The 144,179-nt window shown below is 44.4% G+C and overlaps 1 protein-coding gene across 1 annotated transcript; it reads right to left on the reverse strand.

Moving 5' to 3' along the window:
• Nucleotides 1-48,250: 48,250 nt before the first annotated feature.
• On the reverse strand, nucleotides 48,251-94,231 carry LOC138567765 (uncharacterized). Its single transcript, XM_069646255.1, has 13 exons — nucleotides 93,122-94,231; nucleotides 85,842-85,872; nucleotides 85,692-85,757; nucleotides 76,927-77,064; nucleotides 76,687-76,804; nucleotides 63,824-63,999; nucleotides 63,267-63,348; nucleotides 58,976-59,103; nucleotides 55,561-55,676; nucleotides 55,172-55,397; nucleotides 54,091-54,212; nucleotides 53,728-53,953; nucleotides 48,251-48,492 (listed from the first exon to the last, which is right to left on the reverse strand). Exons 1-13 carry the CDS (start codon nucleotides 94,229-94,231, stop codon nucleotides 48,251-48,253), a joined length of 2,781 nt encoding a protein of 926 aa, XP_069502356.1.
• Nucleotides 94,232-144,179: the final 49,948 nt, after the last annotated feature.

The raw sequence follows: 144,179 nt of genomic DNA on the forward strand, positions 1-144,179 counted from the left end.
CTGCCTCAGTTTGTCAGCAATAGCACCATCAGATCCAGCAGGCTGAATGCCTACTCCCAGAACAGTATGAGTCTTTCTCTTTATTGACTCACAGTTACTTTGAGAATTTAACATTCATCTCTATACCTTTCATAAAACAATCCTCCAGAACAATAACAATAACCTTATTGCATGGGTGAGCTTTCCTTCAGCTACACATTGGTCCTCATTATGGTTTTGCAGTGGGGTGGAGGAAAAACATCCAGCAAAATGCTTGAGGTAAAATCTGGCAATTTAACAGCTAAATGCATCAATTTTGATGAAATTACCAGTGCAGGTAATTCTGCCAAAATCCCCTTGGAGTCCTACAGACTCCATAAATGGAGACTAACATGCCATACTGCCACTTGTAATCCTGTGGTAATTCCGCCGGACCAAGTGGTGGTAACAGTAAATCTGTTTCGTGGTATTTATTTATCTCCCCAGATTTACTGCCAAGATACCACCAAACTCTTGATGGGGCCCATGGTGTTCTAGCGCTGAAACACACAGCAAATCAATTCTGAACAACTTGAAACTGAGCCAGGTGTTCAAGGCAGTGCAGGTATTGGTAGAGCTCAAACACACTTAAAGAGAAAAGATGCAAGGTCAGCAATTGGGTGTTGCCCAATGAGGTGTATCATTGTTATTTATCAAGGGTTTTACAAGAATGTGTGAAGTGGGAGGCAGAAAACAGCTGCTACTACCCGTTTAAAATTCTCTCTGTTTAGCCTATGTCCTGATGGAATAAGCGAGGGATGAAAGTAAGTATTGATTGATGATCGATTGATCGATGAATTACTTGAACCTATACTGAACACTATAATGTTTCTTAATTAGTAACTGGTTAAAGGTTTTCCGCTTAGCCACTGCTGATTAAAGTGTGCATACATGTGATGCATGGTAGGTGAAGGAACAGCAATAATACATAACATTTAAAGAGTTTGCTCTATTTGTTTTTCAGAATATTTTTTTAATTCACATTTTCACAGAATTATCAATACAAACAAGAAATCAACATGTTGAACAAATCAAAAAACCACCCAACATCTCACCCCTCTCTTCCTACGCTTCAAGCTCTACGACAATTCACATTATAAGACATTTAGTCTAGTTAAAATAAGTCCAAAACTCTTCCCCATATTTCACCGAAGAGTTTACGTTTTTTCTGACTTCCATAAATGACTCTTTCCATGAGAGAAAGCTTGTGCACCTAATCTAACCACACATCCCCCTCTGTAAGGGTGGGAGATTTCCAGTTATGCAAAATGTACTCTTTAGCCATCAAAGCCCGCCCGAATAATCACTTTTTCTGTGAACAAGATAAGTCCTTTAAAATATTATCTTCACCCAATATTAATGTCTCAAAGCCATAATCCAATGACACTTTCAATACCTTGTTGAAAATCTTATTCAACTCACCCCAATAGAGCCTCACCTTGTTACACTCCCAGAGCATATGTTCCAGAATACCAGATCTATATGTGCATCGCCAAAATGCATCAGAATCTGAGAGATTACGCTTGCATAAGTGTTCAGGTGTCCAATGAACCCTATGCAGAATGATAATCTGCCTTGACCTCTCACACAAATTCAAAGAGGAGAGGGCGGTGTTTCTCCATATATTCACCCAACGTCTAACCTCATTGACCAAGCATCCAACCATATTGAGTAATTCTGTTTGGTGGAGTAAACACGTTTGTATCATTTTGAGGATTGATGCCTTTGTTGTCTGTTTTCAAAATAACCTCATCAGTGTTATTACTCTCCATCTCCCCAATGTGGAGATGGTTCCTTTAGGAACACGATAGTCAGTATACGTACAGTAACTTATTTTCTTTCCTTCCTTCTGTTTATTAAATGTAAGCCAACTCCCATTAACCAGCGGGTCCCGAATCCACCTGGCCCCCATCCTAAAAACCACTCTTGTCAGAACTGCATCCTATTTCCATCCTTAATAACAGGGTTAAACCAGATGGAGGAAACAAACTGGCAGTAGGGATCACTTGCTACAGAAAGTGAGAGTTTCTTCCATGCCACCCTCAAATATTCTGTCAATGGTGAGGAAGCTCAAACCCATGTGGGTTTTGTCTACCAAATGGCCCTCAGCGTCAGTGGCCCATTCTTGCTAACTTCCTCACATACCCACTCATACGATTCATCACGTAAAAAAGGTACAATATGTCTGCCGGCAAACGCCAAGTGGTATGCTGAAAAGTCAGGCACACATAAATCTCCCTTCTCCGCTGTTAAGTGTAACTTCCAAAGCTTAATGCAAGGCGGTTTATTGTCCCATATAAAGCCTTGTATGAGCCTTTCTATATTTTCCCATGCACTTCTGGTTGGAAATAAAGGGATCAGACTAAGGACATAGTTAACCTTGGGCGTGCTGTTCATCTTCAAGATATTAATCTTCCACCACAGCAACAGGTTGAGCTGCTTCCATCTCTCCAGATTCGACCTCAGGTTCGATATCACCATCTTCATGTTTTCCATCATAATCTTGTCCACATCGCGAGTCAGCCATATGACCAAGTATTTGATACTGTGCATACACCAATGGAAGCCCAATGCAATAAAATCTGCCTTCATGCAGGTTGCAAATTGACTATTGCTGACTGACCAGGAGAAGGCAAGCTTGGACAAAGGGTTTCATGCGAGAAGCTGAAGAAGTCATTATACAGCCTGAATGCAGGGAGATGCCCTGGACCGGATGGTCTTCCAATGGAATTTTATAGGATGATGCCAGGCAGTGTTTAAATTGATGGGAGATATGTATGAGGCCTCGAAAGAACTTAGAGTTCTCCCAGAAACTACACATCATGTAATTATTTTGGTCCTTCTGAAGAAAGACAAGTTCCCTACGTCACCTCAGAGTTATAGGCCTATTAGCCTAATTAACACAGATAATAAAGTATTGGCTTATACACTGACAAGACGATTGGAAGATACCTTGCTAAGACTGGTGCACCCGACCAATCAGAGTTTGTGAACGGCAGACATGCTGCTATGAATATATAGACAATTCTTCAGACGATTACAGAGGCGAATGAACTGGATCAAGGTGCGGTGGTTATGTTATGTTAGGGACATTTATACAGCGCAACATCCGCCCAGAGGCATCTTGACGCTAAGCAGGGAGTGGGTAAACGGCATGAAAAATCACAAGCAAAAAGACAGGCTCATTAAAACGGGTGGGCTTTTATGGAGTACCTAAAAGACAGATAGTTAACCATGGAGAGGAGTGACAGCGGAAGAGGATGCTGCTGCAATGGAGAAGGCTCTGCCACCAATACGAGAGGGAACCGCAATCAAACAGGCATTGGCAGAGCAGAGAGACCGATTAGGGACATATTTCGCCTGAAGTTATTCTGCCCCTGTAACATGCAATGCTTTGTGCACCAGACACAGGGCCTCATAATGAGTTGGCCGGTATCTCAGTGGTAATTGCGCTGGGATTCAGCCCAGCACAATTAGCGTTACTGCAACTTGATCAGTCGCAATTTGCACCAGAACCCAAATTGTGGTGGCTCTGTGAGTGCCCATTTGTTATGAGTCCATAGGACTCTATGGAGTTGTTTGGCTATAACTGCTGGCGGTAATCGCGGTGGCGGTAACAGTGCCAAAAATGGGCTTAAAGCTGGAGATTTACTTCCAGCTCAGAGGTGGAGGTAAATCTCCAGCTTTACGCCCAAACTTGGGTTTGGGTGGAATGGTAATGCAGCAATAATAGCGTTGGTGACGCCTTTTTGCCGCTCCGCCCAACCCCTGATGAGGCCCAAAGTGATTTAAATTCAACACGCTTGGCCACAGGGAGCCAATGTAGATGGCACAACACAGGAGTAATATGGGCACGCCTAGACGTACTTGTGGCTACCCTCGCGGACGAATTCTGTGGAACCTGCAGACACAGAATCAGGTAAACAGGTTGTGCCATATAGAGAGAGTTGCAATAATCAAAGTGAAGATAAGAAAAGGGAGGCCAACACAGAGGCCCTAAACTCAGCTGGTATCAAAGGGAGAACCTTGCACAGAATCTTCAACTGGAAATAACCCTTCTGGCAAACAGCCCTGGTCTGGTTTTCGGCAGAGAGAGAAGTTGATCAGTGTAGGAAAAGAGAAGGGGGCCAGAGAAGTGGGGTCCAAAGAACCATAACCAAAGGTTGTCCTCTCCCAAGACGTAGAGAAGACATTCGACCGGATTGAGTGGGACTACCTATTTGAGGTAATGAAAAGGTTGGATTTTGGAGACAAGTTCTTACGTTGAATCAAGTTGTTGTATACAGACTCTATAGTAACCGTATCGACTTATGGTCTCTGCTCTGATGTTATTAGATTGGAGAAAGGAACTCAGCAGGGTTGCCCCCTATTGCCCTTATTATTCGTGTTGACAATCTATTGCTGATTGATTGCACTGCTTGAAAATTTCTCTGATCGTCTCCCTCAAGACTTTGCATTTGTACTGTGTCCGAGCACTGCCATGCTGTGTTCCTGCCCCCTTTATGACAGTGCACATGCTACCTGACCCCCGCTAATCTAGGGGCCTACCCTGATACTTGCTACTTACTAAGAACGAAACACTTCGTATCTCTAGGCTGCATGATTCCTCTAACTCACCTACAGAGTACCCCATCTCTATTCTAAGGCAATTATAGCTCTGCCCCGACTAGCAACTATAAATGCTTGCCTCTACACTCCACACCTGGGTGTACCTCTACGGTACTACCCATTAACCTTAACGACCTTCCTGAACACTGAACATAGCATGTTCGCAACTAAGCACCACACTACTGTTCTCTTGTGCTCCCTAATCTTCTGCCTACATTTCTCGACAGCACTGTTGGATCCTCAACTTGAAAAGAAAATGCTTCCCCTGCAGGAGGTTAAACCTACGAGTTTCCTCCCACCATTAAAATAAACTTCTCTTCAGCCTACCATCTGTTCTACCCCATTCCTACCCAAGTTGACGTTACACAGGAAAACTGACCAGACTAGCCAAACAGACTGCAACTTCCTGCCCAACCTCTCTCCTAAACAATGGATTGAGGGGTTCATGGCCAAACCTACTCCAAACCAACCTTGCTGTGGTGACTTTAGAAACAAAAGATTAGGCTATAGGCTTACCTTCAACCACCCTTACCTCCTTTCCAAATACTCCTCAACCCTTGGCACAGAATTTACTATGTTTTGTGCCTGCTTATTACGCGCCGGTTGCCCGCAGGCATCACTATGCCCAACCACTGCTTGCCCTCTACTTAAAAAACCAAAGCAAAAGCTAGACAGATACCCACCTGTAGCCCCCAAAGCTAAGCAGATTCACTCCCCATCTCAGACGAAAACCCACCCTATCAAAGGTGCATTAATAAATGCGCGATCCATCGTTGCACACGCAACAGATATAGTAGACATAATCAATGAGAACAAACTTGACTTCCTAGCATTATCAGAAACTTGGCTCCATGCTGCCTCAGGGCCCTCTCTATTGCTAGCCATTTCTGATTCCTATACTATTATTAGAGCAGGTAGGGAGACTACAAAAGGCGGCGGGGTTGCCTTCATAGCTCAGGCTAACTTGACATTCAGACCCTCACCACCACGATACTCAAATCCTGTGAACTCCTCACAGTTTAATTAGCGACCTCCCATTCATGCACTCCTACTATCCACCTCATATATAGACCTCCCCGACCTACTGAGAACTTTGAGGAAGACATCTTCACGCTACTTGCAGACAACACCAAACCTTCATCACAAATTGTAGTACTAGGCGACCTTAACCTAGGCTTCGCTGACCCTAAAGACCAGGCTGCTAAATCACTGGCGTAAGCCCTTAGCAAACTTGACGTCACAAAAAGAATTAAACATCCCACCCATGTGAAGGGAAGAACACTAAACTGGCTGGCCGACCACAACTGTGCTATGACAATAACCACCATTGAACCTCAGACATGGACTGACCATTCACTTATTTCTTTCACCATCGCTGTTAATCGACCGGCCATTAAAACCAAAATTATCGCACCCCCTTTACTCACTAGAAATAAGCACAACATCACAGTGGAGAAGCTGACCCTACTCCTCATCCCAACACTGAACTCTACTAGCTCTGAAGACCCTGAAGAATTAATCAACCTATTCAACAACACCATGACGAAAGCCTTAAACATTATCGCCCCACTGAAACATTGCAAGAGTAAGCCCAAAGCTCATCTCAATACCTGGTTTACCCCACACCTGAAAGCTCTGAGACTTTGAAAAAAGGAAATGGGAAGCCACGTGGTAGAATCTTCCTTCCAAAGAGAACAAGGATAAAGTAACTGAAATCTCCGCTTTCTATAAAGCCGAGATCATCAGAACTTAACATGAAACTTACAATGACAGGATCCAGAATGCTAATTCTAGTATCAAGGAACTATTTGGAATCTTGAGGGAATTAGAATCAACCATAGCCCCGGATGATTCACACCCTAGAAACAAAGATAGGTGCACAGACATCCAAAATGTTCTGGCCAACAAAATTGACACCCTACAAAACAAAATCGCCTCAAAACAACTCATCATCAATTGCTCTGAGACATCTCAGAAACCTGAAAATATCCTTGCCCTAAATACTCTACAAGAATTCAAATCCGCCCAAGTAACTATACCTGAGGCTGAAAAAATCGTAGCCTCCCGGGAAACCTTTGAGATGCCAAGGTGACATCTGCCCCGCACAAATTATCAAAGACACAGCTAGAGACTTTGCCCCATTTATCACTAAATTAATAAACGCCTCCTTTAAATCATGCCAAGTACCTTCAAATCTAAAAGATGCCTGGGTACTCCCTTTACTAAAAAAAGCTACTCTTGATCGCACTATCTCTACAAATTATAGACCCATAACTACGGTCCCCTTTCTACTCAAAATCATCAACAAGTCAGCCTATATCCAAATCCAGACCTTCCTCGAAACTAATAACCTCGTAGGGCTTAGACAATTTGGCTTTAGGCCTCTTCACGGAATTGAAACGGCCCTAATTGATTTGAAAACACAAATAGACCTAATGAAAGACAACAGGCAATACGCACTACTTCTTCTGTTAGAACTCTCGGGCGCTTTCGACCTGGTGGGCCACAACATACTTTGTGAACATCTCACCCTAGCAGCTAACTTCTCCCAAGAAGCGGCGACCTGGGCCAAGTCCTTCCTAAGTAACAGAATGATGAGAGTGTTCTCTCCTACTGACGCTGCTGACCCCATACCTATCACAAGTGGAGTCCCGCAAGGCTCGTGTATCTCTCCAACATTGTATAATGCATTTACCAAGCCTCTATTTCATAAATTGGACCACCTAGGTGTCATCTACACCAACTACGCAGATGACACCCAGATAATGATACCGCTTTCAGGCAACTATGACTCTGACAATGCCTTACTAAACAAAATGTACCTCTTCATTCAGGCCTGGATGGCAACTCATAGCCTCTGCCTGAATGACAAGAAGACCGAAATTCTTATTCTAGGTGCCACTACCAACATGAATAAATCCAACCCAAAATACACTGCCTTCAACATAGATGGCAATATTATAAAAACTGCCAAGGAAACAAAAACATTGGGATTCTACCATGACTCCGCCTTGAACCTCAGGAAACAAGTTAATGCAACTGCATTGGCCACTGCCTACACATGCAAACATATCCACGCCTGTAAAGCCTACCTCTCCACAAACAGCTGCCAGCTGCATCATACTTGCAAGAGCTCTAATCTTGTCTAAACTTGAATACTGCAACACACTGTATGCAGGAACAAATAAAAAGTCATAAACAAACTCCAAACTCTACAAAATAATGTCTTGAGAACAGCCTTGAGCATTCCCAGGAGAGACCACATCTCTGAAACAAGAAGAAACTATCAATGGCTCTCAATCCAAGGCAGAATCTATTTCAAACTAGTCTCCATCTCCCACAAATGTCTCAACAATGCGGCTCCAAACTAGCTGAAAGACAAAATCATCCCAAAAACTGCGCTAAGACCTACGAGATCAGCAAACTCCTTTTGCATTACTACCCCACGCTTCAACCTAAAAAGAGCTGGAGGCACTAGCTTCCCTGTACAAACATCCCTATTCTGGAATGTTCTCCCGCTTAACCTACGCACTACGCAAACTTTCAATTGTGGACAATGCTGGATTTGACTTTTATGGACTTCATTCATTCATGGTGCGTCACCCTTTCTCAACTCTCATGCTGAACTTCTTTTGCATCTTGTACTCATGGTGGCCCTGAATCATGCTCTTCCCATCTTTATCTTGTATCCTGGCTTGCAACATTATGTGTTACTACTGACTTCTGCTATTGTATTCACTCTCCCTCTTGCTTCTCCACTCTTTTGACTGCTAACTCTCTGTTCTCTCCTCCTTTCCCTTCTCCCTTTTCCTATCTCCTCCCCTTACTTTCTTCTATGCACTTACTCTATCAGAATTGTCCCTGGACCTAGTATGATAGCAACCTTGTCTGTCTCCTCTTCCCTCCCCTTTCTGTTGTTTTCCTCCCCAACCCCCTCCAGCACTATCTGAAATGTCGTCAGGCCTAATATGATAGTCGCTTGTTTTGTTCCTCCCCTACCTTTCTGCACCCCTCACCTCATGTTTTTTTTCCGGCTCTACCAGAAATGTCGTCAGGCCTAGTACGGTAGTCGCCTGTCTGTTTCCAGGAACTCTTGCACTATCTGAAATGTCGTCAGGCCGAGTACGATAGTTAATTTCACATCCTTACTGTACATGGCCTGTAAGAATGTCATTGTTTTATCCCTTGTTCCCTCCCTTGCATTCAAGCGCTTTGAAAAACATTGTGTATAGGCGCTATATAAATAAACTATCATATCATATCATATCAATACCTTCAGGTTTAACACTAAAAAGTGGCTCCTTACGAAGGACACCACTGCCTAATTTGCTTGAGTGCCCTAACCTAGCCACTCTTCGTTCTTTTAGCCTGCACTTATTATGTTGTACCACTGCCAATACTGATTATATGGAATGTATCTTGCGTCGTCATCATTTCAGAAAATGCTTACACTGTATTCACTGCCCGCCTTCCACCATGTATGTATTCAGTTCTGTGTCCCTATTATGATGTATGTAAGTGTGTATCCTCGCTCCCTCATTATGATGTACCCATGTATCTTTAACATACTAAGCTGTCTTGTAATGCGCCCAGATAGCTCAGGGTGAGGTGCGCTGTTATAAATAAAATAAACAAACAAACAAACAAACAATGGAGCCACTACTGCAGCCTTCAGGAAAGATGAGAGAATTGTTGGCTTGAACTATGGAGATGTCTATCAAAAATGAAAACGTAAAAATACTGCTCCTTTATAATGCCGACTGCACGTTTACTGTGCAGTCAAAATTATAAAAAATTCTGACTCCCATTACTGTGACCAAGCGGAGCAGGAGTTGCGGGGGTGTCCTCCGAATACTTTTGTGGTAAGTGGGGGACAAGAAAGTACATTAAAAAAAAAAGAAGATAAAGGACCCTGTGGCATCAGCTCAGACCCAATAAGTGGGAGGAACTGATGCCCTAGAGATAGTGGGGAGTCGGCGGCACACACAGAAGTGTGCCGCCGTAAAGGTAAGTGGGGGCAGGTGCTGGTAGGCCAATGCAGCCCGGGGCATGCAGTCAAAAGTGATCTATCTGCTCACTGCACCGCGGCATAATTGGAGTATACATTTTCATCCGACGAATTACAGGCGGCACAGTGATCACATAGATCCTCAACAATTGTGGCTGTATGCTGATGACCTGCTGCTGGTCCTTAGAGATCTCGACAGTTCTTTACCATCTTTAATTAGCCAAATTGAAAGCTTCAGACACTTGTCAGGATATAGGATAAATTGGTCCAAATCCGAGGCTATGCCGATGTCAAAGTTTTGCTTTTCAGCATATCGTGCCCATGCATACACCTGCCCATCAGAGAAAGTATCCCCAGAACCACCCTTCTAACATGGACTGTGGATATTACCTTAGGGCCCCAGAAGAAAACAAGGTGTGCCCCAGTTACACATTCTTTACTCCTGCACTGAGAGAGCCACAAAAACATGCTCACGTCAACACTGGTGGTAGAGCACAAGGTCATGTCACAGCTCCTGAATAATGCCTCTTTTCCTATATGTATCAAATTGCAGATTTCATTGACATTCACCGATTTTAACTTAGACCCAAACTCTACATATTGCCGCATCGACTACCTTTCAATCTACAATGGCGCCACAGACAAATCCCACTTAGCCGATATTTTGACTTCTTTACAATCCCCACAGTGGTTTCCAGTGGGAACACCATGCTGCTCTTGTTCCACAGTGACCCCACAGTACAGATGAAAGGATTCTCAGCTAAATACAGGATTGGTAAGACCACGTCGCCTAAACAAAACGTTATGTTACTCTACTTTCTGTAATACTACATTGTGTGATGATGTGTTATGTTATCTAATGTTAGATCGCATAGCAGAGCTTGGTAGGTCTCGTTAGTGGTTCATTTCCAGTTTCTCTTAATCCCAGTTGGCACATAATTAATTTTCAGTAATACCCTGTTAGCACACTGTGACCATTTTTCCACTACGCACAACTTAAGACATCATTCCCCTGCCTCGACTCCCCACTTATTACACCATTATCTTCTGTTGTGAATGCCATAAAGAGGAGAGACCAATACCCCTCACAGTAGTTTAGAGCTTGGCTGGACACTGAGGCTGCCACCTATGAAGAACATTGCAGAAAGGACTCTGCCTCCCAATCAATGCTCAGACCCAGTTTCCCTGATGAGCATGCAAGCAAATAGCAAGCAGGTCTAGGTAGAGCCGGTGACAGCCCACCCCTCAGGCAACACATGTGCATTACTCGCTGCATCAACAGTGTAATGACTCAATTCATGCTCTCTGAGAATCTGGAGAAATTACCACATGTTGCTGCTCATATACAGACATCAAATGTACCTCCACATGTGCTAAGGCAATGGCAGAATTTGCATGTAATCACTGCACATTTACATATCTGCAGTGGTGCTAGAAGTTGAGTTTTCACCATCTCCAATAGAGTCAGTGTGTCACCAACAAAATTATTTTCTTTGTGCCAGTGATATGGTAATCACAAATGATGTCAGGACATTTCCCAAGTGCTAAGACAAGAGCTTATTGGGTCATTCCAGTTACTTTCTTAGTTGTTGTCCCAACGATTCTCAGCACTTCCGAGGGACCACAGTTGCATAGGATTTAGCATTTGTTTTAACACGAGCGTAAGTGTGGTCACTAGCCACTCCCTGCCTTAACTATCACACAAATACCGACACTGAAAATGTGGTCATTCTGTTAGAAGTCCCTGCCCTAAATGTAGTCCTGATCTGCAAAGATCCAACTTCAGTTTCAGCGCCAACATAAGAGATGCACTGCAGCTAGTAGATGCAAATGCCTAAAGTGAAACTGAATTTCTAAATTTAAATTGAGTCAAACAAAATATATATTATGCCATTGCGCTAGTGACAAAATATGGAGTTTTCTTAATAACTTTTTCACCCTTCAATGTACAAATGGGAATAAATACCACAGTAAAAGCGTTTTGAGGCAGCCACCTCTCCCTAAAAAATTCTGCATTTTTCATGGACTGCTTTATATTTAAAAACACATGTTTTAATATGGGATTTTCCCATAGAGAAAGAACAAGTTGCTCACCGTAGTGACTAATGTATTCCTAGTCCCCTTTCCTCCATACTGAATGGGACAGGTACAGGTCCAGAGTATTTTGCACTACAAAAAAATAGCACTTCCACCTTCAATTTTAATTTATGTGCATGTAGGCGCAAGGATAGGCATGGCCGTGCACGCTTACCCCGCCCCACGGTGCCACACCTCAGTCCCCAGAGACATGCATCAGGAACAACTGCCCTAACTGCGACTTATTTTATTGAGGGGGATGGAGGGCAGGGCGTATGGAGGAAGGGGGACTATGGACTAGGAGTCACTACAGTGAGTAACCTGTTCTTACTCCTACATCCAGTCCCCGTTCGTCCATTTTGATTGGTCAATTTCAATGGAACCTACGTGAAGGGAGGTGAACTTAGTCGTTTCCAGCAAATAAATTCCTGAGAACTGCCTGGCCATATGCTGTACCTTCCTGTGAACTGACGTCCAAACAGTAGTGATGACAGAAAGCAGACGGAGTAGCACGTCACTGCATTACTGATGACATCCCATGCAACATGGTGCTGAAAAATTACTGCTGTTGCTTTGGTCCTCACTAGATGTGCTCTAATGTATTCCGGAGAAATCTTGACCTGCACCTTGTAGGCTTCTGCTGTACAGGTTACCATCCATCTAGCTATAGTCACCTTAGAATCTTGCTTCCCCTTTGAAGCCCAGCCAAAGGTTATAAACAGCTCTTCTGACTTCCTGAATGACTTGGATATGTCTAAATAGAATTTCAAAGCCCTTCTGGCAGCTAGACAATGCAATACCATTTCTGCCTATGATTGCAGGTTAGGAAAGAATATGGGTAGCATCATCTCCTGGTTTATGTGGAACTCCAATACTATCTTGGATGAGAAGGTTGGGTGAGTACGTAAAATCACCTTCTCTGTCCTTATGAAATGTTGTGCACAGCTCTGATGCAGCCAATGCCTGAATGAATTTCACTCACCCTCCTTGCTCACCTTAATGCTACTAACAGTAACATCTTCAAGGTCAGAAACCTAATGTCTACAGAGGCCATAGTTTCAAATGGTTTATGCGCCAGAGCTGTTAGTACCACATTGAGATCCCATGCAGGACGAGTCCTTCTGACTGGAGGAAATAATCTTGCAAATCCTTGCAGGTATCTTTTGACTACATGATTGGTTTGAAGAAAAAATAGTGCAGTCTGAGATTTTGTAAGCACCCATGGCAACTAGATCGTCATGCTTGTGTCTACCTGTACCCCTGAACGTGCCAAATAAGCAGCAAAGGATAAGACATTCTCTAGCGTACAACATAGGGGATCAATCCCATTAGCCTGAGCCCAGGGACAGCATCTTGTCCATTTGCTCCTGTACTGGGATCTAGTAGACTCCTTTCTAGCCTCCTGAATGTTGTCAATATTGTCCTCATACAGCTGTAGATGCTCCATTGTTAGTTTTTCAGGCACCAGGCTGCTAAGGCCATTGAATGCGGATTTGGGTGAAGCGTTTCACCCTGCTGCTGAGAGAGCTTTCGGTCTGATGCTACCAGGTATAAAGGACCCTGATGAGCCACCCTCTTGAGGTCCGAATACCATGTCCTGAAGGGCCACAGGGGAGCCAATAGAATCAACTTGCAATTCTTGGCCAACCTGAACTTGTTGATAACTTTCTGCATGAGTGGGAGTGGAGAGAATGCATAACACGTCATATCCGACCAGTCTATTTGAAAAGTGTCTCCCTCTGAACCCTCCCAAGATGCAAACCTGTTGCATCTGCCATTGCTGACTGCGGCAAAGAGGTATTTCTCTAAACGATCCCACCTTAGAAACACCTCTTGAATAATGGCGTCCTCTATCACCCACTCGTAGGAACTCACCCTGAGTCTGCTGAGCCTGTCCGCTTCTGCATTGAACTGAACCTGCCACATGCGTTACTTGAAGCCATAACCCCTGCTCTACTGCCCATTCCCACAACTGGAGTGCTAGATTGCATAGGGGAGGGGACCTGGTTCCCCCTGTTTGCTCACATAAAACATTGATGTTGTACTGTCTGTGAGGATCAGAACCACTTTGTTTGAATCAAAGAAGCAAAAGATTTAAATGCCAAGAATATTGCCTTTAACTCCAGGTAATCTATATGCCTGTCTTTGTCCATGTTGGTCCACACTCCATGAGATACGTGATAATCTAGTGTTGCACCCTAAACCTCTGGGGAAGAGTCTGTTGTTATTACAACCGAATGAGGATGAGCCTGGGATGGAGCTCCCGCCAGCCACATGTAATCTGCCTTCCACCATAACAGGTAATCCCTGATAGCTTCAGGGATGGTTACCCTGTCCGATAATGAACCATTCTCCTGGTCCCAGGAGGCTGCTAAATGGAGTTGAATCATCCACATCTTGAGCTTCGCTAGAGGCACCAATAAGATGCAGGTCGCCAGAAGACCCAACAGTTGCTAGTCCCTAGACACTGTTGTGTCCTTGTTTGTCATAAAATGTTTCACTGCTGCCAAAATACCCCTCCTCCTCTCCAGAGTGGGAGAAATGCTGGACTGCATTGTGTCCCAACGGAATACGATGAAGGTAATGTTCTGTGGGGGAATCAGTTCATACTTCTTTGTGTTCACGGAAAGCCTCAAATTGAACAGAATGCTGATTAACGACTGAAGGGTCTGGTGCGCATGGTGTGGTGAGTCTGCCCTGATGAGCCAGTCATCCAGATAGGGTTAGACATGCTGGCGCCTGTTCCTTAACAAGCTGGCTGTCGCATTCATAATGTGACAAAGCAAAAACAAAGAGGTGATGGCTGGAAGGTTTAGAATGAATCTTAACCACTGGCAATGCTCTGGGCAACCCTCCAGACCACCGTTCTTCGCCTGCCAAGCCATTACAGAAGGGAAAGACCATATGCAAATCAGGCTTGGCCCCACCCCAAAAGGGGCAGTCCAGCCCGAACTGCTAGGCCACATCCCTTCTGCACGAGACCACAAGCATCCCCAAACATGTTTCGCCCTTGTTGGGGCTCATCAGTGAGGAGTAGCTTGGGTCTCTAGGCCCAGCAGGCACGGGACCCACGTCTGGGCATACCCGTCCCACTCGGGGTGACATAGCAAAAACAAAGAGGTGATGGCTGGAAGGTTTAGAATGAATCTTAACCACTGGCAATGCTCTGGGCAACCCTCCAGACCACCGTTCTTCGCCTGCCAAGCCATTACAGAAGGGAAAGACCATATGCAAATCAGGCTTGGCCCCACCCCAAAAGGGGCAGTCCAGCCCGAACTGCTAGGCCACATCCCTTCTGCACGAGACCACAAGCATCCCCAAACATGTTTCGCCCTTGTTGGGGCTCATCAGTGAGGAGTAGCTTGGGTCTCTAGGCCCAGCAGGCACGGGACCCACGTCTGGGCATACCCGTCCCACTCGGGGTGACATAGCAAAAACAAAGAGGTGATGGCTGGAAGGTTTAGAATGAATCTTAACCACTGGCAATGCTCTGGGCAACCCTCCAGACCACTGTTCTTCGCCTGCCAAGCCATTACAGAAGGGAAAGACCATATGCAAATCAGGCTTGGCCCCACCCCAAAAGGGGCAGTCCAGCCCGAACTGCTAGGCCACATCCCTTCTGCACGAGACCACAAGCATCCCCAAACATGTTTCGCCCTTGTTGGGGCTCATCAGTGAGGAGTAGCTTGGGTCTCTAGGCCCAGCAGGCACGGGACCCACGTCTGGGCATACCCGTCCCACTCGGGGTGACATAGCAAAAACAAAGAGGTGATGGCTGGAAGGTTTAGAATGAATCTTAACCACTGGCAATGCTCTGGGCAACCCTCCAGACCACCGTTCTTCGCCTGCCAAGCCATTATAGAAGGGAAAGACCATATGCAAATCAGGCTTGGCCCCACCCCAAAAGGGGCAGTCCAGCCCGAACTGCTAGGCCACATCCCTTCTGCACGAGACCACAAGCATCCCCAAACATGTTTCGCCCTTGTTGGGGCTCATCAGTGAGGAGTAGCTTGGGTCTCTAGGCCCAGCAGGCACGGGACCCACGTCTGGGCATACCCGTCCCACTCGGGGTGACATAGCAAAAACAAAGAGGTGATGGCTGGAAGGTTTAGAATGAATCTTAACCACTGGCAATGCTCTGGGCAACCCTCCAGACCACCGTTCTTCGCCTGCCAAGCCATTACAGAAGGGAAAGACCATATGCAAATCAGGCTTGGCCCCACCCCAAAAGGGGCAGTCCAGCCCGAACTGCTAGGCCACATCCCTTCTGCACTCATAATGTGAACACTTGTGGTGCAGTATTCAGTGCAAATGGAAGTACTTTGTATTGGAGATGTCTCCCCATGACTGAGAATCAGAGAAAACGTCGATGAGGATGTCAACCAAGTTGGTATGTGCAGATAAGCGTCCTTCAGGTCCAAGGCACGTAGCCATTCTCCTGCACAGACGGACTCTGCAATCTGAGATGGAATCACCATCTTGAATCTTTCTAGGGGTAAATAAAGATTGAGGAAGGATAGGTCCAACAGATCTCTCAGGTCCGCCTGGTTCTTCTTGTGTATAGCGAAGATCCTGGAGTAAAATCCCTTGCCTCTGTCTTCGACAGGTTCTCTTTTCACCACATGAGAGTCAATCAAGTTCTCCACTATATGTACGAGAGAGGGTGAAGTGGGGGCAGGGTATGGTGCAGGGAGACGAAACTCTTCAGAAACCACTGAAATTAACCAGTGGTCTATGAAATGGTTACTCCATTGGTTCTTGTGCAGGAGAATTGTGGGCCTGGATGAGAACATTATGCTTTCTTTGGATCTGAGGCAGATGCTGAGGAGGGGGTGAGCAGAAACCTTTAGGGTTAGATCATTGTTGCTTACACCTGTGTGTTCTAGTAGATCTATCAGGCTGCCTAGTTCTTTCTTGGAAGCCTCTAAAGCCCCCAGATGATCTTGACCTGCCCTGAAGCATGGGTTGGGTCTGAGAAAACCCCTTTGAAAAAAGCTTGGTGAGAATAGCTAAAGATGTGGCTGTTTGAGTGCTAATCTTTTTTTAGTCAGTTCAACATCAGTTGACAAATGAAAAAGATCATTTCCCTTGAAGGGGAGGTCTAGAATCCTGTACTGAACATTGTTAGTGAATCTAGTGGTGTACATCCAGGCCAACCTTCTCAAGTCTATGCCTGTAGACATGTCTCTTCTACCTATGTCAATATGTGCCAAACTAGATCCTAGCAGATCTTGAGCGATCAGTTTGGCCTCAATAGACCGGATTTAAATGCTGCTTGACTGTCAATAGAAAGATCTTGGGTACATTCCAAGATCTCACGCCAAAGTCTCTGATTCGCAGCTGCCAACAATGTGTCTGTGTTAGCTTGACGTAGGTGCAACAATGAATTCAAATAAACCTTTCTCCTGAAAGCCTCCTGGGGTTTATCCTATTTATTGGGAACTGCTGACAACGTGATTGCCTGTTTAGATGAGCCGGCCGCAGCATGCTTGGCTCACAGGGAAGCCGTGGCCACTACCGATGACTGAGGCTGTGAATGTGATGCCAGCAGAGGACCTTCTGAGTCTAAGTGTCCATAAAGAGCTTCCAATATTTTACTGACTGCATAGCAAGAGTGGGGCTTTGCAACCTCCAAAACACCCTTCAATAATGGGATGCCTGACAACGTTTAAAGAGCCAAAACCTCTGCTAACACACCTGCCTCTGGTTGCTGTTGCAGTGGGAAACTGACCCTGAGAAACTGCACCAAACCCTGAAGCCTTTCATGGAAAGCTTTGGCCGAAGATGAGAAATCACCTTCCTCTTCATCGTCAGCAGCGTCCTGACATTTGCTTGTTGAGCTTGAAGCGGACTGATCCTGTGCATCTTGGCTCCTGGAACCCTCTTTAGGGATATTGTCCATACTGACAGACAATTGATCCTAAATAATATGTGCCACTTCTGATGGAAGCAGTGGAGAAGGAGGCAGTGGAGTAGGAGGTTGCGGCTGTGGAAGAGGTAATGTGCTTCTAATATGTAGTGCTGGGGCCAGTCCTCGTGGTTGCTACAGCTCCTGTGGTACGACCTCTTTTATGAGCCCCTTAAAAACATCAGACTTTTGAGGGGATTTTATTAATAAAAGGAATCTCTCCTAAAACCTGTCCTCGGATGCTGTTGAAGTTTGAACTGAAGGGTGAGCAGCTCCTGCTGACGGTGTTCAGGTTGACATGGTTGGAGTCTGTGAGAAACCTGAAGGTGTCTCCCTGACTAGTCCACGGGGTTCTGAGTCTATTTCCCATTCAACCTGGTAGGATGCATAGAAACTCTATCCCCACCTCCTTTCCAATACTCACTCCACAGACTCCTGGCAGCGGTATACTCTGCATACCATGGTCCACGCAGACCACAAGTGCCTTTCAATGCTGGCATGCAGTAGTTCCCATCTTCCATCACAGCTCCAATGGCAGCCCTGTAACCGCAGCTGTCCATCTCCTTTTCTCCTTTTCTTCCCTGCCAACACTCTCCCTCCTCCCTGCCCTCCTCCTTGCATTCTTTTTCCTCCTTCCCAAATCCCCTTCTGTCCTCATGCTCGAAACCTGGGTCTGCACATTGACACCCACCTCTCTCTTTCTCATCACATTTCCCTCACTGCCAGATCTTGCCGTTTCCACCTCTACAAATCTGCAAAATGCGTCCTTTCCTAACCTTCCAAGCTACTAAACTCCTCATCTCCTCCCTCCTCTTCTCCAGACTTTTCTACTGCTCTACTCTTCTCTTTGGACTCCCCTCCTCTCATCTCACCTGCCTCAAATCTGTCTACCACTCTGCCATTCGCTCCATCTGCCTCCTCTCACCTCACGACTCCATCTCCTCTTCTCTTAACTCACTAAGATGGCTCCCATTCCACTCCCAGCTCAAATTTAGCTTCCTCTGCCTAGTCTTCAATGCCCTCTATGGTCTTACCCCTCTGTACCTCTCCTCCATTCTCTCTTTCTATACTCCTTCTCGTTCTCTCTGTTCTGCAGATCTCTTCCTTCTCTTTACTCCACCTCCCACCTCTGCCCTCTCCCATTTCCACTCCTTCCTAATTCTTGCTCCTTTCCACTGGAACCGCCTTCCTCTTCCCGTCTGCTCAATCACCTCATATCCCTTATTTCGCACTTCTCTAAAATCCTATCTCTTCCACTCTCCCCCTAGCACCAATTGTTTCCTCTCTCACCAAATAACCCACCTCCACCCTCTCCTCCTACCTTCTGTCCCTCTATTAGTACTTAGCCTCATCATAAATGTAAATTGTTCGTTGTACTGTTTTCTGGTTTAGATTCATTGTTAACTATTGCTTGTTGTATTCACTTGTTCCTCTTGTAAAGCACTTTGGATTAAGGCGATATATAAATTAAAATAAATACAAAATACAAATCTAATGGTGAACATACCAGTGGCAGCCTTCTTCCATGACCACAAAAGGTGGGATCACTGGCTCCTTACTACCCAGCAGGGACTACAGAGCCAAGACTGCACCAAGGAGAAACTCCAGGGCTAAGAGCACCCTCTGTCCCACCTTCTGCTCACACTAAGAAATTTTAGGCTTATCTCATAAGCCGCCTCACACCAACAGCACAATAAATGCCACTGCAACCTCCTGTCTTTGAGGGCAATGCTTCAGTTAGTCACTATAAGGCAAGGAGGTTTTCCTCTGCCGGGGATGGTGGGGTATTTCTGACTCATCACTTTCCCCCTCAGCTGATGGTTCATTACACTTTTCACATGTCTCATATTGTAATGACGCATGCTCATTACAGAGAGCATACCCCAGGCCCAGGAAGTTCTCAAGCAGTATTTGTATTCGCCTTCACTGGTTACAGTTAAGTAAACTCTTCAGAGTAAACTTCATAGGCAGCAAGCCACGGATACTTCCATCCTCAGACAGCCCCTTCTATCAACTGTGACCCTTGGAACATTATTTTTATTTAGTTGGCGGTAGGCACTATGACCTGCAGGTATCTACATGATCGTCCTATCGTAACAACTTAATTTTCTTTATGAAGAGGGGGTGTTTCTCGATATTGTTAGTGGTCACTGTATGGGAGTTCCAAAGCTTAGCAGTGAGAAACATGCAGTATTTTCAAGTATTTTAAGATGTTCGATCAGATATTTTGTTGTGTGAGCATGGAGAGCATTACAATAATCAATTTGGGATCTAATGATGGCTCTAGCTGGAATGGGGCAATGGATTTCAGAAAGCAGGGGGGACAGTTGCTTCCGTAGCATCAGATAGCATCAGATAGAAGATGGCCAAACTGACTGTTGATTTTATTTTTTGCTGTCACCGAAAGAGTGGAGTAGAGCAGTCTATACATTTAGAAATCGGAATTGGAAGAACTCCAATATGTTTCCCAGGATGTAAAGACAGAACAGAAGAACGAGCTTTAGAGGATGAGCTAAGTTCTGTATTCTCAGGATTTAAACCTAAACTATTGTGTGACATCCATCATTCAATTATACCAAATATATATTGAATGTCTGTAATATTTTCTTCAGGATTCTAGTCAAGCTTAAAGATGAGTTTGGTGTCATTAGCAAAATGTTGAAATACGATCTTAAGGTCGATCAGACATTCAGTCAGACATGTAGACATCATCTATTCAACATTCCACAGCCCATGCTTGACCAAAACAGCATTTTTTCTCTCACAGGCACAATCATACCAGATACAGATCACAACTCTCACAGCAACTTCCAAACTTGATACAGACCACCACACAAACATTTTAACATTTATCAGTGATAAGTCAAAATGTCTTTTTCACTAAATCGATTTTAAAAAAGATCGATTTAGAAAGACTACACGGAGACTGCTCCAAGCAGTCTTTTTAAATCATATTGTCACGCCCCTAGACGCACAGGAGTGCTCGCTGTGTCTGACAGGCCAGGCCAGGAAAGGGAAGACGCGGGCATCTCAGGTAAGTGTTTTTGGATTTATTTTCTGTGTATGTGTGTGTGTGTCTCTCTCTCTCTGTATGTGTCTGTGGGGGAGGAGGGGAGAATGTTTGTGGCGGGAAGGGAGGATGAGGAGAGGTCGGGCGAGTGTATTAAAGTGAGTGTGCTTACATATTTGTGAGAATCAGTATGAATGTAGAGGAGGTTAAGGGGGGCTGCTTTGGGGGGAAGAGAGGTGGCAAGGGGATGAAAGGGGCTGGGCGTGAAAACTCCCAATTTTAGAGAAAAGCTAAAAGCACAGGAGAGGGCGGGCAGTGGAATCGATTGCCTGGGGATTCGTGGGGTGAACCCCCGAGAAGTGTGATCATTATGCTTTTGAAGGCTGCATAAAAACAGGTCTTTTTGGTATTCAGCCTTCAAAAAGCATAAATATCACATAGAACCCAGTTATGTGCTGACACAGATGATTTGGAGGTTGCAGGGTGTGAGATGGATTTCTAGAATCTGGCCTGGTGGACACATTTTACGAGGCCATCCTAGTTATAGTGAACAGGGTACCTGAGAAGTTATCCAAACCCCATTCAAGTTAGCAATAGAGAGCAGTCAAGGCTATTCTCAGGAGAGTGTGAGTGGGGTCAGGGGTCTGCAATGAGTTCACCCAGTGAAGCACGCAATTATTCAATTTAGACAGGAATGTATAAAAATACTATATTTATCTAGGCCTCTAACACACACTAAAAACATTAAAGAAGCAGCTGATAATATCACCCAGCAATCAATAATAAACATATATGCAGGTTCCTAAAATGCAGTCAATGATTTAAATCAATAAAAGAGGTAAGTAAAGTTATGCAGTAAAATGGAACCCAGTCACAAGAAATATTCCCTATCTTCAGAAGTCAGATCCCTATGAAGAGCAGGTCCGTGTGCCCAAATGTCACAATGCTTCTCCCCATAATGTATCTGTAGGAGGTAAATTGGTTGTGTTGGTGATTGTTCAAAAGAAAAAATGAAGCAAAGTTACTGGATAAGTAAAATGTGCTCTTATCTTTCAGGTATTACTACTCAGGTTCTGTGACCAAAAAGTAGTGGAATGGAAGGATACAAAGACACATGTTCTCAATGTTATCCTACGGAGAACAAGGAGAGACAAATGCTTTGTGTTTACTTACCCACCTGAGTCCAATTTTCCCAGATGACTGGATGGGTCCAGTGGGGGTTGCTGGAGGTTGGATTTCCCGCTCTTGGTTCCAGTGAGAGGTACCCAGGAGTTGCGTGTGCAAGGAGTTTATCCTTTCGGGTCCATGAGCAGAGTGCAACCATTGGCGATGGAGAAATGCAGAAAGCACCGGTGTGGATGGAGAAATGCAGAAAGCACCGGTGTGGCCCTATTCAGGACACTTTGCAGGATGAGGTAAGGTGAGTTGCAGTGATGAGCACCACACACAGATGACAGCAGGCATCCTTCCAGTCAAAGTCATAGATATCCTTCCAGAGCAGGATTCCTTGAAGCTGAGAGGCTGAATTTGGGCAGGAAGGTGATTTACACCACAAGCTGGAGACAACCGAAGTCCAGGCTGCAAACTCATAATGGCAAGGGGTCTAGCGAGGTAGGCCACTGGACAGCTGGTTAGTCTACTAGGTGATCGAGGCACACTTCGGAAGGCTCAGGACTGCTGGATCCTCAAACACGTTGAGACTGGTTAGTCCCACCAGTCCAGGGGAAGCTTCACACAGGGCCTTCGCAGATCAGGTATTCCAGCACAGCTTCAGCGGGCCAGACGCAGGAAAGGATGCTGGACCTTTTCAGGAGTCTTCTTCACATTTTCAGTTGGCTGTTCTTCTATAAGGGATTCTTGGCTCCAATGCTGTTATGAAGAAATGGCTGCAGGAATCCTCTTTTCCAAAATGAAGCAAGTCCAAGCCCATCAATGGTAAGGATCTGCACCATTCCAACAGCTGGTATTTTTCCCATCACAGACAACTATCGGTTTCACTCATGCCCCACAACCGGACTTTCTGGCTCCTGGAATGTGGATTGGTTCCATAAAATGACATCCCCTTCCTGAGCTGCACACACACACACAGGAATCAGAAGCCTGTAAAAAATGCAGCTTTCCGAGACAAGTGCATGGCGATATATGGGATTTCCTGACCTGTCAAGGCAGGAAGAAGGCCATACAACAATATGACAAAACAACAAGTGAAAATCTTGTGGTGTGGCCATTTTAGGGCACTTGCCACGTTTAGTAGTCATACATGGCAAACGCAAATGTGAACACTAGAAATAACACAAACATTTAAAAAATATAATTGCTGCCACCAGCTTGTCATTAGGCACATATACAAGTACTCACAAATCCCAAGTGTAAAAGATTAGGCTGATACAAAAGTGTCCCAGTTGCACTGCATTGTATGATGCTCTGTGCAATGTTAACAATTTACAAAAGTGTGACGGTCAAAAGGGAAACATCATTTTCCAGTACTGATAGTCTGAAGGACTGATCAGTTTCCCCATAAGAAATTGAGCAAAAGGCCAAGAGAGTGAAGCTAAAAGCTTCACTTCCCTGTTAAAAGTCAGGACAGGTTAAAAAACTAAAGCCAAATGTTTTGGAGCCCATAGAACGATGGAGAGAAAGTTGCCAAAAGAGAAATCTTTCCTTAAAGGGGGGTAATCACTGAGTATTGATCAGTGACTTAAGTGCTAAGATTAACAGGATGAAAAGAGAAAAAGCAGGCAGATTTAGGAACACAAACGTGTAATTAAATGTTTCTATGCTTTCTGTATGTGGAGCACAACAAGTGGGTCTTTAGCGCATTTAATCAACTTCATGCGATCAGGTTAGAGGAGCCTTAAAAGAGGAAAGATCTACCCCAACAAATAATGTATTTGGAAGACAACGTGCCAGGGCACAAGATGCTGTGTGTGATTTGGCATCCTGCACGTGGCTCTGTGTCCCTGCTCCTGATAGTTGGCCGAGTGACAGTTAAGGCTCAAGGGATGTTTAACTATAGATGGGAAAAGCCATGTAATCCGTCAGTGTCGGTGGCAGTGGTGAGCTGAGTTGCAGCTCCTACCCTTCTTCCTGAGCTGGGAGGCCCATGGAAGTGCTGGTGGAAGGCGTAAATTGAATCACACTTCAGGGGGTTTGCCCCACTCATGGCCTCAAGAGCACACCTACTCTCGAAGGCAGTTGAAAGGTTTTTACTAAAGAAATTGAAAAGTGGCTTACTAAGGACTACCCCTCTCTTTCTTGTATACGTCGTGCAGTGCTGTCCCTAGCCCAGGCATCCCCCAACCACAGGATTGTCACTACTATCTAATCTCTACCTGGCTAGTCATGATGGCCTAGGGGCAAATGCCCTTTCTACCCGTCTCTCTCAGGGAACAATCTAGGTAAATCCTAACCTAGGAATTACAATACAATTGATACAAGAAGTGGCTTCCGAGCACTCCAATCTCAGTCAGTCCCGCCCTGTCATTCCCTTGTACTCCTCACCCTGATGTACTATCCTTCCTCTCCCTTCTTTCTACTCTCCTACCCTACTTCCTCCCACTCTCCTTCATTTCCCCCCTCTCTTGCTTCTCTTCTGTCCCTCTGATGTTCTCTCTTTACTCCTACTCCCCTTTTCTCTTTGCCACTTCTCTCCCCACCCCATGACTACTACTCTCCCTGCTCCACTCTAACCTGCTGTCCTCTCCACACTACTACTACTCTCCTATCTCCACAGTACTACTACAATGCACTCCACCCACACCTTCTCCTACAATCACCTCCTTTCTCTTCGATTCACCTTCCCATTCACTCTCATTCACCCCCTTACTCTGCTAGTCTCACTCTCACCTTGCACACACTCACCCATCCAAGTACCACTTTCTCGCACCAACCAATACCACACATTGCACACTCTCTCAGCAATCCTTCTTGACTTTCCTATGCAACATCCTGCCTCTACTTGGTCTTTTGGTCCTCCTTGTCCTCCCTTGATTTCACTCAAACCACAATTACCTGTTTCCGTTGTCCCTTTAAATATTCCCTTAAACTTCCGCTGGTTCTGTCCCGCAGCCGGTTCCGCTGGCCCTCCGCTGACTTTGTTTTTGCCAGAGGAGGTGTGACAGTTAAGCGAACACTTAAATAGGGCGTTTCGTATACGGCAACATTAGCAATTAGGAATGGCATCCAGCTCCAACTACAATCAATGTCCCAGTTCATTTTGGAGCCGGAGCCGGCTGGAGCTTCTGGTATGTCGTTTTTTACATTTTTTCAAAACTTTTATTTATTTAGCTTGTCAGCGCCGGAATAGGTGAGCAACATACAAGGCAGAAATAATACAGTAACAGTATAGATAATACAGGTACGCAGTGTCCGTTTAAAACTTGATTATGCACTTGGGGGGTATGTACAGAGTGGGTGCGGGACTGGAGAGACAGCAGTTCGGGGGGGGGCAGGGGAGAGGAGGGGAAGGAACTAGAGATGCAGCATCTGATGAAGTATCCATACCACACATATAGGATTGAAATTTGAACCAAATGTCTCTGGGTCTCGAGCGAGTTGGCTGTAGTAGGGTCCAGGATTCTTCGGTGTCTGAGGCCCAAGTGACCGCTCTGAGCCACTGCGCATGAGTGGCTGATGTAGGTCAAAGCCAGCAGAGCAGGATGGACCGTACTGCGAGTAGCATGCAGAGGCCGGCCAGTTTTTTGGAGTCTCGGCAGAGTTCAGGAAAGTCACGGGGATGGTATGACAGGGTGGTCAAGAATGTCTGACATGGTGGGGCATACCAAACTCCAGAATTGGGCAAGGCGGGGACAGGACCAGATCATGTGAATATAGTCAGCGGTATCTTAGCCACATCTGGGACATCTTGGGGAGTGGTCTTTAAGCATGTGATGGAGTCTGTTTGGGGTGTAGTCATATCTGTGGAGTACCTTAAACTGAATTAATTTGAAGCGGGAGTTGAAGGATACCCCGTGTATGCGTGCGCACATATGGGCCCAGCGCTCGTCAGTCATTTCCAACCCAAGATTATTTTCCCATACATGTTTCAATTTGGTGAACGCAGGGGTGGATCTAGTTTGAATCATGGTATAGAGTCTGGACACTTTACCCCTCGTGGGCGTTGGGGAGGTTAACTCCGTAATGGCGGGATCATCTGGTGGTATCGCTGGAAAAGTGGGATATTTGCGTTTAAGGGTTTTCCGGAGAGACGAGTACTGGAGCCACATCAACGGTCTCCGTCTCAGGGATAGTGGGAGGTCTGGCCATTCAATGAAGTTGCCTTGCTCAAAGATGTCTCAGATCAACTCGTATCCCGCCTCGGCCCATCGGTGCACTATGAACGGTGGTACACATGGGACCCCTGGGAGGAAGTTCCAAAGTGGAAGGTTACCATGTAAAGGGTGGGCGGTACCTAGTAGTTTCCATGTTTTGGTTAGGGCCAAGGACGTGCAAGCCACGGGGTCAAGTGAATCCAGGATTATCAGCATGGGTTTAATGACTAGGGAGCGAATGTCCCGGTCGCTTACTGTCAGTTTTTCGAGCCTGACATGTGGAGGGGGGTCCAATGTGTTAAACCAATGTGACATGAATTGGTACTGTGCCACCATTCAGTATTTGAAGAAGTCAGGAGCACCGAAGCCGCCTCCTTCCATTGGAGTGGACAAGGTCCTGAGTTTAAGACGGACCGCACCTGAGTGCCACAAAAAGGTGTTGAGTGTACGGGTCAATGCTCGGAAGAACTCTTCACCTGGCCATAGAGGGATATTGGTGAATCTATACAGGAGTTGGGGCAACACTATCATCTTCAGTATCCCTATTCTAACTGCAAGAGAAATCGGTAGTCTACTCCAGCCCAGTGCCTTTGTTGCAAGGTTCGTGAGGTATTTCTGGTAGTTTTTGTCAAAGACCAAGTCAGGGTGGCAAGCTATTTCTATTCCCAGATAGGTGAATCTTGACTGAGCCCATGCAAACCCCAGGGTATCAGGAGGGTGACGCGTGCAGTCTGTGAACGGGAAGATGGTGGATTTAGAGCAATTCACTTTCAGCCCGGAGATATGCCCGAAGTGGATCACGTCTTCCAGTATCGGGGCCAAGTTGGTAGAGGGTGAGCGAATCAAGAGAAGTGCATCATCGGCATACAAGGACACTATATCAGACTGGCCTGCAGTTCGTAGGCCTCTATGTGTATGGGATTGTCTTAGCATGTCCGCAAATTGTTCCATCGCGCTATTGCGAAGATCAGGGGAGAGAATGGGCAACCCTGCCTCGTCCCTCTAGCAATGCGGAAAAGGGGAGAGCATCGGTCCTCAGTGCGGACCCTGGCTATTGGATCGGAGCAATCTAACCCAGGAGAGAAAGGAGGGGCCGAATCTGCACTTCTTAAGAACCCGCCAGAGGTAATTCCATGACACAGAGTCGAACGCTTTTTGCATATCGAATGTGGCGGCTACTTCATGAGTATTTGGGTGTATTCTGCTAATTATATTGAAGAGGCGCCTCAGATTCAAGGAGGTGGAGTGACCTGGAATAAAGCAGCTTGGTCAGAGTGAATGATGTGGGGCATATAGGGGGCTAGGCGTAGTGCTAATAGTTTGGTGTAAATTTTGACGTTGCAGTTAATGAGCGAGAGTGGACGGTATGATCCCCATTGTGTGGGGGGCTTGCCAGGTTTGAGTAAGACAGTTATTGTGGCTTCACAGAGAGAAGGAGGGAATTTGCCTGCCTCCACTGACTCCTCCCAGAGAGCTATTTGATGGGGAAGTATGAGCGATTTGTAGCGTTTATAGAATTCAATTGGGATGCCATCTGAGCCTGGGGATTTTCCTGAGGAAAGTGAGTCTATGGCATCTGAGAAATCTTCAGGGGTAAATGGAGTGTCAAGAGAGCTGATGGTTTCGGGAGAGAGTATCGAGAGGGGGAGGGCATCGATGTAGGAGTCAATCTCCGCTATCGGGGCACTGTCTGCATTGGCATATAGGGATTCATAGAAGGAAAGGAACTCGGAGTTGATATCATACGATGAGGTGGTTAGGGAGCTGACGGGCCTTTCCACCCCGGGAATGTGTGGGGCACCAAGCTCACGTCGGAGAAGCCTAGCCAGGAAGTGGCCTGGACGCTCACCCACTCCATATTTCCTTGCGAGGCCAGGATTGTCCAAGAATTTCAGTTTGTGATCCGCCAGTGAGCGAAATGTGTCGAGTTCCGCAGCACCTATGGACGCAAGGATTGCAGGGGTTTGGTGGAAGGAGCATTGGGTTTCAAGAGTTCATAGTGTGGACTCACTTTCTGCGATGTTCTTGCGAATTGTTTTAAGGATGCCATTCTCCTTTGAGAGTGCTATTCCCCTGATATAAGCTTTAAAAGATTCCCATAGGGTGGCCTGCGAGGATACCAAATCGGTGTTTATTTCAAAGAACTCTTCGATGGCCGTCTCCAATTAGGAGCTAAAGACAGGGTCGAGGAGGGAGTGAGGGTTCATTCTCCAGTGTCTAGTCCGATCGCGGTCAGGGCCCCAGCAAAGGGTAATAGTCACTGGTGAATGGTCAGAAAGGGTTCTTGGAAGGATCATTTGACAAGTCACGTTCTTTATTAGTATGTCAGACACCAACCATTTATCGATTCGGGAGTAGGAGTCATGCACCGAGGAATAGAAGGAGTAGGAGCGGTTGTCGGGGTAAAGAAGCCTCCACGCATAGACCAGTGCAAGCCGGGGGAGAGACGACAATGTAGCATAGGCTGCTTTGGTAAATTGGCGGGTTCTGGAGCCAGATCTGTCGAGGTCCACGTCAAAAATTGTATTAAAGTCACCCCCCCCCAGATAATCGATATTAGAGGAAAACTGTTGAGGAGGGACGTAAGGTGTAGATAGAATTCCAGATCGACAATGTTGGGGCCGTAGATATTAAGGAGGACCACCTCCCTGTTCTAAAGGGTGCCATGGAGTAGCACATATCTGCCCTGGGGGTCGATCTATGAGGACATGGAGTCAAACTTAAGACTCTTGTGAATTAGGGTCATGACCCCACGGCTTTGGGTAGAGTAGTTAGTAGCGTATCTTTGGGGGCCCCACATTTTGGCGAATTTTTCATAATGTTCAGTACAAGCATGTGTCTCCTGCAGAAAAAGGATTTTGACCCTGTGACGTTCTGCATGAAGTTGGAGTTGTCTCATTTTCTTATAATTACCCAAACCCCGCACATTCCAACTCATAAAGGTTAAGTTATCTTCGGTGAACAGTGTACATATATTCGTTGAAGATCAGTGACTGTCAGTGTGGTGACCCCAGTGACTGGTGAATCGGTCTAGTAGCTCTGTAGCACCGTCGGTACAACACTGCCTCGCACTCAACCTCCTCTGTGAACGCCAAGCCTTTTATAACATAACACCCAACAATCCCCACCCACATACCTCCCCCAAACAGGAATGATAACCCCATATCCCATCAACAAAATCCAAACCAAAGGCATCAACGCCGGGGGGCCTGTGAACCAGCCTGGTGGCGATGCTCCGAACTAGGGGGCAATTTAAGGATGAACATGGTGCCGAATAATAACATCATGTGTAACTTGGAGAGGATTTTGCACGAATGGGCATGGAACGGTCGCACAATAGTGAACCAATTTGTTCATAATTGAGAGGAATAGTCTCAGAGGTTACTGATAAACAGCGATAACTAGTTTTGGTAACCACTCAACAGAGTGATATAACAGTCATGAATAAGTGGCGTAGAGAGATGTTTAGCCAGGAAAGTGTTAATCTATGAACTTGGAGGACTCCTCTGGAATTGTGAACAAAAACACCTGTTTGGCGTATTCAACTCTCAGTTTAGCGGGGTATAGCATGGAGTATTTCACTCCATGGTCTCTCAGTCTCCTCTTTACCGCCAGGAAGGTCTTGCGCTCCTGTTGCACCGGCACCGAGAAATCAGGGTATAGGTCAATCCTGGCGCCTCCCAGCAAAAGTTCGCCCTTAGCCCTTGCAGCCCTAAGGAGGGAGTCACGATCTCGGAAATTCAGGACCCTGGCTATGATGGGCCGTGGGGGTGCGCCCGGTTTAGGTTTAGCTGTCAGGGAGCGGTGGGCCCTCTTTATAGCAAACTGTGGGGAAAGTTCCGGAGAGTCGAGAAGTGACAACAGTGTGCGTTCAACATAGTCCTCCATTGGCTCATTGACGTTGTCACCGATAATGCGAAGGTTATTTCGCCTCGAGCGGGATTCAAGGTCCTCATTCTTCTTTTTGACCTCGAGGACTCGGTTAGAGAGGGAGGAGACCTCCGCACAGAGGGAGCCTAGGTCGTCCTCGGTGGCACTCACTCTCGTCTCGATCTCGGCCACTCGGCCATCCGTTCTCTCCATATGGGCTTTAATCGAGGATATGGTGCCATTCATGTCATCCAATTTACTGTGGAGCGTGGTGAAGTCCTCCCGGATGTACTCCATCATTTTTTGAGAGTCTATAGGATCCGAGGTTGTCGAATTCGAGGGCTCCTGCTCATGTGGATCCCCCTGGGGTTTTGACGGGTTCTTCGTAAACATGTTGATCGGGCATTGCATCTTTCCCGCTCCCTTAGTCATGTTGCTGGGAGGGGGGCAAGCACCAAGGTTCTGGAAGATAAAAGTGGCGCGGTAGCAGGTTGGAGGAGGAGGGGCGCAGGAGGTGAGGCAAGGGGTCGCTCGAGAGGTTCAGGGCGACCAGGGATCGTCTAGGTGACGGTACAGTGAAAGTCTGCAGCAGGCTGTGGAGTTACTAGACCACAATGGGCCGTTAAGGCCCGACTTCAGGGGAGTCGCCCCAGTCAGTGGCAACATGCACCTGCCAAGTGCACAGCAGGGGGATCCCCCGGCACAGACCAGGTTGGTGGAGCAAAGCAAATAATACCAGCTGCAGGCGTATGGACTGCAGGAAGGGTAGAGGTACCCAGTGTTCTCGGGGTCTGATATAGTTGAGTGAATCAGGAGGGCCAGCTTTTTTTCAGAGGCTAGTAGAGCCAGGTGTCCAAAGGCAGGAGGTGTAGCCCGCTGAGGTGAGGAAGGGCGCCTCGTGCCAGGCGGTAAATTGGCAGCAAAAGTCGGGGGCTGGGAGTGATCAGAGATGTATTTGGAGTGGTTGTCCCAGGTTTCAGCTGGCCTGGTAAGGGGGATCAGCCCAGCGCACCGACATTGAATGGTGCTAGGTCGTAGGCTCCGGAGCCCCTGCTCAGGTGTGGCGCGAGGAGCGGGAGGCGAAGGGCCAGAAGAAGCTTGCTGCCCAGATTTTAGAGCAGTAATGTAGCAAACCCCCCAGGGGTTGGGTAGGTTTCAGGTTCCTGGGCAACTTGTGGGTGTTTAGTGCCTTTATCCAGTGGTATGCAGCAGTAGGAGCGCAGCTTGGGGGACCCCGTGCCCCCGAGGTGGTGCCTGCCAGATTGTGTTGGGGGTGGGAGCCCCAGGTATCCCAGAGTTTCGGGGATTAAGAGGAGCGCAGGCCCAGTCACGTAGGTGGTGGCAGAGAGGAATAAAAGAAATGCCAGGTGTGTCTCCGGGAGGGTGATGTGGAGGCAGGGGTATCAGGCCCCACTGGCAGGGTGGTTGGGGCCACAGAGACTCAACGCAATGTCCATGGAGCAGGCCCAACTCCAGATGCCGGGCGGAACACAGGCCGCGGGATGCGACTCGCCTGGGGCCCGAACAGCTCTGCAAGCGAGGTGGGTCTCCGGGCCCCAGGAGTGGATGTGTGTTTAGGGGTTGGGTCGGCTCCTCCGCTCAGACCACTGCAGGTTGCAAAGGAGAGGGGGAGAGGAAGGCGCCACGCGCACATGGAGCCCCTCCCCCACAGCAGGCCCCAAGACCTCGGCGCTGAAGTTGGTGTCTCTGGAAGCGAGAGGCGGGGTCAGAGAAGCGCCGGCTCGCGGGCCAGCTTCCCAAGGCTGGATGTCAGCGGAGAGGCTGATTGAAGGCACGGGAACAGCTCAACGCATGCATGGACACTTCAGTGATACGCGACCGTGCCCCAAGCAGGATTCAGTGTCGCACTGTGAAGTGTTTTATAAAAAGCAGCGCCTCCCAGTACAGAGCTCTCAAATCAGGCGGCCATCTTTCCTGAGCGCAACAGGCCCCCCCCCGGTATGTCGGTTTGACATGGGGACCGCTGTTATACAGAAAGTTATTTTTCTGATACTATAAACTGATTTGTAAAATTGTTGCGTTGTATTTTGAAAGGGTATTTCAAGAATGCCAGAGCTTATTATGAAGGTGTCGCTGTCCCTTTCTGTCATTGGCTATACTAACCGTTTTATGATGGTTGTTTTACCTAACATCTTCTATATTTTAGGACACTTCCTTTTTCCCTTACAAACAAGTGGGCTGGGTGAACAAGATAATGCATCTTCAGCACACTCAGAACTATTATTTCACTGGGGCTGTTGTAGTATGGGAGGATGCCAGTCTCTCTCGGCTGTGACATGTTTATGAAGGAAATGTGATCTAAACCTTCCAGCAACTTCGGCCTCTGTACAGCTTCCGCAGTTATCCTCTTTTAAATGCTTTAGCATTAGCAACTTTATCCGCCACATTTCAATTCTAAGTTGCCTCTAAATTTAAGTAGCAACGTATTGATTGGCATGTGTTAAATTCTCTTTTAAAAGCAGTTTAACGGTGGTGCAACATTAGACGCCGACTCAGGCTTTGACTAACGGAGTAGATTTTTCAGACAGAAAATGTTGTTAGATGCACGGGGAACGTTTTCAGGGTCGGCTCAAAGGCTATGTCCACTTTTGATCATTTTCAACAGCGTCATAAATTGCAATTTTTTCACACTACCTCTGTCAGAGGTACCTGATTACAAGTGGCAGAGTAAATCCCAACTTCTTTAGAGTCCATTGAATTCTATGGGGCTTTTTCGGTGGAACTAATGCCACAGTAATTCCGCCGATTTTGCTGATTGTTTGGCGGACAGTGGGGGGATTAACCTCCAGCAAGATACTAGAGATAAATCCCCCACTCCAAGGCCATACACGTAGTATGGCGGGGTGGGGAAAGTGGCAGTAATTCTGTTACTGACAATTTTTTCCCACACCGCCATATATTTCCATCGCCTTGCTATGGAGAAAGAATTGCAGATTGAGTTCATATTTTTTGTGTGCACTCTACTTGGGGAGTTTTGGCTCCTTTATACCACCAGTTACTCTATTCTGCAAGTAGTAGTGATGGGGGATATACATTTAGTGCTATTTCTGGTCATTGTTTTGGGGATACGCCTCCCTTCTTTAAAGCTATTGTGATTGCACGAATCTTATCTCGCAGATCGAAGGATACAAATCTTGCCATGGGAATGGAGTGCTTCACAGAGATGGATGAAGTTTCTTTTTGACTTTTGTCACAGGGATGGAAGATGAGTGCACTTTAACAGCTGCAGGGTACATTATAACATTTCTGCTTGATGCTAATGTATTCATTATATTTATTTTGAGTGATATACATTTTTCATGGCCAGTTTTGACATGAAAAATAAATGTGCAGTAAAAGCCAAGACTAAAGTCTGGTCCCTTGAAGTCAGACCCCCTGGGTGTGTCATGTATGATATGATATGCCATTTATAACGCGCCTATACACAATTGTTTCAAGGCGCGACGAGGCAAGGGAGGGGAAACAGAGGGAAGACAGGGACAACCATCGTACTAGGTCAGGTGACATTGAGATCGCGCAAGTGCAGGGGAGGGGAGAAGGAGAAAATTGCAGAGGGGGAGGAGAGGAGCAGTGCGGTACGAGGGATAAAGTAAGTACATGTAGGCAATACATATAGACAATAAATAAATCAAAGTGCAGCCAGCTGGTGGCCAGTGCAGGGGTAAGTGCAGGCATCAGGTGTCAAGTGCTGGTAGGGGCTGTAGGGATACAGAGACAGTCGCCGAGTGCAAGGGTTGCCAGGGGGGCAGTGCATATGTGCAACTGGCGGGAAGGGGACCTGGGCCTGACATCAGAGGGTAGCCAGTGCAATGTCAGATTCAGCCAAGAGATCAGCAGGGGAGACGAGGGGAGAACGCAGAAGCAAAGAGGAAGGTCTTGAGGTGCTTCCGGAACCAGAGATGGTTCTCCTCAAGTTTCAGAGAGGCAGGGAGGATGTTCCAGAGGGAGGCCCTAGCAGAAGAAAGCGATCTACCACCAACTTGCTGCTTGGAGAAATGGCTAACCCTGAGGGAGTTGGAGGCGGATGAGCGAAGAGATCCAGAAGGAAGATATTTTGGAAGAGAGAGTTGAAGGTATTGGGGTAATAGCCCCAGAAGGCCCTGTGGACAATGCAGAGGGTTATGAACTTAATCCTCGCTGCCACTGGGAGCCAATGCAGAGATTTCAGTCCCAGAGAGATACAATCCCTGGGCTTGAGTCCAAGGACAATCCTTGCAGTCCTGTTTTGGATAGGTTGCAGAGGGCGGAGAGTAGAGGCAGGCAAATTTAGAAAGAGGCTGTTGCAGTAGTCAAGCCTAGAGAGAACCAGAGCTCTGGAGACAGTGAGCTTCTGGGGGAAAGAGAGGAAGGGAAGAATACCTCTAAGGAGGTGCAGCTGGTAGTCTGACTTCTTAGCGACGTCGGAGGGAGATATGAAGAGAGAAAGAAAGCGTGGAGTCGAAGATGACCCAGAGGTTTTTAGCCTCTGAGGTGGGAGCAGGAAGAGGGCCAATAGAGGTAAATAAACCCATATTATTATTTGACCAATGAGGGCAAAAGAAGAGCACGAGAAGCACAATTCTTAGGCTATCCCCATCTTGTTTGTTTTCCCAGCTGAATGTATGAACCAATATGAGGGTGAAGCCCAAAGGGAGGGCTAAATACCACTTACATAAATGGTTACCTCCTAATGGACTTCACAATTTTAAGAAAATAATTCAGTGTGTCTCGTTTAAACACTCGACAAACCATCTGCCCGATGAGCATAAATGAGCACCCAAGAAATACACGGATGATTGCCTTAAGTGATTCTTGAGCCCTATGAAGTTGAGTTTAGGTTTTCAGACACAGGCTAGATCAGAGGTTTGCAAACTTTAGCTTTCTATATATTTTGCAGTAAAACTCCTCTAAGCCCTAGCCCGCATAGTCAATGGTAAGGAATCATGGGAGTCATAGACACATCTGGAGAACTGCAGGTTGCAGACCCCTGGCATAGATAGACCAGAAAGGAGAGGGATAGTAAATGAGTATATGTAGCAAAAATATGCTTAATGGGAGTTCTAGTGATTAAAAGGTTAGTGTGGTTTTGTGTCATCAGAAACTACCTGTAGAGTAATGATTTCCAGGGTGTCTCCCTATGGTGCGTGGCATATAGTATTGATGAAGACATAGTATTGATGAAGACATTGAAGCACATACTTTCTTCTATTTTTCTGTATTTTATGTATGGATTTCCATATCTATGGTCTCAATTGAAAGCTTTTTCCAGGTCTAAATAATTGCGCCTAGTGACATTCACCATGAAGTCAATGATGTCTCACAAATGTCCATCTTTATACCATTAAAACTCATTTGTACTTAATTGAATGCTCTCCAGAAAATATAACCTATCAATATGAAATTTGGTCAATTACTACTGTATTTTAACTTGTGAACTATGATTATAAAGTTGGACTGAACTATTGAAATTAATAACATTGAGATAACATAATTATATAGTGCTCTTTAGTAGGGCACTAAATGTAATACACCTCTTCCTTGCTGAAATCATCTTCATTGACAGGGGCTTGTAAGTTCGGTAGGTTCGGTAGAGTGCAAAAATCATTATGGAGTTTGTTTATGAACATAGTTGATGACACCATCAATGCTACATGCCATGCATCGTAGAGTGACACCATGGACATTTTCAAATATTGATTCTTTCTGACGGCACACAACCAGTCCCACCTTTTGCTCACTAAAACTTCCACCAATTCACAAATGCTCCCCTACTAGGAGGGCAGTTGCCGCTGTTAGTGAGAGCTTTGATCGAAACTTGAATGGCATTTCACTTTTTACAGACTGGTAAAGATTTGTTCTAATGTTGCGCCTATTGTAACCATTGAACCATCTGTCTTTTTTTTATCACCTTCTGCAGGTCTGGCACACATTTTGTAACTGCGTGCAGTCCTTGTGCGCGCGGAGTGAAGTTCCTTCATCAAGAAAAGGCCATGCAGTATTGGGCTGGGCACTATGGGCACGCATCACTGATTCTCCAGTCACTGGGAAGAGTCCTCAACGTTATTGCTGAGTCGCTAATTGCAGAAGATGTGTGTTTATATTGTACTTGGGCGGCTGCCCTGATGCTTGTGGAGAATGTTTGAGTGTTAGTTTTGAGGAAATTGTATGACTGCCTTCTCTTCTGATGGTGCAAACTGAAAAAACAGTACGACTGCCCTGACCAGGGTTCAGTTTCACAGAAGCATTATTCCTCTCTGTGAATTTAATGTCCACAAATCATCACATTGCATCTCCTCTCTCATACCTCTACCTGTGGAAGTCCCCAAAGATCAGTCCCTGGAAAAACCCACTTTACTCTCAGTACCACTTCCCAGGGCAAACTCATCTCATTCTACGACTTTCACTACCACATCTTTGCAGGTGATTGCCACATCTTCTTCCCCTTTCCCTCCTGCACCCCTGTGTCTTAATGTTTTACCAGCTGCTTCACAGCAATCTGTCTCGGAATGGATTTTAGATGCCTAATGCTTACTGGCTCCAAGACACAATGGGCCTCATTACAATGAGTGCGGTAGAGTAATAACAGCGCCGGTTATCATTCTACCGCCTCATTATGAGGTCTGCTCGCGGGTGCCGCAAAGGACCCCTGGTCAAATCAGACGTCCTTAGCGGCACCCGCTAGCAGATCAGGATGCTAAAAAGGGGCCAGTCATCAATGGGCCCGTTGTTAGCATCCTCCCCATTCCCATTGAGCCCTATTGGGGCGCAAATGGGAATGGGGATGTACCGAGTCCAGGTCCCGTGAATGGGAATTACCTGGCCCTCCAAAGATGGCATGGCCCGGTAATTCCCTACTTCTGGAACCTAGACCCGGTACCCGGTTTGGTGGTAGCCATGCCGCTAAAAACGGCATGGCTACCTCTAAACTCGTAATGAGGCCCAATGTATCTTTCTCCCTGACTCCGATGCTGACTCCACTCTCCCATCTTCTATCTCCTTCATTCTTCACCTCTGCACACAATCACCCAAGGCTCACAACCTTTGAGTCCTCTTTAATAGTGACCTGAGGTTCCAGCAATTCATCATGCTGCTGCTGCCAAAATTAGCCTCGTCAACATTAGGAGAATTTGCTCACACCACATTCAGCATTTTGCCAAAACATTGATCTCTACCCTTACGTTCAGCTAACTGGTCTACCTTTCGAGCCTACTCTTTGCTCTCCTCCACTACCCCTACTCTCCTTTAAATAAAGTTCTCAACTTTGCTATTCACTTGCACTGTGTACAAACTATCCAGATTTTCCCCAACTTCTACACACCATCGCCATTCTCGACGTCTTTCCATACAAATTTGCACCCTATTTAAGTTCCTACTCCTCGTCTAGAAATCTATCCAAGCAGTGCTTGACGTTTGGCCAGACCTTTCTGGATCCATCAACAAAATGTCTTCCTGTATCTGGAAAAATCCATCTGCCGGCTTCACTCAGTTACAAGTAGTTCTGTGAGTTCAGACTTTAAATGGTGCCAAAGCAGGGATTCAAAGCCAGATCATTAGGACCAGTATGAGACACTTAGACTGGAAGCAACTTGAATATCTAAGAAGAAAGCCCATGGAATCACTTGTTATGTTTGTACTCTGTGGGCAATATGTAAAGACAGCTTTTCAGGTTTAAAAGGTGCACACTTATTACACTTTGCCAGCAGCATTATCGCAAATGCTCATCTCTTTGGTTATTTGCCGGGTTTTAATGTTTTTTCTTTTGAGAGGTACATTTTTATGGGTGTGGGGTAAGAACAACCCCTTGCCTACCCTCCTTGCTTACATTAGAGCTATCTGATCAGTGGAATTATTTAAGAACAGACTTAAACACCATCTGTTTGCCAGTATAATGCTGCCTTCAACCCATTCCGCACTGTCCACTAACAAACTGACGCCAGGGTACCCCTATGATACTATCACTTTTTTTAATACTAATGTATACATTACTTGCATGTTCAAACTCTAAGCCCTTAACATACTGTGAGGGGTCACGCCACAAATAACTACACTAGAGCCTTGGATGACATTCCAGGGGTGGTTACAATACATTTTACAAACAGTCTCGTCAGGGACTCTCAGGAAGAACAGGGCCAACTAGATTCTTGGTTAAATTTGAAGCTACACTCATCCATCTCTCTCTTGACTCGCCTGGCCTTTCCCCCTCTCTAGCCCAGGCATACTTAACAGATTTTAGTAATACTAACAGGGGACGCCCTACTGTCTGTGTGATTCTTCGTATGGCTATTGGTGGTGCCCCAGAAACACTGGCTGACTTACTACCTAGGGGGTTCCCCTCTTAGTGTTCTAAGGGAGTTTTCAAGATAGTGCCTTCTTCTACCCACAGGTTCACTTGCTTACCACGCATGAACAATCACACTTTACCATATACTATACTGGCGCCCAAGATGTTCTCCTCCCCACCACCCTTTTATCGCTCTCGCTCTGCCTTCCTACCCCATTTTTGAGGTAACTTATTTTTTTTGTTTTTGTTTTTTTCCCAGTAAGATTTTTGTTTATTGTGTAATTGGTTTTCAAACTTAAAACCTTGCACAATAAAATGACATACTAATTGTATAACAACACCATTCTAAAACATACTTAAATTTATTTACATTTTTCATTTTAACTAATACAAACATTCTATAATGATTCCATAAAATCACATATTCATATCATTCAAGATCACTTCGTTTTTTTAATTCAACAATTACTCAACCACTTCATGAACTGTAAACTCCAAACCTAGTAGAAACTGATATAAGTTCTTACGCCATCCCCAAGTTACCAAATTCTGTACATATAACCACATGTCTTCCATTGATAAAACCCCACATGTTTGCCAACTATTTCTAAATAATTTTACCCTTTCTCTCCCAAAATTTGGCATGATAATACCTAATGTTTTAACGATTCAGCCTCCTTTTTACAGTACCTACAGACATCATCAACCACTGTGTCTTTTTTCCACCGTAGTGCATTTTCTTTTGTTAATAGGAGGTTCAGTGAAAAGTGCAATAGTTCATTACTGAACTTATTAGGGGGCATACACCTTTACCCTCTTATGTACTTTATTCAGGTCTATGATGTTCTCATATTTGGTCAGACTGTTCACCGTTGCACACCACTCAGCCCTCCACAAATGCTTCTTAAATGCATACAGATTCTTTAGTACTTCCTCATAGTCCAGATACTACTTATCAAGCCACCATTTGCATTCATAAGGTGACAATCGACATTATCCTGCTCTGCTGTGTTTAGTTCCATATACAAAGAGTGACAAGGTGGACATTTTAGCTTATTACAAAGTAACATTTTCTTCCATATAATTCGGGCATTTAATGAAATAAGACCTAGTTTGAATCTTACTGCTGCTATTGGCGTTGCATTTGGTAGGGAGAGCGCCTTCTTCCAGATTAGACATTCCATAATGGCAAAATCTACCTCCCCCAGTAGATGGAAATTTATATCCCATACATTTTCACATTTCTAATGGAAGTGTTTCATCTGGATGGCTAGACCTCTGGCTTTATCCTTCAAATGATTTACTAAGAAGTTTCTGTTTGGCTATGCTGTTATACAAATTCCAAAATATCTAAACTCCCATACCACCTAAATTTTGTAGTCCTCCACCCATTATACATGGTTTTTCCTATGACCCTTCGATAAAGACATTGCTTTTGTTTTCCTTATGTTAATATTTAAATCATTTTCTTTATAAAATGACTCAAAAGTCTTTAGAAGTCTTTGTAGTCCAATCTTTATTCTATCTAGTAGGACAATATCAACCACGTAGGAAATCCAAGACGTTTTTAGCTTAGTAATAACCAGGGAAATAAAGCCTGCCCTATCGATGCATTTCTCAACATCGGCCATGTTTATGTTAAATAATACTGGAGACTGTATACATCCCTGGCGTAACCTACGTTTTGTGGGTTTGTTTTGCAAATAGCCGCCTTCTCAATTTAGTGGAACTCTGATGGTGGTACCGGAGTGAAGATAAATCAGCATTTTTAACTTTGCCCATGTGCGACCCCTGTTTGCACAATCTAAAGCCAGCGATAAGTCGATCATAGATTGAATTGTTTTTTTGTGCACTTTCTTCTTTATTATTGGAACCTTTTTTTCTTCCCTCTCCCGATTAATGTGATTTTTAATAAAAACTTGAAACGGCCCTGGATCTTCATAAAACACAGGGACGTAATTTAGGGGTCGCTAGGGGGTCGCAACTCTGTCCACTGTGGTCTCCCTTGCGACCTCTAAAATAAAATAAAAAATCTAAAAAAGGGGGTGTTTTTTTTTTTGTAATGTAAAGCAAGCTCCTGGGTTGTGTCCAACGCCTTGTGGCTATTCACTTCTGGAGTGGCTGGCTTTCTTGTTCAGGCCCTTAAAATGAAAGAAGAAAAATAAGAACAGGAATGCCACAAGTGTAACACTTTCAGAGGTGATCCTAAATAAAAAAGAAAAGGAATACCAGGTAATGTGCCTTTCTGTAATTCTGTACAATAATTGCTAGACTCATTTAAGGTTTATTGCAGGCACACTTCAGGGGGTGAGTCACTGATTTAGTCTGTTCGATAAATGAGTACCAACACGGGTTCGGTGATATTGGGTGTTCATTTATTCTATATAAAATGCTTAATCGTAAGTGCTATATAATAACACATCATTATCATTTGGTCATGGACGTCTGCTTGCATTCACAGTAATTTGTTAATATAGGCCTACACACACTGATCTTAATGATACATATGGTGATCCATTCTTTTATGAAATGTACATCACATTTTAGTGATATCGTAACCATATTTTTCGTAGTGTACAATGCTATGTGATGCCTCTTCCTGTTTTGTCAATGGGTGACAGGTCGTGTTCCATCGCTTCCCGCGATATCACTTCGGGGTTTGGTCAAATGACATCACTTTCTGTGATATCATCAGAGTTCAAGGGTCGTGTGATGCCACTTGCCACTCCCTGGCATTTTGGTGAAATGACGTCCCTGATAAAATAGCCGATAGTGTCTCGTCATTATGTCTACCGATTCATGTATGTATTTATTGAAGGCTATGATTTTCTTCAGAAACCAATTCACTCTATTTTTACCTTTAGAGACCCGCAGACTGGCTTCCGATCCTTGTTTTAGTCCATGTGCAGCTTTTCCAAATGATATGCATAGGCGGTGATGGTCTCTTGAAAAGCCATCTTTTATCTCGTAATATTACATACTTAGAGACTGAGTTTCCATGGCAACAATGAAGTCACTACACAAGTATTGTCCTCCATTGTGCCATGTACTCTCTTCCTTATTGGCTTTCAGATTACTGGACTGCAACAAAAGAAAGTTGCCTTTCCTCAAATAATTGTGCCCATCTCAGTGCCTGCCTAGATTGCTTCTTTCTGGGCTAAAAATGATTTGAGGGGTGGACAATAATATCCTCTTCGTGTGGCCTGCGGTCTGCATTAAAATCCTAAACAGAATAATCTCACCAGTTTTCAGCATACCAACTCAAGAAGATTATTTCCATTTGGTTGATTAAGCTTTTAATATTGTTATCTAGGTACAGTACACATTAATTAGAAGTGTTCTTTTATTTTTCTTTCTTAGGGCTAAATGTAACCTCATTCAGCCAAAATGCCTGCCATTGAGTTTTTCCTAACCACCACCTGCGAGAAATTTGATGTACGCACTAATTTTAGCAACCCTCCTTTTGGTCTCCTATAAGTGCCATTTGCTGCTTTTTGTAAATGTGACTCATAACCATCCAAAATCACATCTTCCCATAAGAATGTTTCCTGCAGGCAAAGCCACATCATACACATTTACCATTGCCCCACTGTCTTCATCCTCCAACAAATGACAGAATCCTGAGGATTCCAACCGCATGCACTAAAAACATGGGCGCCTACACTCGTCACTTGCCCCATGTGTGGCTAGGCTTCCTGATAACCAGGACCAGTCTTCCTCCTGTTTGCGTACCCTGTTGGCCTGCTCCTGTAAGGTGACTTCTCTCTGATTATCTGATCTAATGGTGCAGGAGATCGGTACCCAAGAGACCGTATCCCCCTCTCCATTTAGAACCTGTTGCGTATTAATATCAATGCCTCGTAGTCTCAATTAATCCGCTGCAGATAGCAGCAACTCCCTAACCACCCTTGATGCTATAGTAATTATTGCAAAGTCATACCTCTTCTCATAAACAAAGTCGACTCGTTCAATATCCCCAGAGTTCAGGAGCTTTACATTCTAAGTGCTCCATAAGATTGACAGTAGGGTCCTTCAATTTAAACTAATTTTGTCTTCTTTGGGGAACATTTATTCCAAATGTAACTTGTTGGCTTGGAGTCATTTTTTTTTACCCTTGTCCTTATCTGTGGATGTCTAAAGGATTGAGAGGAACACCCATTAGGAGTCTCTTGGTTCTTTATTTGTTGGGTAAGTACATGTCCTTCACAAGAAATCATTTTGTTTATAGGACTCAGGGCAAGATGTTCACACCATCATTTTTTCCATATTTCTGCATGAGGTTTCGGTACACCCATAGCTTCCATCCTGCGTTGTAACCTCTAGCTGTGCCTGCATCTGAGCTTGTGATGAGCAAGAGGCCTGATTCTCCTGTCACATTGATGGTTCTAATAATGCCTGAACACTACCCTTTCCTGGAGCGACCAATCAGATCCTTCAGCATGGTCCATAGTGTCTTTCTTGGCCCTTCTCTCATCTGGCCCCGGTTGGTCTATATTAGCTTGATCAAGGTTTTCCAAAGCCCTTCTTGCTAGGTCTGACTCTTCTGACTCCTCTTCTTCCATATCAACTGTCCTCCTCGTATTCCCCTTCTTATTTTATTTTCGAAGATCAGAGCTGTTCTGTTACTTTCAGGGACTTGCCATGGATCTGAGCTCCAAGCCTCTCCCTCTTCATATCTCCTCCCAATCTTTTTAAAGAAGTTTTGAATTGACCCTTGGATTTTCTTTATAAGCTCTTTATTTTTGGATTTCTTTACACCTTGAGCTGGTGTTATATTTTTCAGTGTACTCTTTTTTGATGAGATGGGCTTGACTTCTGTACAGGAGGGGATTGACTTCTGTACAGCTATCTAAATTCCTCTCTAGATCTTCTCTTGTCATGGCTTTTTGCAGATCTCTAAATGGCCTATCCTCCATATACATACTCAATCTTTCCAACATTTGTAGATCTGTAGAAGCCTGGTTTTCTTTCTGGTCAATCTATATAATTGAACGCTATCTAGCATATTCTTCTATAAATTACATGGAAGGGGGAGTATCATCAAACTCATTTATGTTTATCTCTGATCTGTCCTCTAAATGGTGCACCATTTCCACACTGGACTTTATCAAAGGAGGTACCTGATGTCCTGGTCCCTTGTTTGCATCTTGACAATTGTTCCAAATTTTTCGTTCTAGCTTCAAGGCATCCAAATAGTCTACTATTTAAGTTTTTTGTAAGAAAAGGGTCAACCATTTCTTAAACTCCTCTATACGCATGACTGCTCATATTTCTGGCTCTTATTAATGCCTAATATATTTATTTTTTTGTCTATCTCTGCAAGCACCATTCGCTGTCTTTTATGCTCATAATTTGCCCAGTCTATCTTCTTAAAAATATTCCCTTTCAGTTATTTTTTCCTTCACAGGTCTCTGGATATTATTATGAATTTCTGATAGAGCACATGCCTGACCTTTCACTTCCTCCTCAGTAATTCAAATACTTTCATTAGGGAATTCAAGACAAAATACAGAGCCCGTGAAGCAGAAGAGTTAATGTTGTCACCTGGATGAACAAAGCCCTCTTCCCTCGATAGTCCCGGCAGTCCTATTTGGTCTAGAACTTCTTTTTCAATGTCCAATTCCTTTGTTAAATCAAGGATGCTGATAAGGAATCACTTGTAGTTGGTCACCTTCTTTACACTTTATTTCATCCCTTGTTGCATTTTTTTGCTCTCTTTCCTGTCTAACGTCTTCTTTTCCATTTGATTTTTTAGAATATCTTCCCCATTCTCTCACATTCATTTAATTATTGAGGCTGTCATTTCCTTTACTCAGACTTTGACTATGCGTAAAACAGTCAATGATTTTCTTTTTAATATTGGTGGAAATAATTATAAAATCCAGACCCGATCTCACGGGCCCAGTTGACACAATAGGGGATACATCCCCCATAAAAATGTCTTGTTGTTCTCCATAATTAGTCTAAATGCAAGTGCCTTCATGAAATCCATTAATAATTCCTCTCTCTTGCGAGTACTGATCAAAGGGCTCACAGAGCAAAGTTACTTTCGATGCCGGAAGCGCTGCCCCTGGGGACCCCGGAGCTGTGCCATTACTCCATAAATTATACATTTCCACTCATTTATAACAAACAACCACAGACTCACCCACTGAATCAGTTGACCTTTTCCTCTCAGTTTTTCTTTTTTATTATTGTGCATATACCAACAAGTGACTTTTACACCTTTTACACAGACTGCCACAACTGCCCCGACAATCTGCATGGCACTCAGCAAAAGCATTCATACAAATGCACAGGTTTGCTGGATTTAAAGCCTCCAGGCAGCACGATCAACTGTAGAATCTTTCAGAGTGTTTCAGCCACCAGCAAATGATTGAAGAAAGCGTGATCCTCTTTCAACACGAAATGTGAACATGCTTTTGCAAAGTTTTTATAGCTCGAACAGACAGCTCCTGCTGCCATGACGGCCCTAACACTCTGCACCGCACTCAGCAAACAAGCTACTTATTATCTTACCTCACTGCGGCATCTAACAACTCAGACAAACTCTTTAAAATCTGCAAGGAGCTGGCCAACCCTGCTGCAGTCTCTACCCTGACCCCCCCTTGCCTCCGAGGCTCTCTGCAATGCCCTTGCCTCTCACTTTATCTAAAAAACCCAGGACATTCTGTCCCCCTGTAAAGGATTCTAATCGGGTGTCACACCGGACCAGAACTCTTGCCCTTAGCCTAAAATGTAGCGCTCAATTAGAATACTAATAGTATGCAGCAAACAGAGTCAAAATCTGACCTTCCTCACAAAATAGGAGGCAGAAACTCTTTGCAATTGTATAAAATGACACTCGGAATTGGTAATATTGAAATTAAAGTGCGGTTGAATAAATGAGGTAAATATGATTTATCACAGTATCAGGGATGTATTATCACTAGCAGCTACAAGGCAACGAATCCACAAAGGGCATACAATTAAAAAAACAACTTGAAAGTAGGAACACAGTGCAGCCAAATCACATGTTGAAAAGGTTCATTTTACACTTTTTTCAGTTTTAAATGTGAAAACGGTTTTTAAAAATAACGGGTGAAATAGACAGAATCAGAATGTGGTTTTTAGGCTAAGTGATAGATACACATGACAGGGACAATATAGAAGTGAAAGAGTGACCCTAGCTGAATACTTGAATGAGATTTTCAATGTGGAAAGAGATTCGGTTTTGGTAAAATAAAGCAGTTAAAAGAGAAAATCGGTTCAAAAACGAAAGGACAAGTTGTACTTAAACTAGATTATCAAGATTAGATTGTTAAAGAAAGACACGGTACGCTCCAAGGTTAATTTGCAATTTAACCTTTTCAGCCCGTGTTCAGCTCTATGTGGGAATTACTTAAATTATTCAAAATTTGACTAAGGATTTATGCAAGACGGAAACGAATGGAAGAATTGCGCTAACACTAGAACATCAAGGACAGGATGCACAGACAATTCAGACAGTTTTAAACAAGTTACCAGGGTATGATAGGTTACTTAGAGAGTAGGACAAAGACAAAGTATCAAGATGGGGTATGCTATGTGGTGGTGTGGGATGGGGAAATACTCACAATCCGCACTTGAGTTTGGGATTTGTGACAGTCAACTGGGTTCTGGACTCAAAGGCTCTGGTCACAGCAAGGCGGCAGACTCTCCTAGCAGAACAATAGCTGGGCCTGTCTGGTCACTGGATCATAAGGGTACAGCTGGCATGCAGGTAGAGGGCAAACAGCCGGTCTGGTCACAGAATATTCCCAAAAGCATGCCACAGCTTTTCCCCCTAGTTATTGGGATTTTTAGTGGGGTTTCTAGATCAATGGTCCTATCTAGATCGGGTCAGCTCTGCTATGGCCTAGCAGTAGAATCTGAAAGCTTGCAAGATGATTGTGGAATATCTGGATACGCAGGCACTGGAAAATTCAGAACAGAGTGCCTGTTTCTGTCAGCTTCCCCTTTTTATAAGGCGGGTGACTCACAGGATTTTTTGTTGGGCAGGACTAAGATAGACCTACCCCAAAGAGCCGGATAGGTCAGCCTATGTTGGTCGCCTCCTGCAGGAGGGGACTCAGTTCATGGGGTTGTGTTTTTATGAGGTGCAAAGCCATCCCACAGTCCTTTTTGCACAAAATCAATTATGACATAAATCACATTTTACAGCTCTGGCACTTTTGCAAATTATATAGGCAGATTGCATATTTCATACAGAGCATGCTGTTCTCACGCACAGGTTTGTATGACATTATTTTGCCCTCCTAATACTTTTTTGTGGTTTTTAGTGGGAACTGATTCACCAAAAATCCCACAATTTTAGGTATGTGTACATATCATCATTGAGCATATTTCTATCCATTTTTAATGTTCCACCTTATGTACTTTTCCCATGATTCACATTCTCCTGGGGTTTATACGTCCCATAAATGCTATGGGCAGCCACAACATCTTGTTTGAAAGCCACAAAAATTAACTATAAAACGTTTACATTACTGCATTGTCCGGTTATAGAATTAACAGTCTTTAAAGTTTATTCAGTAAATAGTCTTTGAGCAAAAATGGTCTGGCCTTTGTCCTCCAACTGGGACAATTTTTTTCCAGACTACCACCAAATGTCAGTTTAGCCCAGTGATGCCATGGAGTTTCTCACTTTGAGTGACTGGTAGGTGTCACTTCCAAAAGTAACACGTAGGTGTCTCAGAATCTTTTGTCTCAAGCTGAAGCCCCGATAGAAGTCTGATGGCGGTGTGATATTCTTCCTCTTGGCCATACAAAGTTTTCAAGGGCAGAAAGTAACACGCATGTGTGCCAGAAATCCCTTTTTGGCTCCTTTTGAGGGGAGGCCACTCCTGTTGTCAGCACACAAATGTCCATGTAAACTGAGCAGGAAATGTGTTTGATTGGTTCCCCAGTACAGCCAATGCATTTAATTATTTATTTCATTGTATTTTGTTCTGAATCAGAAGCCAGTCTGTTAAAATAAAACATTATCTAGATTTTATCCAAACCCTCCTTACACTTCTAGGCAAGGACAGAGCCTTAATCACATTGTACTTTTCAAGCAGACGTTTTTCTCTTTTGCAAAAGCACATTTTTACATGTGGTGAATTCGGTTTTCTCTCCCATCTGGATTCCAAACATTGTTTGTAGCCCTAGTCAGTTTCTCTTATCCAGCAGTATGTTCAAGGCAAATGTCCACTGAAATTGACATGTGCACAGAGAGCCAGGGTTTCTTTTGAAGGGTTTATTTTTGATACTTTATAGCAACAAGTCAAGTGTTTTTCCGTATGGCTGAAAGTAAATTTACTGGTGATTTCCCAGATCTTGTCTGCCACAGCCTGTCATTTAGTGATAATGTTCTCTTCTCCTGGAGCAAAATCTGAATATGGATGGGCATAGCAGGGTCTCACTGATAAAAGCAGTGTAATGTAAATGGGAGGACCTATGTTCCTTAGAATGCAGCCAATGTCAGCGTGACATTGGAACCTGTATCCTTTTCTGTGACACCAATAAATGGGAGGACCTATGTTCCTTAGAATACAGCCAATGACAGCGTGACATTGGAACCTGTATCCTTTTCTGTGACACCTATATTTGTCAAGGTATTTCTAATACCCAACTCCAAGATTTCATCTTTGGAGTTTCACTAGCGGGCACTGGTAACATGGGTGCCAGCTTTAATGTATGTGAAACACCATAGAATACAGTTGTCAGGTAACTTTCAAACAAAAGATAACAAATTAACTCAATGTTATGACAGAATCACGGTGCTTCAGAGTAAATTCTAAGAGCATGGTTCTCTGATGCACTGATTGATTTGAAAATGTCTGCCATCATGTCTTTCTCCTGTGTCTGTTGTGAAGAGCAGCAGAAAATAGCGTACTTCTAAAAATGAGGAGACATTTTGCTTGACACATTTTGTACATATTTAAAGTATATGCCATGATGTCTCTTGAATGTAGTGGGTGTTTGTCGTGTGTCTTATTTTATTTTGGTAGTTTATTTTATGTTTATACCAATATGTTTGTCTGTGTAGTATTCACTGTGCTCTTTGAGCTATGTAGGATTGTATTTTACATTGTTTAAGTCAACTAGATTTTGCCACTTGCTTATTTGTCTTTTGTTGGTACGCCATTACCAAATATAATTCTAGATTGACTTATGGGGAGAACACCAGGGGGTGCAATCAGGGAGCTCCACGTTTGGCCATGAAAATGACATCATGAAGAAGCCCTGACTGGCAGGAGCAGAGGGTCCTGAGCAGCTGGAGAGCTGGGCCCCCTATCTGCGAGTGAGATCGGGGCAGGAGCCTCATAAGGAGGATCATATGGCCCCAAGTTGGAAGCAGCCGGTGGCCGTGGAGAGTCATGGCCGGGTGGAGCTGCTCCGAGTAGCCCCTGGGCTTGAAGAGAAAGATTGGTACAGGTGCTGTGGAAAGAGGAGCATACAGCCTCAGGCAGGAAACTTTCTGCAGGCGAGGAGTGGCAGAGTGCTGACGGAGGTGGAGACAGACCAGCACTTGCTCTGAGCAGCCACCAGGCTGTGAGGGAAGAGCCCTTTTGCTGACATCACTGCCAGAGGAGGGCGGTTGAGCAGGCCCATTGTGCGGCTGTCCTGAGGCTGGTACAGTGGGCCGGTGACTGCCGAGTGACTGGACGTGTTCCCACTCCAGCCGGTGCTGCAGTACTGTTCCCTCTGAGGAGGTGAGGTTGAGAGGGGTGCGAGGAGCAAGCTCTGGGTGATTGCCCCTGGGGGTGTGGACGGTTGTAGGCCTGTGTTGTTTGGAGCACGCACCAGAAGCCCCCAGCTGCACAGGGAAGTTGTGTTCACCCTCTGGGCTGTTAGTACTGAAGTGGGCAGAGCGTCTATTGCACAGTGGAGGACAGTTGGGGCTGAAGTTGGTTTATGCTTTTGCTCTGTGAGCAAGCTCTTCTCCCCCCAGATATGTTGAGGCTCTGTAGGGTCTGCTGACTTAGGCCAGACACTGGGTGTGTTTGTTGAGGACATAATGTTATAGTCCACGCTGCTAAGTAGTACATTAAGAAAGATAATTCATTCTTTGTGCGTGTATCTGTATAGATATCACGTTCCTAGTTATCCCATAATGGATCTGAATGCAAACAGAGGTGAACATTTCTTTAATCAAGTTGAGTGCGAAAAAAAAACATAAACAAGCAAAGTACACAAATGAACATGAATGGGTAAAAATTAGAAACTACAAATTATTTTTATTTTTTTATTTTTTTTTTCTTGTTTTTTAATTGAATTTCAATTTTTACAAGATCTTTCCTTCACTCAATTTCTCGGGTGCTTCCTAAAACCGTTATTTATTCCCTTTGTTCTTTATGATTTTCTTTTAAGATTCTGTTTATTCAAGTTAGGAGAAACTCGTTCCTATTTGGTCACGATTGTCCTTTTCTTCGAGTTTCAAAGTATCCAGAAATTTTGCAGTTGCTATAGTCAGGGAAATTGAATCCCCGCTCATAAGCTTGTTCCACCAATCCTCTTCCCTTATGGTCTGGAGCTTTAATCCGTGTGGATGAAGATAAGTTTGTCTGGTGTTGCTCGTACCAGGACAGTGAAGGAGTAGATGTCTGAGAGTTTCGGTATCCCCACTTACACAGAAGCGGCACTTGTTGGTCACTGATTGTTTCCTGATGTATAAGATCTCATTTGTCTTCAGGATATTCAGGCGTGCTCTCAGAAAGATTGTACGCAATCTTTTGTCTGGGAACTTTTTTAAGTAGTTTCTCACGACATCCAGCTTTTGTGTATTGGTTGTGTGATGGGCCACAGTTGTATATTCGTCAGCTATTTCGAGTGTTTCAATCCAATCTTGTAACTTTAGTTTTTTCTTTATTTTTCCAGGGATGCGTTCGATTTCCCATTCAGAACAACCAATATTTGCGGCTCGATCTCGAAGGTTGTTATACCATGTTGTTAGCATGGGGTTTTGGCCGCTTTTCATTTCTGCAAAAATGATTTCCAGGATTTTTGGTCGTGGGTGTCTTAGAATCTTTCCCAGGAACAGTAAGCTATTTCTCTCCACCACTGATTCCAATGATTGCAGACTTAATTCTCGTCGAATGTTTGCTACTGGGGTAGAGTTTGGCAACCGGAGCACCCTCCGCCAAAATGATCCTTCCAGTTTTGCCCACAGTGTTTTCGGGAGGTAAGGCATTGCCTCTGCTCCGTAGGTTAAAGCTGGAGTAACCTTTGCTTTGAAGAATCTTATTATTGGTAAGATTGAAAATTTGCCGAATTTACGTTCCAAGGATACGGCTTGTGCTGCTAGTGTTTTTGCCTTGGAGAGTAAATGTTCTTGCATTGTTGTTTCAATTCTGCTGCACGATAATTTAACCCCCAGGTATGTGAAACTCTTTACTGTATCCAGAAACTACAAATTATACATATCAATACCAAAAATAAACAGAAAACATTTAAGATACTGTTCTGCAACCAGTCAAACAGCAGAAGTACTCTTCAATAAAACATGAAAGATGCAGTTGAGTTATTATGTACAATTAACTCATTTGTTAACTGTTGCAGGTCTGCCAAAAAGCCTTCTTCGGGGCAAATTGCAACTGGACTCCATGAACTTGATGGGTAATATGAAGTGGGACGTGCCGATGGTGACCCCGTATGTGTGACAACCGCAAAACAGAGGTGCGTATCCAATTCATAATCTTAATACGAGTCCATGTGAGTGGTGCATTTTCCTTTTTCAAAGCAACCTGTTTCCCAAAGGGCTGAGGAGTGGACCAGGATTCAGTTGACGAAATATCGAAATTAATTCAGTATTCTCCCGACCACAAAACAGGAATTGTTGTGCACACCAATGCGCAGTAACCGCTCAAGAACATGTGTTTGATGATGATGATATTGATATAATTTAATTTACGTGTTGAAAATTAAAGAAAGAAATGGACAGAAAAAAATATTTTTTGATGGTGATTCTCAACCTCTTTGGGATGATTCCTCACTTCAGTTGATATCTATTGTTGAACTTTTTCCATTGGATCTGTGACAATTTGATTATTGTATCAGGACTGAGATGTTTAATTATTCAAAGAATAAATCCATTACTAGCTCACTAAGCTGTGAAGCATTCAATTTTGGAACGTGGAATGGCAATATGAACGGGCCAAATTTAATAATTTCTCCTGTTTTTCAAAGGACATACATTGGATCATCAAACTGTTCCACAGTGAGTGATGGGCATGTGTCACAAAAATAAAACCCCACTCGGTCAGGCGGTCAGCTTCCCTGTTTAGACGTGCTTGCTTTTGGCTTGCTTGGTTGTTGGGTAACCTTGGTCATAGCACTGAGTCCGAGGCAGCGTCTTTGCTGAACTGTCATTCACAGGCTGTAGCCTCACTGCCCAGTGAAGCCCTGAACCACTGCGAGGAATATTCGTCTCCCCTCTTCACAGCATTCATAGCAGAAGCTAATGGTTGTGGGAGACAGTAGTCGAGTCTGGAGAATGATGTCTTAAATTGAGCATAATGGAAAAATGTACATAGTACAACTGAAAATTATATGCTAACTGGGAATAATATAAACAGGCAATTATGTGCTAAATGGATTGAAATATACATGCATACAAACTTTGAGAAAGAATAATATTGATCAAAATATTTGGTGCCTAGTGGTGGCTTTGCCACTTCGATGTACATATGTCCTATTTTCTGAAGATTTCCTGCACAGGCAATGCAGAATATTTTACTGCCATGTGTCTGTAATAAAAGGAGTGCGCATCATCATATTTCATGCTTCAAATAAACTTTATTGGATATGACTTTGTGACATATTGAATATCACAGCAACATGTCCATTCCACATCCCCACGCAGGTAACAACATAAGAATATAGAGAATGCTTGGACACATGCTCTGTCACCAACTCCATGGCCATCAGGTACCCACAGAAAAATAAGTATGCAACAGTGTACATAACACAGAATACAAGGAGACACCAGTGATACAAGACAGGTAAAGAGGAAGAGGAAACATCATAAAATTATCTTCCATTCATTGAGAAGATGGCATTTGGTAGACCTGACAATCTTGAATTTGTCGCCGATCAGATGTTGCTCCTAGATCGGAACTGCAAGTAAAAACAGGCAAAGAAATGTGAGATGTAGAAATAGATGGAGAATATTTGGAAGTGTTTTTAGTAGTGAAAGCTTATTTTAGTGTTAGCTAACTCCTCCATTGATATGTTTTCCAGGTGTAGAGTGACACGCAATATCAAATCTCTGATATCTTAGTAGCTCTCTGATATCATAAATGATTGCAGTGAATTGAGAAAACAGATATACATTCCCATCCCTCAGCACAGAATTGCTTTGTATGAAGTGATTTCTGCTGTGTGAATGCACCTGAATATCCTGAACGTTTACAGTTAGAGATGAATATTGTGGCTGTAGGGAACAGTTGGTTAGATGAATATATTTCTTTTATCTTTCTCTATTCGCTAGGTGGATGGTTTCTTGAAATATCTTTGTAAAACAACACTGCAGTCTTCATGAAAATTTTGTTGAACTCAATGTGCAGAATTGTTGGAGATATTGATAGTGTGAAAAAGGGAGTATTCATTTGTGATAGAAGGTTTGCAGTCTCTCTGCCATGCATCAGTTGAGAGAGTACATTAAAGATGTATAGCGTCCCCTCTCTTCAGCATCACCCGCTATGTATTTTGCTCTAGGTCCTCAGGAGAATGCTTGCCTTTTGGGAGCCTTCTGAGGAGCAGTTTGTTTGGCTGTGTCCTTATTGATAGATTGAGTGTGTTTCAGTGCTATGTGTGCAGAATTCCTCTGGACCACCCTAATGCTTTTAACATTTGTAGACCTTTTGGTGTATTGCCTGCACTATGGTTAAACTGCAGTACCTTCTTTGTTGGTAATTAGTTGAGAATGACTTATGCAGGCATTCTGCACCCTTGTTCTAAGAGGCTTTATAGATGGTGTAGTGGAAGGAAGTGGATATAGTGTGGGTACTTACAGGAGGAAGTACCATTCTAGGCTCAAGTTATATAGGTGAGAGCTTTATTCCATTGTACAGGTAAGTGCTTTAGCAGTCCTTATGTAGCTCCCTATAAGATACAGGCACAGAATCTTTGGACATCCAACACCCCAGCCAGCTAACCTCCAAATGTCATTCTTCAGAACACTCACCCAGCTTGTCCCAAACATTCCACACAAGCATTCCATGCATACATTCCATCCACGCATCCATAAATTCTGACAGTCAAAATACAACAGAATACTTTATAAAGTCAGTTAGAAAGTAGTGGGCTGCTTCTTCTGAGGGATTCTTATGATTGTGTCTTTAAATCCCAAGTCTGACTGCACGTTTTTTTACTCTGTGCTACTTCTCAAATTATTCCTTGGAAATCTTATTGTTGACCCTTATTTGTGTAGATTATTCTATGATGGGAGATAATGTTCTGCTGTAGGATTCATTGTGAGGGATGCTTTCAACCCCCCACCCACTCACCAGCTCTTGTGAGTAATTTCAATAATGCATCTTTCACAAATTTCTTTTGAGTAATGTTACAAAGCACACCATGATGTAATCTGATGCAAAATAAGGTCACATAACACAACCAAATATTGCTGAAAGTAACGTAACATAACATTTTGTTTAGGATATGTGGTCTTACCAATCGTGTATTTAGCTGAGAATCCTTTCATCTGTAATGTGGGGTCACTGTGGAACAAGAGCAGCATGGTGTTCCCAGTGGACACCAGTGTGGGGATTGTGATGGAGCCACAATATTTGCCGATAAGTGGGGATTTGTCTGTAGGGCCATTGTATACTGAAAGGTAATCGATGCGGCAATATGTAGAGTCTGGCTCTAAGTTAAAATCGGTGAATGTCAATGAAATCTGCAGAATGATACAAAGTAGAAGAGAGGTTATTGAGGAGCTGCGTCATGACCTTGTGCTCTGCCACCAGTGTTCACTTGGCCATGTTTTTGTGGCTCTCTCAGTGCAGGAGTAAACAATGCGTAATTGGGGCTCACCTTGTTCCCTTGCGGGGCCCAAATGTAATATTCACAGTCCATGTTGGATGGGTAGTTCTGGGGATAATTTTCAGATGTGACAGTCCCCCCTGAAGAGCTGGTGTATGCATGAGCACAATATTCTGAAAAGCAAATAGAGCAAGCACTTTAAATGTTATGAAATATTGCCATTACATAACCTCCCATGCAGCATTTGTATGAGCACTTTATCAGCAGTGGCTAAAACCTTCCCCTGCACCCACATGAGAATCATTATAGTATGCAATGTAGGTACCAGCAATCCATCTATCTATCCATCCATCCATCCTTCCTTTCTTAAATCCATCCCTCACTCAATCCCTTAGGACGTAGGTTTCACATGGAGCTTTTTTTAATGATTAGTAGCAATTGTTTTTTGCCTCACAATGCGCATATTCGTGTAAATCCCTGAATTCATAACAATGATACTCCTCAGTGGGCGTCACCGCATCGCTGACCCTGCATCTTTCTCTTTTGCCACGTTTGCACCTTGCCCATAGCTCCACTGTTCCGAATGTCTGCCTTCAGTGTCAAGTGCCCAGAAGAGAATGTTTGCATGTTTCAGCACTAGACAACTATTTTCTTAATAAAAAATAACAGCCTCATTACAGGTTTGGAGGTGCGGGAAAAAAGTGGAGGAAATTCTGTTTCCTCCATTTTTCCCAAACTATTACCACTGGCGGATTTTGGAGGTAAAGTGTATGCGATACCTCCAACTTCATGTTCAGACAATACTGCCAAAAATCCCCAATGGAGTCCTATGTATTTGCACTGTCAAACACCATTTGTAATATGGGGGTATTCTCGCCAGAGGTACTACCACCATTGGTAACACCGTTAGGCCAAGTAGTGGTAACAGTAATACAGTTTGGTGGTATCGATGTAGTGTTACCACTAAGATACCACCAAAGTCGTAATGAGACCAATGTGTAGCAGAAGAAAAGAATAGCTCTCCTATTAGATACAGATATTGCAATTGTTCTGAAAGATTGTTTTATGAAAAGTATTGATGAATATGTCATTCTTCCAGTAACTGTGAGACAATAAAGAGAAAGACTCATACTGTTCTGATAGTAGGCATTGAACCCGCTGGATGTGATGGCGCTATTGCTGACGAACTGAAGCAGCATGGCATTCCCAGAAGACACCACTGTGGGCATGCTTCCTCTCCCACAGGCCTTGTTCAGCAAAATCGGTGCATCACTGGTAATTCCATCATAAACCGTCACATAGTCAGACTCGCAATTTGGGGAGGACTCAACATCGAAGGCATTAAATGTCAGTACTATCTGGAAGAGAAGGTGAGGGAATTAGGTTTGACAATACTACCCTGTCATTGATTTGCCCTCATCACAGGGCTAATGGCTGTCTGTATTCTTCACTGGAGGAGCACAGTCTCCCCCTGAGATATCGCTTTTAACTAGCCCTGCTCAGCACTTTCTGCAGAATTACCTGGAAGCCAGTGGTTCGCATCAGATAAAAACATTTGGCATTGTTTGGGTACTGGGATGGGTAGTTAGTAGAATTCACAAATCCATAGCCAACGGTAGAGATAGTGCTGCACATGCCTGCAGGAAGGAAAGAAGAACAAGATCCTTTCATGAGCAGATCGTACCAGGGCTCCTTACCAGTAGATCATGAATTAAATATTCCAAGTATATCCCAAGTCAGTAAACCATGCTCATTGTCCATTTTAGCATTCCAGAATATTTACTTCACACAACCCTACCACCTATAACAATATGTTAGTTCTACAAGTTACTGTGTGAAATGGAACAGAGCAAAATGTGTCAAAAGTCACAAATTAAAGGGGATGGAAAACACTAGTCAGTACAATGGGGAGGTTGGTATCACATTGGAGGAACGAGATTGTGTGACAGGAGAATGGCCGGAATAAAATGGGTTCAGAATTTGCGGAAATAACAAGGCAGGAGAGGATCCCGGTATAAAATTAGAGCAGTTGGTGTAAGGATGCAAATTGAGGAAATGATGCTGGGATCAAATGGAGGAGCTGACGATGGAATAGTGTGGGTGGTATGATGAATCCTTGGATGTCATTCCTTCTTCACTAGGGGGAGACCATTCCATGGGGCCCGGGCGGTGTGGCCCAGACCTATTGTCCCCCTGGGTGTGGTACATCGTGGGACGATCGCATGGGGAGGAATACACACGATAGGACTAGGGACGACTATCAGAGGAGAACGCGGTATCCCAGCAGATCACCTGACCATAGCCCACCTTCCGACAACCCTAATATCAATCCCTACCCTAACATATCCATGTGCTACTGTCAACCTACCTTCTTGGGGAATACTGGGATGAGGAAGAGTGTAGTCTCTGTAAGGGAAAAAGTACCCATTTCCCTAGAAAGTACTGGGACGAGGAAGAATAGGAACTATCTAAGTGGAGACTCCTTGTGCAGTGCTGAGATGAAGAAGAACTCCATTGACTCACAAAGGAACAGCAAGATCAGTAATGTGATGAGGAGGAGCAGTGGAGACATGAAGATCACCTCTGTGAACGACATTGAACAGTCTAGTGGTGGTTACCAACCTCCTATTGGTCCAACCTTAGTTGAAAAAGAAGAGGGAATCCAGGAAGTGTTGTTAAACCCTACCTCGAGGAGCAAGGAGCAGGGAAGCTGTGGTCTACTCAGAAGGGGTTGTGGACCGGTTTACCTACTAGAGAGACAGGGAACCTTTGAAAGGCGGTTAGGTTTCTCTTGGAGGAACCAAGAGAAACCTTCCCTCAAGGACCAAGAGGGTAGCAGGCCTGGCGGGACAGAGAAGTCAGATGAACAGAGGCTGGTGGCGAGATTCCGAAGTTTATTGCCACAGTCTGGTGGAGAGCCTTTCCTCCTGCGGGAGCGTGGCTGTAGCCACTGAAGCGAGAAGTGGAATAGCGTGTTCCACGTCGTCGGAACAGACCAGCAAGGCCCAACAGCTGCAGAGAGGCCACAGCTGGGAAAGACTTTGTGGAAGCTGTGAGGATAAGACAAACAACTTCCTGGACTGACCGAGACCCATGGCAGAGACCCCTGAGGAAAAGGAGTCTCACGGCTGGCTGGAGGAAGCAGAAGAAGGTGCAGACTGCATCTTCATAGTTGCAGTTCCTGGCAAGTTAGTGTACCAGGGGCTGCCACGTGGAACTGGAACTAGGATCTGAGAGAGACTCACACTGCATGCATCAAGGGTGCTGAGGGCATCCTCATAGTAATGGTACCTGGCATGGTAGTGTACCAGGTAGACTACAGGAAGAGAACGAATCCTTTAGGGTTTGGGACCCATCAAATACGACTGGAGAGAGTCAAGTTGGGACATTGTATAAAATATGATCAAAGCCAGAGGAAGAGTCATACACCTTGGCATTTTGAAAATCCCTGAGAAGCTTGAGAAAGACCAGAGGAAGTGAGACATTCCCACTGTCATTAAGAACTTTGTTTTGTGAATTGGAAAGTAAGAGGAGAACCAGGAGATGGAACCCATATCCACCTGATGTGGAGAAGTGTGGAAACTGAACCTAACATTGGGACCTGCCAGAGGAGTTTACTACAGACCAGTGGAAGGGGACCGTCTCCTTTTGACTGTATAAGTCTGAGAAAGATAAGGAGAAGGGAGGCATTCCCCCTGGTGTTGGGAAATCTGCTTGTTGAGCAAGGTATAAAGTCAAGATGAGAACCAAGGGGAAGTGAGGCATACCCCTTGACTGGGATAGAAGCAACAAACACTGCAACACCAGAGATATTTTGGGAACTGTTGTTTGATATGATATGTGCAACTTTTTGTTGGATACCTCATCACCTGCGTCCCAAGGAGAAGATTACATTCTGGGAGAAGGGAGCCATTCTCTCAAGCTCTCCTACCCAAGGAGAACTTTGTTGTGCACCTGCTGCCCAGAAGAAGGGAGTCATTCTTCTGGACCAACAACCACTTTTTGTTAGTTATATCAGAAAGCAATGTAAGGCACAGAGTGAGGTTCATGCACACAGGACATTGGACTTTTATGATTTCGGAAATCTAGACAGAACCTTTAGTATTTACTTTGAGGCAGGGAATCCCCTCTTAAAGTTAGGGATAGGTTGGTTTACATTTTCTTTTATGAGCTTAAATAAAGCTGAGTGTTTAAACATGCCACCTGTGTTTCAGTCTCCTCCTTCTGCAACCTTACAGTGGACAGAATGGTGAAGTAAAGTGGGAGAGATGGATGGTCATTCAGAACACATTGAAGGAGAGGACTCTGGGATAAATTAGAAAGAACGTATGCTACGGTTACCAGGATGTAGATTATGCAGATCTCACATTGGAGCAGGGAATTCTTAGAAGATACAGGAGACAGGAACACTGGAGCAACATGAGAGATGCCGGAAATAATAGTTCGAGGATCGCTGGATAACATGGAGGGAAAGGATTTTTCAATAACATAAAATGATGCATAAATCACTTGGAGAGGAGGGGAGGAGGATGCTGTGATGAAATAGATTGAGAGGATACTTGGATATAATGTGTACAATGGAATCCAGGGTAACATGGCAGGAGGGAATGCTATTATTGCTTGAGATTAGAGAATTCAATAAAAAAAAGGTGATGGTGGCATAACACAGTAATCATATGGCAAAATGAGATGCTGTGGGAGGAGGTAGAAGAGGATTCCATGAGAGATGAGGGTATCCGGATCTCATAGACATATGTCTGTTAGCATGGGAACAGAGGGAGTATGAGAGCATGGAGGTGTAGATGTTGCATGCAAGGAGCAGCTTCTGGTTTCAAGTGTGATGCAGGAATATTTGGTTTACAGGCGGAAATTAAAGGAGAAGAAGAATGTATTATTCCAAAATATTCTAATAAATCTGGTGGAACACACTGCTTACCACAGTTATACAATCGGTTGATTTTGGCTATGTCCAGATTGCTGAGGCCAACTCTCTGACCAATATTCGCAGAGGGATTCCTTGTGGGGATGATGGTTGGCTGTCCGGATGTGTTAGAGAAAGCAAACCTGCAGAAAAGACATAATCAATGCACCCTCAGTGTCTCAAATGTTCAATTTCATCGCTGTTTCGTCCAGACCATGATGGGCCTTTTCATATGTGCTCCTCATTTGCTTTTGCTTTTGCTTTTGCTTTTAAAAGTCTTTCTTTCTGTGTAGTAACTAAGTAAATAGGGCTTATTTACTCTTACATATAATTAAATACAATTATTGGACACTGAAACAATCACAGACCTGTCATCCTTTTCCCCTCTAGTTATGGATGTCGGGTTCATTCTCACGGAATTCCACTTTGGGGATTCGGTTTTTCAGACTCAGTGATTGTATTTCATTGAAATCTTCAATAATCTGATGCTCAAAAGATCAGAAGAGTTCAAAATGTTGTTGATTCCCTGGATTTAGACATGCTATGTTTACCATTATTGGAGATTTATTTTCGGTCCAACAGATTTACTGTTACCGGCACTTGGTCTGGCATAGTTACCGCCATATTACAAATTGCAGTGGAGATGTAAATCCCCATTTTGTATGAGTACATAGGACTCTATGGGTCTTGTTTGGCAGAATTACCGCAGCAGTAATTCTGCTGTGGTAATTCTGCCATGGTAATTCTGGGGCGAGCTCCTGCGCCTCCTCACACATACTGATCCACTCGGTGCATCCTGGTTTCTGTTCTTGTGACTGAAAGTGGAGTCGGAGAGAAGCAGGATTGTATGTGTATGTTGTTCTGTATGTTTGTATTTATGTGCATATGAATCAGAGAATATTGTATGTATGGGTGGTTGGGTGCATGTGAATAAGCATGTAAAGGCTGTGTGAATGCTGCATGAATGTGTGAATACTGTTTGAATTTTGTTTGAATGCTTGAGTATGTGTTTGAATGATCAAGTGACTGCCGTTTGAAATTAATATTGTGTGAATGAGTGAGAGAAAGAACATGAATATGTGTGAATAAGCAAGTGAATGCTGTATGAAGGCGTTTCGAGATGAATGTTGTGTGAATGCTGCATGAATGTGTGTTTGAATGGGTGAGTAAATGTGGGCGTGCGTATGTTGGATTTGTGCCAGCCTGTGAGGCTGATATGAGGTGGGGCAGGAGAGATTCTTTACTGGGCATCTACGATACTGTTTCATAGATGCCTAGTAGACAATATGAGGCCACAGCAGGAAATGGCTGGGATTGCCACACCGAAATGCCAGTCTTGCCACGTAAAAACACTTATCATGTTTAAAACATGATAAGTGTTATTACGTGGCCAGACTGTCATTTTGATGCCATCAGTCAACCCATTTCTTACTGTGATATTACATTTTTTACTGTCCACCTGTGTCAATGCAAGCATGATAAGTGTTATTATGTGGCTAGACTAGTATTTTGGTGCAGCCATTATTACCATTTCTAACTGTGTCATGACATGTTTTACTGGGCATCTATGATGAAGCAAACATCATGTTTTATTTTGTGTCTGGACTGGCCTGCACTGGAGCAGCCAGTTTGAACATGTGTTTTATTGGGGCATGGCATTTTTAATGGCAAAGGCAAAATGAGTATGTGCTAATGTGCAGGTACTGGCATATATTGGCAGACCCAATTTAGGCAGGTTTTCTTATAGTATCATTACTGGCATTATGCGCAAAGCAAACATGAGAAAGGCCTCATGAAAATGCATTGGAAAATGCTCCTGTGTACTGTTGGTTACTTGTATATTAGATTATTTCAGGAATAATCCTACAAGACTGATTTCAAACTGTCTGGCTTTAAACACAATTTTTCACGGAAAAGGTGATGTGTAATGCACCATAATGCACTTTTCTTCAAACTAATTTCTGCGGGGAGAACCCCCACCTCCCAGATACACTGTATTGGTTTGTGCTCCATCGCTACGTTCAGTTGCTCTTGCAAATTTGAGGCAAATATTTACACCCACTGATTAAAACATTCACCAGCCGTCACTGCTAAATGCAACCCTTGGGTTGATAAAGCTCTGTATAAAGTAGCACTGCCCTGTCAGACAAAGACAAAGACAATTTCCGGCAGCAAAAGGCTTGCATCTAGCAGTGGCCGGTGGCATTTCACAAGGATTCAATGCAGAATAGTCTTGACTGCCTTGTGCTTGGAGCTTTGGGGTACGTTTATAAAACACCAACAACATTATGGTGGGTTTAAAAAGGTTTGCAAAAACCCCTTCACCTAAAAACTGGCGCTTTATTACAATTTTACCATCTGAATTTCATATTATTACTTCCAATATATATAATACCTTAAAGGTATCTTACTGAGCAAAGTATATTTATAAAACCTAGATAAAAACAATACTGTTATTTCTAAAAGAAGTGTATCATTGTTTGAAGTGCCCCGATCATAAAGAAGAAGGGGACACATAGATTCAGTTAGAGTTCCTGGATGTTTTGCATCCAATCAAAGAGCATTTTGGGAACTTATGAATGTCCACATATCTTTGGATCTCACAAATATGCCCGTGATAAAATTCTTGCATGTTTGAATGCGTGCATAATGCACTCTGGTGCATTGGTGCTAATTTGATATTTCTCAACACTCACACTAACAGTAAAGTGTTTGTAAACACGAACCATACACTACTAATTTGTAGAGGTTCAGAATTTGGATGTGAGGTAAAATAGCTATGATATCTGTCAATTTGTAAATATTTGAGGGCCCAACTGACAAGACTTTTAGAAGAGGAAAGGCTGAGAGGGGAATCGACATCCTTAGAGAAATATACACATAGTAGTGGAAAAGCCTGTGTACAGGGCCAAAGTGAAGAAAGAAAGCAATTTTCAGTTAATATTTTATGTGGAATATGGATCCTAAGGCAACCGCTCCATCTAGCGGTTACAACAGGCTTAGCTATGTGCGTTCGGGTAGTCTGTACTGGGCATGACTGCATTAGACAAACATACACCTGTCCTTTTATTATAGGTAGATAGGATCCTGCGCTGCAATGTTTGATGAATAAGTACTAAATTCTTCTTTCACGGATAATTATTTCCTGCACCCCAGTGTTTGATCTTGATGATGATGCCTTTTATTCTTCTTTCATATAACCTTCTCGGTGCCGCACTGCAGTTCTTGATTATGATGCTTTATATCAATCTTTCACAAATATTTAAATATTATGCACTGCAGTGATTGAGGTTGAAGCAGTAAATGTGTCCTTCTTAAAGCCTTCTTTGCCCTGCACTGCACTGCTTGCGGACAATGCTTTCAATTGTTCCTTCACCAATCATATTTCTTTCACTTAATGTGCTTGTTGATAACACATTAAATTCTTGCTTCACAAATCCTTCTATGGCTATCATTGCTGTTTGTGAAAATATCCTAACTAACCCGCCACTTTTATCGAGTGGATTACTGCACACTGACAGCACCTTTGTCCTAAACCTGGATTTAGAAATGCTTTTTTATACCTGCCCCCTACCTCACCAAAAGATGTTACATCCTGCTTTAGGAAGTGATGCATTCTCGCTCATGGTGTTTGAGTGCTTTAGATCTCAACAAATCTCATGGTGTTTGTTGAATGTTGCCTTGTAACTTTTTGGTTTGGTCTTGAATTTAATTAAATGTGCAATGTTTGGTCACATTTGCTTTATTTAGTTGTGCTGGTGATCCTTGGGTGGAGGATCCCTTGCTTACACATTTTCAATAATACAATGAAAATGATGTACCATGTTATCGAGTGATCTATGTTTAAGTGAAAATTAAGGTTCAAACTAAAATAGTTCTGACTTTGCTCATTCTGAATATGAGTGCAGTTTATTTCCCCAGGTCTAGTTGCTTCTGTTCTGGCATTCTGGCATTCTCTTGTTTTAGTGCATGTCTTTTAGGATGTACACAATCATTAAGTATATAGTCAAAATTCAGATGTGTACAATGCAATGGTACAAGCAAAGACCGGCTATGGTGTCCCTGTGAGTTAAATCAACTGAACACAAGATGATTGCATACATTAGGCCTCGACCCCTAGAAGCCTTATAACATGGCAGTTTCCTGAGTGTTACTTTAAGTGATAACAACTATCACATTTACAAATGTTCAGTATAAATGTCAACTGGACACAACTCATGCTATTACTTTGTACCATTCAATTTTTAAGGAGTTGACAACTCCACACAAATGGACTTCATGCATCTCGTCAGTATCTCAAACTTACTTTCCATAGTGCATCACTGAAGAGTAGTCATACTCCAAGCCCAGGTTATTGGTGTTGGCTTTCTTAAAGTTGGGCTGATCTCCTAGATAGGCAATGAAGCAGAATGAGTCAAGGCTGCCAAACACTCAGACATCACACAGCACATGCTGACTGAAGTTCCTACTGAGGTAACATCAGTATTAATTTGTGATGATAAAATATTGCACCATCAATACTAAACCTGGGGCCTGGCATGTGTCTATAAGGGTCGACAGAGATACATAGATAAATGGATCTATAAATATCTATAAATACAGAAGCACACATACACACAGGCACAAACACACACACACGCACACACACTACGCTGTGGTTGGGCATCCGATGACCAGATGTTGTGAGAACGATGCCCCCCTGAATATAGCAGCTGTCCCACTTCTGCTCAGTTTACAACTCTATATAACAATCACTTTATTTGCAGCATGAAAATGTTAATTATAACCTAATTTAACAAAAAAAAAAAGGATTTAGCATTCATATCAGTGGCAGTAAATAGACAGAATACATTTTGACTGTACCTGGTGAAATAAAATTTGTATCAATCCTCACATAATCATCACGGTCACTTCGGCTCTGCTCATGGTCAAAGCCAAGGTTATGGTTTAGCTCATGCTGTATTATTCCTTTCACCAAACAGCCACTGCCCAAAGACACCGCCTGTGGACCCCCATTTCTTCCAAGGTAAGACCAACAGCTGGAGTAAATAGGAGAGGTAGAGGTGAGAAATCCAAGCCACTGAAAGCAGAAAGATGCTTAATATAAAAACCACCTTTTTATCATTCGGAAGTGGCCCCGTTGTTCCAACATTAATTGGGTCTGGATGGAGTTCTGTCCAAAGTGCACCAAGGTACAAACTGCAGTCATGGAATCACTGTAGTGCATGCGCTGACATGCCAAAAGTCGATTCTGTCCAGGACTAATGCAAATTAACCAGCTCTGTTGCACGATTACATTATATCCTATAACATGGACAGATATATACCAAGTGTCTTGAAGCAGGATTTACAATATACATAATGTGTGCCAATCCTAAACCTTATTGTAAATCATGGGTTGGCATATCACAAGAGAGTTCAAGGGAACTTCCTCTTATGGAAGATGTGCTGTGACCTTTTACTTCACCTGTGTCTAGTCACGGCCATAAGCCCCTTAATATGAATGATTATCTGCCCCTGTCTGACTTTAAAATTCCAGCTCTCGATCTGCAGAGCTTATAAATAATGTGACCGCTTTGCTCTGGGACGCATTTCCTATGATAACAATTAACAATGAGATCACTTCTAATCTGGTGTTTTTTCACATAAATTGGCATTACTGAACCCTTCTTTACGGATGTGTTCCACCTTTTCTTTTACCGCAATTTTGGCCAATGACTTTGTGCGCAGAATTTAAGACATCAAATCTTCTGAATTTCTTATAGACCAGATTCCAGCCTCTCTAGATCCCATCACCCATTTTGTGGCTGATATTATCAATGATTACTTTATGGAGGCATATAATTTACAGTCACTTCTATAGAGAAACAAATGAAACAATCCAGTGACCAAAATACACAGGCATCACATTTTTATGATGCATTTTCCCACAATATATTCTCCCATGTCAATGCAAAACACACTTCATGATACCTGTCTAAACAGTATATGCAAATATTCTGCCAATGTAAGGTGACATTTTCCTGCTGGCTGTCCCAATATATGACTGCATTACAACTGTAAAAACACTCTAAGTTTGCCAGTGCCAAATAATGCCACCATTGGCACTGTAAAAACACACTTAAGTTGATTGTCGCCAATGATGACAGCATTGCTACTGTAACAGAATGTTCAATAATGCTGGTATTGACTCTGTAAGAATACACACATTTTGGCTTTCAAAAAAATGCCAATATTGCCACTGTAACACTGTATTGCCCAAAAATGCTGATATTGTATTTTCAGAACACAGTGATGTCACTGTGCCCAGTAATGCTTGCATTGCTACATTGAGAATACTGTCATGAATCAAATGGAGTCATCACTGATCTCACGCCGGTGACCTCCCATGTGGCCAGGGGATGTCAGCTGTTGCCTGATCCGGACCCTGAGGTCTAGATAATGGACAATTAGAACTGAAGAAGTCAGTCTTGTAATTTCCACAAAGTGGATCTGAGTTGTATGTTTGATCTATATAAGCCCTTTTAACCGACCCTCAAGAATGGGCTTCTTTTCCCAGAATCAACTGAATACTGAGGAAGAGGCAAAGGGCAGTGCCGAGTGGAAGAAACCAGAGGTCCAGGGAACGCTCTACTTGTTTCCTGAAAAACACATGTGCGCAGGAAATTTAAAGGACAGAGGTAAATTGACGGAGGCAACTGCTGTTCATGAAAAGATATATGCCTCTTTGCTGGGAGATTGGGAGAAGCACAGACCGGTGTATTGGAGCTGCACGGCTCACTATCGAGGAAGAAGAGAGACGCTGCAAGGTCGGAACACGCAACAGAAATTCCAGGAGCTGGGGGAAGACTCCTGGGCATTGGCCGACCACAGAAAGCAGTACATTAGTACAAAGCGGGCATGCTAAAGCAAAGCCAGGAGAGACAACGAAATGAAGAGAAAGCAGCCAGGAGAGGAAAGCAGGTGGTGCACCTTTGCCAATTGACCATGAACGAGCCTGAAAGCACCAGCGAGAGCCGGTGAGTCAATCCAAGGATAGAGGGGACTCAGGGGCGTATCAGCGAGCATGCTAAACAACAATAATAGTAAACAGAACGGAAGAAAGAGAGAAAGCAAAGAGACTAATTGTAAAGCGAGAAAGTGAATTCCAAACATGTCTCCTATCAGTATGTGAATGTATGGAATGCAAATACATGGGGAACGTGCAACTGTGGAAGTGGAGAGAAACATCCTGTGAAGATAGGAAGCCTTGGAAGGGGAGTGAACCAGGCAATTACAAGTAGGTGAATACAAGAAGCCCTGGCAAGAGAATATACCTGGCAATTTTACGTGTGTGAATATAAGAAGCCCTTACAGGAGAGTATATTAGGCAATCACAAGTGTGTGAATACAAGCAGTCCTGGCAGGAGAGCATACCAGGCAATTAAAAGTACATTAATACAATAGTTGTATTAATGGTAGGAGAGTATACCAGGCAGTTAGTTGCAGGTGTATGAACAGAAGAAGGCCTGGTAGGAGAATATACCAGGTAATTACCAGTGCATGAAAACAAAATGTTCTGGCCGGAAAGTATACCAGGCAATTACAAATTAATGAGTATAATAAATCCTGGCAGGCGAGTATACCAGGCAAATTGTAATATTGTTGATATCAGAAGTCCTGAGAAGAAAAATCAGAACTGTGTTTATAGGAAAACAAGGAGTAAAATCCTGGTAGGAAGAGATACCAGGAATACTGAAAGAAAGTGACTTATAAAACCAAACAGCTGTGTGTATTCTAGTGAATATGTGGACCGTTTATTCCTGAGCAGCCTTTATGTAGAAGAAGAAATCCAGGGGAAGGGAATCATCCTCTGGAACAAGGATTGTTTATCCTTAGGGAACTTTTGTGTTAAACAAGAATCCAGGGGAAAGAAATCATGCTCTGGAACAAGGACCTTTTGATCGTTTGAGAACCTTATTTCTTTTTCAAAAAAGGTAGAAGGCACACCTCTCCAGAAAGAAAATGGCATGATAACCTGTTCTATGTTTTTTCCCACTTTGAGAGTCTGCAGCCATCGTTTTTTGCTCACTGTACCTTTCACAGATAGGAAATAACCATTTGCATATCAGTCTTTGTCCCGCCCACATGGGCAGTCCAGCACCGAAATGCTATGGCAATTCCCTTCTGAACAAGAGTACCAACAGCAATCCCATACGCGTATTTCAGCCTTGTTGGGCCTCATCAGTGAGGTCGAGCTGTGCCTCTCTGAGCACAGTGAGCAGGAGGTGTCATGATGCATGCCCCTGGGCATCCAGACCACGTCCATCAGTCCCGGGAGCAGGCATCATGTTGCCTTCAGGAAACCCAGCAACCCCTGCTAGGGGCTGTCTGGGTTCAGTCCTGGCACCTATGGTGCCAGGCTCATATGGGACATCAGTCCTGGCGCCATAGGCGCCAGGCTCCTAGGTGCACACTTACCTGATGCAGACCATGCTGCAAGAAGATCCAAGCCCATGTGAGGCCTGGAAGGGACTACTTTACCTTAGGGACTATTTTTTTACTTGGGTGTCGTCGGGGAGGAATACCTACTTGCGACTACTTTGGAGGCTATTTAAACCACGCCCGAAGAGCAGCACACGCTTCGCGTTATTCTGCATCCAGCAGCATAACGTTCACCGTGCCAGCAGCAGCATCCAGCCTTCTGCCACGCCCACCTCGAACCTGGAGCACCTAGAAAGAAGGAAAGAAGCAAAGGTAAGAACAAGAGTATTACCTCATTTCTTACCTGAACCCGGATTCTTCGCATCTTCAAACCAGAGGAAAGACTTTATTTTAAAAGCGTTGCATCGCCAGCAGCAGCACCGCGCCATACTCACCGTTCCACGCAGCATCTATTCGATCCGGTGCTTTCTTCATCTTTACATCGCCAAATCCCGGCACCTAAGGGGGACAAGAAACAACAAGGTGAGCAGAGAGAACAGACAGGGACAATCTCTTTAGCTGCCATATGCTTACCTGATTTTACCGCCAGAGGTATTATTCATCAGCACGCCACATCGTCTTATGCCGCACCGTAACAAAAGGAGAAAGCAGAAAGTTAAACCCTTGGCATTATTTACCGGACAGTGTTGGGTAACACAGACTTTTACCGGAGCACTTTCAGCTGTCAAACTTCTTATTGGGTCAAAGCTGTAAGATAAAAAGAGGAATTGGACAGGAGTGAATTCCAGACATTTTGAACTCTTATGAACTATATACTTACGGCTCTTCGCCAGGACCTTTTGGAGTCAGGATTCGTCTTCAACTCTTCCAATATCTTCAGGCCAGTGAAGTAACTGGTCATCAACGCGCCCCTGCGTACTTCGCAGGATGGAGAGCTCATCCTTCAAGAATATAAGGAGAATATTTCTACGAGTCAAGCAGACAAGATTAGGAGGGCAGATCCAGTCAGTCATTGCTGCACTTCGCATCACGTGGGTGGAGGCCGCAGCAGTCCGGGTCCGACCGACGCCCCTGTGGGAGCCAGGTGAGAGTAGCAGGAGGTCCACGTCTGAGTTCCCCCAGGTAACTCAGGGTGACCAAGTTCATGAAAAAAAAATCAAAAAAGGTAGCAGGTGCACCTCAGCAGAAAGAACTTTTTTCTTCGTTGAATAAAAATACAGAGGAAGGGAGTTACTCTCTGGAACACTGACTCCTTATACCTGGATAACCTTTGAGTTTGAACCATGTATTCTTTATTTACAAACTCTTTTCCAAGCACCTAAGGTTAAAGACATTTCCCATTTCACCTAATGTTTTAGTTTATAGTGTGAGGGTCAGAATAGACCTTTTGGACACAAGGTCGTTTTTGATTTTGACATCCTGACACAGACAGATCCGTAGTTTTAGTTTTAGTTAGTGAAATTACTCTTAGAGCCGGGTCAGAGTGGCCTTTTCCCAACCCTTTTATTTTCAATAAAAATCTTTAACCAAAAACATGGCTAACTTGTGTCCGAGTTTCATTCCTGACTCTTCACAATGCACTAATGGTTGCTGTGCCCAGCATTGCCAGTATATTACTATAATAACACACTCATGTTCACTGTGTACAGGGATGCCAGTGTTGTACTGTAAGAACACACCAATGTTGCTGCAGCATTGCAGTTGTAAGAAGGCATTTTCATTGTAGCTGCATCAATATATGACAGCATTTCCCTGTGCTACATTGTCTTGTTGCCACGGTTCGAAGAATGCCAGGATTGTGATCAAACATCTCTCCCAGTACATCCCAAAACCTTTCTTTCCCTTACGCCTTTAACCCACAGACAATTCCACCTATCCCCTGCCCTCACAAATGTACACACATATACACACTACACTTGCACAGTGCATATACCCCCCACAAACACACACACAACTTGCAAACTCATACACACACCCATGCACACAGGTGTTATTTTTCACTTATCTCCCCAGCTGGCCATTTTAGGACTCTATGCCACAGTCTCATGCTCTCTAAGATGGCCCGCTCTGCAGGAAGGAAGCATTAACCTGGGGGGTGTGACAATGAACACCTTTCCCTGAAGTCTGCTTCCTTTGCATGCTCTGCATTCAGGATTTTGGCACTCCTGGAATCCCTTAACTGTTGTGAAATAGAGGTGCACCCCTTCACAGTAGTAACTCAGCCAGCTTGCCCCATACATAGAATGGTTGGGAAGCAAAACAACCCCAGCTTGCACAGGGGCATGTTCCTCCATGTCAAAGGGAAACCAGGTTTTCCAAATATAAAGGCTGGCCAATGAGTGTTTTCTGGGCTGCATGCTGCACTCAGGTTTTGGACTGGCCCATTTCTGGGTCCTCCATAATGTGCAACCGGGCACAGCCTTTTTGCGCATTAAGACACCACTTTGACTTGTCATTTATATAGTGCTCCTATCCCAAGCGTTTTACATAGAACATTTTTATTTACAATTATTATGCCATTTCTAATCAGTAGGGCTACAACTGTCAGTTTTGCGCAACTTATGGTTTAATTGGAAGTCAATGATAGAACGTGGTGTTCCCAATGAACCTCCAGTCCTGTCTATTTTGTTTAATTTTGACATAAGCCCTCTCATCCATATGATATCATGCTCTTGGCCTGGAAAGCCATTGTTATACTGGTGGCTGCCATATTTATCTGAGCTTTCTGGAAGCTCAGAACAATTTGCGACCCTCAGCAACTGTCTTGGTGCATTTATAGACTGGATGTGGCACATGTAGCTTCAACTTAAAACTGGTCAAACTTAGCTGATTTACATGGCGGGCCCAGCAGCTCCTACGTCTAACCATAGCTAAGCTATTTTATCAGACTTTCCCACCATCACAAAAGCAAAGTAATAAATGTGGGTGTCTGTCTTGATGCTGATTTCTCCATTTCACCTTAGATAGCTGTTACTAAGTCAGTCATTTTCTATCTGCATAGACTTGATCATTTAGTTTGCTGCATCCCCAGGAGTGACAGAACCAGTACAGTCACTGACATAACTTTCTTTTCCCACCCCACTCAGTCTCCTGGAGATTTCAACCTCCACCTCCCTATTTTCAACCACACCTCATGCCCTTTGATCTTTTCAACTAGTTCCTATAACCTTAATCTTCTCCCCTTTTGGCTACCCATACTAAAGGCGGGACTCTTGATCCAATTTTCATTACTGCTGCTTTTTTATTGAAGCCATTAAACTACACATTCTTTCTGCACCAGATCATTTCTCACTTACTGTCTCCTTCGGTCCACCTCCCCCCTCTCCAACCCCTGGTCTCCCATCAACATCTTCGTTCATTTGTCACGATATACCCGGACCTTAGACCATTCTGCACGAACTGCTTCCATTTCTTCACATCTTTCTAACCTTAGTGAATTATCTACTTCGAATATTGATGCTGCTTTCAATATTTTCCAATCTGCTATTTCCTCATCTCATGATTCTTTGTGTCCTTGTATAACATTCACACCTAGGGGTATGCCCCTTACCCCAGCCTTTCTGACTCTCTGAAACAGCTAGGGATTCAGCTTCGGATAGCAGAATGGAAATGGCTCAAAACCCATGCCACGGTTGATTATCAACTATTCTCTATCTTACTTCAATCCTTTTCCTCTCTCCTTGAACATTCTAAGGCTGATCATTTCCAGAATCTCATTCACAGAGTTCTTCTCCCAAACATCTTAATTCTACCTTTGAACAAACTCCTTACTCCTCCTTCTCCTGATCCCTCTGCCTGTTCTACCCTTACGCCTAATGACTTTGGCAACTTCATTTTCTCAAAAATTCAGAACATTAGGCATTTCCTTACTTCAATAGTTCGTTCTTCACCTGCCTCCTCTACAAGCCCTTTTTTCCCTACCTCTCATCAACCTCACTTTTCTTTTAAACTCATCTCTGACAATGACATTATTAACTCTATTCTATGAGTCCACTCTACTGCTGCCCCGTCTGACCCACTTCCTGCTTCCTTCATCAAATGTATCCTTTCCTTTCTAGCCCCATCCCTCCTGAATCTTTCTTTATCCTTAGGTTATTTTCCATCTGCCTTCAAAACTGCCACGATTATCCTACTCCTTAAAAAACCCTCCCTGAACTTTACCAAGCTTTCACATTTTTGCCCTATGTCCCTTCTCCCCTAGCTAGCTAAGCTGCTTGAACGACGCGTGTATTCTCAGTTTAGGTCCATCTTAAGGTTTTTCATTTACTCCCCAACCATCAGTCCTGGTTTTACCCTGGCTTTTACATGGAAACTGCCTTTCTTTTTGTTCTAAACTCAATTCTTTGAGCTTGTCATTCTAAACAATCATCTATTCTTGTTTTACTTAATATCAGTACTGCCTCTGACACTATGGACCACCCTACTCTGCTTTCTACACTTTCTTCTCTAACATTTTCTGACACTGGAGGGGGGCGCAGTTGCGCATCTGGCTGATGGAGGCCACTGCTTAGTGCTCCACAGGTGAGAAGGCTGCCGACGATATTTCAGCATGAAAATGAGCAGGGCTGAACACAGATTTAATCCTGAGAAGCTATGTTGGTGGCTAACGTGTCTTGGCAAAGTTTCAGCCTGCATGGCCAAGAGGAATCCGAGATAATCGTCCGAAACTAGCGAGCCCCTGCCGGGCCAAAACGCGAGGTGCTGGGCCGAAGGAGGCTGGTCCTGTGACTGCCCATGCATGGAGGAATGGGCTACAGAGCGAATCCTCCATGTAAAGCAAGCAAGTAGGTTGGGTGTAGCTTGTGGCAATCTCCCCCGGCCCTCATTTCACCTATTTGGCATTGAGTGTGGGGGGCACCCTGCAGTCGACCCTATTGAGCGCTGCGCCACATAACAGCGTGAAGACAGTGGTTAACCCCGGTCGTTGGTTGCGGCTCTGATGAGTCTACCGAGACGGAGGGCACATCGATACATTGGATTAGCCCTTGACGTGTGACCAGGGCGCTGTCCGTGCTTTGAGTTTGCGGGTGCTGGAACCTCCCCTCCACTACCACCTGGGGGTACCAGGAGAGGGAGCTGTACTTCATCGGGCATTACGCTGTGCCCCCAACTGACTCCAACACCCTGGGACAACGCGGAGGACGAACAGCAGCCCGAGCGGAGCCCAGTGGGAATAGCTCCTGCGGTGACTGTGGTGCAGAGCCGATCCGCCATGACCCACCATGCACAAAATCCACTGCTACGCAGCCCGCCCCACCTGAGAAGAAGAAAGGAGCTGCTGAGGCACCTGAATGAAGGAAGCCCACGATTGCCAGGAAACCTCGTTGGACACTGTGGCTGCGGCCTGCGCCGCCCTGAGACACGGGCTGATCGATACAGTACATCGGCTGTCGGAGAAGGAAGTACTGATAGTCCTGCTGGAACGAATAACCCAGGAGCTAGAGGCTGGCAGGATGAGGACATGCAGGTGAGCTTGCAGACTGGGGGATAGGCGAGGGGCTCTCCTCACACACTACCCCCCACCGCACAGACTATCCTGCCAGAAATTCGGCTCGGACAAACAACAGGAGATTTTCTACACACCGCCCCACACACCTCCCGAACTGGGATAAGCACGCAAAAGGCCACCGGCATTGGGAACAGATAAGATAAGAGGCCCACACCTGGCTCATGGTAGCGCCTTTTAGCTACACTGTTAGAGCAGGTCTGGGGTGAAGATTCTAAAGGTCTATACAATGAAGTACATACCGCCTGTAAAGACTGTCGCTGGTAGGTGAGGCCGCTTGCCTGTCCCTCCCACTCGCACTGTGGGTGATCTCCGTAGTTTGGTGACCAGGCCAAAACCAGAAGTTGGGATGAACACCTGACATACCCAGGCACACCGCGTCAATCCCACTGCGGGGGGCGGAGGATGTAGGGGCTCATCTGCCTTATTTGCCATATACTGTGAACACACTTGGAGATGTCAAATGGAGACCCAGGAAGGGCTGGATCTCAAGAAGTGGAGGCGACACGGTGAAGACTGCCAATAACCATATCGCTAAACCTACCTCAAGAATCAAGGGAAGGCTGGTAAACGGTGCACTGAGCGGCAATCAAGTACCGGACACCCTCCATGGGTCCGTGCTCATCCTAAAGCAACAGCTGAATCCCTCAGTGCCCCAGTATAATGCTATATATTTATATATAATGCTATATAATTTGAGCCCCTTCCAAAAAAAGCAGTACAATGAATATGTTTTAAAAAACCTGCCGCAAAACAATCAGAAGTTAGACCTGTAGGGTTGGGGGACTCAGAACCACGTGCGGTATCCTCGCCGTTGTCTCCCACCGATCTACAAGAGATAATGACCATGATGCAACAAGTATTTGCGTCATTAAATGATGAACTGGATGGAAATAACATTAACATCTCCACGATTAGGGCTCAACTCGAAAATGCCACAAAGCGCATCACTGAGACAGAAACACGAATCGGTACTGCCGAAGATGCCATCAAAGCCCTACAAAGCACTGTGACAGCCATGGCAAAGGACCATGCTGTGATGGCTGATTTGTCACCTGTGATGATATTAAGGTCCATGTGGGTGCCACCCCAATACAAAAATGACAATACTTAAGACTCTACTCCGGGATAGCAGCATTGTGGGATGGTTTCCCATAGGAACCGTCCTCACACCGAAGCCTGAACTACATGGTCACCCCTGGCACAGTGAAGAAGTCCACTTCTGCATTATATAAACTGTCATTGTCTACTAGGAAAGTGCTAACACCGGACATTTAAAAGGAATGGGAAACAGACCGAGGTATCTTCATCACTGAGGCACATTGGACACAACTCTGCAAGCTCACAAAGCAAATATCGTTTAACTCCAGATATAGGCTAATCCATTTCAAAACACTCAAAAGGGTATACCTTACGCCAGCCCGCCTCAAGAAAATGTATGTAACTGTGGATGGGAGGTGCACAAGGTGCACAAATGAGGATGCCGATTTGATACACATGTTGTGGTTGTGTAGAATCTTTTCTGAATACTGGGCTAAGGTTTGTGAAGCACTAGAAGAAATGGTAGACCAGCCTGCCACATGGGAACAGGAGGCATGTATACTGGGCTTCATGCTTAAAATGAACCTGATGAAACGAAAACTGCTTAATGTAGGACTCTTGCTAGCCAAACGAGTCCTACTGATGAGGTGGAAGAGCAAGGTATCTCCCACGGTAGACTAATGGGTGAGTGACATGGCCTGGGCTAATGACAAAGAAGAATTGTACTCTAGCCTGCTGCCCTTAACGAATCGTCCGAAAAAATATATGGGGAGGATTCCGTCAATATTTGATCAATAAAAGCGTGGGGAAAGCTGCTAATGTAGAAGTATTATAATGTAAATCTTGCTGCTCACTTATACTGCTGAATTACTTTCTATGTATACACCAATTGACTGTGTGGAAATGTGAAGTTGTAACTCTGTGTAAAAGTTAAATAAAATTAAAAAAAGAAATAATTCTGACACTGCCCTTCAATGGTTCTCCTCTTGCATATCTAACCATTTCTTTTCCGTCTCGTGGAAAGGGGCAATTTCTCAACACATCCCCTACCCATCAGAGTACACCATGGTTCTGTCCTCCGTCCTCTCTTATTCCTCCGTTTACGCATCCGCTTTGGCTATGCTAGTCCCCGACCATGGTTACCAGGTTCACCTCTATGCAGACGACATTGAGATTTTCATTTCCTGTTCTTCCTTGACAGATTCCCTTGAACAGCAACTCTCTTCTTGTCTTTCTGCCATAGAATCATGGATGGCTACTCGGTTTCTTTGCCTTAACCCAAACAAAACAGAAATATTGTTTTTTCCCGCTTCTGCCTCTATTATTCCCCCATCCATATCTTTCCCTCCTCTCCACCTCCCCATTAGTCATCAAGCGTGTAATCTTGGATTTGTTTTCAACTCCTCTCTTTTGCTTTAGCCTTAAATTTCTACTATCGTCCGATCCTGCCATTCTCACCTCTTTATCATCAGGAAAATTCACCACCTTTTGCCCTTCATCCCTTCAGTACACTTTTACAAACCATAATTCTTTCACGACTCAACTGTTGTTGTTTCCTTTATGTGGACCTCCCTATTTATGCTTTTCTACAATTACCTCAATTATTTGCACTGCCATGTTTTGCCTTACCCTAGCCTGAAACATTTCTCCTTTTTTGTCACATCTTCATTGGCTCCCTATGAAAGAACACTCTGAATTTCAATTTTTATGTCTTATCTTCAAGGTAAATTCACCACCTTTTGCCCTTCACCTCTTTGAGTGCACTTTTACAAACCATAATTCTTTCACGACTCAGCTGTTGTTGTTTCGTTTATGTGGACCTCCCTACTTATGCTTTTCTACAATTACGCTCAATTATTCGCACTGCCATGTTTTGTCTTACCTCAGCCTCAAACATTTCTCCTTTTTTGTCACATCTTCATTGGCTCCCTATGAAAGAACACTGTGAATTTCAGTTTTTATGTTTTATCTTCAAGGACATTCCTTCTCGGGTTCTTCCATATCTCTGCTCCTTTATCTCCCTAAATCACACCTCTCGGGACCTTCGCTCAGCCTCTCAAGTTCTTCTGTCTGTCCCTCATCTTCTAAGTTTCACTTGTTTCAACTCTTAGCTCCCAAACTTTGGAATGCTCTTCCTCTGGACATTCGTTCTTTTCCTACACTCCACCTTTTTAAAAAAAAAACAATTAAAGTCTTGTCTGCTGCAGTCTTTATCTATTTAAAATACTCCCTTTATCGTTGTGAGCCTACCTCTATGGCTACCTGTCAACCATTCAAATTTTGTTTGTACCGTTACCTATTTGCACATCGCTTTGTCGTTGTGCTTATAGTATAGTTTTTGTTTTCCTGTTTGAGTTGTTAGTTTCGAGAGACGGCACCTTATAAAATTAATTCAAACCATTCTTCTTTATGGTAGCAGAGGGATAGCATACAGTTAGAAAAATGCTTAGGGGATGTAGTGTATGTTCCAGTATTTGGGTTGCTAATGTCGCTTTGGTATTTGCAAAGAATTAATACCTACTGTCTATCATTATCTTTTTATAGAGAGGGGTTGATATCAGATCTTTGAGATCACGGGCAGACAGCTTAATTGGCCAGAGGAATCTTGGGCCCAGCCACTTTATATTCAGAACATCCTAATATTGAAGAAACGTTTGACATAGCATTTGTTGACTACTGCTCTCATTCCTGCCATTTTGGCTGGACAATGTCACGTTATTGATAGCTTATACCCAAGAGCTGGCCTTGTATTTACCCATTGCCACTTGAAATCTGAAGATAGTCATTTTCAGTTGTGCGATTCACAAATCGAATGCAGGTCATCGATTTATATTCCATCATCGCCTCAGTAAGTAAGGCAACATCACTTGAACCTACAGAACAAAAGAGTGCAATAAATAGCTTGTCTAATGGGAAGTTTGAAACCAAAGAGAAAAAACATCAGATAGACATATAATAGGCATGGTAAATACCCCTGGGGTAGAATGACACTCACCATAACCGCTGAGAGTAAATGGCACTACGACTGTTCCAGTGCTGGATTTGGGCCAATAACAGCTGCTGTCTGCACATATTATAGCACTGCGGCCAGGTTTCACAGCAATGTCTCCATGGTGCAATAGCTGCGAACTATCTATATAATGAGAGCAGAGCATTGACTGATGGAATACAGATTTAGCAAAAACAAAAAAGATCCCTTGAAAGGGTTTGAAATACGTGATCTGATGCCTCTGCAGAGCTAAGAATCTGCCCATTTATACATTTTCAGCATCACAATAGACTTTGCAATTTTCTGACTCTAGTACTTTTTGAATTACTTGAAAGTTGCTCTCAATGAGCTTAACATGTCCCTTTTCCCAGCCAGTAATGCATCACTTGTGCCCTCAATCTATTGTGAGGTGTTCCAGACATGCTCGTTCCATGTCCTATCCCCTTTTGTCGTTGCCCCTTGGGTTGGAATGCAACCCATCTCCCTCTTATTGAACATGAGGATGTGGGCCATTAATACATGCACACACAACATGTGCAGGATGCATCAGACAGGTGGACTTCTATCTGTCTTAAATTGTACCACGTCCCCTTCCAGATTTGCACTAACAGCTTCCTCCATCCCCTGTGTTATGTAGTAGACGGTGTGCATCGAACATGCACATGCAATATTTTGACATCTCGGACTCAATGTGAAGTTGACGCAGTTGTGTGTTCCAAGTTGAAGTGTCTGATCCCCATTCGCCGAACCCTCTAGAAATTAGGGGGTGTGAGTTGGTTTGGAGGGCTTTATGCTTCTGCAGGAGCCAGCAAGCAAGAACTCATGTTATGCTCCTATGTTAAAATGATTTGTAAAGTGCACATTTAACACAAGAAGCATTTTGGCTCTGAAAACTACAACATAACCTGAGAGGGAAGCAGCCAACTGAATTAACTTGCTGGAGATAAAAACGACCTGCCCTCTGGCTGCTGGGAAGTGGGCAGGTCGCCTCGCCCAATGATGTGCTTCATCTTTTAATTGGAAATTGGTAGCTCCTAGGAGTAGGGCAATTTCATGCTCAGAGTCTCGCTTGTGCAGGAGTTTAGCTCTGGTCTTGTGGATACACTGATCTGCAAGCATGCCACTTATTTCTGCCCATTCTACTCTCCTGCCCCCAATGGAAAAGCAAGCCCAACTAACCCAACACGCCTACTTTGTACGTGAGACATATTTTAATACCCTTCTAAGAGAGTATCTTTTAATTTTCAGGCCTTGTCACAGTTACACACATATATTATTGACAGAGGAGATGCCTGAATATGTTGTTTAAACTATTCTAAAAGACATGTTCTTTTGCTGTCTTAGTTGGGTAACCTTTGCCAATGTATGCATTTGTCTCACCGTAGCCTGGGTGGGGAATTATGCAGGAAATCACAGTGGCACGTTGTTGCTTAGTGTTGACCATCTGAGTAAGACATCTATGGGAATCTGAAAGCTAAGGCCATCATCATTACCTATTACTTTCAGTTAGTGCAAAAAAATTAAATTGGATTTTTGTGATTTTGTTACTAGTCTTTGCTGCAGCATTTCTCTTCCTCAAAAGTGAAGTTTGGACAGCTGATTTTTAAAAGGCGCTGTTTGCAACCATAACGAGAGCCTGTTGCCCACCCCTGTTAAATCTCTTGGGTCCAGAGTGAACTACATCTCTGATTGAACCCTTTGGGGAATCAATTACTTTCCCACAAATTCTACAAATACTTCTTTCTCACTGCTTTTTAGGAATGAAGGCTGCGCATCTGTCTCATCAATCTTGAAGTATTCAGCATTTCAGGCAAGGAGCTGCGAGAACTATCACATTTCTCAATGTGCCAATTCTGAAGGGGACCTTCAGAAGAAGAGAGAGAGAGAGAGAGAAGAGAGAGAAGAGAGAGAGAGAGAGAGAGAGACAGAGAGATAGAGAGAGAGAGAGAGAGAGAGAGAGAGAGAGAGAGAGAGAGAGAGTACCCCAAGCTTTGACTCTCAAGCATTATTGTGGAATGGCCACACCACAACAATTACCTTGCATTGAGTACTGCCCGGCAGGAGTACAGGAATGAGTAGTGACTTAAGTGCCTATTCAGACCCACTCTACTGCAAAACCAGCAGTGATTGCAAACATAAAGGTGAAACAGGCACAGACTGTCAGGCATTCCCGCGTCATCTCCTTTGGTAACTTGGGCCGAGGGTAGGCTAAACTCGTCAGGAGAGATGTGAGCTGGTACGGATGAAACAAAAAGAACAACAGTACAGTGGTACCAAAAAAACATAATGTTCAACCAAGATTCTTTAAAAATGTGAACATGAATGAAACTAACCATGCACACAGCTGATTATAAACACTAAAGGCCCAACCCTGTAAAGGAAACACAGAGAATGCAGACTTGAGAGGAAAGGAGGCTCCCTGGGTGAAGGTGAGGGGGCAGGCAATTGATCCGAGCAGCAAATGTCAAAGGTACTTAAAAGTGTCCTGAAAAGGCAAAGAGTGGGGTCTGTAAGAAAGGCATGGCATCAAAGTAAGACAGACACAAATGATCACTGTTCAAGGGTGTTCATTAAACTCTAAAATGGGTGAGATGAACGCCTAATCTAAACCTAAATATAAGAGGGGAGCACGCTACAACCATCAAATAATAATAATACAGTCCTAGTGGAGTCTAGTCAAATAAAAGGGCCTATACCAAGAAACCTATCGCCAATCCTTACTGCTATGTTACAAAATACTGTGGGATAATGTTCATAAGAAAAGAAAGAAGGGTTCAAAAAAGGATAAGTCAGGATGTTATGGCCGGGGTCTCCCTTCCCTACGTTTTTAGCACGGGACAAAGCAGGAATATCGAGCACAGCACACTCCTGGGATTCTCAGCACAAGCTTACATTTCCTTTTCTCGGTATCTGGGCCTATTGTGCCCATGTCTCTTCTCATGCAAAGTCTCTTGCTTCAGAGAGCCTGATACGCCAAAACAACAAAACAAAAGTTCCTTCTATTATCTTTTGCGTTGAGTGATTACCCCTCATCCTTGGATCCCCCTCAGGCGGGCTCCGATCCTTCTCTCCTTTGTCAGCCTCCCTTAGTCGGGTTCCGACCAACCACTCACTGTGGACATCCCTCGATCGGGTTCACACTTGCCATTCCAATGTTCACGGGTGTATTCATGCTCACCCTAATTTGCATGCATCCATCAGCCGGGTTCACATTTGCCAAAGTAGCAGTTCATTTTCAACAAAAGGTCCTTCTAGACCCTTTAGGTTCTTCCCTTTACCTAAATCCAGGTCTCAGCACCCAGTCAGGCTTTTTCTCAAGCCCCCAGTCAGGCTTTCTCTAAAGGCCCCAGTCAGGCTTTGCACAGTTGTGATTTTCAAAGAGTCTTAATGTCTTTTTAAACAACCCCTATTGTTAAGTGAGGTCCCCTCATCCGGGTTCAGATCTTCCAGAGCACTAACCCATCCAAACAGAGACTTCTGAAGGGCGATCTTGACTCGCTGTTTGCTTATAGTAAGCACGGCTTTCATGCCTAAACAGTTCGCACTGCTTTTCCCTCAGCCGAGCGCAAACACCTATTTCACAATGTCAAAACTTCATCAATGAGTTAAGGACTTTTGATTGTACAAGGGATTTGGTTCAACCCTTGTATGACCACCTTAACTCTCTGTACCGGCCTTCCCTATGGCCTCTTGGTACTTGTAATTCTCTTTCTTCCCAATATTCAACACAGTATCTTTGCTTGTAAAAGGGGTACCAGCCAGAGATCTTCGACTGGGCGCCCACGTGGTGCGAGGCCACTCTATTTCTGGTACCAATGTGTTCACAAAAGACCTCTTGTCTAATTATCTTCTCACTGTTGCCACTGCAACCTTGAGCTCAACACAGTTTGGGTGACTATCAGCTTCGTCTGACTCACCGACTGTGCTGAAAGCGTTGGCAGTTCCTTTGCAGCGGGAGTCAAGGATGGTACCACCATGGCAACCTTGTCTCCCTGCCCTGCCTATCAGTGCGGGCAGGTGCCTCGTACCGCTGACATCCATTTGCGGCCTTGTGTTGAAAAGGACAAGGGCAACTCCCTCCTTGATGGCCTTTCAGGTCTCGCCGCATTTCTTCCCCGTTTGAACTGCCGCACTGGAATGGCTGCCTCCTTGTGCCTTCGGCCTTGCCCGGAGTGTGCTCTTGTGCTCCGCCTTTTATCCCGATGGGGTAGGGAAAGGGTAGTCAGTTGTGTGTAGTTGTCAGCAATTGCATGACTCTGCCTTACCCTTCTGTTGGTACATGTCAGGTAAACGGCTCAGATATTAGTCCATTGTCATTCACATCGTGAGAAAGTGTTTGTGTTGGAAAGAGGGTGGGGGTAGAGTTTCTATGCATCCTACCAGGAAGGATGGGGAAAAGGTGTCACTGTCACAAAGTAGGGGCTACAGCGTCTCAAACTTCGGTGTCCCACTTCCACTCCCCGAGGACCCCCCATCCAGGAGATCCTCCTGCACTGGGCCACCCCCAGAAACTGGATCCAATAGCGATGGATGTGTCCTGGCCACCTTGATGACAGATCCCCAGGGACTAGTAAGTAAGACACCGTTGGGTTTCTCACAGGTTTTATAGATCATCAGGAAACTTTAAGATAGACGAGGGTAACAGGACCATTATGAATAACTTATGTTCTTGTCTGCGGTCTTGGTGTGTTGAAGAAGAGACAGGCCTTTGGCAGCCAGTGGGATTAGTTGGCTCAGTACAGTGTCACGATATTACAGCAGTTATGGCTTGCAGGTCTAAGAAGGTGGTTATCAGGCAGGTGGTGATGGGAACAAAAAAAGACTCAGCAGGTCTCAAATGTAGAGATGGCAGATCTTCGGCATCGTTAAGTCGAATTCAGAGATGTGGAGGCAGTGGAGCGTTGAGGTCAAAGATGACTCTGGCAATTCCTTTATAACTGCTTGTACATCATTGAAGGTGCTCAAACTGGCATCAAGGTGGTTCAGAGATGTCAGAGGAGACGGGGATAACTTAGGTGGTTCTGTGGTTGCTGGTAGACCCAGTCCATGGTCTCAGGGGAAAGGTGAGTTCTTTTTTCTGGCTTTCCCAATAAGGGATTTTTGTTGAGGGCACTTACAGGTGTCTGTCACCCCAAGTGGTAGAGTCCTGGATGCCTCCATTGCAATAGGCCTTGTCCACACAACTTGTCACCAAATGCATCCTTTGAATGGGTAGGAGAAGAACTTTCTTCTTCCTTGGAGCCTTCTGTCTTCACCTCTATAGAAGAGGAATTTGTAATTGACTGTATCACCAAAAGAGTTCCAGGTGCATCCTTCCTGTCTTGAAGTTGAATGATGAATCAACTAAGGGGAGAATGTCCCCATTATCAAATATATGCTGCAGTTGACTGGTACAAAGCAATCATGTTGTCAGGGGTCTAATACAGACTGATGTAACAAGTTTCCTTAGCATTCCGATGTCATAACAGATGCTTTGTCTGCAAGAAGTAGGAAGGGTGCAGGAAATTTCGGGTTCCCTAAGAGAATCAAGATGGTCTAACCCCTCTCTTAAGCTAAACCCCTCAGCTGGGCTACTTTGACTCCATCCTCTTTGCATGGATGCCTACTTCAAAAGGACTCCAGTAATCTGCACCCTACTGTGAGAATGTCTTTGTCATATGTGACTAGTCACTTACTCTCTTCACTTCGCTCAAGATGGCAGTCCCTTTCTATGAGGCCTGGGAGGTGGGGTTGCTACTCAATAGTCCTCTTGGGGGTGGTACAATGTGGGAGGATCTCAAGGGGAGAGACTCCTGCCCTGAGTAGAAGGATGGATACCTGGGTAGAATTAGGCACAATATCCCTAACCTAACCTTACCAAACCCTTTGCCATCTTCTAGCCAACCTTCACTTACTAACACTTCCATCTGCTATTGTAGCATTATATCATTTGCTGACTCTAGTACTGAGATGAAGAAGAATACCTGCGAGGCAGGTACCGACAAGAAGCGGATGCATGGATGCAGGAAGAACACAATGTCAAGCCATCCCGGAGTAACAGCGTTTGTGGAAGTTGTTCGGCTTGGGAGATTCAAAGGGCTGGAAACCGGAACCCCATCAGAGGAGTTGACGCATCTCTAGGAGGTCTAACACAAGACCCTGTGAGAAGCTGCAAGGCAGTAGTGCGGCCTCCAGGAGGAGATGCACCATGCAGTCCATAACGAGTGCAGACACTGAAAAAAGCCCAAGGCTGCGGAGCCACCACAGAGACCCAGAACCCGTTGGAAGATGCCGAAGAGCGAAAAAGGACCATGCAGACCCCAGGAGAGACCGGATCCTAGCGGAAAAAAAGAGCCCAGAAGGTACAGGAGAGAGCAGGTTGACCGGTGGGGGCACGAGAGGGTCCTGGCAACCGAATAACATCACATGGGGAAACAGGGGCATGCACCAGTCCCCTAATTTAAAAGCAAGTTCAAGTGAACTGTTCATAAGAGGAAATAATCCTGGGGTCAGGGATAGTGCCAAAATCACTGACCACCAGAGAAGGGCCAAGGACTCCAATGTGAGAGAGTGTGCATTTTGCATCTGAGGATGTCTTCCTCTTGTTGGTGGTAGCCCCTGGGCCACTAACGATCAAAAAGGTTGAGAAACAAGATGAAGATACGAGTCATCTTCCTAACGGCAGTACTTGGTAGGGAGGTGAACAAAGTGGGCCAAGTCAAAGAAGAGGTGAAACCAGAATTGGGTGTTATAGGAGTGAAGCCTGATGGAAAGAAGGCCAAGGAAAGGGAGTAATTTCCCCAGGTTGTGATGAACTGAGAGCCTGATACCAGGAGAAAGGAGTCATTCACCTGGTAGCCAAAAACGGCATTAAAGTTGGTAAAGTCCAAGAAGGTCTGAGGAAGGGAGTTATTCCCCAAGGCTGTTTGAAGCAACAGAAAACTCAGATCAGCAGTTAGGTCAAAAAGAGAGCTGGGGAAGGGAGTCATTCCCCCAGGCTCTGAAAACATACGTCAGGAAAAGAGAGTTATTTTCCTGACCCACCCAAAAGGACTACCAGAGTGTTTGGGACCCTACCATCAGGCGAAGGGAGTCATACCCCCTTATAAAACGTCAGAAGTATTGTTTGGAACATTACGAGCAGGGGATAAGAGCTACACTCCCTGACAATGTGTGAGACACAAGACTGTTTTCAACTGAATAGAACTGTTACAACAACCCAGGACAAGGGAGTAATTTCCTTGGGATTGGCACGAACGACACTACTTTATTTATAGTTTCTAGTGTCAGAAGCAAGGTTTTCGTGACACAGGACGGTGGACACTTTGAGTTGACAGACATCCTAACTTAGATCTTTTAGGTGCGGCAGGGAACCCCACCACCCCCTCCTAGAGATTACCATCTTACCAATTGGACTGTTAAATATGTCAGGTAACTCCACGCAAGGCATTTACAAATGTTTTGAAGTTCTGGTACCATTAATGTGTGCATTTAAACATTTAAACTCTGCTGCGGTCAATTGCATGCTAATGCAATATGCACATGGCATCACATCTTCACTGCTTTAGTCATTATCACTAAATACGATCCAAAATAATAATATGATAATATTGTGCGCAATAATGAGATGACACATGCTCTGTTCACAATTTTCGCAAATAGTACACATGCCTCATTTGTCCAATAAACAAACAGCAACAATGTTGTTACCTTTTCCGTGTGTGTAATAATAATTTTACTTACATAATTTACCATGGCGGATCAGATTGTCAGCTTTCTGGGAATGGTTCCATGTGTTTGTTGTGGGCACACACAGACCAGGCATCTAATGCTCGCCAGCCCTTCCAAGCTGAGACCAATTTGACATGCAAATGCTTGTGGATTTATAATTGTCTGATTCGAGTAGCCATTTTGTTTGAACTAGATGTCTGGCTTATATTTAAAGTGTAACCTACCTCCAGGCTTACTATGGCACAACATTATTGGATTAGGAAAAGAATCGCAGATGATTAAAAAACTATCTCTATCATTTGGAATTTGGTGTACCAGCAGCTGTTTAGGAATGCACATGTGACCTTTGAACCTTTCCTGCGGCTATGGCAGGGCAGCTGCTGGCTATGTCAGTAGTCTCTCTCAACAAGGCACATGGTTGTACTATGCTTTTTTTTTATAGCATGGAGTACTATGAAAGTGGGATCTGATTAGCAGATCTCAGTTTTAGAAACAGCTTACCCCATGCAGTTTAGTATAAACAATCAAAAAGGCCTGGGATTTTAGCCTTCAAATATGGTATTCTCTTGGATACGATTTTTCACATTTTCCCTCTGGGTTGTTCTTGTTTTTCTTTGCCTCTTGATGGTATGCTAGTTGTTATGATTTCCAGTTGCTGCTAGTGATTGGCTCTTTCCTTTATTCTCTTTGCTTTGCTCTTACCTTTGTGTAGTTTTCTTTGCACTTATAGATATGCTCTTTGGCGTTCTCTTATACTTACTCACTGTGATTTTCTCTCACTTTTATACTCACTGTCCATGGTTTGCTGTTTTTCACCTACCTTATCCTCTATGGATTGCTCTTACCTCAATTTTATTAGTGATGTCCTCTTATATTATTCTCATATAGGCACACTTGCAATAATTCCTTGCAGATGTCTCTTACTTGTTTCTCTCTGATGTTTCCTCTACCCTTTACTGTCCATGTTGTGACCTTATATGTTATTTCTGTGCTTTGCTGACACCTCTATTCTCCGACTCTGTGGATTGCGCCCACCTTTACTCGCTGTGGTTTGAGCTTACCTTCATTTTCTCTAGTGATGATTTCGAAGATATCTAAGTTCTTGTGTTCAAGGGGTTGTTCAGCATCTGAAAGAAAATATAAAGTTTCATTCCCGGCTCTGTACACTACTCGCTGATTAAGCAACTGATCATTTAACCCCAATAACTTACCATGGCGTGCCTGGGGTTTCTCAAAAAATACCTGCACAAGAAAAGAGATACCAATGTTAAGTATGCACATGTATTCCCTTGATTTCTGAAAATTCATAAGTATTTTAAAGTTCATTACATATAATTATGCAGTGTCTGTTTACTGGCATCATAGTCTCTGCATGTCTGAATACTGTAAAGGTATCAGCATCTCTGCTATCTGAGTACTGCATACAAAACAGGCACCCACAAACATGCTATCTGTGTACTGCAATCAAAAGGTTGGGCTCCTGGTATGGAACCTATTCTACCTAGGAGGGTTAACTAGAAAACAAAGCATACAAATGAATAGGTCCAAGGACACTATGCTCATAACAGAAACTCCCAAGGGATTGTTGACCTCTGCATTTATAAAGAAGGAATCACTCTTCAGTATTGCAATTTAGAGATAAATCTCATTTTTCTATACATTAACGTTGTGAGAATCAGGATATAAATGAACAATTCAAGAAAAAAGACATCAAAATGGTTTGCTAAAACAGAACAAACAGACAAAACAATCTTCACCACACACAGTACCAAAACATTTTTGGGACAATCTCCAAATAGTGTGTGTACAACAAACCCAACCTCTATTAGGATTTGTCAAGAAATTCACATAATGCAGTGTACATATTCAAATCAGCCAGAGGAGACCCTACACGCACACCACAGCAGACAGGCTGCTTACTGGTTTAAATGTAGTTGACAACTAATCAATTTCTTGTGCATCCTTCACTAAGTCATGAGTTTTTTTAGGCTGGCAGGTGTAAGAGAAATCAGAGCAGCATCATTCGCAAATAATAGGATTGGTCTGTGGTATTCCCTGAAAGGCTAGATCAGGCCATATCTTTATTGTCACAATATAGGCTCAAAATGGCCTTAAGTATCTGGGGTGGAGTTTTTACTTCTGTCAGTGCTTCCTAATGTTTGCCTCGCAGAACCCTGTTGAAGGCTGTTTTAAGGTCAACAAACGGTATGTATAGGTCAGTTTTCCTTAGCTCCACATATGTATGAATTAAAAGATACAATCTGAGGCATTGGTTGATTGTACTCAGGACTGTTTGAAAGCCAGCCTGTAGATGATCTATTCTGTGGTTTTATGTTGACCAAATTCAACAGATGAGTTAGGCCTGCCCTGGCACATATTTTTCCTAAAGTAACTAATAATGATATAGGTTGGTAATTCAAGGGGTCTTCCCTTCCCCCTTTTATCGAAGGAGACTATTTCTTCCATTGTCCGTGAACGCGGTACCAAGCCTAACGCAAATGCCACCTTAAACACCAGTAATAATCTAGGGGCCCAGATGTCCAGTTGTGACTTCATTGTCTGGCGAGCATTTCCTGAGATGGATATATTGAAATTAAAGTCAGGGGCTACCGATTGGTCGGTCACCATTATACCACTCCAGACAAATTCCATGCCAATCGATCGATGATCGCTTTCCAAGCGCTAATGTACGCTAAAGCTCTTAAATAAGTGGCATCCCTTCATTGTGATTAAGATGTAGTCTATATGGGATCACTTCTCCCCAACTACAGAGGTATGCTTCACTGGTTGGTCCCCTGTTAATCTGCCATTAGATCCTTGCCCATTTTACTGTAAGCACTCCATAGGGTTGATGTAATCCCATCTAAGATCTCAAAGGTTTCAAACTGAATGTTCAAATCTCCTGCCACTATGAGGCATGGTGTCAATGCTTCTTTTCCTTATAGGGGCAGATTAGAGTTGTTATTTTGTTGATTATATGCATTGTACCACAACGTTTGGGGCCATAAGTGAGACTGTAAATATTAAACGGTACCAAATAACGTGCAGTACTTTTACCAATATGTAAGACCTGTATATTTTTTCTATTTGTATCTTGTAATTTACCTCCTTATTTGTTAACCCAAATCAGTAATCCTCCACTTGGACATACCCTGGTTCCTTTTGAAGCAGGTATATGGTACGTTGTAAAACTCTGTAGGTGATGCTCTGAAAAACCCAGGTCTCTTGGAAACATATTATGTTGTGCTATATAATATAAACAAGCCAATCTTGGATCACCAAGTTTTGTTCTGAGTTAGCTATGTTCCAGGAAATTAGTCTTATCACTTTGCAAGTGCTACCCGGCTTGATACTGCTGGATATTAATATTTTCAGGTATTGTCAGTCTACTGACTCAAGCCCTTCTTCATTCTCTTTCTGTACATTCATCAAATTTAATTGATTTCTTATCCTTGCCCCTAGTGTTGAGAGATTATAAATTTACGTATTTGGTTGTGCAATAAGCCTAATGCTTGTGTTTATTCTGGACATTTCCCAGTCCACAGGCATCGAACTGGGGGTGTAACTCAATTCTAGATCAATATGAAGGTGATGTGCTATGCTATGGGGCTACAAGGGTCTGGGCCATATCAGTGTTGTAGAATTACACACAGATGTATTCCCATTTATTAGTCCCTAGTATGGGTGTGATGAATTGGATTCTGCTCTGCAGGAGAACTAGGGGGAGTAGGAGTAAATTATCCCACTCAACACCCAGTTAAGAGATATACCTCCATCGCCTTTTTGGTAACGTGGGCTGTTGGAAGGCTATGCTTTTAAGAAAGGTGTAAAGTGAACCAGTAATGACCCAAAACAACAAAGGTAAAGGGAATGTCCAATAAAGTTTCAACGAAAATATATATACATTAATTAGACACACCATCTGCAATCGAACAAATAGAAAACACTGTACAAAAGCCCTCCCTGAAGGAAAAACAGCTAAGATGAGACAGACTGGAGAAAGTAGCACTTTGAGCGTAGTTCCAGGAGTGGTAGGTAAATTACTAGCCACAAAAAGGATACTGTAGTTGAAAACAGGAGCTATCATTAACTAACCAGTCTTTAGGGCCCAGTTGGGAGTCAACAGTACCTGAATTCAGTTTTTTATTTATTTATTTTACATTTATAAAGCACTTACACAGCCCGCAGGCATCGAGGCGCTGTTACAGGAATTGTTTGTTTTTCTTAGTTGCGTAATTGTGGTTTTTTTTTTTTGTGTCTTAGTTACGTATTTATAACGCGCTTAAACACCCAGAGGTTTCTAAGCACGGACCCAGGGATCGAACCTGTTGTTGCTTCGTGTTGTCTTACTTCCAAGATGCGCAAGCTGGCGCTTGAGCTATCCTCCCGGGACTATGGTGGGCTGAGAGAGCCAGACCCAGTATTGAACGTGGATGCAAGCAGATCCTACTCTGTTTGGCATGATGGATCGTGTAAGCGCAGGAAGCAAGCAAGAGTCAAGTAGGGGCGAATACACTTCTGCTGTTCTGTCGAAAAGCGTCTGTCAAGGATGCAGTTTGGGGCTGACCCAGGAACGCATGACAGTTGTCTAGGCCGAGTCAGGCTTTAGACACCAGGAGGAATTGATGAGCGATGCTCCAGCGGTTCGAATCGGCGGGTGATGGTCGCCGAAGTGGTGATATTTTTTTTTTTTTTTTTATTTGTCATAGCTGGTAAACCAACTTTTCAAATGTTTTATATACACTGTTATACATACATTATTCCTCATCTTAAGAGGAAAAAAAAGAAGAAGAAAAAGGAAAAATAGTTAAAACAGTATTTACAGCCCATCACAGTCAGGACAAATGTGAAGCACATAAAAAGGAAAAAAGAAAGATGAAGTTAATTAACACATTTTTGAGCACTATGACTCAACAAAACAAAATACCACAGAGTAATTAAATTGTCAACAGATAAGATCCTCCATATTCTCATTTGGGTCAACGTTCACCGTTCACTTTAAATTAGGGTGAGCAGTGTTTGAGCTTGAATTCGGATCGGGGAAGATTATATTTAGAAATTGCACAATTGCAAGCTGTATAGTCAATCTTGGATTAGAAAACAAGCAATTCCATATTTGTGCAGTACTGGTACCATTTTGTACTAACAATTTATCCCCAAAGCATTTCACTCTAATGTCATTTAAAATTGGGCATTCAATTATAAGATGTTGTAGTGATTCACATTGTCCATCAACCTTGCAGTAACAGCAATAATTCTGCTCCTTTGATATTAACTTTCTTCTAAACAAGATCTCGTTTGTTTCATATTGGTTAAATCTAAAATTTAAATATTTCCGTCTGCATGCATGCGACGGGAATTTAAGTAAATATTCTGCTATTACCCCATACCTTTTGTGGCCAAAAGCCTCAGGATTGAAGTCTTTGAGATTGTTGCAAAGTTCCAGGTTTGAGATCCAATCTGCCTGATGAATTTTATTTTTAGCATGATCAGGGTTATTCAACAGAAGCTCTATTGATACAGAAGCATCAGCAGCTGCATTCAATGTACGGTTTTTCCACAACCTTGACATACCCGTTTTAGCAGTTAATAGGTTTTGGGCTAATGCGTTTATAAAGGTCGGTTTCCCTAAGCCATCTAGCATTTTCCGTAGAAGGGCACACTGCTTCCACACTACATGGGCATATAGGGAAACCAAACCTAGCTCAAATCTCAGCAACGCAAGCGGAGTTCCTGGGGAAAGTGATAGAACTTTTTTCCAAAACCTAGCTTCTATGCTATCCCAGAATTTGCGACTTTGTGGTGCCAAGGCCTCAACTCCATAGAGCAAAATTGGGATTACTTTGGTCTTATAGAATAGCACTATATGTTTAATTGTAAACTTCCCATACCTTCTCAACATAATTTTGGATTGAGATATCAGGGAGCTTAGTTTCACCCGAATTTCAGATGTCAAAGTACTCAACGTTTTCTTATGTTCAATATAAACTCCAAGATATTTATATCTAGGAACTATGTTTAGTATGCAGTTTTGCAATGACCATTCCAAATGATATTTTTTGGTGAATTTATTGTGGCAAACCAAAATTTGAGATTTGGTCGTATTGATCACAAGGTTATTTAATGTTGCATATGACCCTAATTGAATTAACATGTTCTGTAAACCTATGGGAGTACGGGACAGTAGTACCAAATCATCTGCGTATAATAAATAAGCAACCTTTTGCGATCCTATGCGAGGCGCATCTGCTACGCAGTTCATTAGTGTAGGGCCCAGATCGAAAATAAAGAAGTTAAATAAAAATGAGGCTAGAGCACAACCCTGCTTCACTCCTCTATATGTGTGAATGGCTGGTGATAGTTTGCCATTCATATTTAGTTTTACACGCATCGTAGTAGTGGAGTGTAGCAGTGTCACTAGATTTACAAGGGAGACTGGGCACTGATGTAATCTAAGCTTAGTTATCAGCATATGTCTATCAATGTAATCAAAGGCAGATTTAAAATCAATGAACCCCAAGTATAAGGGGAGTCCACCATCAACCTGCTCTGATTGTATCATTCATAGTGCTAAGATGTTTGGTATTGTGCCCATGCCCTTTACAAATCCTGACTGGAATCGGTCTCTTAGACTCTTCTTGTCTACCCACTCATTGAGCTCCTTTAATATTATTCTACAAAATATTTTCGCAGGAGCATCCAATAAAGAGATTGGGCGATAGCTCGTTGGTGATTGGCGATCACCCTTTTTGTAAATTGGAACTGTAATAGCTTCCGTCCATGTTTTAGGTAATCTTTGATGTTTATTTATTGCAGAAAATATTTTGTAGAGAATTGAGCTCCAAACTTCAGGGTGTTTTTTCATTAGAGAGTTCGATATGTTGCTTAAGGTCATAATTAGATGTTTTATTCCCTTGTGATCAATGTGTAGCCAAAACCTCAATGCCTCTCGTGTCTTTAATATCGAAGTCGCATTTGGCGGTAAAGCATATACAGATTGGAAGTAATCGACCCATTGATGTGCCTCAACTATCGATGTCTGAAGATCTAGTTGTTGGGCATTATTGGTTTGATTAATTATCGCCCACATTTTTGTGATGTTTTTATTCGCTAGAGTCGACAGCATAATTGCTCCGTCTTTTTGATAGAGATTGGCTCTATGACTTTTAACCCAGTTATTATAATGTAAGCGAACTTTTTTAATAAGGGGCAGTCTAATGGACAGAGGAAGTTTTGCCAAACTTCGTACTTCTGCACGATAAATTCTCTTCCGAGTAAATACGGTGGTATCAAAGACATGGATATGCCTTTCTTTTTTGGTATTCGCTGTGTTTTGTTGACTATACAATTGCATTGCATTACTATATGTGAGGCCTATATCTGAAGCTTGCCAATTGGATGAGGCATTGGAATCATATAAAATTTGATTGAAATGCCACAAGGCATTCTCCGACCATCATAGGCGGTTTTTACCGCTATTTACCACAAGGCAACCACCTTCCAATGACCTATGTTTCACATCAATAGCATTTACCATGGTTTGCCAAGTGGCACACAACATATTATGATCACTTGTTACAGATGGAGCCACACAAAAGGAGCACATTGATGACCATAAAGCACCATTCACATAGATAAAATCAATTATTGATTTAGAGTTTCCTCTTTTCCATGTTGGTGCAGGTGGAATGTCTTCCTTAAAGGCTCCATTCAACATATGCAAGTTTCTGTGGGAAATCATTGTGTTCCATTGTTGTAGTTTTCTACTCTTTTGCGCCCCATCTGTTGCAGGACAATTCATATTCAGATCACCCGCCAAGATAAAATACGAAATCTTGTCATCTGCAGATACCATGTCAAATAGTTTGTTCAGATCATTAAAAAAGGACTCAGTTGTGACTGCTACTGGATTCCAGTAAATGTTAAGGATGGCATAGATGTCATCATTGATTACTGCCCTTACAAGCAGCATATGTGTATTTGGCATTGCCCACAGCCTTGACGATGATCCCGGTTCATCTTTTAACGCCACCAATAGTCCGGCAGAAGGTCTGCCTATTATGGGCTTCCGTGCCGGATTCAGATATATTTGATAGCCTGCCCAGACAATGGAACTTAGCAACAAGGTCTCTTGTAACAGAATAATGTGAAATTTACCTAGGCCACTCGTATCGTTGTTTAGCAAGTGTTTAAAACCTCTTGAGTTCCAGCTGACCAAGGTAGTAGGAAGCAGTTTTTTCATCTTGGTCAGCTAATTCGAATTACTACTGCAATTGCAAGAACACAGAGATCTATCCTTCGAAGGATATTTTAAGTCTTGGCCATTCACTGTAACAATATTCTCTCTCTGCATAGAGATCGGGTTGCTTGCCATATCCGGTTCTGATTCGTTATCCATTTCTAGTTCGATCAGAAAACCTAAATCAAATAATGAGGTTTTTGCTTGCCAAACCAGATTACGAATTACTCTGGATTGCATCCATATCCGTACTGTGTTTAGGTTGTGATTGGATGTAAATTCCACTAAAGCCAGATCAGCTGAAGTTATGTCTTCCAGCAGTGGTATGTCCGAAAAGATCGCTAAAATAGCACTTCGGTTCAGGTCGTATTGTATGCAGGGGATAGGTCGACATTTCAGAATCATGGAGCACAATGCAACTCGGGGGATAACCTTTCCCGTGCCCAGGCTTCCTTGTGTTTTCTTGTCCTTAATTGAAGTCACATTATTTCTTTTCTCTTTTAGATTGGGGACTAAGTCCCCTAAGGCATCTTTGATCAGGGCCAATACCCCTTTTGTAAAGTCACTGGGTAGGCTCGATTGTGATGGTGCGACTGAATCAGAGTGAACCACAGAAGAGGACACCCCTTGGGTGTTTGCATCATCATCCGCAGCGTGAACCACTGGTGCTGCTAAACCTTGGATTACGGGGAGAGACCCTCCAATATTAGGTTTTTTCTGGGCTTGTTTTACATTCTCCACCGTCTTATCAACGCCATCAAGTGTCTTATAGATGGCGGGTGCAGGCGCCAAGGCTATAAATGGAGGGATGACAAGGCCTTGCATATAAGCTTCTACTGCACTCCTGATTTCAGATCTCTGGGCTTTTACATCTTCCCCACTGTTCTGATTCACATCGATGGTTCCAGAAATGTTGCTTTTTTTAGGAGGCAAATTTGTTCCCAAACACTGTGATTTCTGTAGCTCCAATGGTGAATGTGGGTGGACTCTGATTCGCTTATTTGTATTTGTGCTATCAATTGACTCATGATCGCTGGGTGCCACAAGGTGCTGCTGGGCACCATTTGACTTTTTCAAAAAGATTGGCGCGATCTTCAAATTAGAGTTCCTCACCACTTTGGGAACACTATCATCTAGCAGTGCATTGGATTTCTTCTTTTGTTTGCCTATTAGAAAGATGGGGGCCAGAGGGATTGACTTCCTTGGTCTAGACGATACTTGGGCCATCTGCGAACTCTCAAATAACTTTTCAGTTTGTGATGCCTTTGTAAGCATGCTTCGTTCGACTATCTTTTTATTAGTGCCAGCTTTTTTAATGCATTCATCAATAGGTTGAGTGGCTTTGGTCGGCTTGCAATTCATTTGTGGATCCCCCTTCTTAGCTGGTATGCAAATGGGGGTCCTTACTTCCACAATCTCATTGACATCCTCATTCGATGCTACTTGCTTATTTCCAACTTTCTTTATGAATAAGTTAGTGGCTGAATTATTTTGTTTTGTTCTACTCTGATTTTTTGTCTTTTTTTCTAAGTCTGCTCTTTTCCTTTGAGATTTAATTTCTTCCCTTCTTTTTGCCCGTCTTGCTGCTCTCTTTCTTAATTTCCTCCTGCTTTGTTGGGGGCTTATGGTTCCCACATCTTCTACTGCAGGCTCTTGTGAATCCAGCTGACTGCTAATGTTTTTTTTTTTGCTGCGCGATTCTCCATTGCGCTTCCAGGGAAAAGTTCCACATTCACATTTGCCAATCTCATGAATTCTTCCAGAATGGAGGCTGAAAGAGATGATTCACAGTCAACTGTAGGATCAGCCTCTTCAGGTCCTTTTTTATTCTGTTCCTGTGCGTTTTGATTGTACAGTTCCAATTGAGTAAGAAGATCCTGTTTAAGGGTTCTATCAGCCTGTTCAGAATTATGGATATCCGCCGTGGTTCTCTGTATTGCAGAGATGTCTAAACCTTGTTTTGTACATTCCAGTTGCATCAACTGCAATTTTGGTAATACACATGAATTGACAGCGTTGCAACAGCCTGCCACTGAGCTGTCCAACGCTGCCACTTCCTTTGTGAGTTCCATCATGGATCCAGATTGAACTTGGACTTCAGTTTTTAGTAGTTCAAAAACAGAGACCAGCGAATTCAGCACATAACTGAGTGCGGTTAGTGTGTTGATATTTAAGTCAGGTCCCTCAGCCAATGTTTCTTCCTGTGCTGCGCTTGTATCCATAACAGCAGCTGTCTCGACCGGTTGATTGGCCTGCATTGGACTTCTCAGTTCTTGATTGTCCTCCATGTTTGTAGGACTCGGATGACTCGTGGTTGGGTCACCAGTGCTCACAACTAAATGGCACTTGTCACGTTTATCTGATTGATCACCATCTTCTAAGCAACTCAATGAGATATTGCCTGGTCCATGTGTTAATTTGTCATGTAGCATTTTGTTTACTCCAAAATGCTCCTCTATTCTCTTCTGGATTTTTATTGTTGTTGTGGTATATTCTAGTCCTTTTTTCCACCTTTCGGCAAGGGTGGGTGCTGAGTTTAGGGCCCCTCCATGTCTAACAGGCGTGGAGACGAGAGGAGTGCATGAGTTTATATGCACCATAGCTTGAGTGTCCATCTGCAAACCCCCCACCTCCATCACTTTGCTGCTATTATGCTCGTCTGTAGTACATGTAGAGCCACCAATCGAACGGCTACTATTCGGTTCAGAGTTCTCCCATTCAGGGGCTCTTAGATCATCCTGTAATGGGGTGCTCCTTAATTTCATAATTCTTTTGACGTGGAAGTATAATTTGAAAACGAGGCAATTCGTGTGATGCGCTGTTTCAGCGTGCCCTCAAGACTTCAACCCGTATTACAACAGAAGGCCAATTCCCAACGGGTTCAATTAGCACAGCTGCTGTAAATTACAATAAATTCCGTGCAACGCCCATTCAATGGGGTGCACGAAAATGTACAACAATTTTGTGAATGAGCGGCTCAAAGGCTACAAAGCCCGCAGTCACCACTCAGTTTTCCTCATGCATTCCACGGCGGGTTGATTTCCAGTAAAATTAGAGCGGCTTGCATTCGCCGCTTTGCCTTCCTCCTTCCTCCTGCTTCCCACGCCGGGTTGTCGAGTTCACGAAGTCTGCGAAACCCACAGTCGCTGCTCCGCTCTTATTAGCCTTGTTATGAGAGGCACACCGTTCGAAAGACGTTATTTTTTTACCCCCCGACTATTCACTCTACTGAGTTAGTGTGAAGCAGCGGTACTGGGGTAAATAAAATATTAAAGCCTGCTCCAGCTGTTATTAACAATGACGACTCGCAATCGGTCTGTTACGCTTCACTTCCAGTCGTAAAGATTAATAATGCAGACACAATTAAAGTTAGTTAGAGTCAGTTGGAGAGTACCTGATGAGACAGCAGGGTGATATAACAGGGGTCATCGCCTTGCCTCTGCCGTCTGCACGGACTGCAATGACTGCTCCACTTGCACACCACTTCGCTCCGCTTCGCGGTTCTGGGAGTTTTTAACCCCTGCACAGCCAGCCAGAAGTAGTAAACAGTGAAGTAGGACTCCAAACCATAGATTGCTTCACAAATCCGGTCACAAAGACTGAGTGACTGCAATGACTGCTCCACTTGCACACCACTTCGCTCCGCTTCGCGGTTCTGGGAGTTTTTAACCCCTGCACAGCCAGCCAGAAGTAGTAAACAGTGAAGTAGGACTCCAAACCATAGATTGCTTCACAAATCCGGTCACAAAGACTGAGTGATTGCAATGACTGCTCCACTTGCACACCACTTCGCTCCGCTTCGCGGTTCTGGGAGTTTTTAACCCCTGCACAGCCAGCCAGAAGTAGTAAACAGTGAAGTAGGACTCCAAACCATAGATTGCTTCACAAATCCGGTCACAAAGACTGAGTGACTGCAATGACTGCTCCACTTGCACACCACTCTACCTCTCAGGCTAAGCCAACACCAGCACTGCCACCTACCTTCTCGGTTATCCGACCCATGGAGCATGTGTCAGTTGAGGCTTTCGCCACTATTTTCTCACTGCCACCTCCCCCAGTTGGCTGACTCACACCCTGCCACTGCCCTTTTCATGCTCCACTCTGCTATATCTGATACTCGTGATGTTCTTGCCCCTGTCATGAGGATCCGCTTGAAGCCCAAAGCCAAGTGCAACTCTTGGTACAACTCAGACCTCGTCACCCTTAAACACAAGTGCAGGGTGGCTGAGAGGAAATGGCGTGCTTCTGGTACATCCTCTGACAAACTAACCTGCCGCCTGCTCCAAAGGCAATACCGGCTCTCTGTCCGCACCAAGAAGAGAGCCCACATCCAAGCCCGCGTCTCGGCGGCATCAAACAACTCGGCTGAACTCTTTAAAATATGCAAGGAGCTGGCCAATCCTGCTGTAGTCTCTACCTCTGCTGTCCCCTCCCAGTCCCTCTGCACAGCCCTGGCTTCTCATTTCATCTCTAAAACCCAGGACATCCTGTCCTTTCTCTCTTCCTCTCTTCCCCCACCACCTACTCCCTGCTTTTCCTCTGGTCCGTCTTTGGCCACCCACTCCCTCCTTTTCTGTCTTTCCCCTGTTCTCCTCATACAATGTCAATAGATAAGTGCGATCTATGAAAGTCTCGTCAAAACAGGTTCACCCCTGTTCCTCCAAAACCATCAAGAGCACATTGACACCCTGGCTCCCGCTCTGGCTGATTTCTGCAACCACTCCTTCGCCACTGGAGTCTTCCACTCACCCCTGAAGCACTCCCCTGTGCACTTTCTTCTTAAGAAACCCTCTGCCAACCCTTTCTGCCCGGCTAACAATTGCCCAATCTCCATCACTCCTTTCCTGGGCAAACTCCTGGAATAGCTGGCCATCTCCCAGCTCAATCTTCACTCTGAATCTGTTGGTTGTCTCCATGACCATCAGTCTGGTTTCAGAGCTGCCAGAAGCACAGAAACTGCTCTCCTGAACATCCGTGAAGACCAGCTCTCCAACTTCTGTTCCAACACCCCCTGTGCCCTCATCTTACTTGATCTCTCTTCTGCCTTTGACACGGTCAACCATGCCATCCTGCTCAATCCTCTCCGTGATAACCTGGGTATGACTGATCAGGCCCTGGCTTGGCTGACCTCCTTCCTCTCTGATCGACCCTCCCTTGTCCAACTTGGGTCCTTCCTCTCCACTATCTCTATCTCTACCTGTGGTGTTCCCCAGGGGTCTAACGTCTCTCCCTGGCTGTTCAACCAATACCTGGCACTTCGTGCCCACCGCATTGCCACTCTCTGCCCCAACTTCCAGTGCTATGCGGATGACACTCAGCTCATTTTCAGGCTCCCTTCAGCCACCTCCTCTCCTTCTCTCATCTCTGACTGTCTGTCCGCCATCCTGGAGTGGTGTGCCGCCAATGATCTCTTCCTGAATGCCAGTAAGACCGAGATTCTCCTCGTCGGCACACCTGCTCCCTCCTTTCCTGTCACTCTCTGGCCGGCCTCTCTTGGCCATCTTCCTAAAAACCTTGGTGTCATCTTCTACTCCACACTTTCCTTCTCTCCTCACATCTCTGACATCTCTAAGAAGTCACACTACCAGCTGCACCTCCTCAGAGGTATTCTTCCTTTCTTCTCCTTCCCCCAGAAGCTCACTGTCTCCAGAGCTCCGGTTCTCTCTAGGCTGGACTATTGCAACAGCCTCTTTCTAAATCTGCCTACCTCTACTCTCTGCTCTCTGCAACTCATCCAAAACAGGACTGCAAGACTTGTCCTAGGCCTCAAGCCCAGGGATCGTATCTCTCCAGGACTGAAATCTCTGCACTGGCTCCCAGTGGCGACAAGGATTAACTTCAAAACCCTCTGTATTGTCCACAAGGTCTTCTGGGGCCTGGGACCTCAACACCTTGAACTCTCTCTTCCTAAATATCTTCCTTCGCCCATCTGCCTCCAACTCCCTCAGGGATAGTCGCTTCTCCAAGCAGCGAGTTGGTGGCAGATCTCTTTCTTCTGCTGAGACCTCCCTCTGGAACATCCTCCCTGCCTCTCTGAAACTTAAGAAGAACCATATTCTGCTTTCTCTCTTCCTCTTCCAGTGCTGCCATTTGGCAGGCTTCAACCAGCTGACCAGAATACACTTCACTTTCCACAGCAGAGCTGACTCACTGGAGCTGACACATGTGGCATAAAAATTGGGATGTGGTGGTAATTATCATAAAGTAGGCATACTCTTATTTTGAGAGATTATCCTGCTAGCATCATGGGTTATTTATGATCATCTTAGTTTTGGTACAGGGGTGAATATCTTAAATGCAGCCCCTGTGCGGTAGAGACGTGGCTGTCACTGCAGCTGTCACTGCAATTGTCAAATGGGAAGCTGTGACCTCCGAACCTGCTCTGTGCCACTGGTAGAGCAGGTGCTGGGAATCAGGCTACTGATGCAGCAGGACACAGATACATATTATGCTTTTTTCATGCAGCTAATGAAAGGGGAATCTGATCAGCATATTACCCTTCCAGAGATGGAATTACCTGCATAATTTTATTATTTAATTAAAATCAGAAATAGACAGGTCTTTTCACCCTTGCCAAATGGAAATGCATCCCAATGGGCATCCATGTGCAGCAAGCTATTTTCCTACAAATTACTGACAAACATCCACTAGTTGAGCATAGCCAATGAATACATTCATTTGTAAGTGCCAAATTGTCTTCTTTGGTAGTAAAACCTAATTTGGGGACGTTGTGCATAACCACTGATGTATTTTTTGCTTCAAAGCTCGCTAGTGATATGATATGATAGTTTATTTATATAGCACCTATACACAATGTGTTTCGAAGCGCTTAAGTGGACCACTATAAAAGTTATTCACAGCTCTGTGAATTACTTGCTCCCTGGGGGCTCCATGATTAGAAGGGTAAGGATGATGTTCTCACCCTGTATACTCTTTGGGTAAGATCAAAGGGTTATGAGATCGACCTATGAGGGGATCAGTAGCGGTTTGCCTAGCAACTGATACACCCTCATGAACTCCCTAGACTGATCGGCAACTCTAAACAATTCTATGCATTTGCCGCTGTACTGGTCTACAATGATGTGCTAGCACATTACCTGTTTTAACTGCAACATTTTTTTCGCATAGGCCTAACCGATCTTTACCAGCTTCTGGATAGTTGTATCAACTGTCCTACTGGGCAAATTATTTAGTAGGTGTTTTTTTAGTCCCTGGATTTCATCCATGAGTGTAGCTAGTGTGCTTTCATGCTATCTAAGTCAGATCTCATTACGTCACAGGTACAGGCCCGTGTGTTGGTAGCTAAATTATTTTGGGATTCTGCTACCTGGGACCTCTTCCCTGTAGGTTTTCCTTTTTTCACAGCCCCCCCTGCAATTGTTATGGTTAGCTTCCTTTTATAGCTCATTTATCAACCTCGGAAGGATGAAAGGCTGAGTTTAGCCTAGCCGGGAATCGAACCTGCTTAAGCAGGTTCAGCACAGATGACAAAGCGAGCTCTCTAATCGCTGTGGTATCGGACCGGCTGTATACTTTGTATACTAGTACTTGTACTTCCTGGGTTATGACAAGCTATACAAACCTATATGCAAAAGGTCTGGGAGCCCCTCTACCGAGAACGAACACGGCCAAATAACCTGTCCTCTGGTTAGTTTCCCACTCGGAGCGTCTACAGCCACATTTTAGCTCACTGTACCTTTCACAGAGGAGAAATAGCCATTTGCATATCGGGCTGGTCCCACCCACTTGGGCAGTTCAACATCGAAATGTTAGGCAATTCTCATCTGAACAAGAACACCAACAGCAACCCTAGACATGTGTTTTGGCCTAGTCGGGCCTCATCACTGAGGTGACATTTTGCCTCTCTAAGCACAGTGAGCAAGGGGCCCATGTCTGGATTACCCTGGGTCACTTAGGGTGAAACCCCAAGTATCTAAACATATATGCAAAAGGTCTGGAGCCCCTCTACTGAGAACGAACATGGCCAAGAAAACTGTTCTCTGGGTAGGTTCACACACGGAAGGGTCTACAACCACAATTTAGCTCACCGTACCTTTCACAATGGAGAAATATCAATTTGCATATCAGGCTGGTTCCATTCACTTGGGCAGTCCAACACTGAAATGTTAGGCAATTCTCCTCTGAACAAGAGTACCAACAGCAACCCCAGACACGTGTTTCGACCTAGTCGGCCTCATCAGTGAGCTGAAGCTGTGCTTCTCTAAGCACAATGAACAAGGAGTCCACGTCTGGATTACCCTGGGTAGAGGGGATCCCACACTCCTTTTCAACTTTGTAAAACTTGGGGTTTCACCCTAGGTAAGCAAGGGTAATGCAGTTGTCGACACGTTGCTCACTGTGCCTTATATAGGCTCAGCTTCACCTCACTGAGGAGTCCCAAGATGGTCGAAACACATGTCTGGGGTTGCTGATGGTCCTCTTGTTCGGAGAAATGCCTAGAATTTCGGCCGGACTGCTCTTGTGGGTGGGACAAAGACTGATTATGCAAATGGATATTTCTGCTCCTGTGAAGGGTGCAGTGAGATAAAATGTGGTTGTAAACCCTCCTGAGTGGATGAAATCCCATAGAACAGGGTATTTGACCCACATTCATTCTCGGTAGAGGGGCTCCCACACTCCGTTTCAAAGCTATTAAAACCACCTCTTCTCTGTTTTTAATTTTACACCCCTCTTCAATTGTGGGAAGCTGAGATGGATTAGTATCACAATGGACTATTACAGGGATAGAACAGTTTTTACCTCCATCATGGGTGTGTAGCCTGGTTATTTCAATTTTATCGAATGGATTCACAGGTTTCTGTTTTTATTTACAAAACCTTGTGTTATCTGTTATAATGTTATCACTATTTATTTCCACTTGGCCTGTGGCTTTGATTGTTCCCTGATCTTTTTCTACTTCGTCGCCAAACTGTCTATCCTAATTCATTAACTTGCAGGACTAGTGGCTTTTGATACATTGAGATTGGGATTGGAGTGTTCCAGGTTGGGATCTTGAAATTAATGTGTCTCTGTTATAAAGGTATTAACTTCTAGTACTGGTTGCAGAGTAGGCCTCGTCTTTATCTTCATAACCATAGTATGTGGTGAGAAGCTAACTCCTGCTTTCCTTCTAGCCATTGCTATGAGTTTTAAAGAATCCTCTAGCAGGAAGAACTAAACGACACAATATAAGTATATTATCTATGGAGTATAGGCACATCTTAAATACCATAATACTATTTTAATATATGATGTGCATAATCAACATATTGCACAAGAATATTTAAAACTTTAAGCACAAAACAGTTATTAAAATTAGCCACATTAAAAACAACTCATCTTTAAGCGTTTCTAGCAGCAATTCAAATTCACTGTGTAAATAGAAAACAAGTTGATTTAAAAGCAAAATATTATTTAAGAAGGTGATGTGGGGCACGGAACGCCTCAACATCTTAAGGAGCTGCCAAAGTCCCTCTCTCCCCACCCACCCCCTAACAATGCCGTAATTACAAGAATATCAAAAGAAGCCTTCCGATATTAATGATTCGTTCTGTTTGCCAATAGGACTGAGAGCACAGTAGTTAGTATAAAAAGGCCTATATATTTTAGGCTTGTCTATACAAAGTACTATTGGATGCAATTTTGATGGATTTCCTGGCCTTTCCAAATTCATCTCCGGGAGAGCTTGGGCTTTCAGAAGTGCTTGTGGGACGACTGGACAGCTTGAAGAGCTCCACGAGTCTGACTCTCCCGCATGCACTCACAGCCACCAAGAATCTCAAGCAGTGTTTTACGATGTTTTACCAAGTGTGCCCAGTCATACTACTAGAACTTGATGACTTCCAGTAAGAAGGTGGGCAGTAGTAATTTGTAAAGTGGTTAAGGTGAAAGCGGCATGGCAAAACAAGGATAAACAAGGAAGACACGTCCTCAACCGGTATAGGCGACCTCCTGGAAGCCGGTCATATGCGATACTCCAGCAACAGTTCCTGCCGGACAAATGTTCCTAGGCTCCAGCAAATGCTGAAATTACTCTTGGTCCTACAACCAGCTGCCAAACAGTCCTGCAAACAGCAGTGCCCTTTGTTCTCACTGGCTTTGCCGGCAAGTGCTCCACCAACTGTTTTTCCCGGCTCTTTACTCTGGGGGTGTGGCCTCAGGACGAGTGGCGCAGAGCTTTCAGACCTGCAAACAATGGCTCCATTTGGCGGCAACAGGCTTCCCGTCTCGAACAATGCCGTTGACAGTCAAAACCAGTTCGAACTGCTGGAACAGCAACAACAAATCTGAACCTTAAGAAGGTACTTTTGAGTTTTAACTTCCTCATGTACCAGGTTTGGGCCTTAGAGACTGGTTAGGTCATTAATCCTTTTTTGCATCCAAGAAACATATCCCTTTTAAATAACATTGTGGTTTTTACTTGCCTTACATCCCTGATTCATAACTCACAGTGATGCATTGTGGTTGCTTTGCTTATTCTTTGTTCTTTCCTCCTGGGTGGGTTGTGTGTGGTGCTTTTCTATTTAGTTATTTTGAAGATGGTGTGCTTCATTAAGGTGTATTTATTTTGATAGACCCTTGATTGGGCATTACCTTTATTTTGGACTCTCATGCTTTGGTGTTTGGGTCGCTACTGAATAACATTGAACCCCTCTTAAGAGCACAGCATTCCCTTGTCCCACGTTACCACAAAGGACGAGGCAGTTATCTCTTAACTGTGCCTGTTTTACCTTTATGATTGTGTAGACTTTTGATTTGTAGCAGTGTACGAGTTGAGTGGGTGTTTTAGCCCCTAGTCATCCTTGTACTTCTGCAGGGCAAAATCCAATTCATCACAATGGTGGCAGCGTTTGGGATTTGAGACAGACTGCGCCTCCGGTTGAACATGTTTTTAACATGGTCACATTCCCTGTTTGTACATTACTAGTGCATTATTTCCTGTGGTCGTTTTCATCTTTGGATTTTTTTAAAATGGGGGTACCCCACAATCCTCCATGTAACCCACCCCTACCACCTCACCCTGCCACCCACCACCCCCTATCACTGACCTCAAACAAACAACATACAGTTTGTGATGGAGATACATCAGTGTTTTGGGGACACGAGTGACACCAAGCCTGTGCAGCCTGAGAAGGCTGAAGGCAGGAGCATGAACACTCAAGGCCACAGAAATGCTAAGGCGCATGCACCCAAATCAAAGGCAACTGATCGTGGTCATTGCATAAAGGAAAGGACACTTGTTCTGACCCTTCTTCCAAGAAAGGTCCCTAAGAATCTAAAGGGAAATCTGAGACCCATGGTAGGTAAACTCCCTCCAAAAAGCAGAGCCTGGGTACCTCCATACCGGGGACCCCACACACTCCACAACCAAGTGTTATTTCCAATGTGGAGATTCGACACATAGGAAGGAAATTCCTGGCTGCAAGAGGAAGCCCAAGCGGGCCTTGTGATTGATAGCCCTCTCAAGGAGGAGGCCTCAGTAAGCGTGGGCATGTAGTAAATAAATATTAAAGGCAACAAACAGTGGCAGTGCAGCCAGCAATTGGCAAGTGCTAGGTTTAAGGCAGCAGACAGGGTAGGTTCTCCTCAGGTTTTAGAGTGGCAGGGAAGCTGTTCCAGAGGGAGGCCCCAGCTGAAGACAGAGATCTACCCCCAGCTTGTTTCTTTGATAAACGACTGACCCTGAGGGAGTTAGAGGTAGAGGAGCGAAGAGCTCGCAAGGGGAGGTATTTGGGGAGGTATAGCTGGAGGTATTTTGGACCCAGGCCCCAGAAAGCCATGTTGACAATGCAGAGGGTTTTGAATTTAATCCTTGCAACCAATAGGAGCCAATGAAGGGATTTCAGAGCTGGAGAGATATGATCCCAGGGCTTGAGGCCAAGGAAAAGTCTTGCAGTCCTGTTCTGGATTAGTTGCAGAGGGCAGAGAGTAGAGGCAGGTAGATTTAGAAAGAGGCTGTTACAATAGTCCAACCTAGAGAGAACCAGAGCTTGGGAGCCCATGAGCTTCTGGGGAAAGGAGAGGTAAGGCAGAGTACCTCTGAGGAGGTGCAGTAGGAAGTTTCACTTTTTAGAGACATCAGAGATGTGGGCGGAGAAGGAAAGTGTGAAGTCAAGGATGACCCTGAGGTTCTTAGCCTCTAAGGTGGGGGTAGGAGGAGGGCCAAGGGAGGCCGGCCAGAGAGGGAGGGGAAAGGATGGTGAAGGTGTACCGATGAGGAGGATCTCTGTCTTGCTGGCATTCAGACAAAGATCATTGGTGGCACACCAATCTTGAATGGCAGTTAGGCAATCAGAGATGTGAGAGAGAGAGGAGATGGCCAAGGGCAGCCTGAAAATGAGTTGAGCGTCGTCAGCAGAGCACTGGAAATGTGAGCAGAAAATGGCAATGCAGTGGGCGAGAGTTGCCGGGTATTGGTTGAAAAGCCAGGGTGAGAGGTTAGACCTCTGGGGAACACCACAGGTAGAGATGAAGATAGATGATAGGAAGAACCCAAGTTGGACCTGGAGGGGTCGATCAGAGAGGAAAGAGGTCAGCCAGGCCAGAGCTTGATCAGTGATACCCAGGTTATCACAGAGACGGTTGAACAGGATGCTATAGTTGACTGGGTCGAAGGGAGAAGAGAGATAGAGGAGGTTGAGGACAGAGGGAATGTTAAAGTCAAGGTTGGAGAGCAGGTATTCATGGATGTTCAGGAGAGCAGTTTCCATGCTTCTGGCAGCTCTGAAACCAGACTGGTGGTCATGAAGACAGCCAACAGAATTGGAATGAAGGTTAAGCTGAGAGATGGGCAACCTTTCCAGGAGTTTGCCCAGAAAGGGAGAAATGGGAATTGGGCAATAGTTAGCTGGACAAGAAGGATCAACTGTGGGTTTTTTGAGAAGAGGATGCACAAGGGAGTGCTTCAGAGGGGAGGGGAAAGATCCTGAGGCAAAGGAGGGGTTACAAAAATCAGCAAGGGCCAGAGTGAGGGTGTCAATGTGGTCCTTGATGGTTTTAAAGGAACAGGGATGAACCTGTTTTGATGAGGCTTTCATAGATCAGACTTGTCTAGCGACCTCGTCAGGGGAGAAAAGAGGAAAGTACGAGAAGGATGGTGGGGGTGGCTAAAAGAGGGTCAGCAAGCACAGATGGAGAGGGGAGAGGAGAGGTGGGGGTGGAGAGGCTGGACAGGATATCCTGGGTGTTTGAGATAAAGTGAGAGGCAAGGCCATTGCAAAGAGCCTGGAAGGCAACAAGAGGGGTAGAGACTGAAGAAGGGTTGGCCAGCTCCTTGCAGATTTTAAAGAGTTCGGGCGAGTTTTTAGATGCCACAGTGTCATGTTCCGAGTTGGTAGACGTCTCTGGAACCGCTGGCGTTTGAACAACCATGGCAGTACTGGCTAATTCCCAGAATCACGTTGAGCGGTCTAGTTTTTTCCGGCACTGTCCGCCGGCAGGGTTATCTTCCCTCCCTTTCTGGCGGACAGTGCGTTGCAACCCTTGGCTTGGCGTTCCGTCATTTCCTCTGTGGGAGGCTTTGCTTAGTTTTCTCCGCTTCAGTACATACAGTACTCTGCTTTGTATCCCTTCTCCTCCCCGCTCCGGTGGCCTTTCTCTTTCTGTCCGTTGCCCTTGTTTGCTTTCTTTTCCTTTTTCCTTCCCGCTCCTGTTTCCCAGCATACCTTGCTCCCAGCCTTCGCTGATCCTCTGGCCATCCCTATCCACATTCGCTTCTACTTACCTTCTTTCCCTACCTCCTTCCAGTTTTGCTCTTTTTTCTGTTCGTTCCTTGCTCCTTGCTCCGCCTTTGGCTCTTCATTCACGGCGGCTTCCAGTGAACCTGTTTCTCCGGTTGTTCATTTGATATCGATCAACATACTACTAAGGGTTTTTTTTGTGCCTAAGGGCTTTTTCCCCTGTTCCGGCTGTTCCGGAAGGGAGCCCCTGTGTTATTGTCCTCAACTCCCACGGTGGCTTCATTCCGTGACAAGCCACACCTGCAAATAAAAAAAAGGAGCATATGGGAAGGAAGATTACAGAAGTTACAGCAGGAGAACTCGGATTCAGGTGAGGAGGAGGGTGATTCTGCTCTAACCACCAATAAGGGCGGCAACGCTGACACGCAGAGACACAAGCTTGAATGTGCACTCTCTTCTTGGTGAGGACAGAGAGTCGGTATTGCCTTTGTAGCAGGCGACAGGCCAGTTTGTCAGAGGATGAAGAAGAAGCCCTCTATTTCCTCTCAGCCGCCCCCTACACTTACATTTAAGTAACCAGGAATTGCACTTGGCTTTGGACTTCAAACGGATCATCATGACAGGGGCAAGAGCATCAAGAGTATCAGAAATTGAAGAGTAGAGCAGAGACAGGGCTGTGTGTAGGGGGGGTGGAGAAAGTGGCGTCAAAAGCCTCAACTGACACACGCTTCATGGGCCAGATGTCCGAGAAGGTACGTGGCAGTGATGGAGTAGGCTTAGCTTGGGGGGAAGAGAGGGAGAGATGAGAGGAGAGGAGGAAGTGATCGCTCCAGGAGAGAGGAGTGGTCAGAGGGATGGAGAGGGGGAGGTCAGAGGAGATCAATATATGGAGTATGTGCCCTGCAGCGTGAGTCGGGCCAGAGGGGAGAATGGACAGGGAGAGGGAGTCGCAGAGGCCACGGAAGAGTACAGAGGAGGAACAAGGAGAGTCTAAATGTATATTGAGGTCACAGAGGAGGAGGACTTGAGAGGTAGAGACCAGGAGGGAGGAGGAGAGGTCCGCCCACTCAGAGAGAAATGAGGTGATTTGACCAGGAGGCCGCTAGATGGTAGCCACAGTAAGAGAATGGGTAGGCGAGAGAGAGAGCCTACAGACAAGGCATTCAAAAGAGGAGTACGTCTGAGTGGGAATGATAGAGGCAGGAATCCATTCAGGAAAGATCAGCGCTACCCCCCACCGGACCAGGAGGATCTGGGTGCGGAAAGGATCTTGTAGCCATCAGGGAAGAGAGTGTCAAAGCTTGTGACAGAGCTGGCCGTGAACCATGTCTCAGTAAGACCAAGGACATCAAGGTCTAGTTCTTCAAGGAGGTGGCAGATGTCAGAGGAGTGTTTGACAGTAGAGCGAGAGTTGAGAGTGGCAATATGAAGTAGATGCCAGCCTAAAAGTCCTTCCGGGGAGCTGTACAGATCAGAGGTTTGCCCTGCAGAGAAGAAAGAGCCCTAGGAAGGGCAGAGGAGGAGGAGAGAGAGGGCAAGGCAGCCAAGGGGGGAGAGGAGGGCACAGCAGGATATGAGAGGAAATTGATGAGGCGAGGGAAGCGCCTATCAAAGAGGAGGAGATTGGCCTGAGGGCCTCGGACCATGACAGTGCCATTTAGGTAGACATTAATGATGACTTTAGATGAGTCGAAGGAAGCCATGAGAACTTCCCAGTGAGTGCCACCATTAAGGGGAGAGGAGGAGATAGGACAGAGCACATAGATCCTATGAGTAGTCCATAGATCTGGCAAAGGAATGACAAAGAGGATGTCGGTGAGGGTCTGTCTGGAGGAAGTATTGGAGTAGGTGTTGGCGATAGGAAGATCAGGGTTAAAGGTCAAGATGTCCTTTTTGAACTTCTTCCTACCAGACTTAGTGAGAAGGGAAGGATAGTCAATGGAGAAGCAGTTGGAACAGATAGGAGAAACAGAAAGCACCATGGAGGTGGAAGTGATGAGATGATGGAGAAACTGGACGGGGCTAAGGCAGGTAGGTGTGGGACAAAAGAGAGTGGTGAGGTCACTGGGCTGGCAAGTTACAGAGAAGCATCAGTATACAAGCAAAATATAGAACATTTCGCGATGGGCAGCAAGATTTTCAGAAAAAAACAAAAACTGCAAGATCTGACTTTTTAGCAAAAAGCAAAAACGGCAAGATCTGACTTTTCAGCAAAAAGCAAAAACGGCAAGATTTGAATCTCCCAATCTGCTCATCTCACAGCTGTCCGGGAACTGGTGAAGGTAGGCAGTATACTCCCAGAGCATACTCGCAGGTAAGAGGTTTTGACAGACTGAGCGACTGTCCCACCGAACTAGTGGCGCTTAGTCGGAGGGATGCTCCCTCCTTCCACCATATTGCAGTCATGGTCTCCATTCCAGTAGGGTTTCTGTTAGGTAATGACTTCCCTGACCCATGTCTAGTCATAGCATTTACTGGAGCGGAAGCTCTGGGAGCAGCACAGGAGGAAGTGTTTGAGGTCTGCATCACAGACGGCTTCCTCAACCAGAGAGCGCAAGGGACCAGTGTCCCTGGTAGCTCCCGGTCCTTGCCTGAAGTCCCTTGAAGAGCCGACTCCCGTGGGAGGGGAATAGTGGGCACTGTGGTGACTATTGCATTAGCACAAGGTGCAGTGATCTCACGGTTGCCTACTCACATAGAAAATGATCCAGAGATGGTGGACTTGATAGTTTCTAGCTTGAAGGGTGATCCAAGACTGAGTGAGTTGTCACCTGTGGAGTTCCAGATCTGTTGAGACAGATGCCAGAGAAGGTCCAAGACCACTCCAACAACGGAATCGGACACAGAGCGAAAGCCCTGGCCTATTCCAAAACAGCAGGATTGCTCAGTTGGGGAATGCGAGAGACCAGTCTCATCAGTGCCTCCCAATCCAAAGCTGAAGTCCTCGGATGCTTCTATTCTTGCAAGAGAGGATTCAAGGGCCACTGAGGTGACTATTGGCATAGCACCAGGTTCAGTGATCTCAGCCTTGTATTCTGGCATAGAAGATTAACCTAAGTTGGTGGATAGGGAGGTTTCTGGCCTGAATAGCCTGCTACAACTGAGTGAGTTGTCTTCATCCGGATCCAGAGACAGGCTGACTCTTGCAGGAAACAGGGAATCTGTCCCACCCTAAGGAGTCTGTTCAGGTAGACAGAGGAGCAAGCTCTGGGGGGAGGTCCTCCTGAGTCACTCCAAGAAGAGCATAGCCTTCTTTCGGCCCACGTTACCACAAAAGGTGAAGGAGGTATGTCTCTTAACTGTGCCTGTTTTACCTTTATGATTGTGTTGGCTATTCGTTTGTAGCAGTGTGAGGGCTGAGCTGCCATTTTAGCTCCTACTCACCCTTGTACTTCTGCTGGGCGGAATCCAAATCATCACAGAGAGTGACACCCAGAGTCTCAGGACTGCTGTTCATTTTACCTCAATTAATTGTAGACAATATTTGCAATTGAGTGGAATTGAATACAATACTGATTAAAGCTTCACTAACTGCTATTTCATCCTGTGAATAGCAAATAGGGAATCGGGCTAAAATTCCAAAACATTAGCTTTTTCAACACAAAGGGAATTGGTGACTATTTTCCAGGTGATTGATATTAGTAAATAGCATTTTTCTATGATTATGTTATCAAAATGATTGTTTTTTACCAACACATATTTTTTTTAAAGAATCCCTTATTTTTTTATAATAATCTGCTTTTTTTTAAAGTGATCTACTAATTGATGTGACAAAGCGATTTGTGCGTGTTTTTGTCATGGGGCTCATTTGTGGCTTAAATGGGCTGATTTGAAATACTTGAGCAAAACACATATTGGTCCAAAAACCAGCCTTTCCACTCTTGGGGGTAGAGGCGCCCCAACCCCTCTGGAAGGTTGACAGCCTGACCACGTGATTTATCCTGTCCGTGTTTCTGCCGTGGTCAGTGAAGTCGTGGACCTGTCCTATTGGCTTACCAGCCTGAATGACCTTGACATCACCCCTCCTGCCTAGAAGCACACCACTGACTGGAGCCAGGCATTGCGTCTATACCAAGGGATAGATGATGCGCAGTGCTGACAACAATAGATGTGCATTGCCGAGTATAGCAGTTGCCCAAGGCCTATTACACAAGATGCACAAAGCCTATGTCATGATGCCCTGTCTCTTTAAGATAGAGACTGAGTTTCCAAAGATAGGTCATGTGACGCATGACGTATGGGGAGGAGAATGAGGGAAAGTCAGTTACATAGGAGTTTTTGAAGAAAGAAGACGTTCATTTCAAACTGGTGTGTGGTCCTTATTTCAGAGGCCCTTGAGGCCTAACAGCCTATGACACCGAAGCCACAGCGCACACTACAGGCGCAGCTCAGTGCCTATTCTATCAGTTAAGCATTTCCAACTATGTGAGATCTCCAGTGCCAGTCACAGGAGATGTTTAGTTGCTATGGCAAGATACGCCGCTTACCTATCATAGGAGATGCACATTGCCCGTCTTAAGAGGTGCACATTGCCTATCATGGGCGATGCACACAGTGCCCGCTGCAAAAGATGCACACTGCCTCTTTCATAAGCTCTGAGAGGAGAATCGCAGCACAAACGACAATAAATGCACTGTATCCTTAATAAGAGGTGCACACCGCCTATTACACATGCTGCACGATGCCTATTAAACAAGCGACCCAGTGCCCATCACAATGGGGCCTCATTACGAGTATGGCGGTGTGGGGAAAAAGTGGCAGTAACGGAATTACCCCACACCGCCATCCTACGAGATTCACCCTGGAGTTGGGGATTTACCTCCAGCATCATTCTGGAGGAAAGTCCTTCCATTTTACACCAAAGAATTTGCAAATTTGGTTCAATTACTGCAGCGGTAATTCCACCAAAATTCCCAATGGAGTCCTACGGACTCCAAATTAATGGCGACTAACACCGCCACCACCACTTGTGGTGGTAACAGTAGTTTCGTTGGGCAGTATTCCAACGGATTTACTGACAGAATACCACCCAACTCGTAATCAGACCAGTCTATTACAACAGTTGCATAAAGCCAATAACAAGAGATGCACAGTTCATATTGTAAGTGATCTACAGTGCCTAACACACAAGCTACCCAGTGCCTATTATATGATGTGCACAGTGGCTAGCACAACAGATGCACAGTGCTTCCTACATGAGCTGCTTATTGTGAGAAGGGGTGCACGCTAGATACAATAAGTACTCCTCAGAGGTAACTTTAGGGTTTGGCTCATAAGTGTCGCTTTAGCAACACCTCGTGCATTCGGAGCTATTGGTATGGGCAGCGTAGATGGCATTGGGTGGCACATATGTATGAATGCATTGTCCTTTGTGATGTGTCATTATTGCCACATTTTGATTGTTTCTGGGATTTTGATGTGCTGAAAGGTGAACATTTTGCATGTGTCTTTTCTGACAATGTGTGTCTCTACTTAAAATCCATTTCAAAGAGGGCCAGATTTCCGAGACTTGACGGAACAATGTGTGTGTTTCTCTGCTTGTTTTGTTTGAAGTGTGTGCTTTCTTGTTGGGTACTTTAATGGGTCTCATCACAAGTAATGGTGTGAACTACATTGCTGATATTTAGTCATGGCATGATGGTCATTTTTAATCTGGGAAGACCCTCCTGATGCAGGATTTGAATGTATGTGGTGCAGAATCTTCCATCGTAATCACTTTAATTGGGAGAAAGTGATGATCTGGGAGTGTTTACATGGTCTCGGGAGCAAAGCTCAGGGCCAACATGCTCGCCTTGGAAGCAAGACAACACAGAGTAACACAGGCTCGATCCGGGGGTCTGCGCTTAGAAAGTTATAAATAACCTATCATATCATATCATGGTGACTGTGATAGTTGTGTAATGACATTGCTGGGGAATTTGAGGTTGCACATGGCATATGATGGCAGTGCCAATGGGGCCACAGCTCACATATGCTGATTCAGCAGGCTTGCATAGGCCTTTCTGGGACATTCCAGGTTGTATTTAGCATTTGACATTGGCACCTTCATATATGGAGTTATACCTTAGCATGTGGTGACTCCAACCTACAAATTATGCCATTACTGGGGAATTTTAAACTGCACTTAACATATGATAACCCGAAATTATTGTCTTTGTCAATGCCTATTTAAGCTCACAACGAAGTACTTACACAATCATCACCTGGAAAGGCAGTTCATTTGCGCAAACACCTGCAAACTAGCGAATCTGCAGTAGTGTGTCTGACTCTAGGCACTTTAATTTTGGAAAGTAATATCTGATAAGTCTTATACAAAGCTTTATTCTGCTTGCTTTTATGTGCTTCAATATTATAGCCGTGTAGATCAAAGGAGGGGTCATTATCCTGAGATAATGACCCACCAGCAAGTTATGGCCCAAGTCAAAGCCGAGGGCCATAGGTTGGGGCAGGGTTGTTATCCCAAGTAGTATGACCCCTTTGACAGTCTACAAGGGAGTTCACACACACTGCTAATAGCAGTATTGGTTTTGGAACAGTGGTGGTAAAGTAAAAAACATTATTATATTGGTGACTTTATTAAATGGATTTTAGTAAAGTAACAAGGTTCTCTTCATAGAGTAGGCATTTTAATTGTTAACTGGGTGGATCTGCAAATGTTTTGCCATGAGCAGGAATTAAGTGAAACATAAAAGTGAAAGGCGTCCCTTTGTAAATGTGAAAACATTTTCATGGTTTACCTTTCTAGTGGGTGTGTTAAATTGGACTGTCTTGATCCAAGAAATCTTTCTGGGACAGTACATTGCTGTTTCTTGAATGTGAGAAACCTTTCCTGCCGTTTCCCTGTCTGTCCTGTCTGTTTCTGAAGTCAAAATGATTGGAATGGGGTTCATTCCTGTAGGTATTGACTGCATTCTACCCAGCTGAGAGGTCAAGAACATGGTCATGTGATAATACCCGTTATTATATCCCCACATAAGGCTACTTTGCATTTGCAAAGTGTAAGCTGTCCCATGTCAGAGGTGAGCTCTTAACCCACGAGCTGTCCACATAGCGATAGGAACCCTTTTGAGACTAGCTCAAGAAATGGTTCTGTGCAGGTGCCTAAATGAATAGACAGATGGAAGATGGAGTTCGACTGGGTTATCAGATACTTTTAATTAAATATCCAGCGACCCAGCACCTAAATCATGAATGACAACATGGGGATATGAACTATAACACGGTTGACGAGGCTTTTACCTGTAAAGGTAAAATTAAAGCAAAGCACGTGTGGAAGGCCTCGTGTACATGTAGTTATATCTAACCCTGTTACCGAGCCTCTCACCTGTACAGTCACAGGCAAACTGAAGCTTGCCCAGATACATACAACTGTTACAGAGGCACTACCCTGGCCAGGTGTACTCACAGGGAAGGAAAGCTTCATATCCCTCCGTGTACACATAACACATTGTGCTTGAAGCTCTCGCCTATACAAGTCCAATGAATGTGAAGCACACCTTGGAGGCTGCATGAACATGCGGGTATATATCTTTTTTTTTTTACAAGACTCTAATCTGAATAGGTACAGTAAAAGTAAAAGTTGAACAGTCCTGGGAGGTTCATGTACCATTAGTGCAAGTGCATGAAAAATAAAGCCAACTGAGAGTCTCCATGTAGATGTAAGCATGTAGAACATCGTGCGCTGTATGGTTTAAAACATTGAATGCCAAATAATGCGTTTTCCAAACATTCAAAGTAATAAGCATCTCACCTGTACAGGTGCACAGGCAGTGAGGTGTACACAGATATCTCGGAAGATCTCGTCAATACAGGTGCACTTTCAATGTAGCACATCGAAATCTATCCTATCCGTACACATCAATATACACGTGACTCTGAACGCCCGCCTGGGAGCGTGCTATGTAAACCGATAAACACACATGTTCTCTCTGGGCTCTCACCTGGACAGGTAAAGTGAAGCAGGAGTTCACAGTGCATGCTATGAAGATGACCCATACTCTGCCGTCCATCACCGGATTCGTTTGGAGATCTCTGTTTGCTTTTAACCTGCACAGCGGGGGATATGCCCTCCTTCAGTTACCAGCAATATGGAGGCAAAGAGCAGCTCTTTATATACCTTGATGAACAAGAGCATCAACCAATCAGATCCCGGGATGAAGGATGACTTGGACTTCAAATACGAGAGCAAGGTGTGACTGTTATTGAAAATACTCCTCAGGCCATTGTGCAAAAGAGGGGCCTGGCCAGGAGCAGGAGAGCAGGTTTGCAATGAGGACAATTGGATTCACTCCAGACCCTGACTGAAGATAATAGTTTTGTTTTCATTATAAATGCTTTCCGGATTAAACATGTCACACTTTACATTGTTTCATGATGGCGGCGAAATTGAGATGACACAGCACTCCCTGTGCGTTCGTAAAATATATAAATTATACAATCTGGGTGCCCTTCATTGTTTAAAGAGTCCTTCTGTCTAATTCATCTATCTATCTATGTGCACATTTATGATGGTAAAAAACTAAATATGGACATAAATGCTGTGATACCAACCAAAAATATCCCAAGGTGCACCAGACCTCTTGAGACCTCTTTGCCTTCATTTGTCCCTATCAGCCCCCATGAACACTCCCACTCAATGGACATCCTCAGCCCTACAGATAAGGGGTGTATCGGCCACTTTTACTCCCTAAAAACAGGCAAATACTCCCCAAAAATAAAAATAGGGAGTACAAATAATGGCAACAGAAAATAGGAAGCAAACGCATACATCATTGCGCCCCTGATGGGTATGTTTGGAGCAGTAGTGCACCTAGAACCACAGCAATAAACTACATGTTTCGTTTAATGTGTATGAATAACTAGGTGCAAAGGAATAATTGTCACAAAAACATTTCCGTTTTTCAATAAAAAATGTGTACTCACTTATAAAATACTTTAATTGGGAATTGGGCTTATATTTTTACTTAAAATAGGAGTCAAGTACTCCCACTGCAAACTCTTATCTGGAGCACTGGGCATCCTATCTCCTGCTTTGTGTGACACACCTTCAATTGAACCCCCAGTGTCTCCTAGTAGCGTCCACATATCTCTATCTGGTCCAACACAACCCCCCACATCTCCCTAACAGTCACCACGTGTCTCCCCATCAGGCTTTCATCTTTTCATCTCAAATCCTGCTCCTCTCCAGCAACTTCTGATGGCAAGCATTGACAATGTCGCTCCGCTTTGGCTGTCTCATGTCAATAGCACATGCAAGGTTGAACCCACATGCCAAGCTGTTGCCATTGAATCTCAGGCACATCCCCAAATGCCCTAATATGCGATGCAAAACTGCCAAATAGGTACAACATAATAACGTGCAGTCATGCAGGGAATCATTGAGTAAGATGTATGGCAATTTCTAAGTGATCAAATATGGAAGTGTATTGAGTTCCACTGCTGAGTAACTGGAAATATTCTTTGGATGGTGTTTGACCAAATCATTGTGCTATTATTTGGTACAACTAAGGTTTCATTTGTTACCATTAAACATTTTTTATAATTAGTTCTTTATAATGCGCTTAATACCCAGAGGTTTCTAAGCGTGAACCTGGGAATCGAACCTGTGTTGCTCCATGTCGTCTTGCTGCCAAGGCAGGTGTTGTCTCTGAGCTATCCTCCTGGTCAGAAACGTTAATAGATAATGAGACGGGGAAGAGGAAACTAATCGACAATGTGTATTCTGCGCACATGAGTTGGAAATCATTGGAAATGTGTACTGTACTGTCCCACCTATTAATGTATTCATATACAAACTTTAGCCACGTTGCTTGCATATTGGGAGTTTTGTCAATGCACTCTAGCTGTGCTCCATGGTTGACTATTGCAATAGGCAACGTTAACCTCGGCCATGAGTAGTTACCTAAGAAAGGCACTTTTTTAAATTAAGAACAAACATGTGATGGTGCATGTTTAAACCCACAATAGTATACAAAATGCTCTGTATGAGGTACCGGGAACGCCTCTTTCATTTTATTTCAATTTTTTATTATTTATTTGTGTTATTGTTTGATGGTTGTGTGTTCTTATTTATGATATGATATGATATGATATGGAATTTGTAACGCGCCTATATACAAGTGTTTCAAGGCGCGACGAGGCAAGGGGGGGAAACAAGGGGAGACAGACAACGATCCTACTAGGCCAGATGTCATTCAGATCGTGCAAGTGCAAGGGTAGAGGGGAAAGGGAGAAGTGCGGGGGGGGGAGGGAGAGCGGAAAGTGCATTACAGTGTTAATAGCATACAGGAAGAAAAAAAAACAAGGGCCAACTAGTGGCAGTGTAAGTGCAGATAAGTGCTGGGATGGGGGGACTGTGGGATACAGACACAGTCCCATAGTGCAGGGGGTGCCAGGGAGGCAGTGCAGGGGAGAGTGGCTCGGCCAAGGACCGAGAACGGCGAGTGGCCCAGTTGCAGATTCAGTGCAGTTTCGATAACTTTAGCAGGGGAGAGGGGGAGAGAAAGCGGAGGCGAAGAGGAAGGTTTTGAGGTGCTTCCGGAACCAGAGATAGTTCTCCTCAAGTTTCAGGGAGGCAGGAAGGCTGTTCCAGAGGGAGGCCCCTGCAACGGAGAGAGATCTGCCACCAACTCATTGTTTGGAGAAGCGGCTGACCCTGTATTTTGGCACAAGGCCCCAATTTCTGAATGAATTTGTTTTATGATTATTATAATACATCAGTACCTGGCGAGGGGGGTGTGGCTGCCTCCCAGCCAATGAGAAGGCTCAGAACAGGGTCTTTATCACATGGTATAGACCCCGCTCTGAGCCTCCTCAGAGCAGGAGGCCCCATCTTCCCACAATGGGAATCAGGTAACTGCGCTCCCCTGTGCCCCCACATCCCCATCTCTGTAACCCCACACCCCTTTTCCTCATAGTTAGGTGACCCCACCCCCTCTCCATTTACCTTGACGGCGCCACGAACAATAATGTTCCTGGCACATATCCGACTCTCGAATGGCCACCATAGAAAGGGAGAAAGGTCCTTCTCCCCTATCCATAGCGTGCATCTATTTTGTAGTTTTATTGTGAGCAGAGAAATGGCAAGCAGGCCGTTTTTCAACTTGTGATAATAACACTATTAGTACCCTGGTATAGTGTCCCAGGGTATTAATAGCAATATAACCCTCGCAGGGGTGCATTACCAGTCAGGAAATGCCCCGGGGCTTACGTTAAAGCCTGAGCGATGCCCCAGCGAATTACCTGACCCATAATGCCCCTCTGCTCGGATCATATTGCTTAATTACAAAAAAACGGAACTGAACTGAAGTAAATTAAAAGTCACAAAAAGTGCCCTTTTTGTGGGAAGCTTTCTTTTGCAATTTTCCCTGACATTATCTTCACTACAAACTTTGAAGAAACACTTTTTAAAAATCTGTTTTGAAACATTCCTTTTTTTATAAATCAATATATTATATCTCATTATGCCAGAGGATGAAATAAATCATCTTAGCACATACAAACCTGCCAACTACATTGTGTTTGTGTATTTTATGAACGTGCCACTATCATTTTAAATGTCTGCATGTTAACAATGTCACATAGTGTTTTGTAGCAGCCCCAAAGCAGTAGCAGATTGATATGATACATTCAGAGGAGCGAGTCGAAACAGGGGGAATTGAGTAGGGAGGAAAATATGGGGATATGGATGGTGAAATAGTGGGTTTGCAGGGGGCTACCTGCAGATGTGCAGACAGATAGAGGAGGGAGGGAGACACATGGAGGGAGAAATATTACCAATGATACTTTCTTCAAAGAAGTGATAGAAATGGACCAGAAATGGTTTCACGTATCTGCTCTGTGGCTATTTGAAACATGGGCATTTTCACAATGGTCTTTTCACCACAGCCGTTTTTGGCAATTTTGTTTTTGTCTGGGTTCCCTCCTCATGCTCCATCCAACCCACCCCGCCACCTGCATCCCCCAAGCACCTACCTCAAATGCACAACACACATATATATATTTAAAACAAAGAATTGGCAAAACTCTGATGGTGAAAACACCACAGTAAAAATGCCGACATTTAAACAAGCGTGACAAAACATGGTAAGTGGCAAAAACCTGCTTGTCAGCAATAGCATTCAGTAGGAACCGCAGGGAACTAATCAAATGGAATTTTCACAAGGGCAGTCTGCTTTCAGGTGAGACACATGAGGCAGCAAAGATTATTTTGAGCAAAGTTGGTATCTCTTAATTTGCTTCATATCAGCTACTATTATATACAATTGTGGCATTTGGTATTTGAGACATAGAACTATGCATATTGTGATGGGTCAGAAATGAGAAGCAGACACAAAGTGGTAACATTCTCAACATTGGCCATTTTATTAACAAAAAGGGGTTTGGATAAAAGCCTAACTTTCCCTATCCTAAGGCAAATGTCCCTTCCTATGAAACTAGAACTAAAACAGGCTGACCTTGTGTCCAAACTAAATCTGACCCTCACACTAACATACACAATCAAAAGGTCCAAGGTAAATGCTTCAGATTTCAATTTAACAGAAATTTGCAAAAACCTAAACATATAAATTCAACCAAAACAATCATTGTGTGCAGGGGTTGGCTCCCTTCCCCTGGATTGTTTCAGGAAAATTCTTCAATATGTTCTTTTCAAGACGAGTCTCTCAAAGGCAATGCAAATATCTCTTTAGCCTAATACTTTCCTCAGGATGGCAAATCAAATGTGTCTTCCACACCACTGTTTGGAATATAACGAAGGGGAAGCCTCTCTATAGTTTTTCAGGATGTTATGTTATGTTAAAGGATGACAAAACAGAATGGCCCTCATTCTGAGGTTGGTGCTAGTCATGGCGCTGTTAGCGCCATGACTAGCACCAATACCGGTACCGCCACCGACTTGATGGGATGGGGACTTACTGGTCTATTCCGACCTTTGTGGGACCGGTAAATCCCCATTTGAAAAGCCATTCCCCATTCCCATTTGAGCCCCCATAGGGCTCAATGGTAAGGCGTCAATAACGGTACTGCAAATTGCGGTACCGTTATTGACCCCAGTATCCCTTTGCGGGTCCCATCCTTAACGCCTGGTGAAACCAGGCGTTAAGGGAAGGACCTGCAAAGGGACCTCGGAATAGGGCGCAAAGGGATTACCGGCACCAGTGTCATTACCAGTGCCCGCTATCCCTTTGCGCCCAGGTCGTAATGACCCCAAATGTCTTTTACACAATGCTGGCTGGAATATGGTAAAGGAAATTATTTTCTACTTTTCAGGCGGGTTAAACAAATGCCTTTTTCTCCAATAGTGATTAAAGTATGGCAAAAGTCAAGTCTTTTCAAATTCTCTGTGGATAATGTTCAATTGAAACTACAACTTAATATGATTAAGTTTCTCTTCAGATACGGTCTCCTGCCAGGAAACATCTCAACTGAAAATTCTTGATATCCTGGTTTACTCTCCTGCCAGGAATATCCCCCTTTTGGCTCACACATATCCCCTGGTGTACACTCCTGTCAGGTATCTCTTCCCAAAGAGGTTCACTACCTGATGCTCCTATCATGTCTCTCTGCAACATTCACACAATTGTATGTCTTCAATGGCACAACTTTGATGACTTCAGTTATTTTCACCTTACTGACATCCCCCTGGCGTGGCTGACTTCTTTCCTCTCTGATCGCCCCTCCCAGGTTCAACTTGAGTCCTTACTCTCCTCCATCTCTATCTCTACCTGTGGTGTTCCGCAGGGGTCTTACCTATCTCCCTGGCTGTTTAACCAATACCTGGCACTTCTTGCCCACCGCATTGCTGCGCTCTGCCCCAACTTCCAGTGCTATGCTGATGACACTCAGCTCATTTTCAGGCTACCCTCAGCCACCTCTTCTCCCTCTCTCACCTCTGACTGTCTGTCCGCCATCCAAGAGTGGTGTGCCACCAATGATACCTGCCTTAATGCCAGTAAGTCTGAGATTCTCCTCATTGGCACACCCGCTCCCTCCTTTCCTGTCACTCTCTGGCCGGCCTCTCTTGGCCTAATTCCTGTGCCCACCTGTGAGGCTAAAAACCTCGGGGTCATCGTTGACTCCACACTCTCCTTCTCTCCTCACATCTCTGATGTCTATAAGAAGTCACGCTACCAGCTGCACCTCCTCAGAGGTATTCCTCCTTTCCTCACCTTCCCCCAGAAGCTCACTGTCTCCAGAGCTCTGGTTCTCTCTAGGCAGCACTATTGCAACAGCCGCTTTCTAAATCTGCCTGCCTCTACTCTCCGCCCTCTGCAACTTATCCAGAACAGGACTGCAAGACTTGTCCTTGGCCCCAAGCCCAGGTAGTGTATCTCTCTAGGACTGTAATCTCTGCATTGGCTCCCAGTGGCGGCAAGGATTAAGTTAAAAAAACCTCTGCATTGTCCACGAGTCCTTCTGGGGTTGGGGCCTCAATACCTTTAACTCTCTCTTCATAAATATCTTCCTTCTCGAGCTCTTCGCTCATCCGCCTCCAACTCCCTCAGGGTCAGTCACTTCTCCAAGCAACGAGTTGGTGGTAGACCTCTCTCTTTTCAACTGGGGCCTCCCTCTGGAACAGTCTCCCTGCCTTACTGAAACTTGAGGAAAATCATCTCCGGTTCCGGAAGCACCTCAAAACCTTTCACTTTGCTTCTGCTTTTTCTCCTGCTCTCGCCTGCTGAATTCCTGGCTGAAACTGCACTGGTTACCTGGCCATCCTCTGATCTCGGGCCCAGGTCCCTCCACCGCCAGTCGCACACCTGCACTGCCTTCCTGGCAACCCCCGCACTCGCGACTGTCCCTGTATCCCTACAGTCCCTCTATCAGCACTTGACAACGGATGTCTGCACTTACCTTTGCACTTGCCACCAGCTGGCTGTACTTTACTTATTGTTATTAGTCCATTATCCCATGTACTGCACTTTCCCCTCCCCTCTCCCTTGCACTTGCCCCTTGCCCCTTCCCATGAACTTGAGCAATCTGAATGACGCCTGGCCTAGTAGGATCGCTGTCTGTCTTCCCTCTGTTCCCCCTCCCTTGCCTCGTCACACCTTGAACCACTTATGTATAGGCGTGTTATAAATGCCATATCATATCATATCATATATGAGGGTTTGTTGAAGCTCTGCCTGTAAACCTTTCTTGCAATGTGTCTTGGCTCTTGGCAATGCTTGTTCCAGGTTTCCCCAAACTGATATCTCATTTCATAAAGGGAGGGTTCTTACATGCAGGTAGTTTTGGTCAACACAACTAAAGCAAATTGTACAGAAAAGGAAAATGTCAAACATGTTTAAAATAATAGAAAAAAGAAAGAAAAGTCAAATTTAGGCAATTGCTCCTAGTGAAATAGCAATTTGTTGGTGAACAGATTTAAAAATATTTTAAAGGAAAGCTGCAAATGTCTTGATTCCCACAGCAGGATGGTGCTCGGACCCTGCCATATTGTTAGAGTTATTGATCATTGTCAATATATGTAGGACTGTCTGAATAGACCATGTTGAGTTACTAAATTAACATAAGCAAATAAGAAAAAAGCCTTATACGTATATTATATAATTACATACCATATTAAACTAATGTGACCATGCATAGAAGAAATAGGTTTGCATAAAGGCTATGATTAATCCTGAATAAAACTCACAGTTCTGGTTAATTTTTCTAACAAGAACACAGGTGCAATCAAGTCCATTGACATGAAGGAGTTTTGTAGTTCATATCTGATAGGTTCCATTGAGTATTTCCATTAAGAGCCACACAATCCCATTAAACAGACACAGAGAAGTGTTGTACTTAATAGCATGGCAGAGTATGTCCAAACTGAAGCGATGAATGCATATCCAGATTTGTTCGGAGGGAGTTCTACTGGAAAATTGTGCATATAAATGGTACTTAATAGAATGACAGAGTATGTCTAAACAAAAGCAATGACTGCATATCCAAACTCGTCTGTTGGGAGTTCTGCTGGAAGATTGTGCATAGAAATGGTAGTAGTTCATATCTAAGCTGTTTAGTTCTGAAATTAACCCCTCAGTCCTACACACTATATGTGAAGCAAATTAGATTAGTAACCCTAAGGAGGCACTTGGCTGAGATGCAGTGATAATGAATCTAGTACCGTATAGATCAGTGTACAACATTCTGCTACCGATGAGTATTTAGTGCTGCATAAGTAAAGTTGTATAAGCATAAATTAAATTACACATTAGCATTAGGAATTACAGAAATTTTACACCATGATGAGGGTGCAATGGGCTTAAATTGAAAGATTGTTCAAACATGATAGTAGATTCTACAAATATAAGAAGCAGGAAATAACATGGGACAAGTATTTACCCATATACAAAAAAGGTTAATTAAGAGTTCGGGCACGTTCAGTAAGCAATTAATCATGATACAGTGTTGCACAATTGTATGACCCTTTAAAAATACAAAAGGTGATATTAAATTGTGACAATCTTGTTCGAATAGTAATACACATTTTTAAAAGTACCCCAATCCATATTGTGCACCAGGAATAGATAAAGTATAGAAACATATGATCCTGGTCTCAAATAACATATAATTCTGCTTCAGTGTTTAGGTGAACATAACCAGCATCCAAATAATGTATCCAAGTGGCTTCGTCTTGTTTCCAAAATCCAGTTACCACCACAGGGATGCTGCTTGACTTGTTCAGTGCCACACACCTGACTCTAATTAATATCTTGAGTAGCATGCTTTTAAAAATGTAAATAGTATTGTGATTTCTTAAAGCTCCAATATATCTATCTTTTTCTCTATTTTCAAAAGATGCCACTGTTTGGTTAATATTATCTGAATTATTGAGGTGATTCCATAAAAAATTTGTGACAAATCGAATTATATGGTCTTTATCATTTGACTTCTGTTTGTTTTTGTTAAGTAGAAGGTCTTTCTATTCTTGTTTGCTGGTTCTAGTATGAGCTGTCTCCACAGTAGTTGTAGTATAAATGGCATGGCCACTGGCCAGGAACCACAGATCCCACAACATGGAGAGTCCAGTTGGACCAAGTCCTGGTGCCACTGCCGCCAGGCTTATGAATACATGTGATTGCACACTTTTATTTTTTGTGCAAGGTGCTTGTCTCCCCTGCAGGGGCCTCCAAGTGCATCCAGTCTGGGTGTGCCCTTGAGAGAGAGTTGAGCTGCACGTGCAGCATCCTCTAGGAGTGGCAGGGTGGGGGCATGAGTCAGAACTAATGGGCGTGGCCAGACCTAGGCTATTTAAGCCTGCCCCGCCCGCATGCAAGTGCTTCGCGTTAATCTGCCTATGGCAGTGTAACGCTCACTGCCGCCTGAAGCACATCCTTACCAGTTTCCAGCAACCGCAGTCGAAGCGCATCCTTACCTGTTTCCAGTAACCGCAGTCGGAGCGCATCCTTACCTGTTTCCAGCAACCACACCCAGAGCACATCCTTACCTGTTCCCAGCAACCGCAGCCAGAGCACATTCTTACCTGTTTCCAGCTACCAGCTACAGCACTTATCCAGGAGTCACCTCACAGTCAGCATCATCGCGGACCCAGGCATCCTTCGTCTGCCTGCAGACCTCTGGATAACAGAACTCCAGTCCGACGTCACTACAGACAGTGCCTGAAAGAGAAAAAGATAAAGACAAGGTTGGAAACCGCTAAGACATTACGCTTAAGGTCGCGCTTAGACAAATCCTTGCGCTTGACCTCAAACCAATACTCACCATCTGTTGGAACATTGTAGACTCCATTCTCTTCCCATTTGGCCTCGTTTCTTGCACCGCAACTACCGCTGGGCCGCATATCACCTATTGGAAGAAAGCGGAAGGAAAGACATTATAAAAGGACACGGACAACAATCAAGGAAAGACAATATAACAGGATACGGACAATAATCAAGGACAGACATTATTAAAATGATACGTACAATAATCAAGGAAAGACATTATTGAAAGGATTCTTACCTTTAGGATTGGTTCAGCCACAGCCGGTCTGGGCTGCCATGCACAGGGACCAGTGAAGGAACTCGGTCCATCAAAAGCACCCCTGCAGTGAGAAGCAGGACTTAGAGCTCGCCATCATCAATAAACAGGTGAGACTATATGTCATGCCCCGCATTCCTGTTTCTGGACACTTGCGGGTATTTACTTCCAGGTGGAAACTGCCCTGGAGACTGTTTACAGCTCACGGAATCCGCTGCACTACAAGGTCCAGAATTCCATCTGCTCGCGATCACGTGAAACGCCCGCAACGTGCCTCGCGTTCTGAAACAGATTCCAGTACTTAGTGTGGCGTGTCCCTGTAACGGGTGCTCCTAAAACTGACTATTCAGTTCGAGTACTCGATCTACTGTTACTCTGATTCCTGTTTTATTCCTGACCCGGCTTTGTATCAAGGACTATTCTGAACGTCTTTCCCTTCAATTTCTGGCTCCTGGCTCCCTCGGTTGTTTCCCCTGGTTAACGAACCCCTGGCTCCCATTTCGGATTTGTTCTCCGCCTGCTCCCGTATGTTATGGTATTCGGATTTATACAAGAATAAAAGACCTTCAGTGCTACTCTCTGTTGAAGACTTCCATGCACGTTTCCTTCCCTCTATTATGCTATCACTATTGCACGAGTTTCCTGCTTCCCTTCCCTTTTCAACTATTACACAGAAAATATACAAAGACAGATCCACGGCGCTGCCCGCCTCACAAGAAGACAACGCTCTACATACTGAAGTGACCAAACGGACGCTCTCCTGTTTCTGGTGGTCACTCCCTGGATTGGTTACACTTGGGGACGCTCTGCTGAATACACTTGGGGATTATTTTGGACACTTGCCGTTTGGGTTAGGTGGACCATTGCACAGACTTCCTTCAACTGGAACTTCCATTTTCTATCATCACGTCAACTTCCTACTACACTCTCTAAGGTTACGGGACTTCCTATCTTGCTAAGCAGGTAAGAGGGGGCAAGTACGGGGGGAAGGAACAAGTGCTGTATTTTTGTACCTCTTTGGCTGCTATCTTGAACTATCCTTTTCTTTGTTCCCTTAGCTCTGTTGTCGCTGCTCCTGCCTTTCCACTTAAGCCCCTGGCCTGTTAGTTGGTATACTTTCTACAGGCTGCGCTCTTGGGGGGAAAGTCTTGTGCAAACATCGCGTTCAAGATATCCCAGAACCATCTTGGTGATAGTCCAGGACGTCCCAGAGTGAAGGGGTTCCAAAAGCGGATGCTGACCTTGTATCCTTTAACAATCTGTATCCTTTTCCAAAATTGCGTAAAAGTTGTGACAGATTTAGGAGCCTATTAATTTTGCCTATCGGTTATGGAAACTGGAGCGGATCCAATGGCTGCTTTAATGCAAGCCTTTGCGACCTTACGCACCAATATGGCATCTGCTAATGCGACTCTCCATCAACGTATGGATGTACTACAGAGTTTTGTGCAGCCCTTACCCCCCGATGAGGAGTTCGGTGATGCTGCTGCTGCAGCAGCCCCTCCTGTACCCCAGGCACAATCTTCCGCACCCATTGTGCTTCCTGGACCATTCCCTTTGGCCCCTCCAGAACGCTTCTATGGAGATCCTAAGACTTATCGGACCTTTGTAAATCAATGCCGTCTGCATTTTCTTTGTCGACCACTGGCATTTCCTGACGCTGTTACCAAAGCAGCGTTTCTCCTTTCGCATCTGGGAGGAACAGCAGCGGCTTGGGCTAACCCTTTACTCGAAGCCAATGATCCAGCCCTATATAATTTTGATGCCCTTATTCAGTCTATGAATAGCGTATTCGATATGCGTTACAAGGCACAAACCTCGGACCTCGAATTCCTTGCTATCAGTCAAGGCAAATCAGACCTTCTGTCTTACCTCGCTCGCTTTAATCAATTAGCAGCAGAAACACCCTGGCCCGAACAGAAGAAGGCAGCTGTCTTCTATAAGGGTCTTTCGGATGAGTTAAAAGACACCTTATCAGTGGTACCGGCTTTACCAACCGGCTTCCCAGAATTGTTGGACTTGGTCCTACAAGTCGACGCTCGGCTGCGGCAAAGACGTGGCGAACGGCGTAGTCCTGACCTTCGCCTCTCAGTCAAGTCAGAAACGACTCCGACTACTTCCTCAGGTGAAGCCGAGCCGATGCAAATAGGGGCCATCAGAGGTCCTTTAACCAAAGCCGAACGAGAACGGCGTATGGTTAACAACCTATGCTTCTATTGCGGTCAATCTGGCCATTTCATTCGTGCATGTCCTAAGAGACCTGTTAAGGTAGCGGGAAACGCCAAGACTCGTCCTTAAACCGAGCCCTAAGGATGAGTCGCCATATGGATGGCTCGGACCAATGCCCTTCCTCCTCACACATCTATCTTGCCATGTGTTTTGTCCTCCCTGGTGTTGAGCCCTTCACCAGTCCAGTTATGATCGATTCAGGGGCTAGCGGAAACTATATGGACATACAATTAGCTCAACACCATGGCATACCGGTGGTTCCCAAAAAAAGACCTGAGGAAGTACATGCAGTGGATGGTTCTCATCTGGTGTCCGGATGGATAACGGAACAGACTGTCCCACTTCGCATGTCTACCTCAGAAGACCACATTGAGCAAATAGTTTTCGACCTTATTTCAGCCCCTCAGTTTGGGATCATTCTTGGTCTTTCTTGGCTCTGGACTCATAACCCTATGATTGATTGGGTCAAACAAACAGTGCATTTCTCTTCTGCGTTCTGTACCCAACATTGCTCTCGAAGCCCCGGTGTGACGCCTTCGTCTCCTTGTTTGGCTTTGGTGTCTAATGTCTCCTCTGTTAATGCCACGCTGGGAGACCCAAATCCCGAACTACCAGCAGTATACAAAAACTTTTCCGATGTGTTCGATAAAGGGCTATCAGAAAAACTCCCTCCACATCGTTGTTATGATTGCCCCATTGATTTTGTACCTGGGGCAGTGGTACCTCATGGTCGTGTTTACTTCCTGACCCGGAACGAAGAAGAACACCTGAAAGAGTATGTGGAGAAGGCATTGCGTCTGGGACATATTCGACCTTCCCGGTCCTCTGCTGCCTCTCCCATCTTTTTCGTACCGAAAAAGGAGGGGGATCTGCGCCCTTGCGTGGATTACAGAGCCTTGAACAAGATAACAGTCAAGAACCAGTACCCGTTACCCCTCATAACGGAACTGCTTGATAAGATGACATCCTCCACTATTTTTACCAAATTAGATCTCAGAGGGGCATATAATTTGGTGAGGATACGAAACGGGGCGAATGGAAAACCGCTTTCAAAACAAAGTTTGGGCTATATGAGTATTGCGTCATGCCATTCGGACTTTGTAACGCTCCAGCCACGTTCCAACACTTTGTTAATGATATTTTTGGAGATATGCTAGATTGCTATGTGGTGATCTACTTAGATGATATCTTGATCTTCTCGGATTCACTCACTCAACATATCCAACACGTTCGCTCTGTATTGCAGCGTTTACGTACACACTCTCTCTATGCCAAATTGGAAAAATGTGTATTTCATGCATCATCAGTTGAGTTCTTGGGGTTTCAGATATCTGCGAAAGGGGTGCTCATGTGTACTTCCAAGGTTAAAGCAGTAAGGGACTGGCCAGTCCCAGATTCTGTAAAGGCACTTCAATCTTTTCTGGGTTTCTCGAACTTTTATAGGCGCTTTATTGCCTCATTTTCTGAGATAGTAGCGCCCTTGACCCGTCTCACCAGCCCGAAGATTCCATTCCTTTGGGATTACGAAGCCCAGTCGGCCTTTGAGGCATTAAAAGAGGCCTTTACTACTGCTCCCGTTCTGCAGCACCCAAACCCTTCCCTTCCATTTATAGTGGAGGCTGACGCATCCGCTATCGCGGTGGGGGCCATTTTGTCACAGATCTGCCCCACTACACAGCAACTGCATCCAGTGGCTTATTTTTCCCGTAAACTATCTCAAGCTGAACGCAATTACACTGTTATGGAGAGGGAACTCCTAGCAATTCGAGCAGCTTTTAAGGAGTGGAGACACCACCTTCTGGGTGCTCGACATCCAGTAACTGTGTACACCGACCATCGGAATTTACAGGCTCTTTCACACGCAAAATGTACCAATGCTCGACAAATACGTTGGCATTTATTTTTCACGTTATTTGACTTCACAGTTACTTATCGTCCTGGACCTCTACACGGAAAGGCAGATGCCTTATCCCATGTCGGTGCCGATTTCGACACCCGGGAATCGGTTACCTCTATGCTACCTTCGGGTTCTGTCATTTGTGTTTGTTCGGTCTCCCCCTCACTTCTGGATCAAGTTCGACAGTGGGCCAAAGAACATACCTCTTATCTTGATACCTTGGGTGCCCAGATTGTCACGGGTCTTCCTTATGTTCATGGTCTTTTATACTTACCTGACAGCCTCACCAGACGGAAGGCTTTGGAATGGGCCCATGATACCCCGTTAGCTGCACATCCAGGTCAGCTTAAAACCTATGACCTGTTACATCGATGGTGCTGGTGGCCAGGTATGAAGAAGGACACCGCGTCATACGTATCTACGTGTGCGATATGTGTACAATGTAAAAGGCAACCAGGGAGACCCTTCGGTTTATTGATGAACATGCCGCTTCCTCCACATCCCTGGCATACGGTTTCACTCGACTTTGTGGTAGAACTGCCCTTGGTTAGGGGAATGTCAACGGTGCTTGTGGTGGTGGATGTATTCACAAAAATGGCACGATTTATACCATGCTCAGGTATACCTACCGCCTCATCATTGGCTACTCTTTTTTTTGATCATGTGGTACGCTTCTTCAGACTACCCACAATCATGATTTCTGACCGGGGTACGCAATTTACTTCTCGGTTCTGGAAAGCCCTTACCCATTCTTTGGGTATTGATGCACGGCTTTCGTCATCCTATCATCCTCAAACGGACGAACAAACCGAACGCACAAATGGCACCATGGAACAATACCTTCGTTGCCTGTGCTTGCAACATCAGACAAATTGGTTATCCGTTCTGGGAACAGCGGAGTTTGCTTATAACAACTCTCGACATACTTCAACAGGATGTTCCCCGTTTTACGCCTTGTATGGATTACATCCAAGGATCCTTCCGCCTGTCTTGCCTTCCTTGGACCAAATCCCTGCTGAAAAAACCACGAGGGACACTCTGGTTGCTATACGGGATTCCGTTATGTTACATCTACAAGTTGCGCAGTCCCGGGCAAAGACGCAAGCGGACAAACATCGGTCGCCTGCCCCCTCCTATGCACCGGGTGATCTTGCCTGGCTAGCAACTAAACATCTCAACATTCGGGGTAAACGGAAACTCATGCCTCGTTATGTAGGTCCATACAAGGTCCTTTCTTGTCTCAATCCTGTTGCTGTCCGTTTGAACATACCATCCCATTGGCGGATTCACCCAGTCTTCCACGTATCCCTGCTCCGTCCTTTTATACCTGGCACTCGGCTTCCTGTTGCCCCTGCTCCAATAATTGTACAGGGTGAAGATGAATATGAAGTACGTGCTATATTGGACTCCCGTCTGCGTCGCGGAGTGCGTTTCTACCTGATTGATTGGAAGGGTTACGGTCCTGAAGATAGGACTTGGGAACCGGCCTCAAATCTGCATGCACCCCGACTCTTGCGGGCCTTTTGGTTGGAAAGACTGCGTGCCCGCAGGGGTGGTCGTCCTTTGCGGGGGGTACTGTCATGCCCCGCATTCCTGTTTCTGGACACTTGCGGGTATTTACTTCCAGGTGGAAACTGCCCTGGAGACTGTTTACAGCTCACGGAATCCGCTGCACTACAAGGTCCAGAATTCCATCTGCTCGCAGTCACGTGAAACGCCCGCAACGTGCCTCGCGTTCTGAAACAGATTCCAGTACTTAGTGTGGCGTGTCCCTGTAACGGGTGCTCCTAAAACTGACTATTCAGTTCGAGTACTCGATCTACTGTTACTCTGATTCCTGTTTTATTCCTGACCCGGCTTTGTATCAAGGACTATTCTGAACGTCTTTCCCTTCAATTTCTGGCTCTTGGCTCCCTCGGTTCTTTCCCCTGTTTAACGAACCCCTGGCTCCCATTTCGGATTTGTTCTCCGCCTGCTCCCGTATGTTATGGTATTCGGATTTATACAAGAATAAAAGACCTTCAGTGCTACTTTCTGTTGAAGACTTCCACGCACGTTTCCTTCCCTCTATTGTGCTATCACTATTGCACGAGTTTCCTGCTTCCCTTCCCTTTTCAACTATTACACAGAAAATATACAAAGACAGATCCACGGCGCTGCCCGCCTCACAAGAAGACAACGCTCTACATACTGAAGTGACCAAACGGACACTCTCCTGTTTCTGGTGGTCACTCCCTGGATTGGTTACACTTGGGGACGCTCTGCTGAATACACTTGGGGATTATTTTGGACACTTGCCGTTTGGGTTAGGTGGACCATTGCACAGACTTCCTTCAACTGGAACTTCCATTTTCTATCATCACGTCAACTTCCTACTACACTCTCTAAGGTTACGGGACTTCCTATCTTGCTAAGCAGGTAAGAGGGGGCAAGTACGGGGGGAAGGAACAAGTGCTGTATTTTCGTACCTCTTTGGCTGCTATCTTGAACTATCCTTTTCTTTGTTCCCTTAGCTCTGTTGTCGCTGCTCCTGCCTTTCCACTTAAGCCCCTGGCCTGTTAGTTGGTATACTTTCTACAGGCTGCGCTCTTGGGGGGAAAGTCTCGTGCAAACATCGCGTTCAAGATATCCCAGAACCATCTTGGTGATAGTCCAGGACGTCCCAGAGTGAAGGGGTTCCAAAAGCGGATGCTGACCTTGTATCCTTTAACAATCTGTATCCTTTTCCAAAATTGCGTAAAAGTTGTGACACTATATGGGTCGGCGCATGCTCACCACATTTTGGGAAGAAGGGTTTGAGGGACACAGCAGTCATATTGCAGCATTCTCACGGTCTCTCATATCCTCGGCAGGGGTGGTGCCAACAACCAGCACAGTCAACAGCACACGAGCAGGGGAAGAAGCCTGACAAAGCGAAGCCATTTCCAGGGAGGGCTGCAACCGTGCCCCAACGTCCCCGCAGACCAGGTGAGTGTAACAATAACGTAACTGTTAAAAATATTTGTTTGTACTGTTTAAATGTTTCGGAAGTGCAGCCCCTTCACTGCAGTTAATTTTTATGTGGAGAAATTATCCATATAGGATATTCATTTATCAGTTTGTTCATATTCCTGTTATGTTTAATTTTCTATTAACATCGGTCTCTTTTTTAAAGAGGGTGAAATAAAAAAAGTGTTCTTATCCATTCAGTTTGATGTGAAGAAGGTTAAAAGATTTTTTTTTTTTCTGCCATCAAATTATCTCACCCAGGGATTGCCAAGACTCAAGCTAAAATACAAAAGGGCTATTGGTGGCCGACCTGGGGAAAAGACATTGCCCAATTAATTGCGACCTGTGGTGTTTGCGCACAACACAAATCTCAGAAGTTAAGCCCAGCCGGGTTACTGCGTCATTTGACTGTACCACCAGCACCGTGGCATACGTTATCAATGGACTTTATCACCGATCTTCCTCCCTGCAATGGTTTTAACACCATCCTCATTATTGTGGATTTATTCTCCAAAATGGCCCATTTTATTCCATTAAAGGGACTTCCCACTGCTTCCGCCCTTGCCACCGTGTTTTTGGAACAGATTGTCAAGTTACACAGATTTCCATCAGTATTAATCTCAGATCGCAGAACACAATTTGTCTCAGCACTGTGGAGGAGGGGCTGCAAAATAGCCAAGATTGATCTCCGGTTATCCGCTAGTCATCATCTTCAAACCGATGGCCAAACCGCACAGACCAACCAGACCTTGGAGCAATATCTGCGGTGTATGTTGCAACATTCTCTTTATTAAAGAGGGTGAAATTAAAAAAGTGTTCTTATACATTCAGTTTGATGTAAAGAAAGTTAATAGATTTGGTTCTTTTCTGCCATCACATGATCTCACATTTTTGCAGTGTCTCCAATCTTCCAAGGCTACACTATATTTGCTCAACAACATCCACAAAGGTACCATGGAGTTTCCACTGTGCAGAATCATTATATCAGTAATAGGATCTCTGACAAAAGCAACATCTAAGTTCATTGTTCCACATTTGCAAAGTATTCTTATCTCTTTGGCTTCTTATATGAAGGATACCAAAATTATACTGTGCAGACTACAAGACATACCATGGGTTGGTTATGGATTTATGGCATTGGATGTCACTGCTCTATGTGCATGCATCACACATGATATTGGATTGGAAACACAATAATTATTTTTAAGACAAACATCTGCCTAATTTTACAATCAGAATCACATGATACTAACATTTCTTGACAAAGCCAATATTCTAGGCTGTTATATTGTGAAAACATTTTCAAAATTCAAGCACACATGTTAGTTAGGCAGATCGGTATATGAAAGAGATAGGATCCCAAGTAATCAACTCAAACTACACACAGCACTAATTCACCCGGGCAGTAAATTGAAAAGTTGTAAAACTGAGAATGATATGATTGTGTATTTGTCCCTAGGTATGCTTTCTGTAACACCTGCAGACATTCAACCATCATCCCCAAAAGGAATCCATCTGGAGATATAGGTCAGAGATTCAGCCTCAGCAATATGGACATCACTAAAATCAACCAGTTGTATAACTGTGGTAAGCAGTATGTTCCCCCAGATTTATCAGAATATTCGGGATTCATGTATTCTTCTTCCCTTACAATATCCAAATGTAACATACGTATTCTCTCGTCCAATATGAGACCAGTAGCTGCTCCTCCCATGCTTTCATAACATCATCTACTCCAATGCTTTAACAACACCCTCTGCTCCTGTGCTTTCCCAGTCGAATGTCTTAGAAACTGAACTCAGTATCCATCAGTCTATGAGATGTTAATACCCTCTTCCCTCATTTAACTTCAGCATCCCCCCCTCCATGTGTTTCAGGGATCCTCACTTTGCATAGGATCATATCATTCTTTTCTCCCTCTTACCACAGCATTCCATTGTGCCATATCATTAAAGTGTTAACCCAGCACCAACAGCCTCTGTTTCTGCACAATGTCAGCATTCTCTTTTCCCATACCTGCATCCCCTCTAAACATGTGTATATCGAAGTTTCCTCTCCTTCTATAGGCCTGATCACGACTTTGGCGGTAACGCCAGCGGTATTACTGCTGGCGGTATTAGTCCTACGGCCAAACTCCCCAGCGCTAATAGCGCCGGATCATGAGTTCGGCGGTAATGTAATTCCCCATTTCCCATTGAGCCTATTCGGGAATGCCCCATTCACCGTTGGGCTCAATGGGGAAAATGTGCGCTCTTACTGCCGGCGGATTTCCCGCCAGCGGTAATGGTGCAAATTTTCGGTGGATTTCCCCCCAGCCAAGAGCTGGGGCGAAATCCGCCAAAGTCCTGATTTGGCGGACCCTTAAATCCGGCGGTAATAGCGCGACCGCCGGATTTAAGTGTTACCGCCAAAGTCGTGATGATAGCATCATCCTCCAAAAATGTCAGCATCCTCATTAGCCATTTTACCTCATTAGCATTCCCTCCCCTGCTATCCCAACATCCCCCCTTTATGTTATTCTAGCATTCTTTACTTCCATGTTATCCAAACTTCCTCAAACCTTATTATTCCAACATCTACTCCTGACATGCTATCCCAGCTTTCCTGTTTCTTATATTTTCAATAAATCCCCTGCCCCATTGTGAGATCTACATAATCTACTTCCTTTTAATCGTAGCATTCATCTCTTTTAAATTTATCCTAGGAGCCACTCCTGCAATATGTTCTGATTCACCATCATTCACTCCCACTTTCCTCACCGTTCTATAGGCCCATGCTATTCTATGACCAGCTCCTCCCATGTGATACTAACATTATCTCCTCCATTTATATCCTCACATCAACTGCTCTCATTTTGTACCAGCACCCTCATCTCCCGTGTTAATCCAGCAAATACTGAACTCGGTTTATGCTAGGCTATTCTCTTGCCACATAATCCATTATTCGTTCCGCCAATGTGATACTTACTTTATTCTGACCATATATTCCTCCCTCTCCTCACCTTGTGACTTTTGCCACATTTTGCTCTGTGCCATTTTACTGAGTGATTTATTGAATGAACATTTTCTTATAGAAGTTGGGTTTGAAAGATGCATATTCTGGAATGTTACAATGAGAAAGGTTCTCTGACTGGGGATATTCTTTTTATTGTTAATGTATGATCTACTGGTAAGGAGCCCTGGGAAGACCTGCTCTTGGAAGGATCTTGCTCTTCATTCCTTCCTGCAGGCATCTCCACTGTCAGCTATGGATTTGTGAATCCTACTAGCTACCCATCCCATTCTATTTGCTACTCACCTACCAGGTAAGTCTGCAGAAAGTGCTGAGCAGGGCTAGTTAAAAGAGATATCTCAGGAGGTCACTGTGCTCATCGGGAGGATAGCTCAGGGGGCAACGTGCTCGCCTTGTAAGCAAGACGACACGAGCAATACAGGTTCAATCCCCGGGTCCGTGCTTAGAAACCTCTGGGTATTAAGCGCGTTATAAATAACCCATCACATCATATCATCCAATTGGTTATTTAAGAATACAGAGAGCTATTATCCTTGTGGTGAGGGCAACTCACAGACAGAATGGGACTGTCAAACCTAATATCCTCACCTTTCCTTCAACATATTACTGACAGTTAATGGCTTCTATGTTGAATCCTCCCCAAACCGTTAGTCTGACTATGTGACAGTTTATGTTGGAATCACCCATGATGCTCCCATTTTGCTGAACAAGGCATGTGGGAGAGGAAGCATGCCCACAGTGGTGTCTTCTGGGAAATCCATGCTGCCTCAGTTTGTCAGCAATAGCACCATCAGATCCAGCAGGCTCAATGCCTACTCCCAGAACAGTATGAGTCTTTCTCTTTATTGACTCACAGTTACTTTGAGAATTTAACATTCATCTCTATACCTTTCATAAAACAATCCTCCAGAACAATAACAATAACCTTATTGCATGGGTGAGCTTTCCTTCAGCTACACATTGGTCCTCATTATGGTTTTGCAGTGGGGTGGAGGAAAAACATCCAGCAAAATGCTTGAGGTAAAATCTGGCAATTTAACAGCTAAATGCATCAATTTTGATGAAATTACCAGTGCAGGTAATTCTGCCAAAATCCCCTTGGAGTCCTACAGACTCCATAAATGGAGACTAACATGCCATACTGCCACTTGTAATCCTGTGGTAATTCCGCCGGACCAAGTGGTGGCAACAGTAAATCTGTTTCGTGGTATTTATTTATCTCCCCAGATTTACTGCCAAGATACCACCAAACTCTTGATGGGGCCCATGGTGTTCTAGCGCTGAAACACACAGCAAATCAATTCTGAACAACTTGAAACTGAGCCAGGTGTTCAAGGCAGTGCAGGTATTGGTAGAGCTCAAACACACTTAAAGAGAAAAGATGCAAGGTCAGCAATTGGGTGTTGCCCAATGAGGTGTATCATTGTTATTTATCAAGGGTTTTACAAGAATGTGTGAAGTGGGAGGCAGAAAACAGCTGCTACTACCCGTTTAAAATTCTCTCTGTTTAGCCTATGTCCTGATGGAATAAGCGAGGGATGAAAGTAAGTATTGATTGATGATCGATTGATCGATGAATTACTTGAACCTATACTGCACACTATAATGTTTCTTAATTAGTAACTGGTTAAAGGTTTTCCGCTTAGCCACTGCTGATTAAAGTGTGCATACATGTGATGCATGGTAGGTGAAGGATCAGCAATATTACATAACATTTAAAGAGTTTGCTCTATTTGTTTTTCAGAATATTTTTTTAATTCACATTTTCACAGAATTATCAATACAAACAAGAAATCAACATGTTGAACAAATCAAAAAACCACCCAACATCTCACCCCTCTCTTCCTACGCTTCAAGCTCTACGACAATTCACATTATAAGACATTTAGTCTAGTTAAAATAAGTCCAAAACTCTTCCCCATATTTCACCGAAGAGTTTACGTTTTTTCTGACTTCCATAAATGACTCTTTCCATGAGAGAAAGCTTGTGCACCTAATCTAACCACACATCCCCCTCTGTAAGGGTGGGAGATTTCCAGTTATGCAAAATGTACTCTTTAGCCATCAAAGCCCGCCCGAATAATCACTTTTTCTGTGAACAAGTCCTTTAAAATATTATCTTCACCCAATATTAATGTCTCAAAGCCATAATCCAATGACACTTTCAATACCTTGTTGAAAATCTTATTCAGCTCACCCCAATAGAGCCTCACCTTGTTACACTCCCAGAGCATATGTTCCAGAATACCAGATCTATATGTGCATCGCCAAAATGCATCAGAATCTGAGAGATTACGCTTGCATAAGTGTTCAGGTGTCCAATGAACCCTATGCAGAATGATAATCTGCCTTGACCTCTCACACAAATTCAAAGAGGAGAGGGCGGTGTTTCTCCATATATTCACCCAACGTCTAACCTCATTGACCAAGCATCCAACCATATTGAGTAATTCTGTTTGGTGGAGTAAACACGTTTGTATCATTTTGAGGATTGATGCCTTTGTTGTCTGTTTTCAAAATAACCTCATCAGTGTTATTACTCTCCATCTCCCCAATGTGGAGATGGTTCCTTTAGGAACACGATAGTCAGTATACGTACAGTAACTTATTTTCTTTCCTTCCTTCTGTTTATTAAATGTAAGCCAACTCCCATTAACCAACGGGTCCCGAATCCACCTGGCCCCCATCCTAAAAACCACTCTTGTCAGAACTGCATCCTATTTCCATCCTTAATAACAGGGTTACACCAGATGGAGGAAACAAACTGGCAGTAGGGATCACTTGCTACAGAAAGTGAGAGTTTCTTCCATGCCACCCTCAAATATTCTGTCAATGGTGAGGAAGCTCAAACCCATGTGGGTTTTGTCTACCAAATGGCCCTCAGCGTCAGTGGCCCATTCTTGCTAACTTCCTCACATACCCACTCATACGATTCATCACGTAAAAAAGGTACAATATGTCTGCCGGCAAACGCCAAGTGGTATGCTGAAAAGTCAGGCACACATAAATCTCCCTTCTCCGCTGTTAAGTGTAACTTCCAAAGCTTAATGCAAGGCGGTTTATTGTCCCATATAAAGCCTTGTATGAGCCTTTCTATATTTTCCCATGCACTTCTGGTTGGAAATAAAGGGATCAGACTAAGGACATAGTTAACCTTGGGCGTGCTGTTCATCTTCAAGATATTAATCTTCCACCACAGCAACAGGTTGAGCTGCTTCCATCTCTCCAGATTCGACCTCAGGTTCGATATCACCATCTTCATGTTTTCCATCATAATCTTGTCCACATCGCGAGTCAGCCATATGACCAAGTATTTGATACTGTGCATACACCAATGGAAGCCCAATGCAATAAAATCTGCCTTCATGCAGGTTGCAAATTGACTATTGCTGACTGACCAGGAGAAGGCAAGCTTGGACAAAGGGTTTCATGCGAGAAGCTGAAGAAGTCATTATACAGCCTGAATGCAGGGAGATGCCCTGGACCGGATGGTCTTCCAATGGAATTTTATAGGATGATGCCAGGCAGTGTTTAAATTGATGGGAGATATGTATGAGGACTCGAAAGAACTTAGAGTTCTCCCAGAAACTACACATCATGTAATTATTTTGGTCCTTCTGAAGAAAGACAAGTTCCCTACGTCACCTCAGAGTTATGGGCCTATTAGCCTAATTAACACAGATAATAAAGTATTGGCTTATACACTGACAAGACGATTGGAAGATACCTTGCTAAGACTGGTGCACCCGACCAATCAGAGTTTGTGAACGGCAGACATGCTGCTATGAATATATAGACAATTCTTCAGACGATTACAGAGACGAATGAACTGGATCAAGGTGCGGTGGTTATGTTATGTTAGGGACATTTATACAGCGCAACATCCGCCCAGAGGCATCTTGACGCTAAGCAGGGAGTGGGTAAACGGCATGAAAAATCACAAGCAAAAAGACAGGCTCATTAAAACGGGTGGGCTTTTATGGAGTACCTAAAAGACAGATAGTTAACCATGGAGAGGAGTGACAGCGGAAGAGGATGCTGCTGCAATGGAGAAGGCTCTGCCACCAATACGAGAGGGAACCGCAATCAAACAGGCATTGGCAGAGCAGAGAGACCGATTAGGGACATATTTCGCCTGAAGTTATTCTGCCCCTGTAACATGCAATGCTTTGTGCACCAGACACAGGGCCTCATAATGAGTTGGCCGGTATCTCAGTGGTAATTGCGCTGGGATTCAGCCCAGCACAATTAGCGTTACTGCAACTTGATCAGGCGCAATTTGCACCAGAACCCAAATTGTGGTGGCTCTGTGAGTGCCCATTTGTTATGAGTCCATAGGACTCTATGGAGTTGTTTGGCTATAACTGCTGGCGGTAATCGCGGTGGCGGTAATAGTGCCAAAAATGGGCTTAAAGCTGGAGATTTACTTCCAGCTCAGAGGTGGAGGTAAATCTCCAGCTTTACGCCCAAACTTGGGTTTGGGTGGAATGGTAATGCAGCAATAATAGCGTTGGTGACGCCTTTTTGCCGCTCCGCCCAACCCCTGATGAGGCCCAAAGTGATTTAAATTCAACACGCTTGGCCACAGGGAGCCAATGTAGATGGCACAACACAGGAGTAATATGGGCACGCCTAGACGTACTTGTGGCTACCCTCGCGGACAAATTCTGTGGAAACTGCAGACACAGAATCAGGTAAACAGGTTGTGCCATATAGATAGAGTTGCAATAATCAAAGTGAAGATAAGAAAAGGGAGGCCAACACAGAGGCCCTAAACTCAGCTGGTATCAAAGGGAGAACCTTGCACAGAATCTTCAACTGGAAATAACCCTTCTGGCAAACAGCCCTGGTCTGGTTTTCGGCAGAGAGAGAAGTTGATCAGTGTAGGAAAAGAGAAGGGGGCCACAGAAGTGGGGTCCAAAGAACCATAACCAAAGGTTGTCCTCTCCCAAGACGTAGAGAAGACATTCGACCGGATTGAGTGGGACTACCTATTTGAGGTAATGAAAAGGTTGGATTTTGGAGACAAGTTCTTACGTTGAATCAAGTTGTTGTATACAGACTCTATAGTAACCGTATCGACTTATGGTCTCTGCTCTGATGTTATTAGATTGGAGAAAGGAACTCAGCAGGGTTGCCCCCTATTGCCCTTATTATTCGTGTTGACAATCTATTGCTGATTGATTGCACTGCTTGAAAATTGCTCTGATCGTCTCCCTCAAGACTTTGCATTTGTACTGTGTCCGAGCACTGCCATGCTGTGTTCCTGCCCCCTTTATGACAGTGCACATGCTACCTGACCCCCGCTAACCTAGGGGCCTACCCTGATACTTGCTACTTACTAAGAACGAAACACTTCGTATCTCTAGGCTGCATGATTCCTCTAACTCACCTACAGAGTACCCCATCTCTATTCTAAGGCAATTATAGCTCTGCCCCGACTAGCAACTATAAATGCTTGCCTCTACACTCCACACCTGGGTGTACCTCTACGGTACTACCCATTAACCTTAACGACCTTCCTGAACACTGAACATAGCATGTTCGCAACTAAGCGCCACACTACTGTTCTCTTGTGCTCCCTAATCTTCTGCCTACATTTCTCGACAGCACTGTTGGATCCTCAACTTGAAAAGAAAATTCTTCCCCTGCAGGAGGTTAAACCTACGAGTTTCCTCCCACCATTAAAATAAACTTCTCTTCAGCCTACCATCTGTTCTACCCCATTCCTACCCAAGTTGACGTTACACAGGAAAACTGACCAGACTAGCCAAACAGACTGCAACTTCCTGCCCGACCTCTCTCCTAAACAATGGATTGAGGGGTTCATGGCCAAACCTACTCCAAACCAACCTTGCTGTGGTGACTTTAGAAACAAAAGATTAGGCTATAGGCTTACCTTCAACCACCCTTACCTCCTTTCCAAATACTCCACAACCCTTGGCACAGAATTTACTATGTTTTGTGCCTGCTTATTACGCGCCGGTTGCCCGCAGGCATCACTATGCCCAACCACTGCTTGCCCTCTACTTAAAAAACCAAAGCAAAAGCTAGACAGATACCCACCTGTAGCCCCCAAAGCTAAGCAGATTCACTCCCCATCTCAGACGAAAACCCACCCTATCAAAGGTGCATTAATAAATGCGCGATCCATCGTTGCACACGCAACAGATATAGTAGACATAATCAATGAGAACAAACTTGACTTCCTAGCATTATCAGAAACTTGGCTCCATGCTGCCTCAGGGCCCTCTCTATTGCTAGCCATTTCTGATTCCTATACTATTATTAGAGCAGGTAGGGAGACTACAAAAGGCGGCGGGGTTGCCTTCATAGCTCAGGCTAACTTGACATTCAGACCCTCACCACCACGATACTCAAATCCTGTGAACTCCTCACAGTTTAATTAGCGACCTCCCATTCATGCACTCCTACTATCCACCTCATATATAGACCTCCCCGACCTACTGAGAACTTTGAGGAAGACATCTTCACGCTACTTGCAGACAACACCAAACCTTCATCACAAATTGTAGTACTAGGCGACCTTAACCTAGGCTTTGCTGACCCTAAAGACCAGGCTGCTAAATCACTGGCATAAGCCCTTAGCAAACTTGACGTCACGAAAAGAATTAAACATCCCACCCATGTGAAGGGAAGAACACTAAACTGGCTGGCCGACCACAACTGTGCTATGACAATAACCACCATTGAACCTCAGACATGGACTGACCATTCACTTATTTCTTTCACCATCGCTGTTAATCGACCGGCCATTAAAACCAAAATTATCGCACCCCCTTTACTCACTAGAAATAAGCACAACATCACAGTGGAGAAGCTGACCCTACTCCTCATCCCAACACTGAACTCTACTAGCTCTGAAGACCCTGAAGAATTAATCAACCTATTCAACAACACCATGACGAAAGCCTTAAACATTATCGCCCCACTGAAACATTGCAAGAGTAAGCCCAAAGCTCATCTCAATACCTGGTTTACCCCACACCTGAAAGCTCTGAGACTTTGAAAAAAGGAAATGGGAAGCCACGTGGTAGAATCTTCCTTCCAAAGAGAACAAGGATAAAGTAACTGAAATCTCCGCTTTCTATAAAGCCGAGATCATCAGAACTAAACATGAAACTTACAATGACAGGATCCAGAATGCTAATTCTAGTATCAAGGAACTATTTGGAATCTTGAGGGAATTAGAATCAACCATAGCCCCGGATGATTCACACCCTAGAAACAAAGATAGGTGCACAGACATCCAAAATGTTCTGGCCAACAAAATTGACACCCTACAAAACAAAATCGCCTCAAAACAACTCATCATCAATTGCTCTGAGACATCTCAGAAACCTGAAAATATCCTTGCCCTAAATACTCTACAAGAATTCAAATCCGCCCAAGTAACTATACCTGAGGCTGAAAAAATCGTAGCCTCCCGGGAAACCTTTGAGATGCCAAGGTGACATCTGCCCCGCACAAATTATCAAAGACACAGCTAGAGACTTTGCCCCATTTATCACTAAATTAATAAACGCCTCCTTTAAATCATGCCAAGTACCTTCAAATCTAAAAGATGCCTGGGTACTCCCTTTACTAAAAAAAGCTACTCTTGATCGCACTATCTCTACAAATTATAGACCCATAACTACGGTCCCCTTTCTACTCAAAATCATCAACAAGTCAGCCTATATCCAAATCCAGACCTTCCTCGAAACTAATAACCTCGTAGGGCTTAGACAATTTGGCTTTAGGCCTCTTCACGGAATTGAAACGGCCCTAATTGATTTGAAAACACAAATAGACCTAATGAAAGACAACAGGCAATACGCACTACTTCTTCTGTTAGAACTCTCGGGCGCTTTCGACCTGGTGGGCCACAACATACTTTGTGAACATCTCACCCTAGCGGCTAACTTCTCCCAAGAAGCGGCGACCTGGGCCAAGTCCTTCCTAAGTAACAGAATGATGAGAGTGTTCTCTCCTACTGACGCTGCTGACCCCATACCTATCACAAGTGGAGTCCCGCAAGGCTCGTGTATCTCTCCAACATTGTATAATGCATTTACCAAGCCTCTATTTCATAAATTGGACCACCTAGGTGTCATCTACACCAACTACGCAGATGACACCCAGATAATGATACCGCTTTCAGGCAACTATGACTCTGACAATGCCTTACTAAACAAAATGTACCTCTTCATTCAGGCCTGGATGGCAACTCATAGCCTCTGCCTGAATGACAAGAAGACCGAAATTCTTATTCTAGGTGCCACTACCAACATGAATAAATCCAACCCAAAATACACTGCCTTCAACATAGATGGCAATATTATAAAAACTGCCAAGGAAACAAAAACATTGGGATTCTACCATGACTCCGCCTTGAACCTCAGGAAACAAGTTAATGCAACTGCATTGGCCACTGCCTACACATGCAAACATATCCACGCCTGTAAAGCCTACCTCTCCACAAACAGCTGCCAGCTGCATCATACTTGCAAGAGCTCTAATCTTGTCTAAACTTGAATACTGCAACGCACTGTATGCAGGAACAAATAAAAAGTCATAAACAAACTCCAAACTCTACAAAATAATGTCTTGAGAACAGCCTTGAGCATTCCCAGGAGAGACCACATCTCTGAAACAAGAAGAAACTATCAATGGCTCTCAATCCAAGGCAGAATCTATTTCAAACTAGTCTCCATCTCCCACAAATGTCTCAACAATGCCGCTCCAAAGTAGCTGAAAGACAAAATCATCCCAAAAACTGCGCTAAGACCTACGAGATCAGCAAACTCCTTTTGCATTACTACCCCACGCTTCAACCTAAAAAGAGCTGGAGGCACTAGCTTCCCTGTACAAACATCCCTATTCTGGAATGTTCTCCCGCTTAACCTACGCACTACGCAAACTTTCAATTGTGGACAATGCTGGATTTGACTTTTATGGACTTCATTCATTCATGGTGCGTCACCCTTTCTCAACTCTCGTGCTGAACTTCTTTTGCATCTTGTACTCATGGTGGCCCTGAATCATGCTCTTCCCATCTTTATCTTGTATCCTGGCTTGCAACATTATGTGTTACTACTGACTTCTGCTATTGTATTCACTCTCCCTCTTGCTTCTCCACTCTTTTGACTGCTAACTCTCTGTTCTCTCCTCCTTTCCCTTCTCCCTTTTCCTATCTCCTCCCCTTACTTTCTTCTATGCACTTACTCTATCAGAATTGTCCCTGGACCTAGTATGATAGCAACCTTGTCTGTCTCCTCTTCCCTCCCCTTTCTGTTGTTTTCCTCCCCAACCCCCTCCAGCACTATCTGAAATGTCGTCAGGCCTAATATGATAGTCGCTTGTTTTGTTCCTCCCCTACCTTTCTGCACCCCTCACCTCATGTTTTTTTTCCGGCTCTACCAGAAATGTCGTCAGGCCTAGTACGGTAGTCGCCTGTCTGTTTCCAGGAACTCTTGCACTATCTGAAATGTCGTCAGGCCGAGTATGATAGTTAATTTCACATCCTTACTGT

Source organism: Ambystoma mexicanum, chromosome 2p (assembly GCF_040938575.1).
Source record: "Ambystoma mexicanum isolate Mex_15411 chromosome 2p, UKY_AmexF1_1, whole genome shotgun sequence".
In the NCBI taxonomy this organism is placed as follows: domain Eukaryota; kingdom Metazoa; phylum Chordata; class Amphibia; order Caudata; family Ambystomatidae; genus Ambystoma; species Ambystoma mexicanum.

Coding starts and splice junctions, on each gene's coding strand:
- LOC138567765 (XM_069646255.1), bottom strand. CDS start 94,231: ATGAATTGCAAGCCGACCAAAGCCACTCAACCTATTGATGAATGCATT. Junction 85,873..93,121: donor CCAATCACAACCTAAACACA/GTACGGATATGG, acceptor TTTCTTGTGCAG/GTATTTTTTGAGAAACCCCA. Junction 77,065..85,691: donor CATCACTAGAGAAAATGAAG/GTAAGCTCAAAC, acceptor CTCATTATATAG/ATAGTTCGCAGCTATTGCAC.